The following is a 124,297-nucleotide window of genomic DNA, read 5'->3' on the forward strand; positions in this document are numbered from 1 at the left end:
TATTCATTGATGCATATAAAAATACAAATAGCATTTTCTACCCCCAGTCTCACGGTGAGTTGAACTGTAATAATTTATTTATGATGGTAATCTCTAGGGGTTCAATACTTTTAATCATGTAGATGTGAAAAGTGTCTTATTCTCATAAAAACTATCTATGTTTGAACAGACTTACACTACAATGCTTTACAGGTATACTTATAATACATGGGTGTTCACTGCAGATATGATTTTTTTAATTTATTTTGTATGTGTGTGTGTGTGTGTGTGTGTGTGTGTGTGTGTTAATCACTGTTCATACATGCTGTAAACCTAATTCACATTCACATTCATCATTTTTGTGCCAAATCTGTTAATGGAAAATCTCTACAACTTTACATCATAAAAGTAGGTCTATACGATTCAACCTAAATGCAAATCATGGAGAGCATAAATTATAAATAACATGGGAAATCAATGTGAAAGCAGAGAGGTCTCGGTGCGCTTTGTGTTTCGTGTCAATATGTAGCCTGTGTGTGAATGACCTGCATCTGTGCATCTCTCTTATCAAGAAATAAAGCTGTGAGTTAAGTTAGGCTACTTTAAGAACATCAATTTTACTCCCTCATTCCAGAGAAATATAATGTAGTGATTCAGTAAAAGTCAAGGCGCATCATTAACAACAAGTTTTTGTGCTCCTGATTGTTTCTGTGTGCGCACAGCACGATATCTGAACTGTGTTCAAGGGATTTTTGTTTGTGTGTGTGTGAGTGTGTGTGTACATGTTTTTCTATACTGGTGGGGAGCTGAATACACACCAACTCATGGGGACTTGTGTCATAAATTGAGGTCCCCATGGGTACAGAAGCTTATAAATCATAAAGAATTTTCTTTTTTTGAGATTGTAAAAATGCACAAAGTTTTCTGTGAGGGGTAGGTTAAGGTGTTAAACGACTGACAAAAATAATCAGGAATGCAAACTAATTAACTTGAATTGACGTGATTCAGGCTAATGTGATTCGTAACTATCAATGTAAGGAAACAAGAAACAATAACAAAGCCATTTTCATCATATATTAGACATATGATTAATAATGAATAGGCAAATATTTTGAATGTATTAAACTTAATTACGTAGATTTCCTGGTAGCCTTCAATAGACCTAAAGTAACTTGTTTAATGATTCATAAAACATAAATATCAGTCAACCATTCGTTTACTTTGTTCACTGACAAAGATGAAAATGAAAATACTATCAATCAAAGCAGAGAGCTGGTGGCCTACTGACAAATAGGCTAATATACTGCCAACTTACATAGTTTTAAATTGTTATCCAAATGTTTGGCCTTCAGTTATTTCCTGAAGGATGCAAAAATTAGGGCTGTCAAAATGGCTGAAAAACTTAAGAATTTTATACTTAAATATTATAAATTGTATTCGAGTTATATTCAAATTTAAAAGTCATAATTTCAGTTAGGGGGAAAAAGCTTTTGTCTCCTGTGGCTACAAGGGGGTGCAGTGAATTTGAATACAGTTTTTGCATTTGAATGTGGATTTTTATTTTAAATTAGATGAATATGGGGCAGGATTTGGGACCTCAGTAATTTTTTAAACACTGGCTATGGCCCTGCCTATTTGTTTTTGGTTAGATGTTTTTGGTTGGGGGTTTTGTAGTTGGGTGTTTATTTTTTGCGTGTCAGGTGGACACCTCTTAATAATGTCTAAGTCTAATAACAAAGTAAACACACACTAATAAGAATTAAACATATTTATACCAATCTTGTAACCAGACTCCGTTGCACATAGCAGACATGTACAAATAGCCAAGATAGTTAAACAGCTCCAAAAGGTTGTCGCGCACAGCGGACGCGAACATCCACAAAAGCAAATATTTTTAACAGCACATATAAGTCTACGTTATTTAAACTTATGGCTCTGTCAGGGCGCAGACACACACTCACAGAACACAGGTCTTGGCGGTCTATGAGGCAAAACTAGCAGCCTACTAGGCTCTGGCGAAGAGCTGGTCGGTGTCGGGATGCTTTCCTGTATTCTCTGGACTTCCGTCGTGCTCTTTTTAGAATCTGGTGTACCAAAAAAATCCAAAATTCTTTTCTGTGCCATTATGATATCTAGATACCTTCACGTTTTTTAATTATTATTTTTATAACCTTCGCTGTTGCAACGTCTTCGCCTTGAAACGTGAGGTCAGTTGACAATGATGCATTCTGGCTGACCTCCCAGGGCGAGTTTTTTAAGGCGACCGTTATTTAGAATGTGTCGCTTTATGGTTTCCATGGTGACGCGTCATTGCTCGTCACGCGACACACCGCAAGAACAACAAAGCTGAATGAATGATGATCTGCTTTTATGTCATTTTTCCTTTTTATTCAAAATATTCACAAATTTGTTAGATATGGCATGAAATACCTGATATTCCGATTGTCAAATATATGCAAGTGGAAGTGTTTTAAAACACCTTTATAACGATCGCGTCAGTTGAGCTGTATGCGCGACATTTGTGCCGCAGACGCAGTTCAGAGAATCGGATCTGTTGATTTACAACACGTGAATCATCCACTTCTCCCGAAATACATAAAAGTAAGTGGCTGGTGAACTGGGAGAAGAATAGAGTAAACTTTAAAGTTACTTACACATGTGTATCTGATATGAATAAAACAACGTGTCTAATTATAATGGAAAGGATTATTATTGCCTTCCTTTGACATCAGTGTGTATTTTACAAACTCTAAATGTACTAGTACTTATTGTCTGAAATAAAACATTATGTGGTTAACTGAAAAGTTGTGAATATTACAGCTCTGAACCTATGCTCTGCGCCTCTCTCTGGCTCAGCGCCAGCCAACACGTGAAAGTGTGAATTTAGCAGTTGATCACGTCATGCACTGGGACCAGCCTAGTGATCACGCCGGTGTGATCGTACGTACGTGCGAAAGGGTCAATAATTATTTAGTTGTGCTCAAAACCTCCTCGTGTATAAACTTCTTAGGATTAATAACAAAAAGAGGATTTTAAAAAATGTTTAATATACGTTTATGTATTTATTTTTTTGCATCTGTCAGAGAGTGCTGTAATGTCTGCATTTTCCTACGGGGGTGCTGCAGCACATGCAGCACCCCTACTTCCCACGGCCATGCCTGCCTATGCATTAAACAGTTTAACACCTGCCAGCCAATCAGAAACAAGTATTTAGACAGACCATGGTAAAATATTATATAGACATAATTCTTTAGAAAAAAAAAACGAAAAAAAAAAACAATAATCATTAAGACTGAACAATGAAATGGCTCATTGTGAATTAAAATAAAGTAAAAAAATAATAATAATAATTATAGGAACAAAGAAACATTTTACAACTGTTAATATCTTATCTGAGAAAAAAAGAAGTTGAATTAACTTGATACATATGGTTCCTTTTTCATTTTAAATTTGACTGATTAATTGCTAATTTATTGTTAATAAAAATACATTGGTCTTGTGTGTGTGTGTGTGTGTGTGTGTGTGAGTGTGTACAGGTTTAAATGGATTATAAAGACACAAAGTATAATGACAGTACACTGTGAACATGGTTTATGAGGACACTTCCTGTGTTCTATTAAAGCAAATGGCTTTAAAAAATATAATAAACGGTCTTTTTGAAAATCAAAAAATGCAGAAGGTTTTCTGTGATGGTAGGTTTAGGGTTAGCGTAATGGGATAAAAAATACAGTTTGTACAGTATAAAAACCATTACACCTATGGAGAGTCTCTGTAAACCACATATACTAACATTTTTGGGGGGAATAGAAAATTGGGGCAGAACACCTCAGCAACCACACAGCAACACTCACAATGCCATAATCAAAAGCACATACAGGTAACTGCACAAACAAAAATATGGACTGTAATTCTATGTGCATACTGTGTTGTTCAGTTGATTTTGTCAGCCAACTGGTTAATGGTTATTTTTAGTGGTTTGATAAATCTTGACTACAATAAACATGGGTGTGAATTAATTTTCCCACTTGAATGAACAAAAGAAAGGTGGAAAGGTGTATACTATATAAAAGTAAGAAAGTCATTAACAAGGGATGTGTTTCCCAAAAGCAACTATGGTCGTAAGCTCCGTCGTTAGAGTTCAATGGAACTAACGACCATAGTTAGCTAACTATGCTTTTGGGAAACGCACCCCAGAACATGTTTCACTCACCATTTTAGAAGTCACCTGACTGCAGTCTTTCTGAAAAAGTGCAGCTCATCTGCATTAGGGCTCTCATTACTGCTGCTGATGTGATAATTCACTCTGCTGCATGTTGTGGAGGCAAAGCTGAGTGACAGCAAAGAAGTATGAAAAAGAACTGAACGCACCTCATTCGCCATCGCAATCTCCCAGCAAGACCTCTGATTAATTTATGGAGAGCCCAGCTCTCTCAGTGTGGGCTCGTTTCTTTGAAGGATAGGGATGAGAAATGGTGCTTTGCATCTCAATTTCAAACCTCAGAAGAATAAAACACCCACTGTGTTGATGACAGATGTTAACATCTTGAGTCTTTGGAGAGATAAATGTCAATGACTTGTTTTATTCTTTTGATCAAATATAAAGTCGAAACAGAAAACACGCAGCCTCAGGCAAAAGCTACATTTTCAGTTCTGCTGTTAACTTCTTCCTAGTACTATTGTTGATTTTTCATTGACTATCATCATATAAAACTATATTGAACTTATAGGGATAGCTTACTCTGCCTCATGTCATTCCAAACCTGATTGATTTTCTTGTGTTTACTAAATGTACCCAATGCACAATACCTGTGTAATTTGGTTGTAGTTGTTATTTAGACTGCCTATAAAGGATCCAATGTGTTGTACTTTACCATTCAAAAATTTAGGGACTGTAGGATTTTAATTAATTAAATAATTTTATTTATTTATTATTATTATTATTATTTTAAAGAAATTAATAAATTTTTAAGGATACATTACAGTGGTCCACAGTGACAGTAGACATTTAGAGTATAATATATCTGAAATATTATATATTACATTTTATCTATTTCAAATAAATGCTGTTCTTTTGAACTTGCTATTTATTAAATAATGTATCACACACACACAAACAAAAAAAGTTTATCACTGTTTGCTCATAAATATGAAGCAGAACAACTGTTTTCAAATATGAAAAAAAATAAGAAATGTTTCTTGAGCACCAATTTAGCATAATAGTATGATTTCTGAAAGATCATGTGACACTGAAGAATGGAGTAAAGGCTGCAGAGACTTTGCTATCAAAAAGGAATAAATTACATTTTAAAATATATTAAAATAGAAAACCTTTATTCTAAACTGTAATAATATTTCATAGTAATACTGTTTTTGTTGTTTTTTGATCAAATTAATGCAACTTGGTGAGCATGAGACATCATTATTATTAATCTCACCAAACACAAACATTTGAATAGTGCATATTTATACATACATACATGCGATGTGAAGAGACCTGAATGATACTGTAAATGTTAATACAGTACTCCACTACAATTATACTATAATGCTGCAATCTGCATATACACAAAAGCATGAATATGCTCTGAGAGGCTCAGTTTCAAGTTCCATTTTGGTTCTATCAAATAGCAGAATTTTACTCCAAATTGTGGAATCTCTCGCATGCAAACTCACGCTGGGATGTGATTTGACTTTAATGCAACAAAAGCTTTCATCTAGCACCCATTTATGAAATAAATGCATGTACAACTGTTATCTCATGCACTGTTTCTCAAATCTCTGTAACTCTCAAATTTGAAGAAAGGCTCTGGGCAAATCCAGAGTTGTTCTGCTTTTTCCTGTTCAAGTTTAATGAACAAAAAGGGCCGGAACAAATACTCAGGAACCTACTTCTGATATATGCTTTTATATTAAGATATTTACTTTTGTAACGTTTGGTGATATGCAAAGAAATTATATTTCACTTCATTTGAATCACCAGCTGAAAACAGGTGGAATACAATCAAATAAACATGAGAATTAGAAAAGACAGACTACAGAGAAATTTTAAATGTTTCAAACGGGCATTAATATTTATTCTAATTTTATGTTTAATCTATTTTGTTTCTTTATTTTTAATGCCAAACGTGATTGATTGTGCTGTAAAAAGTGGGACAGTAAATGGTAGAATGGTGTCATCTGCTGGTTCTACTCAGTTATTACATATATATTTTATAGACTGCAAACAGTGGGATTATTGATTATTGACATTATTGATCTGTGTGATTCTGTGATCTTATTAGGTTATTTTAAAATTATCTTGCAAATATTTATGTTTATGAAAAAAATAACTGGAATGTTCAAACTGCTGTTTATTTTTCATCTTTGTAGCTGTTACAGCAATTGTCTTTGCGACAAAGTTAAAAACCTTCTAGCCAGAAGAAGATTGAAAGTCCAGTTTTTTTTCTTTTTTCTTTTTAATTTGCTATTGTTTTTACTCTATTCTATGAATATACTCTTGTCAACTTCTACACTTTTGTTCAAACATCTGTCAACAAGATTGATGTTGACAAAACAAAGTGTCTAATTCACTACAAGCACATTTTAAAGTAAAAGTTTGTTAGGTTTATAATTAGATTATAATGATAAAATAATAGATGTACAGTATCTGATTTGTGCAACCTGAGGGGAGCTATATTCTTCTTGAGAACTGGTTAAAGATAATTGCAAAATAGCTAAGAAAACAGTTCAGTTCTGAGAAAAGGTCCACAATATAGGTCTAAATCATTACAGATAAACTAAAAATGTGCTAAAACATTTATTCTATACATCTATTTAAAAAGTAATTTATTGTGCAGTGTATAAATATCTTCATTATAAATGTACTTAGATTGTGATGCACTGAAGTTGAGTGACAGATTTTTCGTGAGTCTTTTGAGTTCTTATATTTGGATTATATAGCCTTTCGCTTGGCAGCTTTCACAGAACCACAGTTACATGCATCACTAGTGTTTTGTTTCATTTCTACTGACCGCCAGAGGCATTGTAAACACTACTGGATGACACATACCAGCATATTCATGAGGAATGCCACCCACCTGATTTTTTTTTTCAATCCCCATGAAATCAAAATTGAAGTTTTTTGACTTTTAGAATGAGTATGTTAGTCTAAGATTATTTATAAGGTAGTGCACTCCAAAACAATGACAACATTTGCATTAAGAAGCATTCAAAACTCACTGTGCCTAACTTCCGCCAATATGGATTAACAATTTTAATGACATCACCCTGCACTTCGGCTTCTTATCAAATGTTCTGTCCAATCAAATGCTTAAATCAAATGTTTTTGGGGCAGACCTGACCTGTTGAAAAGAAATGGTCTTCATCCCTACAGGGGTGGTGCTGCTCTTCTCTCTAGAAATATGGCACATAGTCTTGTACTTGACTAACTGGGCCCATGTCAGGAAGCAAACAGACTTGCTAAACTGACCTCTGCGAGCTGCCTCACCTCACAGATGTCAGTTTATTCTCTGCACATGGAGACTCTTTCACCTAGATATCATACTATAGAGACTCTGTCTGTTCCTCGAAATATTGATGTTCAACAATTAAAAAACAGATATAATACAGATAAACAACTGATAAAGCTTTGCTTAATGAATATCAGATTCCTTCCTACAAAAAGCGCTTTTTGTAAATGAAATGATCACAGATCATATCTTAGATGTGCTTTGTTTGACACCTGGCTAAAACCAGATGATTACATTATTTTAAATGAATCTACCTCCCAAGATTACTGTAATAAACATGAGCCATGTCCAAAAGGTAAAGGGGGAGGTGTTGCTACAATTTATAGCAATATTTTCAGGTTTTCAAATATAATTCTTTTGAATAATGGTGCTTTATATAACATATATGTGGATGATAAATTCCTTGTGAAGTTTGCACGGGCTACTGTATACTGGCAACAGGGAATACAGACTTTATCAAAGATTTCGCTGATTTTCTGTCTGAGTTAGTGCTGGCTGCAGATAAAGTCTTAATTGTTTGTGATTTTAAGATCCATGTAGATAATGAAAAAGATGCATTAGGATTAGCATTTATAGACATTTTAAACTCTATTGGGGTTAGACAACACGTGTCAGGGACTCAGGACCTACTCATTATCATATTCATACATAAGATTTAATATTATCACATGGAATTGATGTCGATGGCATTGAAATTCTGTACCAGAGCAATGATATCTCAGATCATTATCTAGTCTTGTGTGTACTCCATATGGCTGAAGCTGCGAATTCAACTCCTTGTTACAAATATGGTAGAATCATCACTTCTACAAAAGACTGCTTTGTAATTAATCTTCCCGATTTGTCTCAATTCCACAGCATATCCAATAGCTCAGAAAAACTTGATGGTGTATTGAGTCAAACTATTGACTCACTCTTTTCTAGCACTTTAGACACGGTTTCTCCTTTATGCTTAAAGAAGCTTTAGGAAAACATTCTGACACTGCGGTATGAGCACACTCGTGCCCTAAAGAGAGCAGCCGGGAAAATTTAGTGCAGCTGGAAGAAAACAAAACTAGAGGTATTTTGTATTGCATGGAGGGGAAGTACTTCTTCTTACAGAAAAGCTTTAAAAACTGCTAGATCTGCTCACTTTTCATCTCTTTTAGAAGAAAAAAAACACAACCCCAGGTATTTATTCAACAGAGTGGCTAAATTAACAAAAAATAAAAAGTAAAATAAAGCATCAGCAGGTGCAGACATTTGCCAACAGCACAGCAGTAATGACTTAATGAACTACTTTACTTCCAAAATCAATCCTATTAGAGCTAAAATTTTAACCATGCAGCCGTCAGTTACAGTATCGCATCAGATAGCGCACTATTGATTCCCTGAGGAACAATTCCTCTTATTCTTTTCTATAGGACAGGACGAATTGCATAAACTGGTAAATCATCTAAACCAACAACATGTATGTTAGAACCTATACCATCTAAGCTACTAAAAGTGGTGCTTCTGGAAGTCATAGATACTCTTCTAAATATCATTTATTCATCATTGTGAGTAGGATATGTGCCAGAAACCTTTAAACTGGCTGTTATTAATCCTATCATCAATGTTCTTTCTTAGAGAAAAAATGGTATCTTTGAGGATTTTTCAAGTCAGGATTTAGACCATATCATAGTACAGAGACTGCTCTCATCAGAATTACAAATGACCAGCTCTTATCATCCGATCATATAGCAGATAAAAACTGTATAACTAGCAATTTCCTATTGATAAATTCTGAAAAAACAGAGATGTTAATTATCAGACCAATGTGCCTGTGCCTGTCAGGAATCTGGTCTATGGACTTGCGTTTGCTCACCACCAGAGGTCACTATCCACAACATGTACTCTCATACTGCACAGTTCACCCCAGACTCCATTTCCCACAATACCCTATCCAGGAACTAATCACACACACAATGTATCTCATAAGCCCATACTTCAGATCAAATGTACATTAACATAATTTTGCTTGAGCTGAACATGGGATTGGCATCACACAACTGAATTACACAAGCTTTAGTCTGGATCCAGCACTTACAAAGACCTGAGATGATCAAACACCTGAGAAGAGAAGATGCCAACCCCTCAGAAGACCTCTGATGATGCCAACCCTCAGACGACATACAAAACTACCAAATTTTCATATAAGTTTGATCGCAATGTATAATCATTGCTGATAATAGTGTTCACTGTCTGTTTGAATACATGACATTGACTAACTGCTTGATTTTTACCGTACATTTCTGCCATATGGACATCAACTTGTCATAGGCACTACTGATAAGCTATTACTAAATATAATGTAGAAACTTTAATTTTCTGTAAAGCTGCTTTGCAACAATTTGCATTGTGAAAAGAGTTATACAAATAAACTTGAATAAACTCTCATATCTGTTTCCAATCTGGAACATTTTTTAAGCAACACTCACACAGACTGCAAAGTATTGTTAGTGTTTATCTCTGCTTAGTGATAGCTACATTACAGAGCCATTTCGAGTTAACCTGTTCTTTAGCCATAGTCTAGTCTAGTCCCGTCTTTGCCTGAGTACCCGTGTTTAGATTCTTGCCTGTTATTCTCACATCGTTTGTTCTCTGCCTGCACCGGACCTCAGATTGCATTGGATTACCCATTGTCTTGCCTTATCTGACTCTGTTTGCTGCCCGCCTGGACTTAACCTGTTTGTTGGATTACTCCTTTGTCTCGCCCTTTGGATTACGTTTGCCGCCGATTGACCCACGCCACTCTTTTGTCTGCCCACTCTGTACTTTTTGCTGTTATCGACCCAATGCCTGTTGTGACCACGATTTTTTGGCAATAAAGCCTTGCATATGGATCCGCATGCCTCTGTCGATCACTCCGTAACAATGCCGTCAATTCTTCATCATCATTTAGGAACCTAGGTGTGCAATTTGATAGCAATCTTTCCTTTGAAAGTCATGTTTCTAGCATTTTTTAAACTGATTTTTTTACATTTACATTTAATCATTTAGCAGACGCTTTTATCCAAAGCGACTTACAAATGAGAACAGTAGAAACAATCAGATCAACGAGAGAACAACAACGGTATACAAGTGCTATGACAAGTCTCAGTTAGTCTAGTACAGAACACGTAGCTAGGGTTTTTTTTTTTTTTGAATATGATAGACAAGAAAAAGGTAAGTACTAGTATTAGTTGGTTAAGTGCAGGCGAAAAAGATGAGTCTTAAGATGTTTTTTGAAAATGAGTAAAGACTCAGCTGTTCGAATTGAGATCGGGAGGTCATTCCACCAGCTGGGAGAAGTCCAGGAAAAAGTCCGTGAGAGTGATTTTGAACCTCTTTGGGATGGCACCACAAGGCGTCGTTCACTTGCAGAGTGCAAACTTCTGGAGGGTGCATAAGATTGAACTAGTGAGTTTAGGTAAGTTGGCGCCGTGCCAGTAGTCGTTTTGTAGGCAAGCATCAGTACCTTGAATTTGATGCGAGCGGCTACTGGTAGCCAGTGTAACCTGATGAGGAGAGGAGTAACGTGAGCTGTTTTTGGCTCATTGAAGACAACCCTTGCTGCTGCATTCTGGATCAGTTGTAGAGGCTTGATAGTACATGCAGGAAGGCCCACCAGGAGAGCATTGCAATAGTCCAGTCTGGAGAGAACAAGAGCCTGGACAAGAAGTTGGGTGGCTTGCTCTGACAGGAAGGGTCTAATCTTCCTAATGTTGTATAAGGCAAATCTGCAGGACCGGGTGGTTGTAGCAATATGGTCTGTGAAGCTTAACTGATGATCCATCACAGCTCCTAGGTTTCTGGCTGTCCTGGAAGGAGTTATGGTTGACGAACATAGCTGTATAGAGAAGTTGTGATGAAACGATGGGTTAGCTGGAACCACCAGCAGTTCAGTCTTAGTAAGGTTGAGCTGAAGGTGATGGTCATTCATCCAGCTAGAAATGTCACTCAGACAGGCTGAAATGCGAGCAACTACCGTCGGGTCATCTAGTTGGAATGAGAAGTAGAGTTGAGTGTCATCAGCATAGCAGTGATAGGAAAAGCCATGCTTCTGAATGACAGATCCTAATGACGTCATGTAGATGGAGAAGAGAAGTGGTCCAAGTACTGAGCATTGAGGAACCCCAGTAGCAAGTTGTTGTGACTTAGAAACTTCACCCCTCAAAGACACCATGAAGGATCTATCAGAAAGGTAGGAGTTAAACCACTGGAGTGCGGTTCCAGAGATGCCCATCTTTCTGAGGGGTGGACAGGAGAATCTGGTGATTAACGGTGTCAAAAGCAGCAGACAGGTCCAGCAAAATTAGTACTGAGGATTTTGAAGCTGCTCTTGCCAGTCGCAGGGCTTCAGTAACCGAGACCAGGGCAGTCTCAGTTGAGTGGCCCACTTTTGAAGCCAGATTGGTTGCTGTCCAGGAGGTTGTTCTGTACAAGAAACATAGAGAGCTGGTTGAACACAGCTCGTTCGAGTGTCTTTGCAATGAATGGAAGAAGGGATACCGGTCTGTAGTTTTCTAGAAGTGCTGGATTTAGAGATGGTTTCTTCAGCAAATTTTCATCTTAAAATATATATCTAAAATGCCTGTTGTGACAACGTTTTCTGACAATAAAGTCTTGCATATGGATCCGCACGCCTCTGTCGCTCACTCCGTGACACTCCAATACTCGGCCACACGAGGATCCAGCGGTTTTTCTACAGGACACTGGCCAGGTATGGACACCGCAAGATTATTATTAGCTCTCAAACAAGGCACGCCATCGCTAAAGGTCTACATTCAGGAATATCTGGACATTACTTGATGTTCTGATTTGCTAGACTGTATTTTGATAGACTTTTTTTGTGATGGCATTAATGAACTGAAGTCTAAACTCATTCATGAGGGTCCCCGTTCATCACTCAGTCAGTTCATGGACCACGCTTTACTGTTAGTCAGTTCTCAAGGAAACTGTTGATGAATTCTCTGAATTATCAGCTCTTCCTGTAATGGTCAAAGAGGCAATTTCTGAAATCTTACCCTGTTTTGACTAGTCTGCAGAGACTGTCTGTGAACTTCCAGTTATGGCCAAAGAGACTGCTAGTGAATTGTCTGACCCGGCCAAGGAGGCTGTTTATGAACTTCGTTCTGAACCAACCATGGAGTTCAGTTATGAATTTACATCTGCTCATCTCCCAGCTTATGGACTGTTTTGAACTGTCTGGTGTTCCAACTTCAACCATTGTGTCTGGCATGATTACTACCAGTGAGGCCGTTCATGAACTCTTAACCTTGGGTGGATTGAGCCCAGAAACTATAAATGCACTCCATGTCTGTCCCGTTACCCCTGTCATTGCCAAAGAGACCACTAATGAACTGTCTACCCATACTGTCTCAGTCAATGAGCCTAATTTTGAATCATATGTCTGTCCAGTTTCGACCAAAGAGTCTGAGTGTGAACAGTTTGTCAATCTCGATTCAATCAATTAGTCTAATTTTTAACAACCTGTTTGTTTAGTTCCAACTAATGAGTCTGATTCTGAGCTATCTGTCTGTCCAGTTTCCAACAATGAGCTTGAGTGTGAACAGTCTGTATTACATCCCAAAGATGTATGTATTATATTAATATTCATTGCTGAGGTGTGTTTTTCCACCCATTTGGGTGTGGTTATTTTTCCCTGTGTGTGCTCTCTCTCCCCCTCTATAGCCCTGTCCCAAATGGCACACTCCAGACTTGTGGACTTCCTCAGAGTAAATGTACACCTAGGTTATAAAAACCGTAATGATACCTACACTTAAATATTTTCTTAGCCATGTCATCAATTGCTCTTGAGCGAAATCTCCTCCCATCCGTTGTCTGATTGGCATTTCGCAAGAATTCCTGGGTAGTTAAAGTGTGCGGAGCCTGCATCTATGCGGGCTTCGTGGGAGACCGCTTCAAGGGTACAAAGGGGGCGCTGCTGAGCACACTTCAGAGCATTAAAATGCTGAATGGGACGGCCTACGGACTCGTAGACTCGGCGAGCACGCGCAATTTAACTCCACGAGACCGAAAGTCCACATGAAGTGCGCCATTTGGGACAGGGCCTTTCTCTCATTCTCTGCTTGCTTGGCAGTTGCAAATTGCCCACAGGTGGTGCTCATCAGAGCATGTGCTGCTACAAGAGAACAGAGTGAACACTGCTTGAGAAGTTTCACTTCCCCCCTGTTCCAGACTTGTGTTGGGTGCTTCTTTCTAAGTCTTTGTCTGTTGAATGTGGTGAAAACTTGAACCTTCTTCTGTTATTTGATAACCCTTGAATGCTAAAGTGTATTCCTGTTGGCCAGGCGTGTTGTGCTGAATCTACAAGTAGTGTGACAACTTTAACTTACTTCTTTGTTAAGGTATTAAAAAGTATTGTGAGTTTTGTTATTTGCTTTATGATTAAGTTGGAAGCTGTAGGGGGAGGGTGCCATTTTACTCTGTACTCAATGTTTATCCCTGTTTTTGGTTAGTAAGGGAGTTGAGGAAAGCTTTTGTTGTTGATTTCTTTTCTTTTACCTGGATAGGTAATTTAGTACTCCTCCTGTTAGTTAGCTGCTGTTTTGTTTGTTGTTTTGGCCAGGCCCTCTCCCAAAGACCTTTATTGCTTCCATTACTGTATCTCTTGATGAGCTAAAATAAACTGTTTAAGTTTGCCAATTCAAGTAGTTGTTGCATTTCTGGGGCAGGGGAGTGATTCCTCCGTGATTTATTTCTTCCTTATAAGGGGAAATACCTGGGGAATGGGGATGTAAACGTGTCTATCCAATTCATGCTAATGCATTTTAATTATGAACTGTCTGCCTGTTCAGTCCCAGTCCACACCTACACACACACACACACACACACAAATACATAAATAAATACAATTTCATAATTCACAATTTATGTATATAATTCCGAAAGAAAAAAGCAAAGAAAGAAAGTTGTTTAGAGGATTTTTAATATAAATAAGCACCAGTTAAGCTGCGATACAAAACAGGACCACAGGGAGACACCAAAAGACCACTAAACCTAATGCCTTAACCTGACTGTACATGCTACTATACTGATCCGTTCAGAATAAGTAAACCACTGACCAGCGTGTAATCTAAAACACCTTTAGCCAGCATTCATTATAAAACACTGCTGCTTTTAAGCCAAATACACACTGAAAAGAATCATTTATTGCCATCTGGAAGCGAGTCACTATTCTCTTTGCCATCTCTGATGAAATCAGCCCCGTTTTCTCTGCGTTAGCTCTGTTTTGAACTTATTACTTATTACTAATGCATTCCCTTACTGGATCCTTGAACTTTCCAGAAGTTTATCGGTTTTCAAATGCTTAATAGTGTCATTTCTGATCACACTGACACTGACAGTTTGACTATCAGAAGTGCCAGTACGCTAAAGACTAAAATATTGAAGTACTGCGTACTGGTGCATACTGGCCCACTTTAAGCACTGACCTGGGAGACTATTGATGAACTTTTTGTGTTCCCTGCCGCAGTCCTAGAGACTGTAAATGCACTGTCTGTCTCCTGTATCTCAGTTTTCCCTAGACCCCAGTCTCTGCCATGGGTTCCATATCAGTCTGGTCCACCGTGGTGGCCTTCTGCTCTGCTCTGGTTGTCTTCAGCTGGTGGGCTTCAGTTATGTTCTGGTGGTCTTCTGCTCCACCATGGACGTCTTCTGCTCCACTGAGGCTTAATTCTGTCCCAATTGCTCTGCCGTAGTGGTCTTCAGTCCCACTCTGGTGGTCTTCTGTCTCGCCTGTTCTACTATGGTGGTCTTCAGCGCCGCCTGTTTTACCGTGGTGGTCTTCTGCCCTGCTCTGGTGGCCTTCTACTCAGTCTGCCCTGTCGTGGTGGTCTTTTGCCCAGCTCTGTTGGTTCTCTGTTCCGCCGTGGGGCTCTTTGGCTCTGCCCCGGTTCCCTGTCCTGCCGGCTCTGTCCTGGCTCCCTGCTCCACTGACTCTGTCTCAGTCTCCAGGTACTCCAACACCACACAGATTAGGCTCTCCGTCCCTCCCCCTGTTCCTCTGCTCCACCATCTTCCTGGATGGTGCTGCTTTAGGAGCAGATTTAGGGGGAGTTCTATCATGCACCTGGTATATGGACTTCTGTTTGTTCACCACCAGAGGTCACTATCCACCACATGTACTCTTACACTGCACAGTTCACTCCGGACTCCATTTTCCATGATTCCCTATCCAGGAACTAATCACACACACCTGTTTCCAATCTGGACCATTATTTAAGCATCACTGACACTCACACAGACTGCTGAATATTGTAAGCGTTATCTCTGCTTAGCGATAGGTATATTACGTAGCCATTTCGAGTTTACCTGGTCTTTCCTAGCCATAGTCTAGTCTAGTCCTGTCTTTGCCTGAGTACCAGTGTTTAGATTCTTGCTTGTTATTCTCACCTCACCTCGTCAGCAGTCAAAAAAAGAAACAGATTGTCATTTTTTAGTCCCATCCGGAAGAATGTGTTGATTGTGGAATTGATCAGATGGTCATCTTTTAGTCCAATCGTCAACTCATCCACATACTCCTCTAAAGACCTTCCCTCCTCCAGGATCTCACACATATAATCATCAGCCTAGTTCATTCTCTGTTTTGGGTCCGATCATCTTCTGTAAGTGGTCAGTCTTTCTGTAACACATGCGTATCGCTAGATGAAGGGAGCCAGATGAAAATCCAAAATAGGGTGGTTTTAATGACCACAAGGGCAAAGCACGCACATACATACATACATACATACATACATACATACATACATACATACATACATACATACATACATACATACATACATACATACATACATACATACACACAATGATACTTTAAGGACTGACAAACTAGAACCAAACAGACCGGGTTTATAAACACAAAGGAAGTAATCAGGAGAACAGAAACAGGTGGGGAGTAATCAATTAACTAAACAAGAAAAGGAAAATGACCAAATAAGGAAAACTCAAAAGGAACAGGAGAAACTAGGAGTCCATGACTGTGACAGGTGGTTGCTAATTTTTTTTTTTTAATTGTTTGGGAATTGAGAATACTAATTGTTAAAGTTTTGCCAATAAAATTTTCATCCAATCTCGCTTGACAGAAGACTTAAGATGCTCAGCAGTCTCTGATCATTGTTGTCTGATTCTCCTTTTCATGACTGGTCATGCATTTTCAATAGGAAACAGATCTGGACTGCAAGCACGCTGTAGAACATGTAGAATGAGATCTGGCATTGTCTTGATCTAATAACCATGGACTTCCCATGGAAGACGTCATCTTAATGGCAGAACATGTCAATGTAAAATTTCAACATATTCCTCTGGGTCAGTTGTACCTTAGCACATATTCCATTCACCCATGCTGTTTGCTCTGCTGCATCCCATACCATGACAGATGTTTGCTTTTGCATCTGTCGCTGGAAAAAGTCTGGATGGTCCCTTTAGTCTTTGGGACTGAGAACTCGACATCCATTTTTCTCAGAAACCAGTTAAAAATGTGGACTCATCTTAGATGAGCTTGGGCCCAGAGAATCCGGTGGCATCACTGCATAGAATTGACGTATAGATTTCTCCTAGAGAAACAGAGATTTAAGTTGCATTTATTGATGCAGCAGCCAACTGTGTTAAGTGACAGCATTTTTCTGAAGTACTCCTGAGCACATGTGACTATATTTAACACTGCAGCATGATAACTCACATTCAACTGAGGTTTCCTGCCTTGCCATATACAGATTGAGATTGAATTCCTAAACTCTTTGTAATTTTGCATTGAGAAATGTTATTTTTTATTTGTTTTACACTTCTCTCATGAAATTTGGCACAAAGTGATGAGCCATAACTCAGTTTTGCTTGCAAAGACTGACATGCTCATTTTATACCCAATCATGACACCCTATTACCAATTCACCTGCTTACTGTGAACTGTTTAAAAACAGTTTAATTGGGATATTCTATAACCTTTTTACTTTTATTTTGTCTCTGTCCCAACTTTTTTGTAGTGTGTTGCAGCCATCAAAATCAAATTTGTTCATATTTAGTTTAGTTTAAGTTGGTCAGTGAAAACTTTGGAATCTTTTCCAAATTAAATAAAAGTTAAAGAGAATGAACACATCACAGATTCTTGATTTAATTGTATTTTACAAAACTTCCCAACTTTTCTGGAATGAGGTTGTGGTTTTGAGTAACCCTTAACCCATTACCCTGTCTGGTTTGAAAACATTCACAATTTTGAAAAGTAATCAAAAAGTAATCAAATGTAATCAGTTACATTATCTGAATATAGTAATGGAAATAGTTAACACTGGTGCCATGCACCAACATAAATAACACATTTTTTAAACTACACATCGTCAGTGTAATTATGATCACTGTTTTGCTTTAGTAGCAGTTTCATATTGAATCTAAAGGGGTAATCTATTAGACTGTGGCTGTCATGCACTGTCAAATGCAGCTCTACTGAACTCAATGGCTCTGGCCAAGTGTTGCCAGATTGGAAGATTACCAGGCTAAAAGATCACCAAAACCCACCATTCTAATGTGATAGAATGTTATTGCCAGGTCAATCAAGGTTGATAATGACCATTTTTTAACTCAAAATAATATAAAAATAGATTAATTTCCAAGGAAATTGGATCAAATCATACAAAAGTGCCCATTACAAGTAATCGAAATAAACAGCTTGGCAGATATTTCACACTCATTCATGCACACACCATGGGTGCTTCTCAATATCCCTCCTCGTTTTGTCAGCCATCCTATGACTCGGAAACTGATCGAGCTTAGCCACCTTGAAGGACATCTCAGTTCTCTAATAGGCTAGGTTATATGTCGAACGTCACCTGACCAAACCCGGAAAACAGGTCTCATTGGTTCCTTCAACAAAATACGTTACATCTACCCTTATTAGTCCATTCAAATATTTCAAATACATAGACACAGTATACATTACAAACACTTATTACGTTACATGACATTACCTATACAAATATATATTATAGTTAACGTAAAAGATGACTAGGGGTCAACAGCATACAAAATGTATGATAAAGGCACCTCCTTGATCGTCTCGTTAAGATGATGCAGAAGTGCGTTCAAAAAAAATAGTTTTTTTTACCCCTACACCATTCATCCCTTTAAAGCTCTCACTCCAGAGAATATACACTTTGAAGGGATTAGGGCATAGGGATGAGCCCCTTCCGAATGGAATGCAGGAACAATTTTACTTGATTCAATGCCTCCATCCTAGCTACTTCTCCTTCCCTTGCATCTTTGCAGTCTTTGCAGCGCATTTCCGCATTTGGTTGTGTAGTGAAAATTTGCAGCATGTGTGTTGTCAAATTGAAGAAGATGTTTTCTTAATTTGCACATGAAAAGCCTAGTACAATTACCATTGTAACAGCCGCTAGCATCCCTATCAGCCACAGGAAAATAATTTGCAACATTACTATAAAACCCAGTCTAAGTTAATATTATACAGTATATTCATAGTCAGGGCTGGACTGGTAATAGGCCATACCAGGCATTTTCCCGGTGGGCCAATGCACCTAAGGGACAGACAGAAGATTTTATTATTTATTTATTTATTTTTTGCTCCATCATGCAGGGAAAGCAAGCAGCCGGTGGCCAATTGGTTTGTCTCCTGTAAACATCCATTCACAATGCGCTATAGATGGAGCGGTGAAGTATTTTGCGCCACCTATATAAAGATCGCTTCAATCCAACTTCTTCTTTGCAGGCTTTTCCCACGTTTTCACAGCAGCTTTATCAAGAACAGGCTTGCTCTGAGGTGAGGGATGCGGGCCAAAGAGCCAGACAGGAGGAGGAGAAGAGAGTAGTTGAATCTGTAAAGTGCTTGATAGGGACTCTCAGTGGAGGCAGGCATCTAAACTATCCTAATGTGTACGCGCGCCATGAGTGTAGAATGCGTAAACACTTTTTAATAAAACATAAATTCGTCCCCCGCGATTTTTTGGCCAAGTCAAGTGTGTTCATAGAGGTTTCCATGGGCCAATGCGAATAAAGCTAGAATTAAATAAAAAAAGACACGATACCTGACGTTTTATTCTTATCCAAAACAAGATGTGATATGAGTGTAATACATAGACTATGTACATACAATACCAGTCAAAAATTTTTGAACAGTAAGAAAGATCCAATAGAAATATCCAAAGATCAGCATTTATCTGAAATAAAAAACCTACATATACCATTCAAAAGCTTGGAGTCAGTATAATTTATTATTTATTTATTTATTTTATGTTTCTGTGGGGGTGCTTTAAACTGATCAAAAGTTACGATAAAGACATTTATAATGTTACAAAAAAATCTATTTCAGATAAATGCTGTTCTTAACTTTCTATCCATCAAAGAAACCTGAAAAAAAATTTTTTGAGCAGCAAATCAGGATATTTGAATCGTTATATATTTTGAATATTTGAAGGGATCATGTGACTGGAGTAATGATGCTAAAAATTCAGCTTTGAAATCGCAGGAATACATTACATTTTAAAATATATTCACATAGAAAAACTATTTTTAAATAGTAAAAATATTTCACAGTATTACTGATTTTGCTGTATTTTAGTTCAGGTTTGGTGAGCAAAAGAGAATTCTTTAAAAAAAACATTAAAGATTGAACTTACTGTTCAAAAACATTTGACTGGTATGTGTGTGTGTATATAAATATGGTGGTGGGCCGCCTGGACCAAAACATGCCAGGGCCGATTTTTTGTCCCAGTCCAGCCCTGTTCATAGTCTTCTCTTCTAGATCATAACATCCCTTCTTATTCCTAGTGTTGCAAACTAACATGGGCAAGAAAATCGAGACAATATTATATGGTGTGTTAGGTCCCCAGCTTGTCTAGGGGTAGGGACTAACAAATAAATATATACCCAGGGTGGAAAAAAAACCAAGGATAACTCAAAACACGTATCAGATTCATGTATTTGTTTATTTCAGCCCTATATAATGTAAACTACTCAATAAAAAAAAGTGCAACACAATCTACAGTCTCCACGGCTCTCACCGCGTTACCGGAACGCACATAGAGATTGCCCGCAGCTCACCACACCGACCTCCAGCTAATCAGGAACTCGGTCCAAAACAGCCGCCTCCACAGAGTCCCTCCCGACAGACGGTACAGGGAGAAACCAAGAGCAACACCCAGCAGATCATGCCACAGTCCACACAGTTGTCCACACAGTTGTCCACACAGTTGTCCACACAGTTGTCCACACAGTTGTCCACACAGTTGTCCACACAGTTGTCCACACAGTTGTCCACACAGTTGTCCACACAGTTGTCCACACAGAACTTCACCCAGTCTGACGCGAGCTGCCCAGGAAAAGAGAACACCTCGAGAGCACTTCACTGGCTCAACTTATACACCCTTACTAATTGCCACTGATCCACTTCAGCTGCGGGATTCTCACCTCGTCAACCTCAAGATATGGGACACCTGCTGAATGGAGACAGAAAACACCAACACACAAAACGCACACAGACCTCACGGGTCGTAACACCCCCACCCATAAGAACAAACCTATCACATAGTTTGTATACCACTGTAAAAGTTTACCATTTGTGTTATCACAGGCCTTAAAAAAAAAAAAACGGTCTTACCCACGGGACAGGGCATCCGCCACGATGTTGTCCGCGCCCCTCTTATGGTTGATATATGTAGGTTGTAACCTTGGGCCAGGAGGGCCCAACGCATCAAACGTTGGTTACTATTGTACATGCGAAACTTCAACTTTTGTAGAGCCAGGAGCATGGCCAATGTCTCCTCCTCTAGGTTGCTGACCCTTCCAAGCTCTACACTCAGCAATTAGATGTCCCGCCTTACGACAAAAAAAACATACTCTGTCCGCCTTTTGAATGGAAGCTACACTGGGATGACTGTCAAGGGGCTTCTGAACCAACTGTGGAGGAGAATCATGCTTAATAAAGGTGGACTTATGCAGAAGCGCAAACTCGTCTGAGAATATGGTGCCTGCTGTAGAGAAAACAATCTTTGTTCACCCAGATATACAGCAGTACGTTCTGGCAAAACAGTTCTTAAAATCCTCAAGCAAGATCAGCTCACGTACAGAGGCCACAATCATCTGCTTTACATACCATACACCATCTATCAAAGAGGATTCCCTTTTCACGAGCAAAATCTGTAAGTGTTTGATCGTGAGCTTTGCGTAGGCCACGAAAACGCTGTCGGTATGCTTCCGGCACTAACTCATAAGCTCTCATAATAGCCCTCTTAACCCGGTCATAATTCAACCCGTCCTCCACAGACAGTGCTGCGCACGCTTCCTGGGCCTTACCCGTTAATTTACACTGGAGTAAGTAAAATGGCCCACACCTCTTTAGGCCAACGTAAAGCTCCAGCAACACGTTCAAATGCCCCAAAATAGGCTTCCACTTCAGCCTCACGAAAAATAGGCACCAAGGAAATATATTTGCTCACATCATACCCACTGGCAGACTGTGAAGACAACACACTAGCAGAAGTATCGGGACGAGCAGCGTCAGTATTTGTCTGTAATTCCAATAGTCTCATTTTAAGTGTGGTATCTGCTTCTATTTTCTTTAGTTCCAGCTCCCGACGGAGTTGAAAATCTCTCTCCCTCTCTTCCTTCTCTATCTGTAGCCGCAACAACCGAACTTTTAACCGGCCATCCTGCTTAGAGCCAGGAGATGACTCAACTGAGAATGGCACAAATTGGGGCATGGTTACGGGCTTCTCTGTCTGTACCCCCCGTCGACCAGCAGGAGTCCCATTACCAAGTTGGTCCCCCCCCCACACTCTGCTCTGGGTTGCTCATAATTACCGGTAATGTGATAACCCCTTTACTGACAAGTCCATTTAAAACTACCGCTTTAAGTTCAGCTTTCCCTAACGAAGTGGACACAGAAATGTCATAATGGTCTGCAATGTCACGGAGTTCAGTTTTCTTGCATTTATCTAACTTGTTCAAATCTGGACTAAACACAAAAGCATTTAAGTCAAAACCTGCCATGACCTAAAATAAGCTAACCCAATGATTGATTTTTATTAATCTATCTAGGAGGAAAGCTTCCTTCCTCAGAAGAAAAATCCTCAGAGCATGTGTCTCAACAAACTTTACCTATCTATCTTCAGAAGCGTGCCAGGCTCGAGGCGACTTACAGGCAGTTCAGCGGTCGAAACCCTGAAACGCCAGCCCCCTTTGGAGAACCATAGTCTCCGCCCAGGATTTACTTCCAAAAACAAAAAAGGCAAAATATAAACTAGTGTCCGATGGAAAGGCTGTTTCAGCCCAGCTGGACACTACCCTGTGCTAAGCTGAGGAAGCAGTTCAAGTGGAAATTCACTCGGGGCAACATCAGTTACATTACCATGAACAACAGTATATATAAAAAAAACTAATCACAAATATAACATAAAGCTTAATCACCATACATACAACATGAAACATGAATCAAGCATCCTGGTTTTCCGAAAATATCTCGGACGAGCCCCCACTTTGTTAGGTCCCCAGCTTGTCTAGGGGTAGGGACTAACAAATAAATATATACCCAGGGTGGAAAAAAACCAAGGATAACTCAAAACACGTATCAGATTCATGTATTTGTTTATTTCAGCCCTATATAACGTAAACTACTCAATAAAAAAGTGCAACACAATCTACAGTCTCCACGGCTCTCACCGCATTACCGGAACGCACATAGAGATTGCCCGCAGCTCACCACACCGACCTCCAGCTAATCAGGAACCTCGGTCCAACAGCCGCCTCCACAGAGTCCCTCCCGACAGACGGTACAGGGAGAAACCAAGAGCAACACCCAGCAGATCATGCCACAGTCCACACAGTTGTCCACAGTTGTCCACAACAGTTGTCCCCACAGTTGTCCACACAGTTGTCCACACAGTTGTCCACACAGTTGTCCACACAGTTGTCCACACACAGTTGTCCAACACAGTGTCCACACAGTTGTCCACACAGTTGTCCACACAGTTGTCCACACAGTTGTCCACACAGTTGTCCACACAGTTGTCCACACAGAACTTCACCCAGTCTGACGCAAGCTGCCCAGGAAAAGAGAACACCTCGAGAGCACTTCACTGGCTCAACTTATACACCCTTACTAATTGCCACTGATCCACTTCAGCTGCGGGATTCTAACCTCGTCAACCTCAAGATATGGGACACCTGCTGAATGGAGACAGAAAACACCAACACACAAAACGCACACAGACCTCACGGGTCGTAACATGGTGGAAAAAGTACTGAAAAATTTTACTTAAGTACAAGTACTTTTACATTGCTGAAATAATACTCAATTACAAGTAAAGTAAAAGTACTAGTTAATTTTTTGCTGGAGATATTTAATGAGTTACCAAAAAATATTCATTCATATCAAAGATCTATGTGGATAATAGCTACTTTGAACAAAACCAACTTTTATCTTGACAAATTACATGAAATTGGTGGTCACGATACAGGAATTTCTAACTTCAGTACCTTCAAAGTACCCGTGAACTGGAAATTGCAACTGACTTCAGTGTTGTGATGGATTTTTGTAATGGTAAATACAAGGGTAAATCTCGCAAAATCTCTCAAGACTTGAGAATAATAACTGCGTTTTTTACGCTTCCTTCTTCTGTCAGCTCGCTTTCTGATTGGATATTGTTTTGTTTCACATGATCTGTTTCGTTTCCAGATTGTACGCACATTGAAATTTACGAATTCACTGTTCATTTGCTGCCTAATATATTCCACCCCTTGACAGGTGCTGTTTTAACAATATAATTAATGCTATTCACCTGTCAGTGCAAGGTTTTAATGTTATGGCTGATCAGTATTATCCTAAATGGCAGTCCATAACATTATCCAGTAGTGGATGTACAGCTCATCACTTTGTCGGCTGTCAGTGTTGGTTTGCAGCTGTTGGTGCAGTGTGAATTGGCTTTTATAGTTTACATCTGGCAAGTGAAGTGAGTATTTCAGGGTTACTGACCTAGATGAATGATCCCACCACATCCACCACGGCAGTGCCAATGGTTTTCTTTCCAGAGTTCGCAAAACTTTTCACCTCAATGACATGAGTGAACCCCAATGCTTTAATTTCTTCTGAGATGCAGTGACCCAGCAACTACAATCTGCTCTCTAACACAGTCTTGCATAGAACTTCACACTAAATGGAAGACATGAGTGTGACCTATTTTATAGTCACGGAATTTCAGGGTGAAGCAGGAACATAAACCATCAGTGCAGGTAGTTATTATTTTGAAATGAGTGAATTTTCCCTGTTGAACTACAATATTGTGCAGATATTACACTGCCTTTAAAAATAAATAAAGAAATAAATAGGCAGTGTAGTATCTGCACAATATTGCAGTGCAACAGGATGAATTTAAAAATCATACTCAAAAGTATATATACATATAGACTCCTATTTAAAAGTTTGGGGCCATACTTTTTTGAAAGAAATTAATAGCACAGCTAAGAAGTGTTTCTTGAGCACCAAATCAGCATATTAGAATGATTTCTGAATCATGTTACACTGAAGACTAGCGTTATGTCTACTGAAAGTTCAGCTTTGCCATCAGTAATAAATGACATTACACACTATATTAGAATAATAAACAGTTCTTTTAAATTTAAATAATAAAGCGACTTCTTTCAAAAACATTAAAAATATCTTATCTTCCCCAGGATCTTACTGGTCCATTATGTTCCCCCTTACAACACAAAGTGACATTACCGAGACAATATTTGAATGAGTCAGCAAAATTATTTAATATATAACTGTTTTATTATATCATCCAAACAACCTTTCATGAATCCCAGTGATAAATTACATGTTAATGTCTTATGGTTGCCTGGTACATTTTGTTAACTTCTCCATTAGAGTTCACAAGTATATTCACACGCCACATCTGATATTATCTTATTATTGATGTACTCCATAATTTGCCTCTCATATCTGTAATAAAGACACTACATGAGATATATATACAGCATGTTCAGATACACATCCAATACTCAAAGGTAGAATGGGGCATATTCTTGAAATAATCTTCTGTTAATAATGAAAACAACAGTTCACGCATGGAAATTCATGTGCACATCTCATGATTGTGCAACTGGAAGGCTGATGCTGATGGCATGGCGAGAAACACCATAGTCCATCATAGATCAGTTCATAAAACGAAAGATAAAACAAGGCATATGACAATATACATCACTCCACTTCCAAGAAACACTAGATGGAAACATTTGATTTGTTTAGTGATGCTAACAAAATTTTTTACATGGAAAGCATTTTTTCAACAGAAATAAGCAGTAAAGCTATTTCTCTGATTGCAGTATGCAATATAGCTCAATATAGTTCCCTTTAGCTGTGCAACAAATGCTATTGTTTTATATTTTTATGACCCTCAATATTGGACTTTATCAGGTAAACACTGGGTGTTTGCAAGGCGGCACTATGATAAAACGTCTCTTTTTGTTCTTCTTTTCTGACTGTTAAATCATGGCATTAAGCATCCTATATTTCCTTATATTCACCATTTACGGCAATGCTGTATATCAGACCAATCATCATGGTAACTGAAAATGGCACTACTTTCATGTCTCTCGTATCACACTGCGGACACCCATTCTCATTTCATACAAACACAACTGGTGCCATCTTGCATCTCAGTTATCAACTATAGAGAAAATGTGTCGCCAAGTAAGACATGTGCCTGGATCAACATCTTTTGTTGATCCTGGATCAACATTACTGTCCAAAAACATAGACCTAACCCCATCACTTCCCTTAAACCTAACCCTAACCATAATTTATTCCTAAAATTAGAGGCAAATGAAAGCTGAATAACAAGGGTGTACAAGCACCTAACCCTGGGTGTAAGCCTAAAACTGACAGTTCCTGAAACTTATCCCTCAATTCTGATTGGTTGATTGGAACATTTTTTATTTTTTCCAGGGTCAAGGAACATATTGTACTTGGTGTACTTGGTTTACCAGTGATATAAAATAATTTAAACTCAGAACCAAATTTTTTGTCAATGTATTTATTTATTTAATTTTAATTGTTTTGAATATGTTTTGGAATATTTTCTCTGTTTTGACAGTTGAATGATTGATAGTCAGGTACAACCCACTGAACAGACTGTATTTTTATGCCCCACTGCATCTTTTTGATTTGTGTCAAATTAAATATGGCTAAATTATTAAGCTTAACATATACTTTCGTTTTTATATATACACTAGGGTATGTGTACAGTGCACACGTCATAAATTTCATCAGCATAGTATGCGCATACTGTATGCATGCAGTCAGATTTTTCTAACCTTGGGTCTCTCCCAATACCCACACTTGCAGTCTTGGCCAATTGAGAGCATGTGCGCTTCGGAGTGGTATTTGATGCTCATTCATCATGTTTAGAAACTCACTAGTGAAACTTACTAGTGTGCATGTGTCAATCACTTGTATTTACGCACATTAATGAATGGAATATGGTTCAGCTGTACACATACGCTAAGCTTTCATGTCAAAAATGGCTTTACACCTCAAAGACAATCTTATTTTATGGGTTGGTTCTCCAACACTGTCAAAAGAAGATGCATGATGGCGCTGATAATGTAGCTTCATACACCAAATCAAAGCTCAAAAGCTAAATTTACCCAAAATTTTACCACAGTTCTCTTGCTTCCTTGAAAGCACAAGCATTTTGTTCTGGAAATGCAAATCTAGTCTACATATTGCATTGCAAACTTCCAATATCAGTGTTTTTTATATACCTTTAACATTTTCATGTTATTTTTATGGTTGATAATTTATTGATTCTTACTGAAGTTTCATTAGACATTTCTGCTTAATGGCAATCTATCGTTTAATAAATTACCTATGATTTGATTGGAAGCACTTAACCAAAAGTCTAATTTTCTATACTGCAGCTTTGGAGTCTTTAAAAGACACAGCAGTACAGAACGTTGAAAGCAACCATACACACATTTTAAATTAAACTTTTAAACAGTCAGTGGCACTTTAAATCTTACTGCAAGTTTCCATCAGTCAGTAGTGTGCCAAAAAAAAGTGTTAAGCAAAGGAAGTAATGGAAAGGGGTCACATTCACACAGGCACATGTACAATAACACACAGAAAAATAAACTCAATATGTGATTAAGGCATTCGACGAAATATTGCATGTAGCCCCAATGTTATATGTCAAGGTCCTTCTGATTTCCAAGCAGACAGATCCCATATATTCTGCAGATGAATGCAGCCAAATGGAACTCAAATAATGATCGATAAGCCAGTCATCTCAGAATATCCCATGAGAATGAAGCAATCCTCTTTGGACACTAAGGGCATATTTGGTTTGGGTTACAGTTTTTCAACACAAGCAAGTATTTCGGAGTGACACAGTTGAGTTCAAACCTTATGGAGTATTAAGATCAGCAGTCCAATGATAAATAATTCTCAAATCAATTGAAAAGTTGATAATTATGGTTTGCAGAGTAACAGTTTACTCCTGCATATGACTCTGGGAACCAAAATGGCCGCCCAAAGCCACACAGAGTTCCAAAACCATACATCTTCAAAAGCTGACAGTGGGAACAGGAAGTTGGCATGCTGTTCATTTATGTCGTTCTTCGTTTCTGCCCACAAATACTGACACAAAGTCAGTGTCTCAAGATAAGCCAATTTTTTGACCTTCAACGGGATTTTAAAGATGGAAATAGTTTTAGCAGAAGGAGTGGGAGCTTTAAATCTCAGACCCACTCCTGCATGGATCGCTTGCAGTACAGTATGTGCCGCTGTGTATCCTTCCTCTTGAAGCGGAACACGGTGTAAAGCAGCACCATCATGCACAGAGCCAGGACACAGGGGATGGCGATAGCCACCGCTTTCTCTGCTCCACCGCTGCTCTCTAGCTTGAGTACGATATCAACGTCATCATTGTCATATTGTGGAGGTTCCTCTTCCTGTGGGGGGATCCAATCCCAGTCAGGGTCGGTGGGTAAGCCGTCGCAGCCCATAAAATCACGCAGGATAGACCTTGGGTAGCCTGGCTCCACTCTCAGCCGCTGATTGTTGAACTTCCAATACTCCTTCCCCTTGTAGAAGTATGTGAATCCTGAGGAGAGAAGGAAGACAGCTCATATTGAATGCATACTGGAAAACATACATAACCATGTGTTATTCTTAGTTCAAAATTAGACATTTTAAGTCTAATGACCTTAAAACTAAATTCAGTTAATTGTCACTAGTAATGCATATACATGAATATAATGTGCATGGTACTCCAAGAGTGTCATCACATTATCAGCTCTCAAAATGCATGGTACAAAAACAAGGACAACATTGACTTATAATTTCCTCTTTCTGTGAAAAAAACAAACAAACAAACAAACACTAAAGGCCATTCCAAACAAATAGAAATAAAACAAAGGCATAAATTGTCTATGAAGGTCCCATCTGGCACTGTTGGTTCAATTATGAGGAAGTAGATGTTATAAACCCAAATTCTGCCTAGAAATGGTTGTCCCTCAGAAACTCAACATGAACAAAGAGGTTTGTGAGAGAAACCTCAGAGAGGCCAATTACCACAGTGAAGGGGATAAGAGATCACCAGATCGATAAGATGCATGTGAGGACTCACTACTTGCACAGAGTGCAGAGATAATATTTCAGAGATACTTCTTCTCTTCTGACAGTTGGCACAAACACAGTCTCCACCAGAGTAAACCAATTAATTAAACCCAAAACTCTGGGGGGATTTTAAGATGGAAATAGTTGGAGAGCATTTCTACAGTCTAGTGGCTCAACAAAATACTTATATGTGGTGATACTGTTTACACTTATATGGATAAAAGTAATTTGAAATATTACTAGGGATTGTAATGACTTTGCATTCTAAATACACAGACTTCAATATAAAATTGGCCCTCCCTTTGAAGCTATAACTGCTTCCACTCTTCTAGGAAGGCTTTCCACTAGATTTTGGACTGGTTCTGTGAGAATATTTGCCAATTCAGGCACCAGTGTTGGACGAGGAGGCCTGTCTCGATATAGGTGTTTCAGATTATCCCAAAGGTGTTTGATGGGGTTGAGGTCATGTCTCCATGTGGACCAGTCAAGTTCTTCAACATATAACTCATCCAGCCATGTTTTTATGAACCTTGCTTTTTGCACTGGGGCACAGTCATGCTGGAATAGAAAAGGGCCTTCCCCAAACTGTTCCCACAAAGTTGGAAGCACAGTACTGTCCAAAATGTTTTGCTATGCCAATGCATTAAGAATTCCTTTCACTGAAAGTAAGGGGCCTAGCCCAGCACCTGAAAAACTGGCCCATATCATTATCCCCCTCCACCAAACTTTACAGTTGGTATAATGCAGTCAGGCAGGTAACGTTCTCCTGGCATTCTCCAAACCCAGACTCGCCCATCAGACTGCCAAACAGAGAAGCGTGATTCGTCGCTGCACAGAACAGAAGTTTCCACTGCTCCAGAATCCAGTGGCGGTGTGCTTTACACCACTCCGTACAATGCTTGCCATTGTATTTAGTGAACTGAGGCTTGCATGCAGCTGCTCGCCACTGGAATGCTTCAGCAATGCAACTCCATATTTTTACTATGGGGGCCGTTGAATGCTTGAATCGGATTGGCTGACAAACGTTCTGAGGTGTGCAATTATTTTCTGGGAAATGCACGGTGAACGTAGTTCCAGGCAGCTCTGTTGACCGCATTACAGTTCCATATCACTTCGCATAGTAAAACTGTAATAATGGAAATTACAGGACTAACAAAAACAACAACATGACAAATGATTAATTCACACGTAAATACACATGACATTCCTCATTAGCGAGGTTATAACAGCGCTGTTTCGAGAAGCTGCTGCAGAACACTGTTGAGGGACGTACAGAGGTAGCCTAATTCACACAAGCTCTCTCTTTCTTTCTCTGTGTGTCTCTGTCTCTCTCGCTCTCTTTCTAATAACTTAACTTAACTTAGCTTTAAAATGATGTTTTGGAACTAGCAAAAGAGGCATTGGATGAGATGCGGAAGAAATAATCCTAATCACAATAGCGATTTAAGTACAAAAGCTGGACGAATCCCTTTAAATATATCATCTGATCGATGTCTTGAGGTGTGATAAACCGTAGTATAAGCGGAATAATTGATTCTGGGCAGTTGAATTATTAGACACATTATTTTTCTAATAATTCAACGGCCCGTCGTCAATTATTCCTTACATATATAGAACAATTTTGGGCCTTTTTCCTACTTTACTTAAGAGATTATATTTTATAGTATACATAAAATGCAAGCATATTCAAACCAACATAAAAAGTCAAAGCTCAATGTGTCTGAGCAAACCATGTGCAAACCAACAGGCCATGGCACCAATACAAATGCAAATATGGCAATAATTGTAATGTATTGTAAAGCTCAATGGCTATATTTCAAAACTAGGTTTGTAATATGAGCAAATTAGTTTGGGGTCTTTTGCAAGGCATTGCATAGTCAGCTAGGATAATTTCAATGTCTCACCATTTTCTTTGTCCACAAAAGCTCCCTGTGGAGAGTCTGGGATGCCTTTCCACACAGTAATAGGTTTTGGATATCCGGGGTCCATGGTTCTCATATCCTCATTGTACCTCCAGTATCTGTAATAGTAGACAGAGACAGAAAAAAAATGTCTCAGACATTATGGAACACTACTATGAAGGCGGTATCCACTGGGTCCCATTGTACACTGTAGCTATAAGCTATAAAACTGACCTGTCCCCTTTGAAGAAGTACTCCGGGAATCCAATCAGAGGTTTTGGCCACATCTTCCCACCAAACAGCTGTTTCAATGCTCTGCGTGGGCATTCCATTGCCAAAAAGAGAAATGTCCTGAGGATATGTGGGCTGCAGGGTTGTATCCTTAAACACCCAGAACCGGTTGCCTCAGAAATTCAAAGAAATGAAAAAGATTGCCTTTAGTTTTTTGTTTTTTTAAATGCATGTTCTTCTTTGCCATAAACATTTTATTATTTGTTTTTGTTTTTTTTGGTTTTGTTTATTGAAATTATGACTTTTTTTTTTTTTTTTTTTTTTGATCTGTAGATCATTTGCATTCTTGGTTCAGTTGGCTTTCACAAGGCAACATTTGAAAGCATTCCAAAATCTGTCCTGTCATTGGTCAGTGTACACCTGTTTACGTTCCTCATAGCATCATCATCGAGAAGTTACCATAGCTTCACGGGTTAATTGTGAATGCAACCATCATTCCTGTTCTAACTGGTAAATCAGTTAGAGCGGGAATGATGGCCAGATTCATATCAACACAACAGTTTAAGATGAAGAGGTGCTCTTTCAACTGTGTTAACTAATGTGCTCACCCACAGAATCAAGCGCTGCTGTTTTTTACCTAACAAATTTTCCATTTTTCCCATTATGAATGATAATACAGCTTGGTTCATTGGTCCCCTGGGTCGGATTGCTTTCTCAACACATACAAACTGCTCCAGAGTTTGTGTTCAATCTGGTCAAGATGATCTCAGACCAGTTATGGTCAATTGCTGTGTTTATATATGCCTAAATGAACCGAACTAAGAGAGAAAACATGCCAAGTTCTGAAGCAAACTCCAAACAAACCAGGTGTGAAAATGCCATCAGTAGATCCTGAAAGCTGAGCACTTTCCTTCAGATATTCACATCTATATTTAGCCTGTAAGATTTAAAAGTCAGAAGGAAAAACATCTTACCTTTGAAGAAGACAAACTTCCCCTCGCTGTTTTCGTAGACAGCATCGATCTTGGGAGGCAGACCTCTCCAGAAGTAGCTAATTTGCATCGGGTATCCAGGCACCACAGAATTATCTCGCACCCTCCAGAACCACTGATCCTAATAAGAGTTTACTGGTGTTAGGATACACACAATTTATGCTGCACTAATTCTCATTGAAGCTGTTCATTATTCATACCTTGAAGACGAACAGCTCCTGTCGAAGGATTGCCAAAGTGTTGAAACCTCCGTCACAGATGTTGGGTTTGGAGTTGGGATGGGCTGGTTTTGACTTCTGCGGAGGGCGATGAGGGCGACCCTGTCGGTCATGCTTTCGAGGGTCAGTTGGTAGGTGCAAGCGAGGAGGCGTAGCGGTTGTGAGCAGTCTTGTAGGCTGAGGACTTTTGTCTGGAGGACCTGCAGAATGAATGTGCCAAGTTCAAATAAATGTACACTGTAATTCATGTGGTTGTGCAAAACTTTTATTCAATTTTCAAGAAATGTACTGACTCTAAAAATGTCATGAGATGAAAGTAATATCATATTTTCCTTTTTTTTTTTTTTTTCCATGAGTGGACACAGTTTGGTTCAGTTCAGTTCAGGATAAATAACAGATGTAACTTAACAGATATAACATTTGATTTTACTGTATTAGTTGTTGTTTAATTTTGCTTTTATTATGATTAATTTTTTGATTTAGTGTTTTTTTAAATTTTTAGTTTATGTTAAATTATGTTGAATAAATGATTTATTTTTTAAATTATTTTATATTTTTACATATAACAAATATCATAAATTATTAATCTATACAAATTACAATTATTAGAGCAGTTGCACCACATGTAATTGTACAGAATTTCTTGACCATAAGAGTGAGGTCTTTTTTCTTTTAATAAAAAGGTAAACATTTCTGTTATTGTAAGGAACTTATTGATCTTGACACAGTTATGAGGGTCTGCAGGGGTATGCATGTATTTATGTATATATCTATTTATTTGATTACACCAAATTAATATTATTTAAAAAAAAAAATTCAAGTAATATTAAGCAGTGCATATGTTTTTCCCCAAATAAAAATAATAAGAGATTATACCAAACTACATATGGTTTTCTTTTCAAGAATGTTTTTTTATGCATTTTTATTGTGCCTTTGAATAAAAATAGAGCACCATTACCCTTTATTTAAAGTTTTTGTAAATTATTACAAGAATACATTTGTTTCTCTTACACACGAAACCGTTAAAAGTTTAGTTACAAATGAAAACAAGTAAATTAAAATTATAATAATAATTATTATTATAATGCATATTTTTAGTGTGTTGCTATAGAGTGTTCTGGGGGTTTACTGTGGTGTTGCGAAGTATAGTTCTGGTTTAAATGCAGTTGTTTACTAGTCAAATAAGTCCACCAACATCTTTTTTTTTTTTTTTAATAACCTGGTCAGTATGATATGGCTCAGCTTTATTATTGTCCGTTTTATTCAAGTTGTTTGATTTGTATTAATAGTAATACTGTGAACAGTTATGTAGAAGCCAGTGTATTATGGGAGGTTTAAACACACCGTATATTTTCTGGATGCCCTGTAGATCATCATGAGGAAGTTTGAAGCTCTCAGTGTCCATATACTGATAGAATGGAGCCATTATAGCCGTAGGGTCATTAGAATGCTCAAGTCCCAAAGCATGACCAAGCTCATGGACCGCCACAAGGAACAAGTCATTACCTAAGGAGTATAAAACAACAGTGAAAATACAAACACAAGATTTGCTTTGCTTTTTGTTGTGCTTGTACTCTTATCTATGAGAAGCATCTGGCATTATGACTCACCACTCAAGTGCCTGATCTGAGAACCATCTTAATACAGTGTGTGGGCATGACAGAAACAGTTGGAAACAGAATGCAAAACAGATCCCACATGCTTTATATTATACAACAACAGGTAACTGGAAATATCGTCCATCATGACCTAATGATGAATGAAAATGTTGTGCAAGATATCCTTGTCAGTAAATGTATTGTATTAAATGTGCACTTACTGTACTGTACTTCAAAATATGTATGTACATGCATATAATATTGATGAAATAAAAGGGTATTCAAGTGTACTTATATAGACACAATTTTAACAAGTGCACATTGTAATGTCAAATTAAAAGAATTAATCATTATGTTTTAATAATCTTTGTCATGCATTAAAGAAGGACACATGATGATTACAAGTAAAGTATATAATTTCAACTCTAGTGTTATTTGATGTAACATTAAAAGTTATGTTAAGTTAAATGTAAATTTAAATAAATAAATTTCAAATTCATCATTACAAATTTGTAATTCCAAATATTTTTAAATACATGACATACAAAGTTTAATAGAAGTTACATTAAAGTATTTTTAGTATCATAAATGCTTGTCATTACATTCAAAAGTACACTTAACCTTATTTCAAAGATAATAGATGCAATTATGTAATTACATATAAAGATTGCATAAGTAGTTCAACTAACTGCATTTAATATAAATTTAAACTATAATATATAATACTATAATTTTCAATTAATAATTTGGGGTTTGTTCGTAGGTCTTAAAACACTTTGAATATGGCACATGAGTCATATGGACTATTGCTATGGTGCTTTGGGACATTTTTGAAACTAGGTACAATCTGATCTGGGAACAGTTTGTGAATGCTGTGGGAGGCATTCAATTCTAAATGACCTAATCAAAATAATCTCCTAATTGTTGTTTATTTTATTACATGTTGAAACCAATCAGCCTTAACGTAAAGAAAGAAAACCACACAGTGTGTGGTCCATATAGATTGTGGTGACTCTAATGAAGCCTGAAACCACAGGAAGTTATTATGCCAGGCATGTGTAACATCAGAGATAGCACAAAACAAACAGCCAAGGGTCCTGTGTGCAGGCGGCAGTTAAAATAAAACAGTAGTTAATGTAGTCACAGCCATTCATTTCTGTCTCGGCTGAGACATTTCGTGAAAGGAGATGAGCATCTTAAAAGCTCTCTGCGTCCAGTCGGCCCAGGTAATTAAGGCTGAGTGCCTCTAAGTGCAGCTCGCAGTGAAGAGATGGATCTGATTACCTCTCATTTAATGGGTGTAACTGTAATGCAAATTCTACATATCAAACAAAGCTGACACCTAACATGCACAGACATCAACATGTGCACACAAAGATATATTCAGGGAAGAATGCCCTAAGAAACAAATGCGACCAACAATAGCGTTGATTATTTGCATTGTTTTAGAACGTGTTCAGCATCATTACTTTGCCCCGCTGGTCATAAATATGGCTGTAAAAGTATTATTAAACTCTTGTTAACACATATAGAACTTTATTGTAATGTCTTAACAAATTACATACATTTAGTGGCTACTTAAGCTGGTTAAAGAATACAGTATTGAGTTTGCACTTATATACCACACACACGTGGATTTAAGCAGTCATTTGCGGAGGATGCAGAAGATTACAGAAATCTGACAAACTTTATTGGGAATGTGCAACTTCACTCCACCAACGCAATCTAGAACGGGCTCTTTAAATGTCAACAGTGCGCTTGACTACACCACATGTCCTGACATACGGCCAGTATTTACTGCCATGATCAACAGACATTTTCACAAAACATATCTTTAGAGTAGAATCCAGTTTATGCTTTCCATCATCAGTAATAAAAAAGTGCAGTGCAATGAATGCAAAGGGCAGTGAATGCAAAAATACATGAGCAGAGATACCAAGACAAAACATTGATCACTGGATTTGATCCATATCAGCTTGCAGAAAACATTTTTATAGATATCTAGTTAGAACATAGTTATGATAACTATGAATAACTCTTAGCATGTTAATGTTAATATATGAAACAGTTAATGTGTTTGGTCTTGCCGGACTAGATATATTAGGCATACATAAATCCTGTAGCAGAACCAGACAGGTGGAGCTGGGGGAGGCGGAGGATTTCAGAGGAACCTGCTGCAGGACCAGCTTACAGCAAACACTGAATCAGTGTTCAACCAATGTTGACCAGGCAACCTTATTGGCTGCAGAATCAGCAGATGCCAGTCAGCGTGTGTCATTTAGGAAATGATGTGATCGCTAGCAGATTGCATGTAAAGGATCCATCAGCCTGCAACTTCTAGAGTTTCAAGACTGAACAAGTTATTTATACACTACGGATAAAAAGTTTTTAAACGGTAAGATTATTATTATTATTATTTTTTTCAGAGGAAATGAATACTCACCAAAGACACATTCATTTGATCAAAACTGACAGTAAAGACGTTTGTAATAACATATAATATTTTCAAATATTTCAAATGTTTGCTGTACTTCTGAGCTTTCTGTTCATCAAAGTGACTAAATGGATCATGGTTTCCACAAAAAAACAAATATATATATTTATATATATATATATATATATATATATATATATATATATATATATATATATATATATATATATATATATATATATATATTACGTGTTTTTAAGAATAAAAAGTGTTTCTTGAATATCAAATCAGCATATTCTGAAGGATCATGTGACACTGAAGACTGTTGCTGAAAATTCAGCTTTGCAATTACAGGAATAAATTACTTTTTCAAATATATTAAAATAGAAAATAGTTATTTTTAATTTATTTAAATAGTATTTCACTATATTACTGTTTTACTGTATTTTTGATCAAATAAATGCAGCCTTGGTGAGCATAAGATACTTAAAAATCCTTGACCCCAAACTTTTGAACTGTAGTGTATATGTAATTATCCACAATTCATCTTTGTATACTGATAGACTCTAGTCACAGAGTGCATATATACTGTATGCAGATATATATATTGATGGGTTGTGGATTAAAAATAAACTATATTTCTGTGAATGTTAGATTCGGTAGCATCTGTGATCTTGAGATCTGTAAAATAAAATTTGTACAGTATTCAGCCTCATTACTCTCCCCCGCTGATCATAAATATGGCTGTAAAAGTATGTTAACACATTGAACTTCACTGGAAAGTGTTAAAAAAATGACATCTGGTACTAATGGCTCCAGCACTTTTAGTGGCTGTCAAGCTGGTTAAAGAAGAATATGGTGCTGAGTTTGTACTTAAATACCACGCACAGGTGGTGCAGCAGTTTAATGAATTCTCCCCTTAGTATTTACAAAGCTACAAACAGCAGAGTTGGTTAATACACTCGTTTCAGCATGTGAATTATAGCACTAATTACTCTAAGTGAGTCTTGTTTTGCAGAATTGCTCTTAGCTATAGCTATTACACATTGTGAAGTAATTTACTTTTCAGTGGCGCTTATGAAAGTCTCCAGATGTCATTAATGTGGCTTTGTCACTTTCACATTCCTGCTGAAACAGCAGCTTTATTTCTTTGTTAATTGTTGAAATTGAAAATGTGGCCTAACCTGCCGTTCTCTCACCATCATGGTTTGGGTTGCCCAGCGTCCAGGGTTCATCTGAGTCAAAGTGTGTGTCGCCCCCTATGCCCGGCCCTGGGAAATAAGCGTGTGCCAGGAAGCCTCCTTCTCCATCAAAAGGAGAGCTATCGCCGTGGAAACCAGAGGCAAAGATGATGGTGATGTCGACGTCACGTTTGCCGCTCTCCAGAGCGCTGTAGGGCACGGCCTCAAAACGTAGCGGTGTGACACCTTGCCATACATCAAACGCCCGGCGAATGGCCTCATGCGTTTCTCGTGCTCCCACTTTCGGAGTGACATTTTTAATACTAAAAACAGAAGAAAAAAAATATCTACTAGTAAATATAAACACCAAGCCATGGCAAAGTCCAGTTTATGGTATGACTTAGGCTTGATTTTGTTTTTTATTGCTCCTTAATGCCTTAAAACGTTGTACTTCTGGACTTGAATTTGACAGGCACAGAATGCAGATGAATAACCATTTCTGCTATTTAATTCTCACAACTAGATAAGAGAAATGATCAATAACCAGGCCACTTAAGATGGGCTCTGTTATATATATAAATAAATAAATAAATTCTGCATTTTTATTTCTGTAGCTGGAACGTCAGGAATCTAAGATATGTGATTTACAATTTATACACTGTAAAAATTCCCACTTCCATTTTATCTTAGAAAATTCACCCATAAATCTATTTGTATTTAATTTTGTTATAAAAACAGTGCATTATAAAACTCTGTACAAACTTAGTTGTTTGCTCTGATAGCTGATACATTAATTACACAAGTTTAAGTTGTTTAAAGTCTGCAAAATTAACATGTTTTACATGTTATGCACAATATGCAAATGCAAGCTTATTGTGTTATGTTCACTTCAAAACACAGTCCAAATTTCATAAGTTTCATAACTTTTAAATAGCCTTAAAACTGGTTGCCTTTTTTATTTATTTGGTATATAAACTTCTTCTTTTACTTCCTTTTTTTTCTTTTTTTTTTCTTTTTTTACAGTGTTCTTGTTTAATCATATATCTTGTATATACAAATATAGTCTTATTTGTATTTTCGCTTAAAAAAAAATATATTTTTTTTTTTTGACATTGTGTCTATGTGTGATTTAATAAGGTATTAACATCAAAACCTTCACTATTATAGAAATCTACCACTATCAAATGTCATAGTAAAAACCCTCACTATTGTGATGTGTTAATATCACAGAGAAGAGAAGCATTTTCAGTTCTAAAGTGAACTGCACCAACTGTCCTTAGACTGGCATCTCTGCTGAATTTCCCACATTGAAGTCTTTATCTTCCTCTAACAGACTGAGAGACCCTGAAAATCTCAGCTGACTTTTCTCTATAGAGGCCAGTCACTCACTGCCAAGCCTGTCTTCATTTACATTCCATTTGCATAGGTGGCTCATCAATTAAAAAAAGCTGGATTTGAATAAATCATTTCCGTTATCGCCCGCTGTAACCGGGAAAGTCTAAATTGAGGTGAGAGAACACTCGATTTTCACCAAGCCCTTTAGAAGGTAATCTTCAGGGAATTCAAATATGTTTCTTGAAGGTTAAAGAGTGAATGCTGGAGGTTATTATATGCTTGGCTGTGTCTTCATTGCAGAGCAGCATATATGATGGCAGTGACAGGATGATTTGAACGAGCATTTCATTTCACAGTTCTTGTCTTTTAATGTCTGTGCTATATTTATAGACCAAATTGTTAAATCATTAACACTGACAGAAGCATCCTGTCTCTGTCTAACCTGTATGTGATGTGTGCGCGTTGCCACTTCTGTCCAGTTAGTGCATATCGCTTCTTCCTCCGGGATCCAGATATGCCGTCAGGCAGGTCTGGTACTCCACATCTGGGTTTCTTCATCCAGCTAGAGGAGAAAGAAAGAGCAAAGGGAGGAGCCGTGAGGTTATTTTTGACCTCCATCACATTATAAAACTAGGTTGGCTAATGTTGCTCCGTTAAGGCATAACTATAAAAGTTTTTGAATGGATTTAAAAATAACTGCTTCTGTGTTCATTCATCAGAATACTCATCAGACTTTTAAAATGAATCAGCGTTCTTGTGTTTAGTCCATTCAGTCAATGCTTTACAGTTCTGGAAACACATTAAAAAAAAAAAAAAAACATTTAACACACACAACCATATATTACAGATATTCAGCACCAAATTATATTCATCAAAATCATAAAATCCCTAGTGTCATGAAAAACTGCTCTTGGGACCCACTGTTCTATTTTACAGCAAGTTACATAATTTCAACATTACAGCTTACATTAATTAGCATTTACAAACTCACTAACACAAGCTGTTTAATTAAAAAGATAGTGTATTTATTTACATCACTGAATGTGAAAATCAGTGCCTCATCTTAACTTGTCATCAATAAAACATAACATAAAGACACAAACAGAAAAAAAGAACGGTTTAAAGGCAGAATAAAACCGACTGCAAGGTCAAACAAAGAGTGCTCATGCTTCCTAACACAGTGCAGTCCTCCTCGAATGACTTACACATGCAGTAGAAAATGTTCTCAAAACATTTTAGATTAGAAAATGGCTTATAGTGTCCAAGTTAAACATCAGAGACCAGGGTTGAAACGTTCAGTCCAAAGAAAAGGTGATTCATTTGAATCAGACATGAAATTCTTTAACTGATGACTCATTTCTAGGAAACTGTGTCATTTGTGTCCAATTTTTTGTGCTCATTACTTACTACTGATATAATTACCATGGAAAATAGATACTGAACTTACTCATATTGTTTGATAGAGCTAATGTTTATTGTTTTATTGAAATTTGGAAAACCATCCTTGTTCAGCACTGTAACAGTTTAATGGGTTATATAGATTTTTTATTATACTGTAATTAAAATAACATGGTTTCAATGTTCAATTCTTGGTTTCTAGCATAATATCAGAAGGTGTGATTTTTCTTCTTTTTTTTTGTTTACTAAATGTCATTATGTACGTACATGTCATAATGTATATAATTATGTTCACTTCATGTTATGGTGTGATGATCTTCCCTACATAAGACCGTTTCTAGCCATTTTTGCATTTACCTTCATCTCAGTAACACTCAACCCTGCAACATTTGGAATGTAACAGCTATTGCACAAAACATGTTTTGTAAGAGAAATTGGTAGTTTTATGAGAATGGGCCTGGTATGCTGTAGTCAGTATATTTGTGCATTTTATGTGTGACTTTACTGCATGTATGTGTGCTTAGGAGTACTTACTCTATAGTCGCCTTGTCTAGAGTCCCTGTGATGTTTAGTCCATACTTGTGCTGCATGGCAGCAATAGCAGAATGCATGGTTTGGGCTGATCGCAGGAAGGCCATGTTAGGTTGAGTCTGGTGGAGGTAGCCATACCTCTGTAACCACACCTGCAAAAGACAGAACAAACATAACCTGACAATGTGTCCTCAGCTAAAGCCCAAGGCTCAGCTGTAGCCTGAACAACAAAACAATGAATAAGAAGCTAAACAAGGCTTAGAAAGAAGCCTACATGTTTAGGGGTTCAGGAACTCTGACTTCAATTTATCCTGGTTCTCAGATGGTTTGTCCTCAAGCCAAAACTGTACAGTATATTGGACATTGAATGGTAACCCAACATTATACCAAAATTGTTTAGCATACAAAAGTATCAAAAATGCCCATAGAATCAAATGTTGCACGCAGGCCCAACAGTATATGCAAATAACTAACATGACATAACTGTACTGTATATGCATAAACAGCAGCAGAAGTGGGATTTACCATGCAAACAAATAGGTCAAACACTGGACTAAATATTAGATTCCTATTAGCCATACCCTTGTGAAAAAGATGTGCATCAAATGTTCACGCACTCCTTGTGTACCTCAAACCTTAAAAGTATTTTCTTAAAAAACATATGTACTTCGAGAGAATATAATATTAATGAAATAAAAGGCCACTTAAGTGTACTTAAAGAGAGTACACTTTCATGACTATGTTTTGTTATAATCTTAGCTGTGTAGTTAAACTTTTTTCAGAAGAAATTACATTAAAGTATATTATATACTTTTCAGTGCATTTGACAGTACACTTTAGTCATATTTCAAACACAAGAGAAGTAATTATGAAATGACATTTAAAGATGTCCTTAAGTCCTACCTGAATGGGTAAGTTAATTGAATTTAATCTAAATTTAAAAAAATTTTGTTTAGTCATAAATCACATGCAATTAGGTGTCAGAGGACGTTCACACAGAGAACATCAGTTTACACTTGTATATGTTCTTTTAAAGCATATTATTTCCATAATATGTACTATTTTTCAAAAGTATGCTAGAGTATACTTCTTTTTCACAAGTGCGCCAAATGACTGATGAATTTCTGGCAAAGTACTGTCGAGTTTCACAGTGTCACATGGCATTTGTCATCAACAACAAAAGCTGTATTATCTTGCCTCTCTTTCACTTAGGTTGCTACACAAACTATACACATTATATTAGCACTTAGGGTTGTTTCTTTCCTGCTCTCCATAACTGTATCAGAACAGAGCTGTGGCCATTTTTAGGTCACTTAGTTGCCAAACACTTTAAAAAAAAAGAAAAAAAAGAAATGAGTCGTGTTAAATAATGGCCAAAAATGTGTTACCAAAGTTTTATCAGCAATTTTAACATGTAAAACACTGACCTTCCAGAGATGCTAGCTTTGCTAGCCTCATGATTTAAATGGCTGAATTAAGACTGAATTTGGAACAGCATACTAGCATTTTTACCAAATGGCAGAAGTAGTAATAGTATGTAGTATGTTAGAATGCAGTTCTGAATTCAGCAAAAGCCATAGATAGTGCTACTGTATATGTGAACATAAGAACATTTTATGAACTCTCTTTGTTGTTGCAATGAACTTTAATGGCCTGTTGTAATGCATCCTATGAGAGCTGTGAATCAAGGAGAGTGGTATTCTTAAGGTGCATGTTAAGATCATTTCATTCCAAACAACATTATGCTGGAAAGAGCTTTTAAGATAATGTACTTGAGGTCAAACATACTTTGAAACAATCCATAAACAAAAAGCAGACTAAACGTTTTGGTGCTCTGCCGCCACATAAATCAATAATTCAATATGAATGTCTGTATAAATGTACTTGTATTATATATAAATATATACATGTGTGAGATATATATAAACATTTATTACAATATTAGTGTTGTACATGTATCTTGTAAAATGACATTAATTTATATTCTGTAGTATATCTATGTAGGCCCAGTTCTCCTTCTGAGAAAGCAAAAACATTTGAGAGCCAAATTGATTCTCTAGCACTAATCAGACCCTGCGTCTCTAACCAACACAAGGGCTGATTACTAATTTATATGAAGAAAACACAGATGTGCTATTGAGCCGCAGGGGTCTGGTATGGCAGGGTGTAACCATGGTGATAAAGAGTCATAGATAGAAGCAACTTTGTCAACCTCCGGGTGTTGTAATCACTCTCTTTTGAAGCCATAAATACAGAGCTCAGCCAAACTGATGCACATTAAAAATGTCAATGAAAGAAAAGAAAAAAAAATCTGCCATGTTAATATACTCAATGTGTGTCAAATAAAACCAAGACTGCTCTGCGGGTAAACACACAAGCACTCTCACACTCATATTTATGCATAAATAAAGCAATGCAATGAAAAACAGGCTTAATAGGTGAAAAATGAGGCATCTAGCAAACATGATTGTATAATTAACATCTTCTCTGCGATCCAAGAGTGTTCTGAAATTGCTAACCAAAAGAATTTCATCCAAATGAGCCGACTGATCTGATTTGATCTTTTTATATTTTTTCAAAGTCTTTTCTCAAGTGTAATTATTTATTGAGCCAACCAAGCAAAGAACAAACAAAAGAAAGAAAGAGTCCAGTTCAAATTGTATACAATACAAGGTACTCTACCTTTCAAATGATTGTTTTTTGAAAGAAAAAAAAAAAACAGATATATTATTATTACAATTTAAAATAATTGTTTTCTATTTTAATATACTTGAAAATGTAACTTATACCTGTGGTGATTTTCAGCAGCCATTACTCCAATCTTTAGTGTCACATGATCTTTTGGAAACCTAATATGCCGATTTGCTGCTTAAGAAACATTTTTTTTTTTTTTTTTTTTAATCAAAGTTTAAAACAATTATGTTGCTTTATAAATTTTTTGGAAACGATGCTACTTTTTTTCAGGATTATTTGAGAAATAGATATTTCAAAAGAACAGCATTTATTTGAAACACAAATCTTTTGTAACATTATAAATATCTTTACTGTTGCTGAATAAAAATATTCATTTCTTTAATCAAAAAATTTGAAATAAAAAGCTAAAATCTCATAGACCCCAAAGTTTTGAATGATATTCTATAACTTCTTAAACATAACATATTGTAACATCACTTGAAATAGCCATATTTTGCTTAATAATTCTATATCTTTCCAAATGTATCTGGTTTTCCAAATGTATTATACATTATTCATTGGGTGAATGTATGTTTTTGTTTTACAATCTTTAATAGAAAAGCTGCTTATACTTAGCTGCAGTGAAAATAATATTCCTTATACTGGTAAAACCAGCTTTTTTTGAAGCTTTGTTAGGAAGAATGCTTTTTCATATTATTTACTTTTTTGTATATCACCTGCTTCACTAATTGGCTTTATACACTCAACACTGCAAGTTGAGGCACCATTAATATTTTTCTGGGTGAATATATTCAATATATACAAATTTTATCCTAATACTAGCCAAATGATCTCTCCAAAAGGTCTACAGTATTTACAATAATACAGACTTTCTTTATTACATGATTACATTTTTAAAAAGACCTGAATTATTTCTGTTTGACGGAATCTGACAAGAGTTTATATTACCCACAGAAAGAGGAGTTGCAAAACAAAGGAATGATTTGACTCTTTGTGAAAGTCCATAACACACGTGCAAGAAGAACTTTTAAAACATGGGGTTTGATTTCAAAAGCAAGCCAGCTAAGACAGGTTTTCTTGATGTTCAAAGTGCTTAGTCATTAGGTGGTGGTGTGCATCCTGTCACAATCTCACCCTACCATGACAACATGAAAATAATCATTACCCAGAAGCTGCTGCCACATATACCAGATGGCAGAAACAGACAGAAAAGGGGCATGATGAGATGATGATGAAAAACATTCTTCTGGTAGACGGTGGAACAACGGTGTTCTTTATGGAGACCCTTGAGTGTATCCACTTCCATCATAAATACATGATGTCTTGAGTGTGACATCTGATGAGAGGCTGCAGTTTCATAGACAGAGATGAGACTGTGCTTTTACATATTCTATAAGTCCAGTCACATTCAAAGTGTCTGTGTTTCAACTGAAGTTCATGTTTAGTCATTTCACACTTTGTTAGTAAACTTACAGCTTTGAGTGCAAACAATACTGTCTTACAGTCATTATAGTGTGGTATTTTTGACTGTACAATATATTGTTCTTAGTTGTATGTCAAAAAATGATCAAATAAAATACAGTGATACCCTTTAAATGATTAACATTTTATGCTATTCTATATGTTTTGCATGAACATAAACTGGTCAGGGTACAACTTCATCGGTTTCTGCTTAAGGGAGCATGTCTTTCTTCTCTTTCCACTGCAGAATTTTCTCACTTGCTCTCTCTCTCTCTCTCTCTCTCTCTCTCTCTCTCTCTCTCTCTGTTTCACACTTCTCTCATGTGCATCTTGCAGCAAAAGCCAATCAATGAAGTCAATTAAAGGAGTCAGTATTTTGAAATGCAGTTGCATCCAAAAATGTGCTACTGTTTCCAGGCAAACATTTTGTGCAAATAAGCTGCCATATTTTCCCATGAGTGCAACGCCATCAGTTTCCTTGGGGTCAGTGGTAGAACTAACCAATTTTAGAGAGGTCAATCCTCAAGTACTGCTATTGTACATAGTCTGCCTACTAACAAGGAATTGCTTGTCTCTATTTCGTCCTCCTTCCCTTTTTCTTTCTGCAAGTTCCTGCTGAGCCAAACAACCTCTTTAATCCACTTTCTATGCCTTTAATCAGCTGTAAGCACATGAGTGTGTGTATGGTGTGCATTATGAGCCGAAACAGGTTTCAGGCCCATGAGTCAACGATACTGTGAAAATTGGTTTATTTGCAATCTCTACTAGCAACATTTAAACAGATTTTTGAAGCGTGCCCATGCAAAACTTACAGTTATGATTCTAAATTGTTGTGGATGGTTGCCAAGATGTTGCTATGTAGTTGCTAAGCGGTTTTTAACTTGACGGTTGGCTGTAAGCTGATGCAAGTGGCTGTTAAGATGTTTCTAGGTCATTGTTAAGGTCTTCCGGTTCAAGTCTCCTCCTCAATCTAAAAGAGTACTCCATGTTCAATACAAGTTAAGCTCAACATTTTGACAAAATATATATATATATATACTACTGAAAGAATGAGTGCTTTAGTGCTTATAATCCGATCTCATGAGAAAATATAACTATATAATGTTTTGCCAAATAGATGGTGAATTTGTATGATTTTGTACGAATTTATACAATTTGAATGCATATTGTTTACAATACTGAAACATTTACAGATTCCCCCCAATTAACTTCCATTTCACATGCTTCCAACCCGATCTCAAGAGAAAATGTTTTTAGTTAATGTTTGGTGGTGTATGCATATGAATTTGTACGATTTAATTTGAATTTGTATGATTTCATTTGAATTTGTATGATTTGAAAACATATTGTTTATGTGGCTATACTGAAACAATAATGAGTATTTTAATATTTACCAATTATGTCCCATTTACGTGCTTTCGACCAGCTCTCACAAGAAATCTACATCTTGGTGAATGGGTGGTGGCAGCAGCAATAATTATCACAGCCTGCTTTACTCCTCCTCCCTACGACATCATGACAGATTCAAATGCATTTAAAACTTTATTCATGTCCACTTCTATCAACCACAAAACCCACAACCTTTTATCCAAACCATTAATAAGATGTATGACTATTTATCATCTCAGTGGTCAATAGCACACAGCAACAACCCCTGACTCCCTATTTATCACATATAGAGCCAGAGCTACATGAAATGTCATTACCAACTTAGCACCAAGCTAAGCACATTTGTAGCTGTATGTGAAAGATGTGCATAATTAAAGCCCTGGGGGGCCCAATCTTGATTTCACCACTGAATCCTTGAACCTTGCACTCTCTAGTCTATTCCTAGTTCAGGATCAGAGGTCCCTCCTCCGAGCAGTCATTACTCATCTCACACACACACAATCTCTCTCTTCCCCAAAGACCACTGACCTGTGCACTCAACTCACAACTGCTGCCAACCACTGCAGCCCTGCCAGCAAAAAACCCACACAGGAGCTACATGGGTGGCAGAGAGCTGAAAAGAAGAAAGAGATTCTAGTTACCAAGAAAGCGAAGACTACTAATTTAGCATTCAGATGGTTCTGTCCCACTGGTGTTTCATCAATACAGCCTGCTCTAAAAGAGCATCAATATTATCATGACAATACCATGTCCACCATGAGCTGATCCACTGGCACAGCGCCCTCTACAACTCTCGCCTCCCAGCCAAACAGAACCGGGCGAGTGACAAATTCTCTCAATGTCAACCAGCACTGCCAGCGGCACTAAACATCACATTTGTGCCCATTCCAGCCCAAAGGAGTTTGGGGGAGAGCTGCTAAGCATCTTACATAATCTTTATGTGCTACACATTTGCAAGAGTCTGCGGTTGAGTACCACTGAATGAATCAAGGTCTTGCTTCCCCTATCAATGCACTGATCATTGCATGGCCACTCAGAGGCGTGTGATTGTCATCTCTTAGTGAGTGGATTTGGACTGGAGGAAGGAGCAATATCTCTGATTGTTGCCGATCTCTCTCACACTAATGCCTCTGGTCTGCACTGTTAAGAGCTTGTGAATTAAAGTGCGCAACAGTGTACGATTAAGTATTAAGCATGTTTAAAGGTATACTTCTGATCTCATTGCTGTCCATCAGTACACAGAAAGAAATGAGAATAGAACTGAATAGAATAGAATTCGTGTTTACTCAGTACACAATTACAGAATAGGTTGCAGTAGAATTTAATAGAATTCCTGTCTACTTACTACTAAGAATGGCAGAATATAATGGCATTCCTATTTACTTTCTATAGAATGATATTCTACTCCATTCTTTTTTTTTTGGTAAAAGAAGGTAAACAGGAATTGCATATTATTCTGTTCTGCTCTGTAATACAAAGTAAACAGAAGTTAAATTATCTTCCATTTCATTCTAGTGTATTTTTTATGTTCTTCTATTCATTTTACTCTGTATACAGAATTACAGAATAGAACAGTATAGAATTGCATTCTTCTCTACTCAGTGCACATAATTACTGAGTAGGCTAAACCAGACTTCTGTTTACTACTATAGGTATACTGAATAACAGAACAGGGTTGCATTGCTGTCTAAGTACAGATTAGACTAGACTGGAACAGAATAGCTGTACATAGCCTACATTCAGACGGCACATGGTGCAGAACCTCCAGGTGATTCAATGTGATTCTCTGCAAGTGCTGTCCTGATTAATTTATGACCTGCAATATATCCCGTTCTTGTAGGTCTCAGTAAACGCAGTACGCGTGTTCTCAACATACGCTTTTGTGTTCATGACTCAAGCAGAAGATGCTGATGCTGATGTTGGGCCAGTCTTACCTCAACGCTGAAACGATGGTCTTCGGTAGCTGAACAGCAAATCCACACCGCGTGATGGAGCCACAGCAGCACCGCATACACACAATCCAGCCTTGGCTTTTTAAGCAACGTACCGTTCATATTTGTAGATTCGCTTGATTTTCCTTTATCAATGACTATTTATGTCTCTATCCTCGTATGTCAGTTAAGCAAGTGGCATTTTGGACCAAAGATGAAACCATCGGAGCGCGGAGAAGCATCGGCGTCCGCACATTTTGTCATTTGGCTGGCAATACACATTCCATCTTGCATAACAGATGCACTATTTCGAGACATTTCTTCTGCTTTAAAGCGTTACCTTGGCGAACAGGCAGGCTGCTTTTCTATACTGAGCAGCATCCAGAGCGTAAGCACTGCGCATGCGCTCTGACTCACTGGGCAGTGATGCTTGTTGACTAGTAGGCACCATTCATTCTGTCTTCATTCTTCTTTCTCTCCTGTCAATCACAGATCAATGAAGGTGTAAAGATGGGTCTTAGGTAGGCGGGTCGTTGAAACGGCTGACACTGACGGTAACCTCTGGCAAACGGCCGTTAAATTGGGTCAGCGTCTGTATTTTAAGCGATCAAGCATAGTTCTGTTTTATCATTATTTTCTATGTTTGGGTGCAACCTCCTGCTTTCATTTAATTATGATGATGATTATTATTAATATTATTATTATTATTTTTCTTAGAATGGTTTACAATCCTTAAATACAAAAATGATTAATCAGACACGTTTTATAAATATTCACGAATATGGAAATGTTTCCAACCAGCTAACAATTTTTAGTTCCCAGAACATTCTGGGAATATTATTTTATTATTATTATTATTATTTATTATTATAAAATATCTATATATCATTCTGGTTACTTGTATGTCATTATTTATTTCCAAAAATAAATAAAAAAAAATAACCAACAGTAACATTCTGTGTTAGCTGGGTATTAAAAAAACGAAATATTTGGACATTATATATATATATATATATATATATATATATATATATATATATATATATATAGATATATATATATATATATATATAGATATAATATATTTGTGTAACACAAAATTGTAATTTCTCAGTAGGCTATCTTCCTATATTTCTCTTTGTATCATTGTATATGGGGGGGAAATGAGAGATTGAAAAATGTTGTACATTTCATTCCCACCACAAGATGGGGGTGGTTTGCTATGTTAGGAAATGTACAGCTTTACAGATTCTTTACAGTATGCTAGAAATATATCAACAACCACAACAACAAAAAACATAAAATAAAAGTGTGTGTGTGTGTGTGTGTGTGTGTGTGTGTGTGTGTGTGTGTGTGTGTGCGTACATGTTTTTCTATCCCGGTGGAGACTTGAATACACACCGACTCATGGCGACTAAATTGAGGTCCCCATGGGGAAACAAGCTTTTAAATCATACAGAATGAGTTTTAGGTGTAGGGCAATAGAATATATGGTTTGTAGAGTATAAAAACTATTATGCCTATGGAGAGTTGCGTGTGTGTGGCAGAGAGAAAAAGACAAATCAAATAGAGACAAATCACGTTATGAAGTCATAATTATTTGGGTAAGAATATTAAAATACTAAAAGAATACAAAAAAATCTGTAATTACAAGTATTAAGTTACAACATAATTTTGATAAAAAAAAAAAAAAAAAAACTTTTACAGCCTTTTCAACAAAATAAAGTGTTAAAACATTTGGACATGTTGTGTTTTTAATACAGTATAACAGCATGGCAAATTACAGCATTAGAGCAGAGACCAATAATGTCAGGGAGATCTTTGAAAGCTCAGTCATGAGAAAATGAATTCATCTGCTTCGCACATTAAAGAGCGAAGATAAAGAGGCATCTGCGGTGGCCTCTGGTTTTGTGGGTATTAATAGCGCTCAATTAAAAATTAGATCAAGGTTTTAATTTTCACACAGAGGTTATGCTGGTGAAGAGCCGGTGGTGAACACTGCAATTTAGTCTGATCATCTGATCCGAAAACAAACCAATTATGATGATTCTTCTCTCTGCTGCACTCAGCCACTTGAAATGTGAAATGAATGACAATAATTCAAGATGAAGTCTTGACTTAAAAGGCATATAATGTGTGTGTGTGTGTGTGTGTGTGTGTGTGTGTGTGTGTGTGTGTGTGTGTGTGTGTGTGTGTGTGTGTGTGATTATTCAAATTGTCTCTGTGTCATCACTTTGCTTTTCAATTGAAAGAAAAAAATATAAACTGGCATTTTATAGGCATCTAAATAACATGCACAAGATATTTCCACCACGCATTTATTTTAGTTTGTATTCTAAACTTAAGTGCTATTGTTTATGACAGTTATTAACTATTAATTAATAACAGAATAACTATTAGAAGCTGTATACTATTTTGTTTGTTTAAAACATCTGATATAAAGGTATTATTTATAAAAAAAAAAAAAAAATAATAAATTGTAAGTTGTGTTTTTTTTGCAGTGTTGTTTTTTATTTTAAGGGGGGTGTGATTTTTTTTTACAAATTTTATTTTGTGTTGTAAAAACAGTACTGAGAAATTTTAGAGATTCTTAATTTTAAGTATTTTAGCTCCAATGAAAAGTCATCTTAAAACAAAGTAGTCTTACGATGTAGTGAATACTAGAATATGAATAAGCTACTTATATACAGTCAATATAAAAAAGGAAATTTAATGAGAGAGAGAGAGAGATTCCAGTGAAGCATTTTCAATGGAAGTTAATGGGGTAAATGGGGCTTATTTCGGTTAATTTAAAGGTGCTGTTTGTAAGTTTTTGACTCTACTAAAGCATCAAAATACCATAATATATTTGCAGATATTTTAGAAACATGCTAAGTTAACATACTTGTTTATCTGAAAAACAATGCTACAGTGAGTTATTCTCCTTTGAAAATGTGTTCTGGGCCGGAATGTCTGTTGTTGTTTTGGTTTGTGAAACCCGCCCACAGCCAGTTTACCCAATTGTATTTCGGCACCCTAGGTTGCCAGTTGGCGGAACAGCGTATTTCTTATAATTCATGGTCAAGTGCACTCGTTCCTGTCGGTGTCATCGATCTGGCGACCTGTGTGTGCCTCAAGTCTGAGAAGGAGGGGCCGGGTGAAAAAAAACCCCTCTCCAATATTTTGCCCCAATAAAATTTGGGCTGCAATACCTAGTTCAAACACTCGGTGTTTGAACTAGGTATTGATATATATATATCAGTATTATAGATTATATTTTTACATACTGGTTAAAAAAAAAAAAAAAAAAAATTATAGCCTGAATGCATTGTAAGTCGCTTTGGATAAAAGCAACTGCTAAATGCATAAATGTAAAATGTAAATTTAATTTTGTGGTAGTTAAATTTCTATTGTATTGGATTGTAAGTTTAGTTATGTTTATTTATATGGATTTTAAGCAGATTTGGTTAGTAATGGTTTTTATCGCACTAAAATCATGTTAACAAATTGTTTACATCTCTTGGCTATACTAATGAAATAGTAAGTATTTTAACTTTTACGAATTGGCCCCATTTACTTCAATTGTATATGCCTGTAACCCAGATTTATTTATTTAATGAAAAAGAGTGGCAAGACAGAAATTAAGTTTTGTGGTATTTAACATTATGCCGCAAATGCTGTCAACTAAGCTTAACTTGAACCTGCAATATTGCTTTAAAGTGCATAAAGTGAACTTGTGAAGCTGATCCACCTAGTATTTAAAAAGCTTTACTCAGTTACATGAGTTGCAGGTATTTATTGTTTAACCAGAAGAGGAGCCATGGTGACACACATGCTATGACATGTGTGCCTTGGCAACAGTCTGATGTGGCCTTGAACAACACACAGACTGAAGAAAGAATGCCTGTATTGAGTAAGAAAATGAGCTTTAAATTAATTTGCCATTTCCCAGTGGTAAACTTGATATACTGTATGTAGCTATATGTACACCTATCTTCATTTTAATTATCCACTGACATTCTTGTGGAACCATGAGAAAATTTTTCTGACCTTTCTACCATTATTCCCTCCTCTAAACTTTTGTCGTTTACAACACAACTTACTTTTAATGTACTTATAATATATATAATATACTGTAATGTGTCAGAAAAAAAGGAAAAGGAATAGGATCTTCAACATGAAAAATAAATTTTAGAATGTTTGATCCATTTGGAATTGGTTAGATTCTGAATATGTGTCAAATGCAAGTTTGCTAAAACATTTGTTTTGCAGCAGAAAAGGAAACCCTTGTGAAAACAAAGTGTGCTTAATTGTACTAAACGTGCACTTGTAGTGTACTTCAAATCTTAAAAAGATATATAAAAAAACATACCTGTAGACATTTCAAAGACAAGGTAGTTATGAAATTACATATAAAGATTGTCAAAAAACACTGTTAAAGTCAAATAATTGTGTTTATATTTGAACTTTAATAGATTTTTATTTAATTGTAAATAACCTGCAGTTAAGTGTCTAAAAGTATTACATTCAGTTCACACTTAAGTATATTCTTTTAAAGTACAGTATATAGTTTCTATAATAAGTAGCCCTATTCTTTTTAAAAGTCTGCTACAGTGTACTTTTTTTAAACAGGATGCTTCAGAAGAAGGATAAGTTATTACATTTTAATTAAAGATCATGATGACAGCTGGTTTCTTTCTTTGGAATAACTGATTAATTGTTGACAATGAGATCTGGACTGCACATTAAATTGGGTCAGTTTTGTTTTAATGTTGCCTTTAAACATAATAATGTCACATATCCTCATCTGTATGATTGGCAGGTGGAGTGCAGACAGCCTTAAGGAGAACAGCTGCTATACAGAATGTTATAGACATACTCCCCTCCTTAATTAACTCTAATTATTTCTCTTCTGTGTTTGCAATGCCTGCAGCAGTTTCAGCTTAAGATTCCAGCATTCTCAAAAGAGTGTGGTGGGCGCAGCTCTCCAGATCACAATAGCTACTTAATAATTAGAGCAGAACCAATAAACAGTGTTTGATTTGTTAGAGGGCTGTGACTGTTTGAGAATGATTGAATGTACTGTGGTTGTGATTAATGTGTTAAACATTCATCATGGCAGGTGCTACAGTGATTCCTTGTCAAGCCTTTATGGAGCAAAAATCAGTCAAACAAAGTGTACAAAAAATGCACAAACTTTAGTGTTCCTGTGGCATTGCGTTAGCAGCGCAAAAGGTCACGGGTTCGATTCCCAGGGAATACACATACTATTAAAAATAGTGTTAGCCTGAATGCACTGTAAGTCGCTTTGGATAAAAACGTCTGCTAAATGCGGAAATGTAAAATGTAGATCAACAGCATGTGATACGGCAAACAAAGAACAACAATGGACTAAAAGCTACCGTGTATTTTCATGGGTATTGGCCAAGAAAAACCCCCCACAAAAATACACACACACACATTTGTGCCTGTAATTAAACAGCATATTATAGGCTATTAAATTACTTATTGAATTTACAGAATCATTTTTAACAGCAGCAGCAATGTTTAACCCTTGTGCGACCTTTTGGACATTTTTGTCTTTTTCAGGGTTTTTTTTTTTTTTTTTTTTTATTTTTTATTTTTTATTTTTTTTCAATTGTTTTGATTTTGTTATTGGTGAGTGTTTTTATTTTGGTTTTGGTGTTTATTTTTATTTTAATTTTATAAATAAATTTTGCACTAGGTACACAAAATAGTTCATCTCAGGACCTTAAGGACAAAAAATGTACCCATTGAAACCTATTAAAACTGCTATTTTTAATCACAGTGCCATTTAAATTTTAAATTATGCTTTTTTTGTTAATAGGCTTTCATTCTGTTGTCAAGGCTTCAAAATGTAATTGTTTTTTTTTTGTTGGTTTTTTTGCCAATTTTCTTGCCATTTTTTTTCCAGGTTTGACATATAAAGCAAATACTCACTTTATTCCTGTTTTCTGCTTCTGCATATTATAGAGCCAATTGGATAAATAATGCAGCTAAAATTGTGTGGGTGTGTTGGTATGGATGTCAGAGTGTGGTTTGTATGTGTGCCATAAAAAATAAAAAATAAAAGTTGTGTGTGTGTGTGTATGTGTGTGTGTGTGTGTGTGTGTGTGTGTGTGTGTGTGTGCTTGTAATATTTGAGAGAGAAAAACTCTACTGTACTGAAAATTGTGTGATATCCAAATACTGTGTTGTGTGAGCGGGGTTTTGTTTTGATGTAATGTGGTGGGTTTGGTTTTGTGCTGAGACAAAATATTATTTTAATGTAATTTTTTATTTTTTGAGATATCAACTTCAAATTTGGAACACAAGTTGTTTAGATTTATGGCTTTGATTTTCTATCAGGTTTACAGTTCAACATTTCATAAAATATATATTTTATGTAAAATATTGTTCATAACTTATTTCCATAAACTTAAACTTCCATAACTTTTTTTTTTTTTTGGTTAAACTTTCTACTTCAACAATAATCTGACATAGGTCTTCTTTAAAATAAGACCAAACTTAAGTCTGTGCTCCCAAGCTTCAAGTTTTTTGACATGGACATTTTTGGCCACTATGGACCTATGTGTAACTTTTTTTAATTGACGTACAAGGGTTAAAGTCACATACAAAAATAACAAACTATTATTATGGTCAGCAAAAATTGTAATGAAATATGGTGATTTTTAGCTGGAATTCATAAAAATATATTATTAAAATATAAACTATAAACTCTATTCAAATTATTTGTGTAGCTAAAACCATGAGAAAACCATAAGGTAAAAGGATAATTGGCAAAAAAAATAAAAAAATATTAATAAAAAAAATAATAAAAATTAAAAAAAAGGGGGGGAAAAAGTCACTCAGTCAAGTTTTTCCAAACAGGTATAAGTTTCTGACTTTTGTTTAACATACTGTAGAAGAAGATAAAATATCAACTCTAAGTATCTTGTTAAACTTCATTTAGTTGATTTCACTGTAAGGTTTCTGCAGTACTTCATGTGTCCCCTAAAATAAATGCTTTGATGAGCAAGATTCTTAGAAAGGAAAAGAAAACAAAAAAGAAGAACCATATCCTTAAATAACCTTCTAACTGACCTCAATACAGTGCTGTCTGTTGTCCATCTGCCTGACCAAGCCATTTTCCTTTGTGACTTGGACGGCTCCTTCACTGTCCAGCTGGATGTCCTCATGCAAGATCAAAGCGGGCAAAAAATGTTTGAGACCCTCCTGCACAGTGGAATCACACATTCGCTATTCTGCTTCAGTAAACAACTTAATTGCTTCTTTGTCTGATGGGAGACTCAAACAAAAGGATTTAAACAAAAGCACAAATCAGGTCAAAAACACTTTACACCTTAAGATGTATTGTTTAGTCCTGCTTTGCCTTTCTGAAAATGATTAAAGAATAAAATAACATCAACAGAATGGGGCTGTTAATAATTTGTTTGTACCCAGATGGCATCCTTGAACTCAGTCTTGACCCCTGCTGACTGCGTTTGAGTGTGTGTGTGTGTGTGTGTGTGTGTGTGTGTGTGTGTGTGTGTGTGTGTGTGTGTGTGTGTGTGTGTATGGGTGTGTATGGGTGCTTTGTGATTTGATTGTGTATGTAAATCAACTTATGTCCACAACTTTGTTTATGTGCCAGTCCATCTACCCATCCATTCAGTAGTCTTATGCTATTAATAAGGCCCATAATATGTCATTTAAATATTAAATTAAAATGAACAATTTCAAGATTCAAGATTTATGCATTTGAATTGCATATTAAAATTCCATATATTTGGATTACACAGGTTTAACATTAATAAATGAATAAACTCAATATGATGCATATTTGTCATACAAATCAAACAGGCCAGGTTTCTGCATTTAGAAAATCATGGCATAGTTTATTATTAACTACTTGCATCAATTTGATTTTATTTGAATAATCATATTTTCAAACGTATTTATTAAAAATATGAGCATATGCCTACCTGTGGAACAAGCAATATTCAGTTAGTTAAAAATGTTAAAAACAGTTTAAAAATGAGATTGAGCCAAATCAAATTTAATGATGATTATAAATATTGTTATCAATTAATTTAAAACACATCAGTTTATTACTATTGCAGAAATATTTAACAGTTTCTTACCCGTTTCATTTATGTATGACAGATATGTATCACATTAAGTTTATGTTAAATCTTTATAATCTGTATCACATTAAGTTTATGTTAAATCTTTATAATCCAAATGGATAGAAATATGCAATTAAATATATCAAATCTTTATAATCCAAATGGATAGAAATATGCTATTTGATATGTAGTTTAAAAAGATAATAGATAAATATGTAGATATTTTTTGTTTATTTGTTTCTGCTAGATGTTTATTATAAAATGCTGTTGCAGAAATCTGTGTAAACATGATCGATCCAACTGAGTTGCACCCTCTGCAGGTCATTTCCTTTCAACTGAAAATTCTGTCATTATCTACACATCCTACTATCACCGCAACTAGATTAGTATTAGTAACAATAATGTCACTCTACCTACCTCAGAATTATATATATACAGTAAATATTTTGTTTTTTTAAATTACATCAGTCATGTACAATACTGTGTATATTCACTTAGAAATAGTAATAACTGTATATACATTTATTCACTAGTACAATCAATCATATCCCACTACTGCTACACTTGATGTATATAATACACTTTCAGAAAAAAAAAAAAAAAATGGTACAAAAACAGTCACTGGTACCCTTTCAATTTTGGTACCTACCTTTAAGGTACTAAAATGCACCCTTTTTTAGTCACTACATGTGTCAGTGTTGTTTCCTGAAGGATCCATTGTTATGTGATTTGCTAAAAGTGACTTATATTGACATTTTGTTGAAACCTCTTTGACTTTTTCCCCAATAAAAACCAAAATGTTAAAGCTGCTCTTTTCCATACAACAAAAATACATGTTAATCACTGGCTTCAATTTCAGTTCAAATTCATCAAAATAGATATAGGGGAAACCAGTGGTTGCAACACTGTCTACTTTAACACCTGGAACAGATATTTTTCTTTTTCTATTATGTTGTTATTCTAAAAAATTGTCCATAAACTGTTTTAGTTATTGTCAAGTACAATGAGTGCTTTTGTTACTAGGGTGAGTTGAGGGATCTAACACTATTATAAGGCATCAGTTTAAATTTTGTACATGTACTTATTTTTGTTGATCAAATTATATATATTTTTTCATACCAATACCCATAAACCCATTCGCCCAACTCACTCCATTTTATTCAAATATTTTAATTGATGTTATTCATGTTTACAGTTGTGTAAAATGTTGGCTTTCTGGAAACATTAAGCAAATGAGGAAATTAGTGTTACAACCCTCCCTGTCTCCTCAGACTCAGTAAATGCTATATCTCAAAATAAATGCTGATCCAGATGATACCATCTCTGTTATTTGAAGGGATATACCCAGTAACAGTCAACAATACTTTATGACAGTTGATTACCATAAAATGAATTTCCACATATCTCTCTTTTTCTTTAAAAAGTTAACACATACACTGAACAATTGGAAAATTTTAAAATAGTCAATTGCAAGGTTAGGACTGCCACTGATGCCCATGACACCACTGAGTAATATGATCTATTTGATCTATTAATATCTATTTTATTGTGTTGGTGTCTCAAAGGTGTATGTACGGATTTCCGCGTTATGCAATAGTTAGTTCCAGTCCAGTAACGTTTTTGGACAAGCAGTGTTCCTACTTGTGTAGAGTACTGATATTTAATTTCACTGGAAACTTTTATTATTTGTATTGGAGTGGTTTTGATTATCCTTCTATAGTCAAACATATCCATCATTGTTAAAAACAACACTCTTTTTAAACACCTTTAGTTTGAGATATAAATTATTGTTAATTGTTAAAATCTAGATTCTTTTTAAACCTGCATTTTCCATACAGGAAAGAGTGTTTTTAGCCTATCTTGACTTTAATTCTTTCTTCTCATGATGTCTACATTTTTTCTTTTGGCTGGGTTGGCTGACGAAAACATTGGAAATTTCCCGCAACAGGTTGGTGGCGATCACTACAGCCTTGCTACAGTAGCTCAGAATATAGATCTCAAACCACCCCCAGCCCACCTGATGCTAATAATGGGTCTCTTTTTTATTTTGATGACCTGTCCTTGTCATTCATAATCAATCAAAACTCAACCACACCCCTTACATCCTGCGTGAAAACCACTTAACGAGGCATTAGCTTACTATAATGCAATATTAGCTCATAAAAATGACCGGAGACATATGAGGTCTTTCACATATGTCCCCATTCAGTCTAGCTAGTGACATTATTAAGATTTGTGGCCTTCTCAGTTTGCTGAAATGACCACTTTCAAACTCTTATTAATGTCTGCCATAATTGTTTCCCAGGTGATGTTGTTGTGACATAACCTGAACAAACTAAATTCAGGATTAAAACTTATTAAATTCATTCCAACAGACTGATATATGCATTCAGGTTATACTGTAGTTGTAAAATGTAAGATTCACACTTTTGCAAAACTCTAATTTCATTACTATTATTATTTTAATTGTTGTTATTGTTTTTGTTATAAATGTCAACATATAAAGGTTAAATCCTTTTTCATAACATTAGACAAGAATTTAAATAAATGGATGTAAGGTCAGTTTACTCAAGACAGAACTGAGTTTGAGTGGGAAACACAGGATTCTTTGTGGTCAGTTGATCTTTGTTGACCTTTGGGAACACAAACTTCCTGGATGCTTCCCATGTCCAAACCACTGTCTGGCTACTGTGGCAACCCAAATGAATGCAGCCATGTCTATGGTCATTTCTCAAAGGACTCAATGGATGATTCACAACAGACAAGGGAGGTTTCCGGACAGATAAAGAGACCCCAAGAATTACGTCAAAGGACAATCTGAAGATTACACCGTCTCTATTACAACCTGTATGTTTATCATGACTTTCAAATTCTTATTCTCTGTCATCCTTGTTGAAAATGTTGTATAGCAAATATTTGGCACATCTACACAAGTGCTCAGATGATGCTTTCTCACAGATCAGAATAATTTTCAGGTATCCTTTCAATTTCTCTGATATCTTTTCAAGAATCATCTATGTTTCTGTTGTTTTTCTTTATATTTCTGTGGAAGAATAAACATAGAAACACTTTAGACAATTGTAAAAGGAATTAAAGGGATAGTTCACCCAAAAATGAAAATTCTGTCGTTAATCACTCACCCTCATGTCCTTCCGAACCTGTAAGACCTTCATTCATCTTAGGAACACAAATTAAGGTATTTTTGATGAAATCTGAGAGCTTTCTGAGCCTGCATAGACAGCAATGGAACTACCACGTTCAAAGCCTAGAACTGTAGTAAGAACATCGTTAAAATAGTCCATGTGGCGTCAGTGGTTCAACCATCATTTTATAAAGCTACGATAATACTTTTTGTGTGCAAAGAAAACTAAAATAATGAGTGATAAATGACAGAATTTACATTTTTACCCACAAAGACCCACAGTCGAAAGACACTTACACAAGTTTGGAACAATTGAGGGTGAAGTTCAGATCATTTGGTCTTGGAAGTATTTGACAAAAATTTTTGCTGTTTGAGTACCAAATAAATCACAGACTTGTGGTTACAGACTTATATTTTGGCAAATCTGAGTGTAATTTGTGAAACTGTTCTCTTCTGAAACTGAGACACATGAGCTTACTGGGGTCTTTTCCTCTGGAAGAAAATCAGAGAAACAATCTGAAACTATCACTTTAACCAGCTAAAAATGACCTAAATAGGTGAGTAGAGGTTAAAGAAAAAAAGAAAAAAATATTATGTTGATATTGTTTAAAATTTGATTTGTGATCATATTAATAACAGATCTGGTATAATTTGAATTAGTAGGTTTTCTTTTTTAAATTATAAAAAGTTTTACAAGCTTTTTACCAACTTGAGAAAATAAATAATAAAATAAAACAGTCGATCAGAAGGGTGATGGTTGTAAGACTTTCCTACTAAGTATATATAATTAATTGATTAATTTTATTCAGCGAGTATTTTTTTTAAGTGAGGGTGCATTAATGTTGTGGGAGTTGTTACAGAAATTTTCAAAATCGGACTACACACACACACATATATATATATATGCAAACATTTTAATGAAAACCAAAATAATATATAACCTATATTTAATGTTTCATTAAAATGTTTGCATGTTAGCATGCTGAGGGATGACAATAATTATTTTAAACAAGTGAATCATATTATCACAATAAAATTAGATTTTTGGTTATTTATTTATTTTACAAATCATCAGTGCAGTAAGCTGTAACAACAGCACTCTTTACATAGTTTAATAATTTGTAGTAGACAAATATGGGAATATTTGTGAGAAAACAGCTCAGAAACAAACTGCGTTCCCGTGTTAATTTGTGATTTGTGTTCCCTACCGGTCCTTATTGCTGATTGACAGCAGGTCAAAGATTTCATTTGGCATCGGAATGAAATCACAAACTCAGAGATCAAAAAGTACCTGACGTTCAACGTCCCACCTTTCTGAACGCCTTACAGCACGCGCACGATCCTCCCTGTGCTGACGTCACGAGCGAGCCCAGCTCTCTCCGGCAGTACGCGCTTCTATCACTGCCGAGGCTCGCGAGCGCGGAGGAGGAGCTGTCAAAGTTTACAGCCAAGTCGGGCGAGTTTTCTCAAGAAGCTGAGAAGGCAAGATCTCTGAACATTTAGAAACCTTTGAAAGAAGAGCCCTTTTAACTATGGAGTGAAGTCTGAGAGGTTTTAAACACAAGAAATGGCAGGACCAACTGAGATCGGATTGTTTTTTACCTTACTGCTCTCATGGAGCTTCTGTGCGACGCCGGAAAAGAAAGGTAGGAGTATTGTGAAACGGCTTGCTGTATAAGGTTAAACCTTAAACTGTGAAACAGTTCGTTGGAGAACGAGCTCCTACAGAGCTTGATGGGAACGTCGCACATACCTTCTGAGATGTGCGTTTAGAGGGACCTCGTCAGCGTGGGAACAGTGGAAGTTTGTGCTCACAGTCCCACAGAGAACTTTCACTTGGATACTGATTAGTTTTTAAATGACGGTTTTTTTTTTTTCTATTAGACATACAGTAGATAATAATCATTGTGGTACAACCTGAGGTTGTCTGTGGTTCATGAATCCTTGGGATTGAACTTTCAACCTTGCACTCACCAGGCCAGATTTTAGGTTATATGACCCCACCCCATACTTTTAATTAGGTTGTGATTTTTTTTTTTTTTAGCCTTATAGCATTACTGGGTGGCACTGCCATGATTTAAATTGTGTTTCAGAGGCTGAAAGAAGAGGATGATATTGGCTGGAAATATTCCTGCTTTATAAAAATGTTTTATCAGGTAACCTAAAACGTGTTTCATGTGGTACAGTAACATTGGAGTTGACAGGTTTTATTCAGTCAAAATATTAATATATTTTAAAGCTACCTAACTACATAGGATTACAGTAATTACATTATGATATTGGTCAGATCAGGTATAAATAGCTTCTGCACATTTTTTATTTTTACATCCTTATATAAAATTACATTTATTATGCAGTTTGACATTTTTTTTTTTTTTACTTCAAATATGACTGCTGTGTCAGGCTACCAAAAAATTATTTTATCATTTTAACAAAATACTTGTTTAAATCGTTTACTTTTTCACAATTATTTTTGCCATTTTTACTCCATCTTTATGTTTCAGCTTAGATTTTTTTTTTAATTATTAATTAAATTAAAAGTGGTTGAAAAAGTGCAGTAAATTGCACGTTAATTTGAATTTTAGATTTCAGTTTTAGTATGCTGATATTTTTGAAAGTGAAAACAGTTTTTGTATTTTTACCTGATGTGATCCTGAAAAATGACTTTTGTTGGTTTAACTGAATGTAGTCAGGTTCATTTAGTCATTTTAACTTTTAACTTTTAACTTTAATATTTCATTTTGACTTAATTTTGAGATTTTTTTCACATGAAGCACATATTTCTTTAAGTTATCTACATTATTTTTTAATATGTAGGTCCTGTGCTTGTTGTAATGAACATTTTCTTTGAAATTAATTCAATTAACTAAAGCCTTGTGTAATCTATGATGTTAGTGTTAGAGTTTGTTACATTTATTAGATTAGTTAAAGTGTGTTTATATGCCACTCTGCATATTTAGATCATCTCAGGGGTGTCCTGTGTGTAAACACATGACTGTGCCAATATTGACAGATGGGGCACACACAAATCACTTTATTACAGTCTGCTTCTTCATTTGGACTCAATCAGGTTTACAGTCACGGTGCCAAGAGAGGAATCACCTTCCTTTAATATAAGTTCTGTTTTGACAGTCATCAATGATGTTAAGTTTTCGTGCTGACGGTACCCAACTGTTTGTTACAGTTGGGTACATTTTGCTTTCTACACATGGAAATCATATTAAGAAAGAGGCTGAAGTATGAAGAATATTAAACAAATGGGTTTATTTGGTGTTTTAGTCACTCATTGTCATTGTTAATTGCACTGATTGCCAGTTTTCTGGTCCCTAGTGTTTTAGAGGACAAGTCACAGTATCAGTGAGGACATTTGTGACGTCCTGCAATGTCTTCGGGCTCCCTGTTGTGCCTCGCTCAAGGTCAGAGAAATGCTGCAGCTATCTTTTATATTTAAGACCGAAACAGCTGTTTAGTCTTCTTCATAGACTGTCCGGGTTAAATACTAGATAAATGCTTTTGCTGGCCCAGATTCCAAGTGCACCTTCAAAAGGAGCTATATTTGAATTTTCAGTAAAATGTCCCACATTTGGTCATCTGTCCAGCCACATGACAGATTTCAAGTGTGTCTTTCCTTTCATTAGCATGTCATTGACCTCTGGATACCGTCCAGCCTCATTGTGACCTAGAACAATGTCTCTCAGGCGGTCACCTAAATCTCAGTGCAGTGAGAGCCATATGTGGGTATGGATGCTGGAAACTGTTAAACACTCTTTTGGGTACAGTACACTACAGGTCAAAAGAATAAATGTTTTTTTTTTTTATGTTGTTGAAAGAAGTCATTATTGCTCAAAAGGCTGCATTTATTTAATCAAAAATATATCAAAAGAAAATATTATTACATTTTAAACTATTTTCTATTTTAATATATTTTAAAATGTAATTTATCCCTGTGATGGCAAAACAGATTTTCCATCAGAGTCTTCGGTGTCACATCATCCCTCAGTAATCATTCTAATATGCTGATTTGGTGCATATCATGAAACATTTTATTGTTGTTATTATTATTATTATTATATTATTATTATCATTAATGTTGAAAACAGTTTTTGCTGCTTAAAAATAGTCAAATACAATAATATTTCACAATATATATTTTTTACTGTATTTTTGATCAAATAAATGGGGCCTCTGTGAAGATTCTTTCAAAAACATTAAAACAATCTTAATTATTCTGAAATTTTGTAGTGTATATTTTTTTATTTTGCTTTGCCATCTAAATAAAAGTAGTTTCAAAGCAGACATCACCAGACTAGAACAGACAAAACCCCTCCTTTCTTCTGATAAAGGGATGGGCCGTAAATCAAAGCTTGTTCTATCAAAAGTGGATAAGATCATATTCTTTGAACTCAAGTTTCTTGTGTGTTATTCCAATTTTATTGGCCTTCAAATGAGAAAAGTCCCACATTATTTGTTTTCATTGTGTTGTTTAAATTAGTTTAGTTTTGTCTGTAGGCAGGGGGGTTTAATGTAGTCTGTCTGAGAGAGTTGTGCTCAGGTCTTCTAGACGCTTATAACTCTCATCCGGATGGCTCAGAAGTGACTCAGAGTCAAAGCAAACCAAAACGTGTCAGATGAGCTTTAGTTGGTTTTTCTTGGTCTGGGGCTTTGACTGTTTGAGGTAGTAAAGGTGTTGGAAAGGGGTTTGTCGGCATATTTGTGTACAGTATGTCTAAAAAATTAAAGTCTAACGCATTCTAGAGAGTAAATCTCCCAAATATATTTTAAACCGCTAAACAAAACAATCATCATGTGCTGTACCATTCCTTATCGAGTCGCCCGTGTAAGACATGCTTAGGAACTTCTGTGAGTCTTTCTTTAAAGGGATATAACACACAAAAATGAATCATCTACTCTTCCACATGTTGTTCCAAACCCATATGACTTACTTTCTTTTGTGGATCTCAAAAGGAGGACTTTAAAACAATTGCACTGGGCGTTCTTCACTTACAATCAGTAGGGAACTGGAACTTTCAAAGTTCAACAGGATGCAAAAGCACCATAAAAAATATCAGAAAATAAGTCCAGATGACCTGTGCATTATATTCTTGGTCTTCTTAATCTATATGATAGTTTTGTAAGGAACAGACTGAAATTTAAGGGATTATTCACTAATAATCTTCCCCTCCAGTGAGAGGTGAAGCACTGCAGTTAGTTCATTGTGTCAGTGAGTTGAACTCACGAATGAATGAACGTGAGTCATGAACGAATCATTTAGAGTGGTTTTTTGAATGAATCAACTTGATTCATCACACAAAACTACTTTTTAACTATTGTGTGTTTCAGAAGACTTGAAATAAAATGTTGTGTGTGTGTGTGTTTGTGTGTGTGTGTGTGTGTGTGTGTGTGTGTGTGTGTAAGCTTGATAGACCCAGTATTTATATTATATACTGTATGTATGTCATATCATCTTGTTATAGCCAATATTATCATTATCTTATAAAATTCAAAGGCTAGAGTAGGTTGTCTTAATTGTTTACCCAAAAATGATAAATTCTGTCATCATTTAATTAGCCTCATGTTGTACCATATCTATATGACTCTCTTTTGTCTGCAGAACATAACAGAAAATATATTTTGATATGATCTATTCTGAAGAATTATTTTGGCCATATAATGAAAGTCGGTTAGTGATGTTGGGTTTTGGTTTTTGATGATTTTGATTTTATTTGTATATATAAACAAAAAAAAACCTTCCTGGTTTGGAACAACATGAGGGAGAGTAAAATATATATATATTTTCATTTCATTAATCCTTCATGTTTATCCAGGTTTAACTATTCATTTGGGAATTCTGTTCTTCACAGCTCTCTCATTTACTGCTCTTGTTAACAATGAAGGTCAAATATGGATTTGTTTGCCTGTTCAGCCCCAGGTATCATACTATTCAGATTTTCTCTTGAAAACACCCTGATATCCTTGCCAACACCGATACCTTATAAAACTGAACAAAGACAGACCATTTTCATAATTATAGGCTCACCTAATTTTCAAAAGACAGATTGTACATCACTCCATGTTCCTCAGGTCTGCCAATTTAACTTTTTATGATTAATAGTCTTTTTGATTTGGCATGCAGCAGATAAAAAGTGCACCATAATCCAATTGTCCTCATTTGCAGTCACATATCCTCCTTCAAAAAGCCATCATTGTTAGTTCTTCTGTCAGTAATGGTTGGAGAACATCAATGTCCTCCATTGGGATTATGGACTGTTTAGCCAGTGATCTTGGGAAATACATCAACCATGTATTTTCCCCTAATTGTGAATTAAATTTGAGATATGATACTGCTCTGCTTTCCCATTACCTTCCTCCCCCGCCTCAGGACCTTACAAGATGAAGGACTGTTACGTTAAACTGTCAGGCATCATTTCATCGCGTTTTCTGCCAGATAAGAATAAATGTAAATAACATGTGCAGTTGGATTGACTGGAACATCTTGCTCAGTTAATTGACATGGGAACAGTGTTTGCACTGGTTTGTAATGCAGCTTTAATAGCGATGACAGGTTGCTTGTCTCATACTCTCTGGGGGCTAAATAACAACTTCTCACCAAATAAAAATCATTGCAAAGGAATGCTTTGAGCATACAGCTTTTCTGTAGTTCCAACAGGTAGAGCATGGTGCTTGTGACACCAGAGGTTGAGTTAACTGGAAACTTTCCACCATTTGCCTGAGCTTTGACTAATTCAAAATGCTTTCCGTCATTTTGACAGAAAAAAACAAGAAAAAGCATAATTTTAACTTCACACATGAATTGAGCACTCACTCTCAGCCAAGTGACTGTTAGAAAACAGATTATGGTGACACAATGTTGATTTGGATTAAGGTCAGTTTTGATCCAACAAACAGATTTATATTTATTCAGAGATGTATAATAATTGGCAAATGGAAATTACAATCTCATCTCTTACGTGTGACAATTGTGCTTTCTTGATTCATTTGCAAGAGCTTTGCTTGCTGCCTACAAATGATTATTTTTGCAAATCCCAGTGACACAAGTCTCCACCCTCTGAATAAACACGCATGGCACCATGAGTTTTTGTTTCAATATTGTTTTCATTTCTTTAATTTCAACATCATTGTTTACACTATAAAGTGAGGTAATGAAATGCAAAACACCTTGAAACCTCACAATTTCTTCGCCTTCTTGATTTGCTCTCTCATTGTCCTCATCTGTCATTGAGCTCCCACACTGTTTGCACATGCTTTGCATGGCCCCGTGATTGGTTTTGCAGACGGCCGGCTGTGATTTCTCTCAGCAAAACCTAATGCCCGGCAATTTCCTGCCTTTAATACCTGCATACTTCCTCCTCCACCTCTACTTAGTTTTCATGATCTGTTCTAAACGCTCTTTCAAGATGAGTTTCCAGAGCCCACTCATGGCTCCATATTGAGTTCCCGGGAGTGCGATTGAAAAAATATAAATAAAAATCTGTTACTAAAGCACCATCAGCATGTGAAGGCTGGTTGTTCCTGGGTCTTGATGCCTCTCACCGGTGATTGGCTTTCCCAGATTCACATCTGCTGAAGCAGTTGGAGTTTCAAGAGCTGCAGAGAAAGTAAAATGAGTTCGCCGGAAAAAGATGGACCTCCTGGTTTGATAAACTGTTGAGCAGATACCTAAAACTGGCGAAGAAGTCAGTGCCTCATTTGCTGGAGTGACTCTCTCTCTTTGGCAGAAAACAATGAGGGTTTTCTTCAAGCAGACTGAAGTTTTTGAATGTTTCTCCATACGACTGCTGTAAAGGAAAAAGCTATGTGACAGGAGTGTCATGTTCTTTGAGTTCCTTTGTCGTTCACAGTCGTGTGGCAGCTCTGACAGTTTGATTGTGTGCTGATTGCAGTGACAGTGATTGAGCTTGAAATAGCCAGAATCTGTTTAGATCTATACGCTCTGATTACCTGTGACAAAATGTCTGTCTTTCTTTTTCTTTCTTTTTTTTTCTTTCTTTCTTTCTTTCTTTCTTTTTCTTTCTTCACTCTTAATAAGAATCCACGTCTGTAAGTTATCACACATGCTAATTCTCATGCTATTTCTGTGATGTTTGCCAGATCATGGCTAGACTATGTTTGGAAACTCATGAATGAACCAGAAACGTCTAATACTACCTCGTGGCAGCAGAGGTTTTCACCTTTGCTTGGCATTCTGTTAAAGTTCCCACACGTGCACCTAAATATATTATAACAATGACGCTGCAATCATGTCTTATAATTACCACAAACTAAGTTGACTCTTACCACTGAGAAACATCCTGCTCCACTCATGTTTGTGAATCAGTGTCTGATTGATTAATTAGGCGTTTCTTCATCAGACTCGAGCTTGAATTTATAAGGTAAAATCTATACCATCTTTTACCATGTCTCTATACATTCTCTCTGGAACATTTATGGCAATAGTCGTTTCGTTTCTGACACACACTGTACGCGGTTGACCAATACATAAAGCGATTCTTCTTAACGAGGCAAACAGACACAGGAAGTGTTTGTAAATACCAAGTTTTAGACATTGTTCAAATAAGTACAAGCTAGAAAGAGAAGGAATGAATAAAGAGAAAGACAATTGTGTTTTTTTATTTATTTTTTTATGATGAAGTCAAGTAGCTTCAAAAGAGATGAGTTTTCAGTTGTCGCTTGAAAATTGTCAGGGATTCCGCATTCCGGATAGGGGTGGGAAGATCTTTCCACCAGCCAGGAGTGGTGAACGAGAATGTTCTGGAAAGTGATTTTGAGCCTCTCTATGATGATACCACGAGGCGTCGCTCACTAGCAGATCTCAGACTTCTGGAGGGGATGTAGATTCATAGTAGTGAGTGGAAGTAGGCGGGTGCTGAGCCTGTGGCTCTTCTATATGCAAGCATCAATGTCTTGAACTTGATGTGAGCCGCAACCGGTAGCCAATGCAAGGAGATAAAATATGAGTAAAATAAAGCCTGTGGTAAACATAACTTGATGATACTTTTATGTTTTGTTCTACAATGTAAATTACACGCATCCATACCCAAAACAGAAATTTTTAAGCAGTTATGTTCATTTTTGAAAACGTATGTTTTTAATAAGTAACTAAATAAGATCGTTTGGGCCGTGAGTGCAGTTTACATTATAGAAAAAAACATAGAAGCTGTTGTAGGAGACTCCCAAAACAATATTAGGAACCTTAAAAATGGCATAATAGGGGTGCTTTAAAGGTAGTTTTGAGTACAGTAATAGAGTCAGACAAAGAAACAGCATGACAACATTGACAGTATGGTGCGTCACACTGACATTCATTGGTGGCTATTAAATTCGATGTTGGAAGTCATTGAGGTGTAATATTGCAGGGAACACATTATAAAAGATTTTGACAGACGCAAAAACACAGCAAAACAGAGTCTGTCCTATTAAACTGTCAAACATTTGACTTTACTCTTTGATCAAACAGTGCCAGTTGTCCAATCACAGTATAGCACCACTAAGGATGGACCCCTCATATCTGGTATCTAGTGACTACTGGATGCATATTAGACAGACAATCTGGGAGGATGTGGAATTGTTTTTTTTTTTTTTTAGAATAGTGCCTAGATGTTCAGGTGTTCGTTCTCAGACCCTTTGAATTGGAAAGTGCTGTTTCCATTTATTATTCCATGACGTATTTAGTAAACCTTAAATGGACATAAAGGAAGACATTGAGAAACAGGATGACAGTTCTAGGCCAGCAGCTACTGACGCATATACGCTAAAATGTGCACTAGCACAAGCATGCGCAAACAAAGTGCTGTTTATTGAGTCTGTACCACATTTTGTGGTTGACAGTGGCCCATTTTGAAGTCTGGAATGGCCTTTTGTCCTAGAATATCAAAATATTTTTTTTTCTCAAAATGTCCAACTGAAAACTCATTAAGTCAGCTCTGCTGCGTGTAGTGAGTGTATTGCTGACTAAACTTTTAAGACACCAAATAAGACGTTTTTGCCTTTTAAGCAAAGGGAACCATTTTGACTCCTGTCTTCCCAAACAGAACCACATCTGACTGACTTTTCAAACCATAATTTATAGCTTGCATTCACAAAACATTTCATTTAAGGCAGAGCTAGTAAGGAAGTGAAACAAAGTGAAACATTCAACTCTCAATAACCTTCTGTGTCTTCTTGGGTGATCATGTTTCAAAATAGCACTTGATCCGAACAGGCTGCAGATGCCCTGGGATAGGTGATACATCAGTGACACTCCCTCTACACACGTCTGTTGTGAGAACTCAGTGTAGGGCATGATGTGAAAATATAGATGTGTGAAGTGAATTGTAATGGATATCTTTGTTCACATGCTTTGTTTATTGTATTGTTGTTCTCAGGTGAATGGGCTACCGAGGCAGAATGCAAACACCTTCGAAGACTAAGACATTCTTTTATTTTATTTATTGTCAGTTTGTTTTTATTTTGTAGGACAGTGGAAAACTGACAAGAAAGTGGATGGAGTAAGAGAGGCAATAGGGTCAGACCACGACCCAGGCTAAATTTAAACTCAGGACCCCACTGTGATAAGTCTATTTTAAGTCTATTTTAAGTCTTTTAAAGTACTACTCTTGGCGAATTATAATATAATACAATATCATTTTTTTTTATTATAATTTTTTTACAGCACCTTTTGCAGCATCTTTTTTTCTTTAAAAATATGTTGAAATGAAAAATATGTTTTAGTCTTCATAGCAAAGTTGTACGTAAAACAAAAAACAAATTGGTCACACTTTTGAATATGCTATGTTTCCTCATTGCAGTGTCATTTCACATATAAGTATTGAGCAATATTAATTAACAACATAATTACTATAGGTTTAGTGTTAGGTTTTGGTTTAGTCTTACTAGTAATTATGCATAATTTACTAACATTTTAAAATAAAGTGATAACAAACATTTTAACAACAATTTTGCCCCTTTGAACTTCTTTGAATATACTGTTCTATAAACTTTTTTTCATATTTGTGCATGTGTGTGAAAACTGTGCGTCAAAATTAGACAAAATACCTTTTTTTTTTTTTGGTAACTGATAGCATTCCACAGATGTGCTTGTGTTTATTATATTGACTTGTGGTGTTTAACTTGGAAAATTTCTTGAAATCAATGCATTCCCAACAAACAGTGGTAAAAATGTTGTGCTAATTGATATTGATTTTGCATCCCAATCATAATTGATTGTCATGTATCTCAAACATCAAGAAAATGTTCTCAAAATCTCTTTGACACAAATGCATCCTATTTCAGTTAACTTGCTGAAACTGCACGTCTCATAGGAAATGCAGTGATATGCATCTAGGATGTAGGCCCTGCTGGATGTGGTTTTCCCAGCCCTAGGCTTTCTGCAGTTGAGGCTTGTGAAAACTGAACTTTTTCCTCTCTTTCATTCTTTCCTGTTTACTCTCTTTTAGTTCACTGAAGTCTCCTACTACTCAGTATAACATATCTAATTCATCACTGGACAGCACATCTCCATGTTGACATATCCATATCTGCGATTGCTATGATGTTTGCTCACTTTGCCTGAAGGCTTTTTGGCTAAATCTCCTCAAATGTGCGGATGTTAGAAGCTCGGACAAACCTAACACAGACATGTCTTCACATGAACGCTCTCGAAACTAAAGATATTCAGGTATTATTGTAACAAAAACAAGCATATGGCTCACTTAGGGCGATCTAAGAGCATGATCTAAAGCGCACGGCGCAGGTGCACTCAGGACATGTGTGAATCCACTTTTGCCAGTCTAATAACGGGAAAACTGTCTGCGCGCCCAGGCGCATTGTCTAAATGAGTTGTCCCTTTTCTCCTAATGAGTAATGGCGTAACGTGCAATAAACGAATCAGAGACTCATCGCCCATCCCCTTTAAAAGCCAGTTGCACTCGCACCATGGTGGGTTCGCTATTTACATGGTGGAATGTAATTTTTCACTTTTAAAAATGTTTGTGTGCTGCTGCGCGTACCTGTATATGTAATAAGAAGAGTGTACGCCTGTTGTGCACGCGCCTATAGGCGCATATTACTAACGCGCTCTTTAAATAACAAAGAAAAAATATTGCGCCAGACTTTAGACCAGGTTTGAGATGGTCTATGGTGCAGTCCATTTTCAGTTCCTCAAAATAGCAATGTGCCAACAATGCGCCTGAACACCCCTTTTTTAGACCAGCACGCCCATGGGCGCACAAATGAGCGCAAATGCATTTGCTATTTAAAACAACGCGGCGCAGGATGGGAAAATGAGAACTGCGTTCGGCTGAAACTCGCAAAAACACTTTTGCCGTGCCTTGGGTCGCATGTTGTCAGGGGTATGATAGGGCCAAAGTGTTTACCAGGATCTGTCATGTTGCACCATATCCTTACACCATACACTTGGACATTTTCAACTTACGTTGTGATAACTTGATGGTTAGCCTTGGTATGTGCAGACCTTATCTTCCGATTTCTTTTATATCACAAGGACAAGTGGTTTTAGTCAGACTGTGTTTGTTTGGTCTAGAGGTGCGTTATGGTAGTGCCAAAGCGAGACTGCATGTCTCGCCTACAAGGCCTGTTGATTTGCAAATTGGATCTAATTCCAGACGTCCCACTTTTACTCCTTTAGGTAATTCGTTGGTTAATTTGGGCGATATCCTCAAAGCAGAACAGCAACTCTTTCTAATGACTTCTGAGGCAATACGTGCCATAGTGTGTGGGGAAACATTAGTGCCTGCAAATGTAATTATATAACCATTACATGAGATGAGGTTCTTGTGAAGTACCACTTCAGGGCTGAAAAAATTTGAATCTTGTGTGTTCAAATTCTTTATAGTGGCAAATTAATACATTTCCTTCTTGAATGTGTGTTGAAAGACTTATACTGTATTGTGAAGACGTGATCATGGCATCCGGAAATGTACTTCTTCAAAATATGAGACGGATGGGACGTGACAGATAAAGAAAAGTGCTGAAAGAGAAACGTTCGCCCTCACCATTGAGGCCAGGAACAAGTCTGAGTAAATTGTCGTTTCCATGGGGACAAGTGCATGTAACACAAAAGAACCTTTATTCGATGATTTAGCGTTGACTTTGAAACAGGATTTACCACCATTGATGGCAGCATAATGCTTTGTATACACATGATTTTCCTTACAATATTACTTTCTTTTACAATAAATACTGCGGTACAGGAAGATTATTGTGCTGTCTCACTAACCCCTTTAAAACACAATCATCCACTAAATTAACAAACCTTAGAGTTAAGCAATAAGAGTCATGCACAGAGTCAGAGTAAGTCACCTAATGCTGTGTTGACGAGCCGTCCTCCAGCAGGAAGTTGAATCATTCTGTGGATTTTCTGAGTCTTACAGAGACATATACAGTGATTATGATAGCAAGCGTCTTGTTCGGATGATAATATTGTGCAATTTTTGATTCATAAATAGAGCACTGCAGTGATGTTGTTTTTTTGTAGGCCAACATGTAAGTTGCCATCACTCTGGTTCCTTTGACTAAAACTCAGTATATTTCTATTGGCCTTTGGATTATTGTAAAAAAATGAGCTCTTTGACCATAAAAAGTTTATGATTCTTATACCTTTTGTTCATCATGATAATATTCACAAATGAACACAACTAAAAATTAATTCTGAAACCTAAATATAATCTCCAGAAGAAGTAAAAATCTTGAACGTAGGCTATATATACAAAATTCCACACGTTCGTTTAACTTCAGCATCACCAACAAGTCTTTCAATCTTTGTGAAAAAATGTAAAATAAAATAAAATTCCTTGAAGTTTGAGTCATAATAGTTTTCAAGAGTGAAATTATAAACACAGTGAAGCTGTGAAAGCGGACTAGTGAGTAGAGTTTTCCTGTTTGGCATGATGATGTTTAATTTCCTGACCACCTCTTTAGTCCCACTTGTTGACCTTTTTCAAGTTTAAAAAGCTTTAAAAATGTAATGACTGATGTATTTTTGTCATAGAAAAAACATGAAAATATATTGAGCTTGTGATAAACACAGAACGTATTTCAGGTATTTGATCAAAAACCATTCAAAGGACCCATTGACTTCGGTATGATGGTGCTGAAAGTGTTAAAATGCTAACTCATTTCTGGGTTTTGGCCTACAAAAATGCATCATCCTTGCAGCACTCAATGCATTTGGAGGAAAACAATTACATTTTATGAATCTTTTGCGGTACTTGCCCACTTCGATGTTCTTTCATGCGGTTGCTAGAGGTGATTTTAGCACATTTTTGTGTCTAAAGTCTACTGTGTAAAACTTGATATAACATGGTATTACTATTGATTCACCCTATTTTTGAAAGTTCTTTTGCTGTGGGAGTGTTTTTGGATGCTATTCCTTAGTATTTTATAATTTGCCTTTAGAAAAGTCAGGTGGCTCACAATGAGGCAAAGATTTGAGTGTTCAGAATAATGCAGGTTAACAGTTGAATAGTGGCAAGCTGCCAAGAAAGAGATCCTGTTCTCATTTCAGAAGTAAAATGGGCCCGGTATTTTCAGTTATGTATGAATGACCAGGTTTTCTTGTGTAGTTCCTTTCTGACAATAAACTTTAAGAGTAGTTAGATAAAAAAAAAAAAAATTTCCTCCTTCATATTCCACAGTCTAATTTGGTTGTTGGTAAACTGCAGGTGTGCTAACCAACCTGAACAAGACAGAACCTGTTAACAGCCCTGAAAAGGTATTAAGCCTTTTTCTTGACAGTTGACATCCTAACTAAAGCAACACTCCAGTAACAGTAATAGAAGTTACATTTAGTGAAATTTCACAAAAAGAAAGCTGTATTTGCTAAGTGTTGAGAAGAGTGTGTATTAGAACACTGTATTGTACTGTAGGTTGACACACAGACTGTTTATGTGATAAATGAAGTTTAATTAAGCTGTGAAATAATGCAGGAAGCTAATGAATTGTAAGAACAATGTCTCTCAAACTTAAGCTCTGTTCCAAACTATCTGTTCCCTATATAGGCACCTTCTAAGGGAGCAGCCTAACTGAAATAAAACCCCTTAAGTGACTGATTTGGAGCAATCTTTAGAGGTAGCAAAAGCACATAAACTCTCTTTATGTTAATTGTACAGAAGATATGACTCAAAGTTGATTCAAACAATGTTTAATGTTAGCTTTTTGCTTAGCTAACAGTTTGTGCACACTACAGTAAAGTTCAACTAATTGCATTAAATATAAGTTTAAACTATATCACATTTTCATTTCATGAATAACAATAACAGTCAATACACATTTAATTATATCTTTACAGTATATTACTTTTTAAAGTGTGCTTAAGTGTATTTATTTTTTTACAAGGTTATAGATTAGAATGGATTCTAATACTCTGCCATTAGCATGTTGTACAACTAAAAATGTGTTACTTAATTAAGCATAACAATTATACTGGATAAAAATAGTCCACTAAATCTATTTTATCAATACTTTAGAGTAATATGGTAATAAAGCATAATTTATTGTCAGTGACAGCTCGTGATTTGAGGCGATGTTAGAGGCTGTGACAGCTAATGCAAACATACAGTGACAAAATATGATAACTTCCAGTATTCTGCCCTACAAAGGCAAAAGACCTTAACTCGCTGGAGTGTGAAACTGAGAAAAACGACTTTAAACTGTTGTACTTGTCCATCCAAATTAATTGTAGGTAGGACACTGGAAATTTAACAATTAGATGTTTTAGTAATGAAAAGTAAAAAATTGTGAGCTCAAACTTGATTTTTACCCCTATTTTGGAGTTAATGTACTCTGCCTTTGCATTGTCTGCAAAACGTATGAAGTCACACCAAGGCAAAAGACAGTAACTTCCACATTATCAATATTTCGTTGCCGATCACCATTTACATAATCGTTATAGTAACACCTGTATAAAATCTAGTAATCATGGGCTGTCTCATATAGGATATTGCATAGTAATGTGACTATATTAAGGTTTTATTTTAATTTTTTTTTTATCGTAACAAGCAGACTAAAAGTTAAACATGAGTGGATACCATGGATACCAATTTATTTGCTATGCTCAGTAATGTAAAAGAATGCTAGACGTAGCATAATTGCTTTTATATTGTATGTAATAGCCTAACCTAAAAGAGCGACTTGTGGATTGATGTGAATGCCAGCAAATGGGAATAATGCTCAGAATGCTCGTGGATTAAACCTCTCTGATGACGTTCATCACCATGGATTGATTTTATCGGGTTACAAGAAAGGGTAGGATATGGATTTAATTGCGAACTGTTAGTAGGCTACTGATTTTATGATTGATCATGCTAGCTACGGCATTGGAGTCCACACGCATCCAACTAGAAGTGATAGCCTGATGAATAATCTACATTAAAAAAAGAAAAAGAAAAATCTTTAAAGGTTATCCGTGATTGCTGCCAAGGTATCTATTCTTTACAGTGCTTTGTTATATGGATCTGTTTGGTAGATCACAATCTATCTAATTCATTTGTCTACACCGTAATTAAAATGCGGCAGACTTTAATGGACAGTAAAACAAAGGCAGAACATAACTGATAACTGATGAGAACGTATAACTCCAAACCGGCACTGTAACTTCATATTAACGTGCGACTAAACAAAGGCAGAACGGCGTAATTCAAGTCGAGCGTTCCAAAACAATATAAAAGACGGTAACTGGTGTTATAAGCTGTTCTGCCTTGGTATCTCCGGGGCTTTTCGAAGTTACGGTTGAGATGACCCATTATTTTCTCTGAAAAAAAACCTAAATTGACTCAAGGTACTTACACACATGATAAAGGATGTCTTGAATGTCCCAAAAATATCAATAACTAATTTTTGACAAAAATCAAAGTTACGGTCTTTTGCCTTTGCACGGCAGTATTATTTATTTTTTGGAAGATAGGTTAGACAGGCTGCTCACTAGGTTTTGGAGCAGATAGTCATAAGCTAGTGATGCTGCATACTGTCATTTCGATTCACTTTAATTGAATGAATCCAGTCTTGCTGCTCAGGGATACTTGCAGTGCTAAGTAAGTGAAGACATCAGAACAGCTCAGAGGGATGTTGCACACCTCAGAGCAAAGCAATCCATCTATATCATTTTAGTGATAAGTGTAGAGGCTTTTTCGGAACACTGATAAAATCTCCTTAGAGATAAGCTTGGTATGGGTCCGGGCACAGATAAACTTCCTGCCTGGTTTATTTTATGTATTTCATTTCTCTCATCAGACTGATTCTGAAAAGGAATCCCTCAATCTTTCATTTAAAGAGCTTGTTTTAGTTTTACAGCAATTTTTATTCACTGGCAAATCTAATCATATGCTCGTAACTCCCGGATTAGAGGACTCATAATGGTTAACGGGTCAAGAGGTCATGTATGCAAGAGAGGCTGTTTTCGTAGTGGCTAACCAAAGCTATGAGAGGAATTTGAGGCAGTAGATGACCGTATTCCAAGGCCCCTTACAACACCAGCAGAATGCTGTATGAACTCTACACAGGTTTGTGTTATACTATTTTGTTATTTACAAAATTCAGGCAAGGTTATAGCCCTTAAGATGTTTATTTTTCCTAAATTGTCTTTTAAGATAATACATTTTGCATATAACCTTCACACAGCAGTCAAAACCTTCATAAAATGACCCTTTGTTCACAAATCGTGAAGAATTTTCTAGCTTGTTGTAAATTTGTAAAACTTGCTGTGTATGAACGTCAAATAGATGATCATGTTCTTTGATGTAAACCTGCAAGGTGCTTTATCATCTGGTTTTACACCTTACTATTCGCTAACGTCATGCACATTTGAAAACAAGTCATCCAGCCTAGTCTTTTAGCCTATGCTGGGGCATGTCTGCGTCAGTGATCTGGAGAGAAAGAAGGTCCCGATGCACTGCTGGACTTTTGTGACTGAGATTTTGTAACTGCAGTGGAAACTTGGAGCATTCTTCACATGAAATATCACTGCATCTGCAGCTGATCCAACATCTGTTATGTACTCTTCACTGATGTAATCCGGTTACGACATGTGAGCATTCTTTGCTTGTGCTGCTGAAAACCATCAATTTAAATAAACAAGAAATTATTTAATTGATTTTATGTTGAAGAGTGACTTAGACATTCGATTAGAGATTAATTATATTTAGAGAAATAATAAACACATTTTGTAATTAATAATAAACAGTTTGTTTTCTCTTTCAAGTGTGAATGATAATTTGGAGACTTTTTAAAGTAACCAGAAGAGGAATGCTTTGAATTCAACAAACCGCATCTGTGGCTCACTATTGATTACAGCAGAAAGTTATCTGAACTCATCACTTAGTTTGCAAAAACAAACAGGAAAATCCTGTGTGCATTTTTGTGCTTACAATAAAAGATAAGGAGTAAGTCATTCTAAAGAGATTAAAGACTGATAATTAGTTTGGCCAATTTATAAATGACATAATATTATACTGTATATGTATAACATGGCTGTAAAAAGTTGAATAATGTATGCAAAGTTTAAGCGAGAGGTGCCACAGAAAGGTTTGACACTATTTTTTTAATATATAAAATATTATAAATATTTAAAAACATCATTTAATTTATTAACAAAATGTTCATAATGCATCAATATTTTTTCATTGTATTTTTCTGTCCAATAATTATTTAGTTATTACTATGAAAAAAACAAAACAAAACAAAAAAACTTCCAAATCAGTTCTTACTGGTGATTGGATTTGCAGCCATAAATATAATACATATTGGTCAAAATAAATTAATAATAATAATAATAATAATAATAATAATAATAATAATATTTTATTTATTTCTCACATACAATTTTTGAATGATTATATTTTATTGTATTATTATAGATAAATATTTTTAACATATCACAGATGCTGAATATCTACTGAAACCAGAACATTCCTTTGATAACCACCTTATATTTACATTTATTCACTTAGCAGATGTTTTATCCAAAGTGACTAACAAATGAGCAATACAAAAATAAGCAATTCATCATAAAGAGGCAATGAAGTGTTAGTAATACAACATTTCAGACATTGTTTCAAATAGTACAGGCTAGAACAGGCAGGTATTAAGAAATCATAGAGAAAGACTTTTTCTCAGCAGGATGCACTTAAGTGCTGACGGAAGAATTTTTTTTTTTTGTTTGTTTCTGGAATATAGTCAGGCATTCAGGATAGGGTTGGGAAAATCATTCCACCAGCAAGGAACAGTGAACAAAAATGTTCTGGAAAGAGATTTTGTGCCTTTTTTTTTGAAGGTTTCACGAGGCATTGCACAATTTACAAATCAAAATCTATTAAACCTTACAGCAGTGATCCCATATAATATTCGTCATCAGTCATTTTGCGTGGTCTTAGATTAGGTTACACAGAGGAATGCTCTTCAAACCACAAAGATTTTGGCCATTTTGGATTGCTCTTCAGTCTCAGACTCCCCAACACATTATCTCACGTTTCATTGCTCCATAGCCTAGCTGTTTTAACCCCTTAACTGTCACCCCCCCCCCCCCCATTTTTTAAAATAGGCATTAAAGTGCACTATCCAAACTTAAATTGTTGTATCTTATGAACACTTTGAAATATAGACCTAAGATTGGTCTCTTTTTAAAGAAGAAAATTAGCAGATTTTTAAAAAAATTAAAGTATCAAAAAGTTATAGAAGTTTAAATGTACTGTAAATAAAATGTGCTATATTCATTTTATTTATTATGAATATTTTACATAACAGGTTTTACTCTAAAATTGGTATAAAATTAAAGCCTTGTGTCTAAATAAGTTATGTTTCAAATTTGAAGTTGATATGAAAAAAATTGTGGTTCCTGTGAGATTTTATTTAGGGGTCATACCAAAAACAGCCACTGGGAGCCATCAAAACTCCTTTGAATTTTGTTTCCCTAGATTTCTTTGTCAATTTTACTTCAATACTCAAAATAACCACCAAATATGGAATCCTGAGACTCAGACCGTTACAATGATATGTTTGTTGCCAAGATTCTAAAAAGTGTTGATTCTAAAAGACCGTAATGCATTTTGTAATACGACACTTGACACCGCCCCTGGAACGCAATGCCGATTTCAAAACGGTTTTCACAGGATGAATCTTGGGCTTCTAACCTTTCAAATTATATATAATTTATGATGATTACTAAAAGATTTTATAGAGAAAAAGGACGACAAAAAAAGAGCGCCAAGCGTCCCACAGGTGGGACGGTGACAGTTAAGGGGTTAAAGCAGATTGTCTAGAATTTATCAGAAAAAAGTTTATTCCGAGCCAACTTCTGTGCCCAGTTGAGTGATACGGGGCCGGTCGCTCGACCCCTTTGAGTTTAGAGTGAGGGGGTGGGCTTAAAACAACTCGCTTGAGGATGTGATTGTAGTTTCAAACAAATAGTGCCATTGTTTTGAGAGCTCTGCTTTGGCCCTTGACTTCTTTTCTATGGAAAAGATGGCTGTTGTCAAGGCATTGGTGAATTTGAGATGAGATTCGGTACTAAAAGAAGATTTCAGCAACAATATGTGAAATGATAAAGTAGTAGTCATTAATATTTTGACTCATTTCCGTATATATTTCCTGAGATTTGTCATGCTTTTATCAGTTTTTGGCACATAATCTGCATTTTAAATGTGACTCCTTAATGTGTCATCTAAACCCGTTTGGATTTCAGAGTAAAATACTGATTGGTCACAGTTCTAGCAAAAGTAATACACCAAGCCCTTTTTGCTGTTGCGAAACAGGAATCTTTATGGTTAGTGCGACTAGTCCATCTTATGCGTCAGTTTCTGGAAAGGAGTCATTCTTCATCTGCATGAACAAAACCATTTGTGCCATAATGTGAAATGCAGAATGTTATAATAAGTAAATGATGAATAACGATTGGGAGCAGCACAGAGGAAGCTCATCCCTGTGCTCCAATGCACTCATTCTTTAGCTCACTCACATACATAATCAAAAACATCACCGCTCTTTCTGTATGCCTGAATATCTGTTATAATGATACAAAATCTAGGTTGTTAGGGCAGAGGAATAAACATATTCATACAAATACATATGGGTGTTCACAAATACGCTTGAAAAGTGTGTTGTTTCATTTTTGCGCCCTAAAGATACATCTGAAGTTGGTGGATAGCTGTCACCACAGAGATTCATTGTGTGCTGCTCTGTAGTTTGTGGAAAAAGAAAAATTTGGGAATGTTCAGGGCAACAGGGGATTCCCGAAATGCAGCTGCCTCTTTCCGGTTGGAATGATGTGTGAAATGTGTGGGTTATTCAGCAAATGGTGTATTAGACTCTCCTATTGCAGAGTAGGGCTAGTGGAAAATGGGAAAGTGATCACTGGTTTGCCCATGTTGCCCACTCGCTTTCACTCTTGCAACCTCCTGTATTTCCTGTAGTAATTATAAAAGGGATGTGTGTGTGTGTGTGTGTGTGTGTGTGTGTGTGTGTGTGTGTGTGTGTGTGTGTGTGTAAATTCCTGAATGCCTAAAGCTGACACAATGGTTTATATCAGCATTAAATTTTAGTTTAAGTTTAAAGGAATGAGTGATGTAACTGTGACATAAAATGTTTTGTGATGAACATGTTTTTAATTTCTGAATTTATATATATATATATATATATATATAATGTGTGTGTGTGTGTGTGTGTGTATGTGTGTGTGTGTGTGCATTATTTTATTTCATTACAATTAATACTTTTATTCAGCAAGGATGCATTCAATTGATCAAAAGTTACAGTAAGACAGTAAGAATAATGTAGTATTAGACAAAAGCTTTCTATTTAAAATAAATTGTGTTCTTTAGAACTTTCTATTCATTAAAACCTGTTAACATGCACCTGTACGCCGGTGTACTGAACTCTCTTTGTTTGCAAGTGTCAGTTTTTACGAATAGATTAAATGAAACTGGACAAAATTAATCTTGACAAACTATATATCATTATAAAGATCTAAGCCTCAAGCATCGACAACAGAATGCTGTTTTTCAATGAAATGCTTATAAAGAATGTATCTGCTAAATTTGTGTAAGCAGCACACATCAAAACATGAATAAAAACGCAGTACATACCAGATTCCATAATGAGTCACAAACACATCCACAGCTGTAAATCCTGGTTTAGTTAGAAAATTAAGGGTCCACTGAACGACATCTCAGAGAGCACATTTAGTCCAACGAAGCAATAATGTTGTAATATGGATGATAATTCCTTTGTTTACTTTCAGTTCTTCAGGGACAGAATTGTTTGTGTCCTTTATGGAATAAGTCGCGGTCAGAAAACTGTGTCTTGGTAGTAAAAACAGCATGGTTTTGTAGCGTACAGTGTCACAAACAGAATGAGACGATCCACTAAAAAAAAAAGTCAAAGATAGGCGGAAGATTGTTTATTTGAATTCTGGTGCTCTCTCGTGATGGCTCGTGACGCGCTCTGTGACGCACCTGTTATCTGATGGAGGCGTAACTTAGCGATCGGCTTTTTCGTTATTTTTTTATTTTTCAACATTTTTCATATATGTGTGAGTGTGTTTTATGTTGAATTTGACTGTATCTGCATGATTACCATCTGTTTGAGCGCAAATCAGCTCGCTATTACGGTGTAATCACAGCTATCAATGTGAACGCCGTCTATATGAATAGAGTGTGATTATTTACTTTATGGCGCATTTGTATGGTTACCATCTCTATAACTGGCCATCAGCACATCAACACGTGATGACTGACTATATGAATAGAAAACTTTGTAAATGCTGCATTTCTAGCAATCTCAGGATGTACTGTAATTGGCATACATCGTTAAATCTTTTTTTATTTTTCTTATTTATTTTTATTACTCAAATTATTCTTATTTTATTTTTCTAGTACTCAAATAAATCACTTATATGATGTCTGAGTTTCTGTCTAGTGCTTTATAATTGAAAAACTATGCAGTGGTATGTTTAATGACTAAAATAGTTTGTAGAACCCTTCAATACAGTTAGTAAATATTTTTTTATATTTTGGGGGGGATCTTCTTCAGATGTGAAATAGAAACTTTTGAGACATTTGACTTTCAACCCATTACTTTTCTAGATTGCTCCGGGACTGATTTCATGTATTTTTATATCAAATAAAAAAATTCAGTGTGGTACAATTTTTTTTTTCAAGGCACTTCAGTGTCTATAACTTTTAATATTTTTGAGCATTATCAACTCTTGTTGATAAAAAGTAAAGCCCAAAGGGTCTTCTTTCCAAAGACACCAAAATTATGTGTGTAACAAACATAAGTGAGGAACTGTTGCAATTTTAAATTAGGTAGGGCACTTTCAGCTGTGAGTCCCATAATGGGGGGTCTGGTTAACAGGTTAAAGAATCTTGTTTCACAGTTTCCACAAAAAATATTGATATTTAATAAGAAATATTTCTTGAGCACCAAATCTGCAAGATCACCAAAATATCATATGGCAGTGAAGACTGGAGTAATGTTACATGTGACGTGACATACAGCCAAGTATGGTGACCCATACTCAGAATTCGTGCTCTGCATTTAACCCATCCAAAGTGCAGACACACAGCAGTGAACACACACACCGTGAACACACACCCGGAGCAGTGGGCGGCCATTTATGCTGCGGCGCCCGGGGAGCAGTTGGGGGTTCGGTGCCTTGCTCAAGGGCACCTCAGTCGTGGTATTTCCACCCCGAGACTTGAACCCACAAACTTAGGGTTAGGAGTGAAACTCTCTAACCATTAGGCCACTACTTCCCCCAAAATGACTTCCTCCATATGTGACCACAAAACAAGTCGCTGGGGTATATTTGTAGAAATAGCCAAAAATACATTGTATTGGTCAAAATTATTGATTTTTATTCTATGCCAAATATTATTAGGATTAAAAGATCATGTTCCATGAATATATTTTGTAAATTTCCTACTGTATATATATAAAAACTTTTATATACATTTTAATATACATTTTATAAAACATTTTTTATTAGTAATATGCATTGCTAAGAACTTCATTTGGACACCTTTAAAGGTGATTTTCTCAATATTTAGATTTTTTGCACCCTCAGATTCCAGATATTCAAATAGTTGGATCTCAGACAAATATTGTCCTATCATAACAAACCATACATCAATGGAAAGCTTATTCAGCTTTCAGATGATGTATAAATCTGTATTTCAAAAAATTGACCCTTATGACTGGTTTTGTGGTCCAAGGTCACATATATTAAAATAGAAAGCCGTTTACACACACACACACACACACACACACACACACACACACACACACACACACACACACACACACACACACACACACACACACACACATACAGTGGGAATAGAAAATAATCACCTCACTTTAAATAATCAAATCTTGTTGCTTTGCAGCCTGAAATAAAGACCTGAAAGGTTTTGTTTTATCCAGATTTATTTACTCAGTGCAACTTATAACATCCAAGGGAAAGATATAACACCAACATGTCAGAAAGAAAAGAAAACAAAGCCATTTGACTTTCAGCTGTGATCAGTTGTGGTCATTTTGATTAGCTCAGCATGAAAAGAGCTTTCCTGGAGCATTTCAGTCCTTGGTAGTGCAACTGAAGCAAACAATCAACTATGGGTGGCAAGGCACTGACAAAAGATCTCCAGAATAAACTTGTGGACAGGCGATGGATGCAAAAAAAAAAAAAAGAGTCAGGAGATGGATGCAAAAAAATAATAAAATCTATATATCAATACCTAGAAGCACAGTGAATCTATTAAGAAGTGGAAGATATTTGGTACAACACAGACCCTCCCTGAATCAGGACGTCACTCCAATCTGGATAAAAGAGCCAGGAGGAAACTTGTCAGAGATGTGACCAAGAGGCCTACAGCAACTCTGAAGCAGCTGCAGAAATGTATGACAAAGAATGGTCATTGTGTGCATGTGACAACAACATCACAAATTATCCACAAATGTGGCTTGTATGGGAGGGCTGCAAGAAAAAAGACATTTCTCAAGAAAGGCCTCATGTCAAATCATGTCTTAAAGCAGATGCTAATTTGCGCCGCTCTTGGTAGCTTGTGTTTGTCATTATGGAACTAATCTGGCATTGTCTGTGTTTTTTAAATTACGCATTGTCAGTAAATCAACCGCAGAAATTTCCACTCCCTTTAGCGATTTTTTGGAATTGTGCTCTCACGCTTATTTGCCCTGTTTAGTAAATCTGGCCCTAATGGCTATAATTAAAGCAAAGGGTGGTTCAACCAAATACTGCGACAAGGGGGTGATCCTTTTTCCAACTTAGTTAATCTGTTTTTTATTTTTATATATATATTTTTTTTGACATACTGGTGTTATATCTTTCATTTGGATGTTATAAGCTGCACTGATTAAATACTGAAAAAAAAAAAAAAAAAAAAACTGTTTCCGTCTTCATTTCAGGCTGCAAAGCAACAAAATGTGATTATTTAAAATGTTTGTGTTTTTTTTTTATGCTGTATCTCTATATCTCTCTCTCTCTCTCTCTCTCTCTCTCTCTCTCTCTCTCTCTCTATATATATATATATATATATATCTATATATATATATATATATATATATATATATATATATATATATATATATATATATATATATACTATTTTTTTTTCTTTACTATAATTTAATCAAATAAATGCAGCTTCTTTCAAAACCATTAAAAATCTTACCAACCCCAAACAAAGGTATATAGATATTTGAAGCTAATTCAACCCCTTGTTACCACCACTAAGTTTGTTACCACCGCAATAACACAAGAACTGCACATTAAGTGCTCAACTTATTTTTTTGTACTTGCATAGAGTATGTTTCTGGTTTAGAGTTGGAATAATAAGTAAACATCTACAGTAAGATTAAGTTTTAGCACATTCATTATTGAGCATTACCTCACCCTCAAGAAATAAGGACAAAAACTAGCCAAGGATTTGACTCAACCGCATACATTAGTTTTCTTAACTTACTGGACATGACACATTTTCTAGAAGTTCACTTTGAAGTCAAACACACGCTGACCTCACTTGGCTTGCTGCTTGCTGTATTAAAATATAATGTCCTTCTCAACTTTGCCTAGTCATCTGATGTTATTGGGTTATGACAGGCTTGATGGCATAATTACAGCCCTGCGAACACTAATGTTGGGTTACCATTTGGAAAGAACTATTGGCTGGATTAGGATAGAACTTTGTTTCAACTCCTAACCAGCCATATATACAGCAACAAAAGAGGTTGTACAGTACATAATATTGTAAGGCAGTCAATGATCTTAGCTTGACGCTAATGAGAACAGTGCATCTTTGTTACAATAAAAACACAGACACAGTGTTTACTTTCGGAGAAGAATATATTACAGAAAAAGACACATATCAATCTGAAGACAGAAAGAAGACAACTATTGAAACGCATCAGCTCTTGGCTCCCTCTAGTTCTTCTAAAATGATGAATAAAGTCCATGATTGTGTAGGCACACCAGTGATCACATTAGCAACTCAATGGGTAATGGATCTGAGTATCATGAATGGGCAACCTTTTGTTCACACGTTCAGCAAAAGATGAATATTCACCAGTTTTGTAGCTTTCCCGAGTCATTCTGACAGTTTGGTGCATTTTAGGTTCCTAATGCAAGTTATAATGTTCAACTGATTATATGATTCTAATGAGGTGTTCATTTTTCCATTGCATGTTATTTTGTTTAATTTTTTTTTGTGTAAATAATAGAACTTAGGGCATTGAGCATTATGACATTTGAAAACTTAACATTTTTAGTAGGCTATTAAACATAAAGACATATAAATATAAGCGTTTCTTTTTTTAAGTATCAAAGCCACCAAGTTAGGAATGACATCCTGCAGACGTGATCTCATCGCAACTTGATCACAAGTCCACAAAGTAAAATGTGAAATGCTAACATGCTAATGTTTTGCTAATGTTAAGACTACTGTAGGTGCTCAAAAGGTCCTTTTCTCTAGCATTCCAGCCCTGGGCCTCAGGATAAACAAAGTCAAAGATTTGCAAAGTGTAACTGGAGATGTACACTGAGTTGTTAGGGAGTGCTTTCCAAGAGAGATAAACATTTGCCTCAGTTTAGGTCCTTATTTGTCTCTCTCGCCAGAGTTTTTGAAGAAAAAAAAAGTGTGATGCTTTGTGAGATGAATGACATTCTCTCTATTAAATTGATTTCCCTACAGTACTTCTTCAAAAAAACAAAAAAAAAAAAACACCACTATATCTAAGAACACAGGGTCCGTCAGGTTTATAATTTTTATCTCCTGTGTAAGATATTGTCCAATGCAGAAACGCGCCATTTTGCTACTTAAAGCATGATGAAACTTCAGTGAAGCTACATTTAAACTGTAGCTTTCCAAGCTTATAGCTACTTATAATTACTAACTTCATTTAAGCTCATCTTTTGAAGAAAAAAATAGTTAGCTTCACTAAAAGATAGTAATACAAAAACACCTAACTACATTAACTACATTTAAGCTAGTTAATGGGCTCATATTTCAATGAATAATTGAAATGAGAAAAGAGAATGTCTCTGACACAAAGTCACATGGGTTTTTGAATTAAAGAACAATTTGAGTGACTTAAAGGCATACTCCACCAAAAAATGAAAATTGTGTCATTAATTACTTACCCCCTTGTTGTTCCAAACCCGTAAAAGCTTTGTTCATCTTCGGAACACAATTTAAGAAATTTTGGAAGAAAACCGGGAGGCTTGAGACTGTCCCATAGACTGGCAAGTAAATTACACTGTCAAGGTCCAGAAAAGTATGAAAGCATCATCAGAAGAGTCCATCTGCCATCAGTGGTTCAACCGTAAAGTTATGAGGCGACGACAATACTTTTTGTACATGAATAAAACAAAAATAACAACTTTATTCAGCAATTTGTCTCCTCTGTGACTCCACACAGAAGAGTGTGTGCTGCCTGCGTACTGCTCAGATTCTCAAAAATGGTACTATGCTGATGTGGATTGACACAGAGGAGACGAATTGTTGAATAAAGTAGTTTTTTTTTTTTTTTTTTTTCGCATACAACAAGCATTGTCGTCGCTTCATAACGGTTGAACCACTGATGCCAGATGGACTATTCTGATGATGCTTTTCATACTTTTCTGGACCTTGACACTGTATTTACTTGGCAGTCTATGGGACAGTCACAAGCCTCCCGGTTTTCATCCAAAATATCATAAATTGTGTTCTGAAGATGAACGAAGCTTTTACGGGTTTGGAACAACATGGGGGTAAGTGATTAATGACAAAATTTTCATTTTGGGGTGGAGTATCCCTTTAAACAGATTAATTTACATTAAACACTCAAAACACTAACAGAACATAAACTGTATAATTGAGTTGAGAACAGTAATGTACAGTATTTAACTAAACATTTCTGCTCAGGAAGTTAATTTTATAGTATGAATAACTTTTTGAATCTGTCCATATAGTCCTACATGAACAGTCTCATGACAATTCATAACTGCTTTATGTTTTGCCAATTTCTTTGTATTCATCTCATTTGTATTTTTTTGTACAACCTGCTCATGCCCCACAGTAGGTTAGGTTTAAGGGTTGTGTGCTTTCAAATCATACTAAATTCAAACTTCTTTAGTTACTTTAGTTTGGAGACCAATTCTCACTAATAACTAACTATTAACTACAAGTTACTGCTTACTAAAAGTTTGTAAGGTAGTTGTTAAGTTTAGGAATTAGGTACGATATAAATTATGTTCATGCAGAATAAGCCATTATGTGCTTTTTGGGTACTAATAAACAGCCATTATGCTAGTAATAAGCAACTAAATAATAGTGCTAATTGGTCCCTAAAATAAAGTGTTACAGATTTGTTTTCTTTTTTTAACAAAACACTGAAACAGAAATTAAAGTTTTTATTTAGCCAAAAATCATAAAGTTAACCAGATTTATGTAATTGTGAACACTCAAATAATAACTGATTGTGTACAAACATTTAAATAGCACAGTATGCAATTTAACTTCTTAATGATATAGCAATGTTTCTACTCCAGTTTATTTTTGAAATATAAACATTAAAATAGTGGCTGTAATAAAAACAGTCATAACATGCCATCGGCAACATGCACTAATGAAACTTCACTATTTTGGTCAATGATTACGTCGCTCCAAAATCACGTCAACCGTTACTGAAAATTAAATGCCATGACAAACAGCCTTTCAGCATTTTCTGACACTTGGAAAAAGTAGTTTGTTGAATGGAAAATCTATGCTATTGTCAAACAACTGAGCAAGTTTTATGCAACTGGAAATGTTGTTAAACTAGTAGTATTGTTACGTTTGCTACTCCTCAGCACTGAAGCCTACATACTAATGTGCAACAGAGGAGGAAGCCTTACAGTGGGTGTAATAAAGTCAACACAGTATCACTTTCTGCTAGTAAAGCCATTAATGCATTTAAAGTTCATTCTATGAAATAAAATACATGGCTCTTCTGTGGGTGTTTTGCATCTGGCTTGGTTCAAACACGTGTCTTTCTTCCCAGTTCTCTCAAATCTGTCCTTTCTAGCTCCCTCGGCCCTCCCCAGAGGCCACTATAGCAGCTGGGTTTGGAGTAACGCAATGACTGACTCCATACAAGGAACTTCCTGAAATGTCAGAAGGGCTTTTTTTCTGTTTTATTGCCATCCACTTTTTCAAATGTTAGTGGTGGTGTTTTTGTGTAGATGTGTGTCTCTGTTTGTTCCATCTTCTTCCTGTGTGTACCTCAAGTCCCTGATCTGGAACACCCCCACATCTCCACAGTTTGGAGTCTGTATCCCACTCATTGGAACCAATCCCAGTTGGAATCTCAGAATTAGGCTTCAAAGACCCAGCATACATTATTGTCATCCACACCCTGAGAATCCCTCATTGTGTTGTGATGTAATCTTTGTTTACATTGCGCCATATGTAGCGGAATACACCTCCTCTGCTGCGCCTCAAACAATTCAGTCCTACCAGGAGAGGGAAGTGTGGGCTTAACGCACAGGAAGACATGAGGAAAAGCTTTATTTTCCTCATTAAAACAGATAGTGGTCCTGAGGGGTTTAAACTGCTCTGTAAACCTAAAGCCTTGAGCTCTAGATCCAAGATGGATGATTTAGAGACATCACAATTACTTTTCAAATATAGTGTTACCGAAAAAAACGTGTTCTCTTACGTACTATCAATCTTCCAGAAAAGTTTTGCAGCCAAAGTGGGAATACTTTTACAGAAATTAATCTTTGTAAAGAGTCATAGGAATGGCGTACACTCACATAAGATGAAGACTGTACTCATAATCATTTTCTACAAAAAAGTGTTTTAATTATGTATAGTGTGGGTCACCCCTTGGTGTATTCCGAGATGCTGAAATGACCTGTGACGTGTGACGTTTCTCTAAACGTCTGAAATAATTCTCAGGCTGCTAGGTTACTGACTCATATGCTAGTAGCAAAGTGTTGTTTAGTTATGTGAGAAGCGAAAATTTGAATGGACACAATTATTATCTGAGAATCAGTAGATGTATGGCAGAAGAAGTGTAAAAGACCAATGCACAAAAGCTGACAAAAAAAACTGAGCAAACATCTGTACAGCATACACAAGGTGGAAAGATTTAATGATTAAGAAAAGCCTTAGTAGTGATGCCCAAATTGCCTTTTTTTGTTGTTGTTGGGCAGGTGTTTTCATGTCTCCTTAATCAAACACACCTGATTCAGATCATCAGCTCATTAGTAGAGACTCCAAAGCTGTGTCTGAAACCCCTCCCTATCCCCTATATAGTGCACTATATTGGATGTAGGCCTTTTTGTAGTGCTGTCTGAATTCTGAGTGAACGAGTTAATTCCCTACAAGCATTCACTTTTTACCCACAATCCTCTCTGGTTTTGTGTGTATAACTGATGTACACTTACTGGAGCACTTTTCCCACAATCCAATGCAGAGAGGACTGACGAGCTGGAAGAGAGAGCGAGAGTGAGCGCGTTTGAATTAGAGATGCAGTTTACATCTTATTTCTGCTTTAACGTTTATTTCATGCATTATTAATATTAAAATAGATTATTTCAGGGCTGCCAACTTTTGAGTTCAACTTGGAGTGAGAATTCCCACAGCGGGTTGGGTGGGGGATATTTGGGCCTTTATATAAATAAACACACACACACACACACACACACACACACACACACATATACATATATATATATATATATATAAATAAAATAATTTCATTTAATGATTTTTTTTGGTTGTCTTTTAGTGTGTAGAGAGTTTTTATGTTTTGGTGTGGGGTGTGGTGTGACGAGACAACTATCACGTCGTGTAGACACGGTGTAATAAAGGCAGGAATCTTTGTGTGTCTGTCTGTCTGTCTGTTTGCATTTTTATTATGTTGTGAACCATTCATCCAATCGACTTCACACATGGCGGGTGTGTTGCTGCAGACCCAAGGGAGAGCAGTGTCACATTTAGGCTGGGCTACGGTACGTTTTTTTTATGACTGCTGTATTTGCAAGTATTTTCCAATCAAATTAAGTGCACGTTTTTATCATGTGTAAAATTACTGATTAACATGGTGGATAAAAGCAGTTTTTATTTTTTACACCAACAATATACTATAGGCGTACTACTTACAGAACTTGATTTTTCAAACTGGATGTGCTGTTGTGGTAGGCCAGTTTCAAATCACATATTTGGCACACTGCCTTTGTCTTGTCCTCACTCAATTTAAAGTGCTCCCACACAGCTGAGGTCTTCTGCATTTTTGTTAGGGTTACACGATAAATATCAGCCGATAATTAATGCGCATCTCGTCAGTAAATCCAGTTCTCTAATCAGCGGTAAATTCCATCAGGTGAGTGATTTCACACAGAGCAGCTGTTACTACACAGAGTCGTTGTTAACTGAAAAGCTGCGCAAATCCACGTTCATTATCAGCGCACCTGATGTAATTTACCACTGATTAGAGAACCGGCTTTACTGATGAGATGCGCATTAATTATCGGCCGATATTTATCGTGCACCCCTAATTTTTGTCTTCTCTTCCAGATGAACTGAATCATGAAGTTCATCATGACGTTCACTCTTGGGCAATTCATATTCAAGAGAGAATGAGAATCGTTTTGCGGGGGATGCCATGTGTTCAAGAAAAAAAGAATATTCAAATCTCAAAATTGAAAATTGTATGCCAACCCACCAAACGAATATTCGAATAATCAAATATTCTGGTCCAGCTCTAAGATAGATAGATAGAGAGATAGTTAACTGCTGCAGTACTACAAAGAGCAATGTACAGTGAGAGAATTGCAATATTTACTAGGCATTACATTTATAAATGATTGCAACCACAATTAAGAACTATTTTTACATGAAAATTAAATGATTCTTCTATTAATCAATTAGTCTGCATTTACAGTGCTTAATGAACTGATCTATTTTGACAAATTATATGCACTCCCAAAATTTTGTTACTTGTACAGTATATGGCCCTTAGCACGAAAAACATATTTTATTTAAATTCTGAACGGATTATATTTAGCCTAGAAAGTGCACAAATAGCACTTCCTTTATAATCACTAAAAAAGTGTCACTTCAGTTCATCACAATCAAGAGATGATGGAGATGTGAAGATAATTTGGTGGATGATTTAAAAAAAAATATTTGTTAATCACTTGTAGGTAGCATATTCATCCTAATGTAAAACTAACGGTGCCTGAGGGCACTCTATGACCACTGTCATCTTATCTGAACACAAAATGCTGCAAGGGAGAGTTTCAAGACACTAAAAATAAGAAATATATAAAAATGGGGCTCCAGGTGTGTGTTTGGGAACCACTGATATAGATCTAAAACTCACTAATATCAGTGTAATGTAAGTCATGATGAACCACATCAATAGATGGCAGTGCAGACTAACACCATCATGGTATTGGTACTTAAAGTACACAAAGAACAGCAATGATATCGCTAGCTAAAAACGACTGAATTGCCCTTTAATTGTGAAAAAAAAAACAAAAAATGTTAATAACTTTTAAATTACATTATATTAATTCAACTGGAAAGCTGAAATGGAAAAATTAACAATTGTCTTTCTTTGTGTTTTCAATTAGCTTTAGCAACCTAACAGCTTAGCCCACTAGTCTAGAAATGTTCACTGAAAGGTTCTTTTCGCAAGGGATGTAACAATACAGTTAGCCCACGGTTCAATACATGCCTTGTTTTTTTTTAACTACAGTTTTTGGTTCAGTTCAGTTTGGTTCTGATGGCTTTGCAATTTGCGATTTAAAATCTTATTATAAAATACTATAGTACACTTTTAATAAGAAAAACATGAATTATATGTCTACTTCAAATTTCTTTTGAAAGAAGTAATATTTTTATGGATTGGACATTATATAGTGCTATGATGAACACATGTTGCTATGAAAAAAAAATTATGATTGGTTTATACTACAAACACATTTTTCCATTTTTATCACAGAATAGGGCATAACATATATTTTATAGTTCCTATACTATAATAAATGCTATGTCAAGTAGCACTGCATTATTCATATACTTTCTTTATTTGTTACCTGGAGATGACTTGAAAAAACACACATAAAACATACATTGTCGCAATCGTGTGTTTATTGTCTTCACGTTTCATCAGTGAAAACATTGCTGCTTTATATTCAGCTCCTTTGGCCATATTAGGGATTTCCTGGCATGTCATTTTGGATTCAAATAAAACGTCAGGTCATGCATAGACTATCTTGTCTCTTTGAATTAAAATTTAGATCTGTTCACACTGGCCCTTGAAAACCTCTATGTGAACACACTTGCCTGAAAAATTTGCTAATTTACCTTTTATTAAAAGTTGGGGGTGGGGTCAGAAATGTCTACACCCATGTTAAGAATGAAGGAGGTTAGAATCTCACAGCAAGAACTAACTGGTCATGGTAACTACCCAAACCTTTTTTCAAGCCTTTTCCGAAGAATTTTGTAGTAACATGCAAAAGAAACCAAATATGCTCACACCCTCTTCAAGAAAGATTATTTAAAATGCATGAACAGACAGTAAATGCATTTTTCTTCCCTTTATTGCAACAGGTTTTACATGACTCAGGTACTTGGTGTTAAACCTGTAGTGTGAGTGAATGGGAACACACATTATAAAGAGCATTCAGCACACCTACAGCCAGCGGCAAGAAGAAACACTCTCACAGTTACGTCATAACTGGAGAAGAACAGTATACTTACTGAAGTTGAGCCAGCCTAGGTAAAGCCACACCTTACCTTTGCCATCATGACACTGGGCCAGAAGCATTGCTAGAAGGAAGTGAGCCAACTCAAGATTTAACAAAGAAATAAGTGGCATTAGGTACCTCTGGCCATGATTTCTTCATCACATGCTACAGTATCATCTATATGAATGGAAACATCCTACTTTCTCAGGATGTTATATGTTTTATGCAACCTGTCATCCGCTCAAGAAAGTCTTAATTCTGCCAGTGACAGATGCAGGAAATTAGTAACTCCATATCGGCCATTCTAGATAACAACATTAAGGCTCTGTTTATGGATTTATCTTGTCCTGTGTGTAGGCGGTGGGCTGATGGCTTGACTCTAGGCTATGAAACACACTTTTATTGCAGTAAGAGTAAAGCAGGACACAGGGAACCTGTTTTCTCATCATCAGTTTTTCCTACTAAGCTGTTCCTCATAACAGAAGCACTCTTCTGTTCTTCAGAACTACTTACGACTTTTGCCAAGTTGCTTTAACTGTTGGGCACAAATGAGATTAAACATCAAAACTCCCTCTGGAAAATCATTTCTACAGTATCTTAAGGCTTAAAATTAAGTAACATGTGATATTTTATTTCAAGGCTGTGACAGGAGTTTTCAAATATAAGCCCTTCTGAGGAAACCCTTCATAAAACTTCATATTTTAATTGCCAAAACTGTTCCCACTCCATTAACGCAGTCATGTCCCCTTCAAAGATAAATCAAAACATTTGCATGACACAATCAGTCAAAAACACACGAGAGGCAATGGTATTTCACAATCAAACCAGACGTAAGGCTTCTTCAGACTACAGTTTTTTAATGTCTTTGTAATATGGCTGGAGATGATGAGCACATTTGGGTTTTTTCCTCAGAAATGAATAATTTTCCCTCAGAACACTTGGATTGTTTTACGTTAGATTTATCTTAATATTAAACCCCCAGTATATAATTCAATGATGATAAATTTCCCATCCTTTTGCATCTTTGTATTAACACGAGAAATTTCTCAATAAAATGAATGCTGTACCCTGCATGTAGAAAAATGACGCTTAAAGGATACCCATTGCCAAGGAGTCCTGTCTAAGCATTCATATGTGAAGATTTGGTAGTGAGAACATGTTGGTATTTGCAATTTGTTGGTACTGTATATCACACATAAGATAAACTTTGCTGTCTAAAATAATAATAATAATCTTTTCTACATGTTTTCAAAGCAGCAAACCAAATGCACAAAAATGAAAGAAGCAAGTATGTTAAACTTGTAACTACTTTTACACAATCAGGAAATATGTTGTCTAAATTAGTCAAGGTTATTGATCATTTAGTTGGAATTTTTTATTTTATTTTATTTTTTTTTAAGCACAAAAGTAAAAGTAGATATTTTCAAAATTTTCCTTTTTTGTCCATACAATTCAAATTTGGCCCCACTGATTCTCAATGAATTGACAAACAGTTAAAACATAAAATGTGTTTTCTGCAGAAGAAATTCTGACATGAGGTTGAGTAAATGACAGAATTTTCATATTTGGGTGAACTATCACTTTAATGCCATTTTAAGCACCTTTTTGAGACTTCTGTCATTTAGTTGTTTACAAGAATAAGCATTTCCTTCAAGACCAGACACGTTAAAGAATGTGACCCAACAACCTCACGACAGCCAGTATTGCCCCTACTCCATGTCAACACCTCATCAAAGCTACAACACTATGAGTTTTCCTAAGAAGACTCGGAGGAGTGAATTCTGTAATTGTGTTTTACAGTTCATCCATTCAGTGTTTATAGAGAGAGACTTTGTATGTCATATGTGTCTCATCTAACATTTTGAAATGCTAATTTCCTTCAAATCACTGGGAATTCCCATCACCCTTTGCAGCTAATCGAGTGATGTCTTAGGAAGTCACTTGTGAAATAACTCAGTCTGTCTTCTGTTACACAATAACTTGATTATTACATACACAATAATGTAATTATTCACTATTTTACAGACGATGCATCGGTTAGTGGAAACTACTGGTTGTCTAATTAGGGATATCTTGTGGTGCAAAATAGGAGCTGTTGATGACTAATTCTTTCACTTTTCAATGAGACCTCACAGTTTTAGTTGTTTTAATTCTATTTTTGCCTTTTAGTCAGAATTGCAGTTCATAATGGTCTCTGCAGCAATAGCCTATGGACAGAATGAGTAAATGTAGTATTTTACCAAATGAGTATGAGAAAGAGCAAGTGCTCTGACCATTCAGAGGAGCTCTCTACCACGAGCACTGTTTATCTTGGCCCACCGCAGAGTCTTTCCGTTGCTGTTCATTAGCTGCAAAAGACACCTACATGCCTCTGGCTCTAACAGCCTCATTTGATTTATTACAATCATTTTAGTCTTTTGTTTGTATTTAATGACGATTTTGAAATTGCTTGGCCAGAGCCTAGACCTCAGTTCAAGTGAAAACCTGTGCTTTGACTTGACAATTGCAGTCTACAATCTCTCTCTGTCTAATTTGTGTAATTGGAACAAATTTGCATTGCAAAATGGGGTAAAATTCCACAAAGGTGAAATATACAAGAAGGCTCAAGACTGTAATTGTTGCTAAACTGTGTAAAAAACTTTGATTAACTGATTTGAGTACTAATGCACAGTAATGTTTTATTATTTTTCATTTATTATTTTGATAAAGCCTCTTATGTGCATTTATTTGGTCAAAATACAGTAAAATATATTGTGAAATATATTACAATTTAAAATAAGTGAAACATGTAATTTATTTCTGTTATGGCAAATCTGTATTTTCAGCAGTCATTACTCCAGTGTCACATGATCCTTCAGAAATCATTCTAATATGCTGATTTTGTGCTTGTGATTTCTTATTATTATCAATGCTGAAAATGCTTGTGGTGCTTAATATTTTTGTGGAAAGCATGATTTGGATTTTTTTATGAGGTTGCCTTCTAATTTTTTTTATAAAGACATTCTATCTTTTTTAGAATTTATGGATTCTTTGATGAACAGAAAGTACAAAACGCATTTATTTGAAATAGAAATCTTCTGCAAAGTCTTTACTGTCGCCTTTAATTCAGTGCATCCTTGTTGAATGAAAGAATTGTTTTCTTTCCCACGTCTTTATTATTGAATTAATAAAAATGATTTCATTGTAATGAAAAAGTATGTCTAAAGGTATGTTGGTTGGGAGGTGTACTAAATAACATTTTTGCCTCTGTTGGTTTGCCCGTTGGTCTACTTTTCCCCACAAAGGCCTCAGATGGATTTAATTGTGCTTTCTTTCTTTCTGTGTTTAGTGTGTCAGGGAGCGAACAACAAACTGGCTCTTCTGGGAACAGTGGATGACCATTATCAGATTCTGGTAAAAATGTACAGCAACTGCACCGTGGTTCTGGAAAACCTGGAAATCACATATATGACAGAAAAACATGACTTGTCATTTCTCAGGGTATGATATGTCCATTTACAAACACTATGATCAATGTTACCTTATATAGTGTTTTAAGCATGTTGCTAATTATAGTTTGTATTTCATGACAGATTTTTAAAATCGAAACTGTAGGTTATTCCAAACAGCTCAGCTTGTGTTTAATGGTATTTTGTGTTGTTGCTCCTGAATTTTAGAGCATCCAAGAAGTCGGCGGCTATGTTCTTATTGGGATCAACTCAGCCCCCAGTATCCCCCTTGAGAACCTGCGTATCATCCGTGGCCACTCTCTTTATGAAGACAAATATGCTTTGGCTGTCCTCCTGAACTCCAACAACAGCATCGGACAAGGCGTGAACCAGTTACCACTGACTAGCTTAACTGGTATGTGGTTATATAAAACTGTTCTTTTGTGTGTGTGTTTGTTTTTCCGGCTAAATGGGAATAACAAAAGTTCCTAACTGACCTGTATTCATGTCTTTTGCATATTTGTTTTGTAAACTGTTTTGTAATATTCATTAATTCCCATGCCCAGCTCTGGAAATTAGATTTGGAAAATATGAATAGACCTGTATTTCAAATCTGAGGTTTGTCATATGTGAAAGCATTGTTGTTTTCCATTCCTAGAAATACTGAAGGGCGGAATAAAATTTGCCAGTAACAATCATTTATGTAACGTGGAGACCATCCAGTGGACGGACATTCTGAAATTGAAGAGTCAGCCTAAAATCAAAGAGCCAGAACCAAGCTTAGCAAGACAATGTATGTCCCTCAGGAGTCTGTTTTTTTTATACATATATATTAAATGGTACTAATTAATTTTGCATTTTGATTAAGAATGTTCTACTTTACCTTATACAGGTAAAAAGTGTGATCCAAGCTGTTACAATGGTTCCTGTTGGGGCCCTGGCCCCCAAAACTGCCAAAAAAGTAAGTGGTCTTAAACTTCTCAAGTGATTAAATCCATTTTTTTTTACCTTTTAAATCTTACTGAATTAGTGACAACAATTGTTTCATAAAAATATAATGAAAATAAAACATTAAAAATCTTTCAACAGTTAGTGACTGGAAACAACATACTGTATACAGTACACTACTGCTCGAAAGGTTAGGGCTGAAATCTCTTATGCTCACCAAGGCTGCATTTATTTGATCAAAAATAGTAAAAACTGTGATAATGTGATATACTATTACTACTTAAAATAACTGTTTTGTATTTTCATATATTTTAAAATTTTATTTATTCCTATGATGCCAAAGCTGATTTTTTAGCAGCCATTATTTAAGGCTTTAATGTAACGTGATCCTTCAGAAATCATTCTATTGTAATAATTTGGTGCTCAAGAAACATTTTTTTTATATTATTATCAAAGTTAAAAACTGTTGTTCCGCTTAATTTTTTTGTGAAAAACATGATACTTTTTTCAGAATTCTTTGATGAATAGAAAGTTCAAAAGATCAGCATTTATTTAATATAGAAATCTTTATAAAACTTTTGATCTTTTTTTTATTATTATTATTAAACACCTACCATTTTGAATTGTAGTGTACTATATAGAAACATTTTAGTGATTGAAAACGATTTGTGGCAGTCACACTTTTAATTTTTCAAATATAATATGTAACCCTAAGTTAGATTGAAAACGATTTGTGCCAGTCACACTTTTAATTTTTGTTTTATTTTTTTTTTTATTTAGTTAATTTTTTATTTGTTTATTTATTTATTTATTTATTTATTTATTTATTCACAATTCTAACCAATTCTAATGCACTGGAGTAACAATTTGGGATTTCTGCATTATGAGTAATTGTTTAGTTGATCCTTGGCTTTTATTTCACAACTGCTGTAAAAACACTACTTGACCCCTGGAGGAATGTTTTGAAAACTCTTCAGAAGAATACTGAATTGTTGTTGCTGTGCTCAAGTGAACACAGATAGTACTTTTCAGATCTGTGAAGTTTCTTCTCGCTCTGTATCTAGTGACTAAGGTGATCTGTGCGGAACAGTGTTCAGGGAGGTGTAAGGGACCCAAACCCATTGACTGCTGTAATGAACATTGTGCTGCTGGCTGCACTGGACCCAAACCAACCGACTGCTTGGTGAGAACCGCATGTATACAGATAACCATTCACTTGTTTGCTCATTCATCTTTCAATACAGACTAAATGAAGTTTAAGTCATCTGTAACTATAGAAGTAACGTTTAGAGATGATTATGAACTAGTTCAGGGTGAATAATGACAACAATACGACTCAAACTGTGAGAAATTCACAGCAGCTTGAATGTTTTAAAAACTATAACACTTATACTTATTTATTTCGATTAAATAACAGTACAAGGCATGTCTGCAGTATTACAGTGAAACATTCATTACCAGTGAAGTGACGTGACATACAGTGACGACGTGACTGTACATGAAGTGCAGTAAAAGTAACCTCAAGGGCAATGAAAATACTTTCAGACTAGTGCGCTCATGGGAAATGTTGTTTGTGTGTTCTGCAGGCCTGTAAGGACTTCCAGGATGAGGGGACATGTAAGGACGCATGTCCACGGCTCATGCTCTACGACCCCAACACCCACCAGCTCGCTCCCAACCCTAATGGGAAGTACAGCTTTGGGGCAACATGCATCAAGATATGCCCACGTAAGGCCAGTCAAGATGTGATTCCTCATTTTGTCTTCCAACTTGGACACACAACTAGATTCTAATACATCTTTTATGCGAATCCAAGCTGTTAGAAGTTCACCTCAAAATGAACGTTTTCATCATTTACTCACCCTCATGTTGTTCCAAACCTTTCTTCTAATTTTCTGTTGAACACAATATAAAGATATTTTAAAGAATGTTGATAACCAAACAGTTGCTGGTAGCCATTGACTTCCATGGAATTATTTTTTTTTTTCATTCTATGGGTGTCAATAGCTACCAGCAGCAATTTGGTTACCAGCATCCTTCAAAATGTCTTCAGTTGAAAATAGTTTCATGACACATTCCAGTTTTTGGTTTCTGAATAACATCTCGGAAAGTGGGATAGCCATGACAGAATGATTTGATGCATACATCAGTTTCTGTTGTGTTGTGTTTTGCTTTGGTTGGTTGGTTGTTGTTAATGATTCTGTCTGTGTGACTGCTTGTTTGATGTTTTTTTTTTTGTTTTTCTCAGACAACTATGTCGTGACAGACCATGGGGCATGTGTAAGAACATGCAGCCCTGGCACCTATGAGGTGGATGAGGGTGGAGTTCGGAAATGTAAAAAGTGTGATGGCCTTTGTCCAAAAGGTACAGTTGAGACTGCTGGTCAGCTATATGCTATATGTAATCTTTTCCTTAAAAAAACAAAAACAAACAAAAAGCAAACAGACAGATTGTTCCTTTTTTTTTACTAGTTCGACAAACAAGTCTTGTTTTAGTTATATATATTAATTGAATTTATAAAAAAAAAACAAAAAAAAACATTTAAAACACATGTAAAATTTATTTTAAAAAAAAGCCATAAACTGTAATGTATTATTGTCGACTAGTAATCTGTCCTACCATAAAACTGCAAATATAAATTATTTTTAAAGCTTTTATAACAATGTATATATATATATGTGTGTGTGTTGGCTACATTATTATAAAAGGCTATATATATATAGATATATATATATATATATATATATATATATATATATATATATATATATATATATATTAAATCTTATATATATATGTGTGTGTGTGTGTGTGACCCTAGACCAAAATGCATTGTATAGGTCAAAATTACCGATTTTTCTTTTATGGCAAAAATCATTAGGATATTAATTAAAGATTATGTTCCATGAAGATATATTATGTTCCTATAGTAAATATATCAAAAGTGTATTATCATTACTAATATGCATTGCTAAGGACTTAATTTGCGTAATTTTAAAGGAGATTTTCTCAATATTTAGATTTTTTTTTGCACCCTCAGATTCCAGATTTTCACATTTTTGTATCTCAGTCAAATATTTAAGATGATGTATAATTTAAAAACTGACCCTTATGACTGGTTTTGTGGTCCAAAGTCACACACACACACACACACACACACACACACACACACACATATATATGTACATATACTGTATGAATGTCTGTTTGCCATTTGTCAAAAGTTTTCATTTGTAAATTTATTCATTATTCCACCCCATCCATTAGAATATTACTGGAAATAATGTTTAATATATATTAAAAATGTGTGTTTTTTATTTATTTATGTTTGCCTTTCTTTTCAGTATAGTTGAGAAACACACATTTTAGTTATAGTTTAGTGTTTACAAAAGTAATGTCATTTAAGGTTTGCACTAAAGATCGGTCAAGTGTATCTAAACTTATTACTGGTAGCATAAGTTTTGAATTTATTTTTGCCTTCAAGGCTAATTCTTTACCTAAGAAAGAAGAAGAAGAAGCAGTTAATATTTAATATGTTTCTACCATCCCTCTAGTTTGCAATGGGCTGGAAATGGGGCCTCTGACCAACGTCCTGTCAATCAATGCCAGCAACATCGATTCCTTTGAGAACTGCACAAAAATCAGCGGAGGTGTTGCAATTCTCACCACAACATTTAATGGGTGAGAAGGATGTTTCAATGTTCTCTGTTCATTTTTTTCTGATTGCTTTTTTTAAACTTTGATTTTGTTTAATTACATGTTGTTTTGTGAATATTTTAAGACAATTATACTGTGAATATATTTTTTTTTTTTTTCATTTTTGAATTATTTATATTTGTGTGATTGAGCCAAAAAAAATATATAATTATTATTATAATTACTATTATTATTATTATTTTTACAGTGACCCACATACTAATACTTCAGGACTGGACCCAGCCAAGCTCAATGTATTTAAAACTGTAAAAGAAATCACTGGTGAGAATGCAGTGGTTTAATATTGGACATTTGTAATGATTAAAATGATGTGTCATGTAGGGGAACTTTGGCCCCTCAGTGTTCATAAACCATCCTGACGATCTCATTCCTCTCCCAACTCAAAGGCTACCTGGTGATTCAGCAGTGGCCGAAAGACATGCCGTCCCTCAGTGCCTTTGAAAACCTTGAGGTCATCGTGGCCGTACAAAAAAAGCAGTAAGTTTAAATAAAAATACTGCAGTTCTTCAAATAAGGTCATGCAACATCTCACAGAATTTTGACACGCTTTTTGACATATTGCCTTGCTCCTAAATGAATTTCGCTCTTGCTCCCACAGAGGTGGCATACAGCTTTGCTGTCACCCAAACTGAAATCACACACATTTGGCCTGCGTTTGTCTCTGAGGGAGATCAGTGACGGGGTCATGTGGTCATCTCTAAGAATAAGCATCTCTGCTACACCAGCCCTGTCCACTGGAAACGCCTCTTTAAATCTGAACAACAGACTGAGTCAAAATCCTCTCCCAACTCAAAGGCTACCTGGTGATTCAGCAGTGGCCGAAAGACATGCCGTCCCTCAGTGCCTTTGAAAACCTTGAGGTCATCCGTGGACGTACAAAAAAGCAGTAAGTTAATAAAAAATACTGCATTCTCAAATATGTCAGCAATCTCACAGAATTTTGACATATTTTGACATATTGCTGCTCCTAAATGAATTTCGCTCTTGCTCCCACAGAGGTGCATACAGCTTTGCTGTCACCCAAACTGAAATCACACATTTTGGCCTGCGTTCTCTGAGGGAGATCAGTGACGGTCATGTGGTCATCTCTAAGAACAAGCATCTCTGCTACACCAGCCCTGTCCACTGGAAACGCCTCTTTAAATCTGAACAACAGACTGTCAAAATGATATCAAATGCTGATGCTGCCACCTGTGGTAATGAATTAAAACAATAACACCTGTCAAATAATTTCAATTTAGTTCACCCAACAATGACAGTTCTGTTTTAGGTTACTCACCCTTGTGTCATTCCTAACCTGCGCTGTATGTGGCTTTTTTTTTCTTCTTCTTCTTTTTTTCTGTAAAGCACAAAAGGAGAACTTTTAAACAATTTTCACAAAGCCCTTTTCCAGACACGGCTCATAATGACCACATATGTCAAGCTAAAAAAAAAAATATCATGAAAGCTACATAAATGTAGTTCATATAACTCAGGTAGAAATTTTAAAAAATTATCATGAATATATATTATATATAGCATAAAATATATATAATATGGGTTTGATGCATGAGTAAATAGTCCCAGAATTCTCTCTTTTGGGTGAGCTACAGTGTTTCTTCAAATACAAGCATCCATTTGTAATGGAATGTTTTTCCATTTGTAATGGAATGTTATATATTTGAATCAAGTTTTGATGGAATTTTTTTATCTTTTGTGTTGATATCTTATCTGAATGTCTGTGTTACAGAGAATCAGAACAGCACATGTGATGAGATGTGCACAAATGATGGCTGCTGGGGTCCTGGTCCCACTATGTGCTTCACCTGTAAGCATTACACCCGTAAAAAACACTGTGTGGCTTCCTGCAACCTGCTGGCTGGGTGAGAGCTCTGTTATGCTTTCTCAAATTATCCATGTTTAAACTCAATATAATAGCTCAAAAATAGGCTATGTCTCTGACTGCAAACATTTAAATCTTTATCTCAAACTAAGAGCACATTTTTAATGCAGGTAAAAAAACAGTGTATGTAAATGTCTGGATCAGTGGCACAACTATGAAGTGAATTTGCTCCTTTAGCTGTACTTTTAGTGTTAAGTGATTTTTTTGGGTCACACTTTAGTTTAGGGACCAATTCTCATTATTTAACTATTAATTGACTCTTGCTTCAATAAACCCCTAATTACTGCCTGTTGATAATTAGTAAGGTAGTTGTTAACTTTAGGTGGGATCATGGTTATGTAGAATAAGGCATTAGTATGTGCTTTATAAATACTAATAAACAGCCAATATGTTAGTAATATGCATGCTAATAAGCTACTAGTTAATTGTTCGAACTGGTCTCTAAACTAAAGTATTACCATTTGTTTTTTCAATAATGATTTCAACTATATTGACCAGAATGGATTTCTGTCCATGCAGGGAGCCACGTGAATATGAAGTCAATCGAACATGTGTTGAATGCGACCCTGAATGTCGGCTCATGAATGAAACCCTGACCTGCACCGGCCCTGTAAGTATCAAACCAGTCCTACAGTACCACATGTTCTGCTGCCAGTAAACAGTGTTTATTCTTATTTTTAAAAAAGCTGATGGCAGCACACCAGTCTCTCAAGCCAATGTTTACTGTCCCAGTTGTGTCCTGGAGACACATCATTAAATTCACATCACTTGAAGTCTGTAGAAAAGTTGCTTGTTGCCATCTAATTGCCAGCTTTTGTCCAGGGACCCGACAAATGTACAGGTTGTGCAAACTACAAAGATGGGCCGCACTGTGTACCACGCTGCCCGCAAGGCATACCCGGAGAGAAAGACAGACTTATTTGGAAATATGCTGACAGGATCCGAGTGTGCCAGCCCTGTCATGAGAACTGCACCCAGGGGTGAGAGAGGCATCGTATATGATGCTTTCATTTGAATGTAATGACATAAAAACGGTCATTTGTGCAATTTGACCAGGTTAATCAGGGATTGCAGCGTGCACTAGTTGTGATTTAATAATTTTATGTTTTGCTTTGCAGATGTACTGGGCCTGATCTAAATGACTGTAAAGATTTCAAAGGGTAAAAAAGTGAATTTGTCCTGTAATACTTTGTTGTAAACATCATTCTCTAGAATATCCCAAGAATCACAAGAATGTTCATCCTCATAAATCACCATAGTTTCTGTCGAAAAAAAGTAATAAAGAGGCTGTGAGTTAGAACATATTTTTAGAAAATGATACCAAATACTCAAGCCTTTATCACAGTGGATGTCAAGGAATAAATGAAAATGATGCATATGGTGAGAAATAAAGGAAGATATCCTTCTTAAGAGCAGTGTGCCTTTCTGCTGAATTTTAACAAATATAGAAATGATTTAAGCATGTACAGGATGATGGTGCATCTCTATAGTAAAGTGTTACCAAATTCTTGATTGGCCTTATAAGTTATGAATAATGAAAATGGTTGGAATATACATGTAATTCATGGAATAGCTATATATTAAATCTGTGAATTATAATAAATCAATATATTTTTTTTATTAATTAATAAATTATTTATTTAAATTAATAAATAAAGAAAGCATGCATGTGAGTGAGTATGTCTGTACCAACTCTTATGGGTTTTGTTTTATTTATTTTAAATAAAATATATATTTTTTTTTACATATATAAATGAATTTCTATAAATTCATTCACACCCAAATAGACAAAAAAAAATCATCCAATGACAAAAATTTTTTAAACTCAAAACAGTTCTCACAGATTTCAATGTTCAGATGAGAATTCAACATTAATAAGAGCATAACTACTCAATCAATTTAGAGATTTAGTGAGATCTATGGTCAAGAGAGGACTGTCTTCCACTACATGCAAGAAGTTTAACCCAGTAATGTTCCTGTAGTTCGGGTTTGCCTATGATTGCCGCTGGTGTGGTTGGAAGTCTGCTGGCGTTTGTTATCCTGGGTCTAGGAGTTGCTGTTCTACTGCGCAGACGACACATCAAAAAGAAGAGAACCCTACGAAGACTCCTGCAAGAAAGAGAGGTAAGATCTCAAGACAACCATAATCGGAATATTTTGAGGATCTACTGTTAAACAGCCAAACGCTTATGGTGTGGAAACACCAAAAGCAAAGTGAATATTTGTATTGTGTCACTCGCTCTAGATTATGTGATGTGATTCACGTCTTTGCTCTGACTTTAGATATAATCTACTCTTGCAAATAATTAAATTTGCTGGAAGAGAGCTGGCAGAGCTTGGTGAAACCATGTAAGATCAATTCAGTGAAGCCAGCTTACTGTTGTAGCGTCAACAGTGAATATTATGAATGCTGATGGAAATCAGCCATTGAGGCAATAGCTTCCGTGAATACAGATAAATGCCATCCCATGCTAATTCAAAGACAGGATGTGTGTTTGTGTTTGGAGGGGAGCTTTCCTGACTCTATTTGTCTCTAAAGCTAGTGGAGCCTCTGACCCCCAGTGGCGAAGCCCCCAACCAGGCCTTGCTGCGCATCCTCAAAGAGACGGAGTTCAAGAAGATCAAAGTGCTGGGGTCGGGAGCTTTCGGAACTGTGTATAAGGTGACTGACCTCCCTTTAAAGGGATAGTTTACTCAAAAAAGAACATTCTGTCATCATTTACTCACCCTTCATACAGGTTTGGAACAACTTAAGGATGACTAAATGATTTTTGGGTGAACTGTGCCTTTAAGGTTGCTTATTTAAATACTTGTTGCTACATGCTTTTCTTATTTTCTTTTCCTTTTCTCTAGATCTGTAGACATAAATGTTATCTTTTTATCTCAGGGTGATTTCAGCTGTGAAACCTCATCGGTTACAAAACACTGGGTGTTGCTTTGTTTGCGACATGATATATTAAGACATATATATGTCTGTTCCTGCAGGGCTTGTGGGTTCCAGAGGGAGAGAGTGTGAAGATCCCCGTCGCCATTAAGGTCTTACGAGAAGCCACGTCTCCCAAAGCGAACACAGAGATCTTGGATGTGAGTATTAGAGTCTGAATCTCAGTTTTTATCCTGTCACATTTAACCTTGTTCACCCTTTAGACCAGTGGTTCTCAACTCCAGTCCTCGGGACCCACTGCTCTGCACATTTTGTTTGTCTCCCTTATTTATCGCACCTGATTTAGATCATCAGCTCATTAGGAGAGAGATCCATGAACTGAACTGAGTGTGTCAGATTCAGAAACATTCAAAATGTGCAGAGCAGCGGGTCCCGAGGCCTGGAGTTGAGAACCACTGCTTTAGACTGTGACTCAAGATCTTGTTTTCAGTTTACTGCTGAAAATGCTGCATAGACTTTAACAAGTGACATACTAAAAGATAGTGGAACAATTAAGGCTGGCTGAAATTGAAAATTACAAAATTTGGCATTGTATACAACTAAAATCAAACACTTTTCTGTGCATTCTTTGCCTATAATGTGATTCTTCATGCATCTATGCTGTATCTGCGTGATCCAGTTAACAGGTCAATTATTTCAGTAAACACAGACAGTAAAATCAATATTTTCTCATTCTAGTTAAGATGATGATTGTGCAGAAAAGGCCTTATTCTCCAGTGAATTCTATACTACATAACCTTGAGTTAAAGGATAACCTGACCAGCTCCCGCTGGATGTTGTGTGAGGTTGATATAGAACAGAAAACTTCAGCTTGGAGAAGGAATTCCTGCTTTCTGCATGCGCTCCATCACTGAAACAGCAAACAAGACCTTTCTAACACAAAGAATGTAATTTCCTCCAATATTCTGTTTGATTGTGAGGATGTGGCTGCGCAGGCTGCTTCTCAAGGTCACTTTGAAGAGAACTCATGTATGTAAACACTCAGTACAGTATAACCTTTTGAGAGTCTGCAGAAGCTGAAATCTAACAAATCCGCACAGTCCTTTGAATATTAAAAAGAAAATAAAAGAATTGAAAGGGGTTGTTGGTATTGGCTCAAGATTATTGCCCGGGGATTTGGTTATTGTATTCCTGCTAAGTTTACTTTTTTCTGAAGCATTTTACTTCGTCTGTAGGGACTATACACTGCAACTGTATTTGTCAGTGTTGCTGTATATATATGTAGCATTCATGCTGACCTCATTTGTATCTAAAGGAGGCCTATGTGATGGCGAGCGTTGAGCATCCTCACGTGTGTCGTCTACTTGGCATCTGCTTGACCTCCACCGTCCAACTTATCACCCAGTTGATGCCCTACGGCTGTTTGCTGGACTACGTCAGAGAAAATAAGGACAACATTGGCTCTCAACACCTGCTCAACTGGTGTGTGCAGATTGCTAAGGTAAATGGATTGTTCGTTCATTTGTGTTTATCTCTTCTGCTAACCACTGAGTCATTTCATTTGAGGATGAACATGTTTTGAGATGTCAATTTAATGTGTTCAGTATTAAAAATATAAATTGTTTCCTTTTATTTTAGTATTTTAAATGTATTATTTTAACTAAAATTATTAATTACAATTATTAGCAATTAATTTGATTAACTATTAATTGATATGCTTCTCTAGTTTAGTTTACACCACAGTATTTTCTCCCATTTCTCAATTTGCCCTATTTGAAAGAAGGAAAAAGGCGAAAAATGCAGTTTGATGAAACTAAAAATAGATAATATCACTCCCAACTCACAAATATTAAAATTTTTTAGTCATATCTAATTTCTGAAGTGCAAATCAGTAGCTGTGAATATTCTTTTAGCAGACAGGCCTTTTTGGTCTTCACTGCTGAGGGAATAACAACTCGCTCTTTGAGAGAGACTTTGATCAGAATATGACTAGAAAATGTAGCGATATGGTTGATATAATGATTTAACATTCAGAGAAAACCTTGATCAAATATACTTTCATGTTCTCATATACTGCCTGACTTTTTTGAATAGCATCAATTTGCACAGCAATTTCTGTAACAGTTGTGTTTCCCATTATCTCCTAATGATCCATATAATATTTTCCCTTATCTATGCTCTTCTTAGAGCCTATTTACACGTATTTTACTCGATCAGTCACTGAATGACATTTGATTTGATGATGAACAGGGTTTTTTTGTTGTTTTTGGGACATAAATTTTCAATATTCAGTACAATTAATGTTTTTTTATTATTATTATTCTATTTAAATTTATTATTTTAAATAAAATTATTCATAACAATTATCAACAATTAATTAGATTTATTGATGGGCCACCCCAGTTTTATCCGGGCACTTATTAGAGCCTATTTACATTTACTGTAGTCACATCACAGTCATGATTAGTCAGTTTGCTATCAGATTCGGTATGTGTTCCACTTACATTCAAAATGCATAAAAATCTACTATTCATATATGCAAATAATAGGAATTCATTCACATTTGTGGTTTATAAAAAAAAAAAAAATGCATATTGAAGTATTGCAGTGTTTGATTACCACTATTTTTCCATATGATGACATTGTTCCGTTTGGATCTGATAAATGTTTTGTATCTGGCTCATAAACATTTGCTCTTTTCATGATTGCATGATCGAACTGCCAAATGTAAATCCTCCTGTATCATTAAACATTTAGAAGCTTTTGGGATGATATGCAGACATGAAGGCCACATTAATTAATTTTATTTTGTTACCATTGAATTTTCATTCCAGCTTGAAAGAGTACATCATTATATTAGCACGTCAACAAATCTTTTGAATTTCTCTGACTTTTATTAGGGAATGAGTTACCTAGAAGAGCGCCATCTTGTGCACAGAGACTTGGCTGCTCGTAATGTGCTGGTGAAGACCCCTCAACATGTAAAGATCACGGATTTTGGCCTGGCCAAGCTGTTGAATGCTGATGAGAAGGAATATCACGCAGATGGTGGAAAGGTCTGTTATTTCCTTTTGTGAGAAAGTGGGTCTCGATGACAGAATTTTAGCAGGTTTTCATTTCAGGTGAACTGAACTGAACCTAAACTGTCAAGACCAATTTATCTTTATAGTGCTTTACACAATACACGTAATTTACAGAAATTCATAGTGTTTATAATGCCTTAGTGCTTTACCGTAAACTATCATAAAAAAACGAATGAAGTGATGAATGTGGCCTTATTAGTGTCTCAACAGTATAAGACTAGGACTACTAACAATCAGATGTTCATCTTTAGAATGCATCCAATGTGTTCACTTCCAATTATAACATTTGAAATGTTGTCTATCTGTATTCTTCAACAGGTGCCAATAAAATGGATGGCCCTGGAATCCATCCTGCACAGGACATACACCCACCAGAGTGATGTCTGGAGTTATGGTTAGTAACAGTTTGCTAATATCAGAAATATTTGCCATTGCTTTTTTCAGACTTTAAAGTTAACATTAAAAAGTTTTGGTCCATTTAACTTTATTACACTTCAGAGTACAAAAGAAAACTCAGTAAGAAAAAAGTTTTCTTTGGAATTGTAGGAAATGGATAGGGTTGATTTTGATTCATGTTGACTTTAATAGCTTTCTCAGTATTGAATGAATGCATCAGTTGTTCACTGAATGATATACTACTAGGTGTGACAGTCTGGGAACTGATGACATTTGGAACAAAGCCCTATGATGGAATTCCTGCAAGGGAAATTGCCGAAGTTCTAGAGAAAGGAGAAAGACTTCCACAGCCTCCTATCTGCACCATCGATGTGTACATGATAATGGTCAAGTGTAAGTGTGATTCATTGCTGTATTGTGAAGTAGACATATGTAGATCTTTCTTCCTGTTTAATCAATGGTTTTCACACATGAAACCCATTAATGTGCCATATAATTGTTAATTTTTTTTTCCAGTAAAGGTATCCAATCTCTATTGAAAATCAATGGCTTTGTGTTTTTTATACACATTGTTTCCATAAATCAATTGTTATGAGGGGTAACCAGTGATATAATTAGTACCCTCTGCAAGATAAGATATGACCAAAGCATGAAAAAGCATTTTTTGAACTAATTAGTAACTCATCATTCTTTATAGCTGCAATAGTGTTGACTCTTTATTTAGGGATGCATTGAGCATTCAATACTGATTTAATTAATTAATTATTATTATTTTATGTTATTAAATTAATAAGATAGTATGGCTGACTAACTTCAAATGGCAGATTCTTAAAATTATTTTAATTAAATTCAAAATGAAACACTAAAACTATAATTCTAATTCCTGAAAGAAATTTTAGGCATAACAACAATATAGTGTTTGAATTATTTTGTTTAATTAAATTCAAAATGAAACACTAAAACTATAATTCTAATTCTCGAAAGAAATTTTAGGCATAACAGTTATGGCTCTAATTCATGAGCTGAACTCAAAGATCTAAGACTTTTTCAATGTACAACAAAAGGGCCTATTTCTCTCAAATATAGTGTTCACAGATATGTCTAAATCTGTGTTAACAACTTTCATTGCCTGATCGATCCACCTCACAGGTGGACTGTGGCATATTAAGATGCTGATTAGACAGCATGATTATTGCACAGGTGTGGCTTACGCTGCCCACAATAAAAGGCCACTCTTAGATCTTTGAGTTCAGCTCATGAAAAATGGAGGCAAAAACAAAAGTGTTCCGTTTATAATTTAGTTCAGTGTAAATATCCAGTATCGGACAATATCCTATATCCAACGATACCTATAAATTAAAAAGTCTCTAATATTGACCAAGAACCTATATGATACTGTATATTGTGCATCCCTAATTTAATTGCATCTGAAAAAAAAAGAGTTTGAAACAACATTAGAGTAGTTAAGAGATGATACATTTAGAGTTCTTAAATGTAAAGTTTTTTCATCATCTCCGTTATCATCCAGGTTGGATGATTGATGCAGAGAGCAGACCTCGCTTCAGGGAGCTCATCGCTGAGTTTACTAAAATGGCACGTGACCCGTCCCGCTATCTCGTCATTCAGGTAAGAGAAGCACAAATCAGATTTCTTCACTGGAGCATTGCTCACGCCTGATCACTGATCAGTGTTTTCCTGTTAAACAGGGTGATGATCGGATGCATTTACCCAGTCCTTCTGACTCCAAGTTCTACCGCAGTCTGATGAGCGGAGAGCTGGATGAAGCCGTGGATGCAGATGAGTATTTAGTGCCCAGTCACAGCTTCTTCAGCAGCCCCAGCACCTCCCGCACACAGCTGCTGCACTCTGTGGTAATACACACACACACACACACACACACACACACTATTGGTCCATGTTCAGTTCACAAAATGCCTTCATTGCATTCTGTTAATCACTTCAAATACCAGCTCATTTCTAATATACAGTTTCAACCTCATTATAAAGATGATAAAGACACCGTACAGCATTACATGACAGCAAGAATGTTTTTTTTTTCTCAATTGAAAATAAAAGAGATTAAAAATGACATGTTAGCATTAAAAGTTTTTTTTCCTTTCTTTTATTCTGCAGGGAAAGTCAGCATTAAATAAGTGACAGTAAAGTCTTTTACACTGTTACAAACTTTCTATTTATAAAAAATCCTGAACAAAACATATAATGAAAATATACAACAAAAAATATTAAGCAGCACAATGTTTTCAACACTGATAATAAGAAATGTTTCTTGATCATGTGGCGCTGAAGACTGAATTACTTTAAAAAATGTATTAAAATAGAAACCATTTATTTTAAATTTCATAATTTACATTTTACATTTAAGGGCATACACGAATATCGGCCAATATACATCCAATATTACACAATGCCGATAAGTGAAGCCAATATAAAAATAAAAAATCTCTAATATTAGCCGTGTCCCCCCCACTTTTGATATCATGTAAGTTCGTCCCCCGTACTTTTTCGGGCAAGTGTGTTCGCATAGAAGTTTTCAAGAGCTGGTGTGAATAAATATAGGTTTAAATTCAAAGAGACAGGATAGTCTGCGCATGACCTGACGTTTTATTCGGACCCAGAAAAAGGCGAGATAAAAATCACAGAGCACAAAACACTCATGCAGTGTGTGTTTCATTCAAACTCGAAAGTCGTAACCAGGAAACTCCTAATATGGACAAAAGCGTCCAGCTATCGCTGTATTTTCACAGAAAACCAGAAATGTTTGGAAACATGAAGACATTAAACATACGATTGTGACAAGATATGGTTTATTTGTTTTTCAAGTTATCTCCAGGTAGCCTAATAAATAAAGTAGCCTATATGAACAATGCAGTGCTGATTGACATAGGATTTATTACAGAATAGAAACTATTCTGCCTTATGTGATTAAAAAAAAGTGTTTGTATTATATAAACAAATCATTATTATTGGTTATTGTCCAGCAGTTATAGATTTCTAAGCCAATTAAAAGCTAGAAATGAGAGAAAAATTAAAGTTGCCTATATATTACAAGTCAAAAGTTTTTGAACAGTTAGATTGTTAATGTTTTTTAAAGAAGTCTCTTCTGTTCGCCAAGCCTGCATTTATTTGATCCAAAGTACAACAAAACAGTAAAATTTTGAAATATTTTTACTCGGCTATTTAAATTAACTTTTCTATTTTAATATATTTTAAAATGTAATTTATTGTGATTTCAAAACTACATTTTTAGCATCATTACTCCAGTCACACGATCCTTCAGAAATCATGTTGATATTCTGATTTGCTGCTCAAAAACATTTATTATTATAATGATGTTGAAAACAGATGAGTAGAATTTTTTCAGGTTTCTTTGATGAATAGAAAGTTCAGAAGAATAGTATTTATCTGATATAGAAATCTTTGTAACATTATAAATGTCTTTATCATCACTTTTGATCAATTTAAAGATTCCTTTCTAAATAAAAGTATTAATTTCTATAATCTCTTTTTCAGAAAATTTAAATTATACTGACTCTTTTGAATGGTATAGTGTATAATGTTACAAAAGCTTTTAATTTCAGATAAAAGCGGATCTTTGGATCTTTCTATTCATCAAAGAATCCTGAAAAATGTGTTTAACTGTTTTAAATATTGATAATAATAATAATTTAAAAAGGTTTCTTGAGTAGCAAATCAGCATATTAGAATGATTTCTGAAGGATGTGACACTGAAGATTGGAGTAATGATGCTGAAAATTCAGCTGTGCATCACAGAAATAAATTACATTTTACAAGACATTCAAATAGAAAGCAGTTATTTTAAATAGTAAAAATATTTCACAACATTACTGCTTGTGCTGTACTTTGAATCAAATAAATCAGGTCTGGTAAGCAGTTATTTTAAATAGTAAAAATATTTCACACTGTTCAAAAACTGTTGTGAGGCAGATTAAGAATATACGCCCCTTTTCTGTCCCCCTTACTTCTGAAATGATGGCTACGCCCCTGTTCTGTACTAAATTATATACTAAATACTAAATGAATGCAACAGCCCTGTGGACAGCCTGCCTTAAAACATCTGTCACAGCTAAACAGTGACTGGATGCAATATCAAATCTGATGACAGTGTTGTGTGCTTTCACTCAAAAGGACAGAAAGTTCATATTGCAGGGGCGTTTGTACCTGGCCTGATTTTCGTCTTCTTCTGGCCTGGCCTCCTTCACCCACTTCCTGTTCCACTGTCCTTCTGTCTCTTCGGCCTCTCCCCCGCTTCCTCCCAGCTGCCTCCTGATTAATGACCGTTCCGCAGCAGAAAAGCAAAGCATGTCTGTCCAAGAGGACTGGCCAGGCCTCCGCGTTCTGAGTGTTTCCTGGCCTCAAGCCTGCCGCTATTTGCGTGCAAAGCTCTTTCAGCCTTTCAAGTCTGATTGCTTTCACGGGCAACACTTGTTACATTTTTTTTGGCAGAACGAAGACCTTGAGTCTTATATAACACAGTCATTGAGGCATAGCCATTTAAGGCTGTAGTTTCTCTGACAGATGGTAGCTTATTTAGCTTGTGTTTTTCCCCCTAGTTGCTTGTGTTTTATGAACGCGTTTTGTAATGGTCCAGGAGCCTCAGTAAGGTTGGGTTACATTCTCCTCAAAACAGGTGCAGGCCTGTTTTGTGCACGTGGTGTTGAATTCAAAGATTTATCCCGTCCTCAGTCATCATCTTAATATGTCAGTTGAATGGATTAACTATTGTACAAACATCAACTAGAAATAATGCAAAAAAAAAAAAACATAACATTACATGTTAGTACTACATCGCTATCACAGGGTTCTTCAAAAGGAGACTGGTAGTTGAGTTCAGCTAAATGTTTCAGTGCCCCACCCATATTAAAATGTGTTTATTACAATAAATTAAAACATTATAGAATGTGAAATATGATCATTTTATCGGCATTGCAAAATTTATATAATAACGCTACACAATTCAATATGATTCGAACAAGCTTCCAACACCCATTTGCACTATTTATTGAAAAACAACAGTATTTGGTTAACATTACAAATATATAATTATTTTTAAAGATTTAAAACTAAACACATGGTTACTTTTGTTTTGTTTCAGAGTCTCAACAGTAGCACTGGGAACTGTCACAGCAGAAACGGGGTAAGTTACTTATATCAAATCAAATTAAATACATTTTTATTTAAAGAGCACAATAAAAACAACAGGAGTTGGCCACGGTGCTGTACAAACCATACTAAAATAAACATTGAAAACATAAAAAGTCTGTATACATTTTATAGACTGCAATGCAATAAAGGGAGGAGACATCAAAACACTAATAAGTGATTCACCTTAGACTGTAGGAGCACTTAGTTTGGGTTTATAAGTAAATTCAGATTCAGATTAATCTAATCTGGGGGAAAACAGAAGACTATTCCACAGTTTTGGCCCAACAATGGAAACAACAATTCATGTCACAACTTTAGTCTGAATCTCGGGACCATCAAAAATCTTTGCTCAGATCACCTCGGAGATCTAATAGATGTATTTCCATTCACAAGGTCAGAGAGACAGGTAGGTACCAATCTGGTCAGAGCTTTAAACAAAAAGTACAATTTTAAAATCCATTCTGTAATGGAACAGCAGCCAGTTCAGAGAGAATTATATAGGGGAGATATGATCAAATTTCAGGAATCTGGCAGCTGCATTTTGAACCACTTGAAGACATTTGATATGTGATTGACTTATTCCAATATAAAGATAACTGCAGTAGTCAAGTCAAGATGTATCACTCTCTTAAACTCTGCAAAAGGTAAGAAACTCTTTGCCTTAGATAGCAATTTTAATTGGGTAGGGAAAATGATTTAACTGCAGCATTTTTCTGTTGTTCAAATTTAAGTGTAGCATTATAACACCCAAGTTTTCCACAGAAGGTTTTGCGTATAAGAGACCAAATCTCCCAAGTCACAACCAGAGATACCTGAATTGCTTGAAGGCCCAAACACAATAAAATCTGCTTTGCTCTTATTAAGATGTAAAAATAAAATAAAAAATAAAGAAAACTTGATGTCAGACAGACACACTGCTAAAGGACCTTGAGCCATTGTTTTTTTTTTTTTTTTTTTTTTTTTTTTATTGTGCTTGAAGGGCAAATAAATTTGGGTGTCTCCAGCATAAAAATGAAAGGACACCCCATGCTTCATCAAAATAGAAACCAAAGGAGGCATATATAATGAGAACAGAACAGGGGCCAAAATAGAGCCCTGAGGTACTCCATAATTTAAAACAGAATTAAATGAAGAAAAAGCATCAAAGCAAATGTAAAAATTCTGACATCAAGACAGTATCACAATGCTATCTAAGAAATTGCATAACCAAATAAATAAATAATCAAATAAATACACTATATTCTAAGATTGAAGTAGCAGTTGTTATGGCATGCACATTTCAGTTTTAATACTTCTACAAAATAAATAAGAAAAATCGATAATTTTGACCTATGCAATGTTTTTTTTTTTTTTTTTTTTGGCTATTACTGCTAATGCTAACTGCATTTCATTAGCTCTGTACTTGTACTCTGCATAATGACAATAAAGTTGAATCTAATCTAATCTAATCTAATCTAATCTGATATCTTTATCTGATCATATGTACTGGAACCAGGCAGTAGTGCACATTACATTTTAAAAGTTGTTGTCATCATTTATTTATTGTTTATTTAATAAAAAGTTAAATAGTATTTAACTATGTTAGTAATATTAAATAAATAATTTTATTAAATAATAATAATAATAATATTTTCTATGATGTATTTTTGGGTGAAACCCCCTGGTTAATAAAAGTTTGCATAGTTGAAGAAACACCTGCAATATAAAAATTAAATGTAAGACAAAGTGCTACTTGTTATGCAGCTGAACCCAGCTGTGCTTTTGTAATCTTGTAGACAGTCACCTATTGTTAATTTAACTGGTTTACCCATGATGACACTTGTTTTAATATGCTTTTACTTTCTCTCAGAATGGTTTCCCAGGAAGGGAGAACAGCTTGGTTCTGCGTTACATCCCAGACCCGACAGATCGCTTCCACGAGGGAGACTTCCAGCCCGCTCCAGGTTGGAATGGTACAAATTTTCACACAGCTTTTTTACATAAAACAAAATCATCAGCGGCAGACAGGCTAGAAAGTGCACACTATTTGTGGGCTCTAGGTTTTTGCATTAGGAAAATTTAGCTTTGAAATCCCAGAATATATAAAATCTTGCACATTGTGAACAGTAACGTTTTTCAAAATATATAATGAAGTCGTTCAATGTCATTTGGAACCCCTAAGGGAATATCGTGGTGGAAAAAAAAAATATATGAGATGGGAGGAAAAGCAGTATTTCTTGGGGGGATGCAAAGGTTTTGCATGCAAACTCAAAGTTTCCCAGCCAATCACAAATCTTTCTCAGGCAAACATAAAGTTTCCAGGGACCTACAAAACTTTTGCATGCACACACAAAGTTTCTTGGTGGATCGTTAAGGTTTTGCAAGAGATCTTCTATCTCATTCTTTTTTTTATCACCACATCCCTTAAGGGCCTGCATAGGTTTGGAATGCCATGAGGGAAATTAAATGATTTTAGGTACCAGTAACTGAAATAGATGCTAACATCCTCAGGGTATTTTTGTATGTAGAGGTAGTACATCTTAATGAACTGCTAATTAAAACAATTGATGGAATAAATTGTTTTTTAACCCCATATTGTCCTCCTTCCCAGAATATATAAACCAGAATGAATCATTGATGTCCAGCATGACCAACCCAATATACCAACACCCTGGACCCCCTCGCAAACTTCCGCACTCTTCATCAGCACTGGACGAAACTGAGGAAGAATACCTGAACTGCTTTAAGAGCCCTGCTGCTGCTGCTGCCCCACCAGAGTATCTGAACATGTCCCACACGCAGCTCCTCTCCAGCCAGCCGTTCTTCAGCGTTCAGGGCTTCAACCCCCAGAACAGTATGGACAACCCAGACTACCAGCAGGACTTCTGCCCCCTGGAGCTCAAAACACACACCAACGGTTACTTGCCGGCTGCAGAAAACGCAGAATACATGGGGCTGGAAGTACACTAGCACATTACGGAGAAGAGCAACTGTTAAAATGAGCCACTTTACAGTTGGTAAAAGATGAAAGGACATCTATTTATAGCGGATACACAGGCAAATATTTTGCCGAGTTGTCAGACAGGTATGCCTGCCGCCAATGACAACTGTGGCTCTCTCCAAATGACACAAGAGACTATGAATGACAACAGGATATTAATCCCATGTTGATGCCAGTAGAAATATGCTTGTGTGCTGAAATGGCATATCATGAAACAAGCTCGTTGACACACATGTAAAAACTGTTTTCTTAGAGATCTGGTTGCAGTCAAGTTAAAGGAATAGTTCACCCCAAAATGAAAATGTTTTCAGCGGGACTGCCCAGTTAAAAATACTCTGAATGTCATCATTTACTCATCCTCATGTCGTTCCAAACCTGTATACGTTTCTTTCATATGTTGAATACAAAAGAAGATATTTTGAAGAACCAAACAGTTGTTGAATACTATGGAAATACTATAGAATCAATGGGGACCATCAAAAAGTATTTGAACACTGAAGTCACATTTAAAAATGTGTGAATTCCATTGCATTCCCCAGTTTTTGTCTTCATTTTGAATAACAATACAAATAGACTTTTAATTTTTTTTTTTTTTTTTTTTTTTTTTTTTTAGAAATTAATATTTGTATTCAGCAACAAGTAAACTTATCAAAAGTGACACATAAGAATGTAGCATTGTTACAAAAAAAGTACATTTCAAATCAATATTCCTTTTGAAATTTCATCAAAGAATCCTAAAAATAATCTGTCCCACAAAAATATTAAGCAGCAAAAACTGTTTTCAACATTGATAAGAAATAATAAGATAAGTTACTTTAATCACCAAATCAGAATATTAGTATGATTTCTGAAGGATCATGTGACACTAATGACTGGAGTGATGGCTGATAAATGTCATCAGGAATCAATAACATTTTAAAATACAGTAAAATAGAAAATAGTTATTTGAAATTATAACAATATTTTACACAATTACTGTTTTTACTGTACTTTTGATCAAATAAATGCAGACTTGGTGAGTATAAAAGACTTCTTTTGAAAACATTGGAAAAAAAAAATTTTTACAGACCCCAAACATTTGAATAGTAGTGTATGACTACTTCATATTTTGAAAAACCTAATAAACTGGACTAAAAATGTACCCTTTGTTTTGATATTATAGGCTAATGCAAAGCCATTTGTACATTTTAATAGTGGCTCAAGCATCCAGATTCTTTTTGGGTACACACTGTAAGCTGAACTCAGAGGTTGTTTAATTCCTCTCTGCTGTGAATAAAAGTCAAATATGAGTTAAATTCAAGATTTAACTGCTATGTTTTTGCTGGAAATGTTGGTTGCTGTGGACAGGGGCTGTGACGATGAACTGTGTATGGGTAGATTCAACTTCTTCCAAAGACCAACATATGACTGGTACTTGTACAGAACTGTAATATATGGTTGGTATTTGCATTATTGTATCTAACAGAGTATTTTATCCATTGTCATAAAAACCACGTATGGGGTCACTCATATATTCCATGTCTGTTTGTTTGTCCATGTGGCTTCACACTCCTGTACCTTTCTTGTCTTTTGTAATAGTAACTCAATGAATCTGACACACATCTCATATACTCGATCTCAATAATGGCTATGTTACACAAAACAAAGTAATGTGGTTGGATATCTTAAATTCACTATCCTTCTTACTTTGATCATTCCTTTGAAAATCTGCATTTCCCCTCAAAATATGGTGACAATGCCCTTTCTTGTATTTTGTTATATAAGTAAATTCAATAAAGACTTGTTTTTATGAGAGTTGGTCTGTACTTGTTAATTGCGTGTGATAATATCAGTGATGTTTTACCTGCTATCCAATCAGAGCTAATTTCATCAAAGTTTTTTGAATTAATAATTCTAATTAACAGTTAAGCATATCACCCACTTTTGTGATCACAAACGTGTGAACAAGATGCAAGGTCAAAGAACTTCACGGGTTACGCATGTAACCATGGTTCCCCGAGAGGGAACAAGATGCTGCGTCCTCTAGCGGACACAATAGGGAATGCTGCCTGCATGACCGGTGTCTGAAGCATGTGTGAAACAACACCAATCCTATTGGTCCATGTGGCCCGTGATGTCATAGGTGGATGCCCGGAAGCATAAAAGGGCACCTGCTGAATATGTCACCAACTTAGTTGTCTGAAGGAGACGTAAACAGGCAGGCCTCTTTCGGGGAGTTTAAAAAGATCACTTGGAGAGTAGCTGCTGAGCAAGAACAAAGCAATCCTCAAATATCTACAGTATATCCTAGGTTCTTATGAAGACCTGTAGACGATTTTAGAATGAACAATACACAGCTAGACCAGATAGCCAGGTAAGGCCTTTCTGCAAAGCTGCCCATGACCACAGAGAATGAAGTGTCTACTTACAACCCAAGGAGGGGAGACTGCACTGTCTAGGTAAGGGCTCAAGGAGGCCGCTACTTAAAACCCTAAGCAGGGGAGCAATCACTGAGCTAGGCTCTATGAAAGGGGAACAGCTAGCACATAGCTATCCTCAGGTCCCCAGTCAGTGTCAGTCCCACAGTAGGCTAGCGAAGCACTGTGTTATCGACCAGGAGCTCACAGGAGGGAGATCCGGACCATCAGTAAATGATTTGCTAAAGTGCGAACAATAAACATCATTACTCCAAGATCAAAGCCTGATGTAAGCAGTGGCCATAACACTAGAAGGCTGGACACAGCTATCCTTGAATATTACTCCAAGATCAAAGCCTGATGTAAGCCAGAGTGGGCCTACTTCCATTGCACATAGCAGGGGTCGAGGAGACCACTACTTAAAAACCCCAAAAGGGGAGCAGACTGCGAGAACACAGCTATCCTTGTGCAGATTCCTAGACAAAACTTTGGCCATAACACTAGAAGGCTGGACACAGCTATCCTTGAATAGCGTTTTAGTAGGATGGGTTGTGCTTAGTTGAGATAGTTTTGGTATATTGGGGAGCAAAGCAAGCTTGAGCTGAAGCACAAGAATCCACAGACAGCTACAGTACACTCTGAGCAAAGGCTGTTCACTTAAAGTGGGTGGGGGGGGGCTTATAATCCCCTCAGGATTCAGCGGGACTGCCCACTTAAAAATACTCAGAAGCCTGGGGAGGCAGTCCACTCCGAAAACCATCCGGCCCAACACAGCTCTATGTGCTGAAACACCCTGGGAGAGAAAGCTCACAAGCATCTTTCCAAATTGTATTTAAATATCCACACACAATAACATGCATATTAGAGAGGCATGGCCGAACTGAATATAGCTCCACCTGTGATCTCGCAAGATCAGGGTAGAAACGGCTCTGTAACATGGCAATGGCAGAACCGGGCAGTGAGACACAAATGCTTTGCCCCGCATTCCTCGGGAATAGGAACAAACGCAAGCGGAGCCCAGACATCATGACTCATCATAATGAGCGCATAACATCGAATGCGCGTGCTCTTCGCTGAGACAAACAGAAAAGCGGAATATGTCCTAGAGTGTTAGAATCCAAACACGGAGGCTCACACTCCTTAAAGTACTGCTCGACTCAATATAGCGCTATCCGCGGGATTAAAAACTCCTAAAAAGAGCATCTGAAACCCACAAACCGCTCAATCCAAGTCTTCGCTGTGCCTAGCCAGCAGTGGGACCTGAACTGGGAGATGCAAACGCTTGCTTGTCAATCATCTCTCAAGAAGAGGGGTAAACGCGAAAGCAGCTTTCTCACTGGAAAAACTCACAATGAGTGCATTCAGATCCCTCGAGCACTGAATGCACAAGCCCCTGACCAAGACACATGATGCATAGATGCATCAGTCGCCTGATTTTGCCAAGTAAGACATGTTCCTTGATCAACATCTTTTGATAATCCAACATTATTGTCCAAAAATATAGACTTAACCCAATCCCAACCCCTAAACCTAACCCTACCCATAATTTATTCCTAAAATCAGTGGGAAATGATAGCTGATTAACAAGGGTGTAGAAGCACCTAACCCTGATTGTAAGCCTAAAACTGATAATTTCTGTAAAGTTGTATCTAAATTCTGATTGGTTGATTGGAATGTTGTTCCAGGATCAACAAGGATGTTGATCCAGGAACATATTGTACTTGGTGAAATCATGCTCACTGCAGTCCTCAGACATGGAGGCACACACTTTTTACACCACTCACCTGCCTTGGTCTCTCACACATACTTCAGCAGGTGCCCTTCTATTCTACCGTGCATAAATCTATGACGTCACGTGCCACGTGGACCAATAGGTTTGGCATTGTTTCACACATGCTTCAGACACCGGTCATGCTGGCAGCATTCCCCATTGTGTCCGTTAGAGGACACAGCGTAGAGTTCCCTAGAAGGGGAACCAACGTTTTGGTAGCTTATACCCAGCTAAAAAAATGCTTGACTAACAGTCTCATTTAAGTTCTTAAAATGTTATACAAACTTTAAGGGTACATTGAAATTGATAATAGATTGCATATATATATATATATATATATATATATATATATATATATATATATATATATATATATATATATATATTAGTGGTGGGCCGTTATCAGCGTTAACGTGCTGCGTTAACGCGAGACTCTTATCGGGCGATAAAAATAATATTGCCGTTAATCTATTCTCAAAGTTGGGTCGGGAGCTGGGTCTATACTACACAAGCTATGATGATTTCACCTTGATGTTTTAGCGCGGATGTATTGGCTACCTAGCCGAATTGCACTGTAGGGAGCGAGAACGAGTCTTCGAACCTGTGTGTATGCCTACTGTGAAATTATCACATCAAACGTGACGTGCTAACATGGATGCAGGCAGCTATGAAGCCACCTAGGTTTGTATAATAAGCTGCTCAAACAAGCGGCAAAACATTTAAACACAACAATGAGCCTACTTTTCTTGTTAGGATATCGCAAATATTTAAAATTAAAACACCACTAGCAGAAACAGTCGACTCTCGTGCCTTTTGTATTTAAATCTTTATTACAAGCAATTGCACGGTTCATGAACTTTGTTTTTCTGCTTCCATAAAAGTGCATATATTATGTTGCCCTCGTTTATCTAAAGGTGCTCTTTTTTCTTGTTTTTTTAAACCAAGCCAAAAACCTATGTGTTGCATGTGAAACACAGTAGGCTTTAATTAGTATACATTATTGTGAAATTACTGCATTTCCATGTCAATCCATGTTCATTTTCTACCGTGAACAATGCGCTATCACTTTAATTCAGCGCGTGCAGCACAGCAAAAATAACTGACTGGAACACACTGACGGACCACAACCGCGTGAATGCTTGAATCCGTTAACATGGGTGCGTAAAAAAAAAACGCAACTGCAGACGGAGTATGTGTGAAACAGGTGTAAGGTTGTTTGCACCTTGTGCAATGCGGAATTAGTTTACTGTAGGAGTTCTTCCAGTCTCAAGTACCACCTAAACGCAAAGCATCCCTTAACTAATGCGGAAGATGCCGGGCCTGCAAGCACTGATGTAGCGCAGGGCAAGAGTCGTTGTCAAACTACTATGTTTGAGTTTGAGTGCAACCGAGGCAAGCCCAGTCAGCAAAGCTCTATCAGTACTAACAAGTACATCTTATTGAACATAATTTATTTTCATCACCAAATATTATAGTAGAACAGCTTTCTCAAGCAGTTTGTGATGCATTTTGGAAACAGGAGATGAGCCCCTGGTCTAATGCGCCCCCTAGCTTGAGAAACCCGTTCTCAAAGATTTACTTCAAATTAGCCATTTTAATCTAGATTAATCTAGATTAATTCCAAGATTTACAGTTGATTACAATTAATCTAAGATTACAATTAATCTATGCCCACCACTAATATATATATATATATATATATAT

The 124,297-nt window shown here is 36.0% G+C and overlaps 2 protein-coding genes across 3 annotated transcripts; one reads left to right on the forward strand and one right to left on the reverse strand.

The window, feature by feature from the left end:
- Positions 1 to 25,246: 25,246 nt before the first annotated feature.
- LOC109069077 (matrix metalloproteinase-16-like) lies at positions 25,247 to 48,847 on the reverse strand. The gene is given in 11 exon segments (XM_042771148.1): positions 25,247 to 28,621; positions 31,041 to 31,156; positions 31,272 to 31,291; positions 31,293 to 31,441; positions 32,243 to 32,381; positions 32,461 to 32,678; positions 33,823 to 33,984; positions 37,710 to 38,014; positions 39,469 to 39,588; positions 40,959 to 41,107; positions 48,434 to 48,847. Coding segments are annotated over 11 exon segments (1,863 nt in total). The 5' UTR covers positions 48,554 to 48,847; the 3' UTR covers positions 25,247 to 28,256.
- A 12,167-nt stretch (positions 48,848 to 61,014) lies between these two features.
- Positions 61,015 to 119,370, forward strand: LOC109095046 (epidermal growth factor receptor-like). 2 transcript variants are annotated; one of them, XM_042771156.1, is made up of 28 exons: positions 61,015 to 61,326; positions 97,252 to 97,403; positions 97,580 to 97,766; positions 98,010 to 98,144; positions 98,244 to 98,312; positions 99,364 to 99,482; positions 99,886 to 100,027; positions 100,548 to 100,664; positions 101,855 to 101,981; positions 102,205 to 102,278; positions 102,813 to 102,903; positions 103,014 to 103,213; positions 103,747 to 103,879; positions 104,419 to 104,509; positions 104,722 to 104,879; positions 105,018 to 105,059; positions 105,882 to 106,023; positions 106,439 to 106,561; positions 106,885 to 106,983; positions 108,099 to 108,284; positions 109,684 to 109,839; positions 110,185 to 110,260; positions 110,509 to 110,655; positions 111,791 to 111,888; positions 111,969 to 112,133; positions 115,397 to 115,438; positions 117,296 to 117,398; positions 118,037 to 119,370. In XM_042771156.1, exons 1-28 carry the CDS (start codon positions 61,248 to 61,250, stop codon positions 118,393 to 118,395), a joined length of 3,612 nt encoding a protein of 1,203 aa, XP_042627090.1. In that variant the 5' UTR covers positions 61,015 to 61,247; the 3' UTR covers positions 118,396 to 119,370. The 2 variants fall into 2 exon arrangements, with proteins under 2 accessions (XP_042627090.1, XP_042627097.1); XM_042771163.1 differs by having other exon boundaries at positions 117,296 to 117,389.
- The last annotated feature ends 4,927 nt before the right edge of the window (positions 119,371 to 124,297 follow it).

This window comes from Cyprinus carpio, chromosome A2 (assembly GCF_018340385.1).
Source record: "Cyprinus carpio isolate SPL01 chromosome A2, ASM1834038v1, whole genome shotgun sequence".
Taxonomy (NCBI): Eukaryota; Metazoa; Chordata; class Actinopteri; order Cypriniformes; family Cyprinidae; genus Cyprinus; species Cyprinus carpio.

Bases quoted from the DNA above. Each gene is read 5' to 3' on its own strand.
- LOC109095046 (XM_042771156.1), top strand. From the start codon at position 61,248: ATGGCAGGACCAACTGAGATCGGATTGTTTTTTACCTTACTGCTCTCA. The intron at 104,880-105,017 runs GTGAGAGAGGCA...TTTGCTTTGCAG, and splicing joins CATGAGAACTGCACCCAGGG to ATGTACTGGGCCTGATCTAA. The intron at 106,984-108,098 runs GTGAGTATTAGA...TTGTATCTAAAG, and splicing joins CGAACACAGAGATCTTGGAT to GAGGCCTATGTGATGGCGAG.